This window comes from Poromitra crassiceps (genome assembly GCF_964638095.1).
Source record: "Poromitra crassiceps genome assembly, chromosome: 2".
NCBI lineage: Eukaryota > Metazoa > Chordata > Actinopteri > Beryciformes > Melamphaidae > Poromitra > Poromitra crassiceps.
This window is the reverse complement of record NC_139624.1, coordinates 82,955,686-83,088,021: the sequence shown is the minus strand read 5'-3', so window position 1 is coordinate 83,088,021 and position 132,336 is coordinate 82,955,686. Positions and strand designations below refer to the sequence as shown.

The 132,336-nt window shown below is 43.3% G+C and overlaps 1 protein-coding gene across 1 annotated transcript; it reads right to left on the bottom strand.

The window, feature by feature from the left end:
- Positions 1 to 38,289: 38,289 nt before the first annotated feature.
- LOC310793228 (uncharacterized protein) lies at positions 38,290 to 128,798 on the bottom strand. Its single transcript, XM_083654996.1, has 18 exons — positions 128,741 to 128,798; positions 128,469 to 128,538; positions 127,403 to 127,446; positions 127,204 to 127,268; positions 118,947 to 119,044; positions 106,120 to 106,180; positions 105,714 to 105,900; positions 82,599 to 82,688; positions 80,468 to 80,593; positions 79,805 to 79,966; positions 74,156 to 74,712; positions 72,240 to 73,763; positions 68,286 to 68,856; positions 65,902 to 65,972; positions 65,595 to 65,729; positions 50,629 to 50,789; positions 47,357 to 47,447; positions 38,290 to 38,725 (listed from the first exon to the last, which is right to left on the bottom strand). Exons 2-18 carry the CDS (start codon positions 128,490 to 128,492, stop codon positions 38,631 to 38,633), a joined length of 4,062 nt encoding a protein of 1,353 aa, XP_083511122.1. The 5' UTR covers positions 128,493 to 128,538; positions 128,741 to 128,798; the 3' UTR covers positions 38,290 to 38,630.
- Positions 128,799 to 132,336: the final 3,538 nt, after the last annotated feature.

The following is a 132,336-nucleotide window of genomic DNA, read 5'->3' as shown; positions in this document are numbered from 1 at the left end:
GAAGTGAGTTTCTACACCGGAACCCTTCAAATAATGAGTAGTACATTGTGAATTCAGATCAAGTACATAGTCGATTAGGGCAGTGGCGCCGAACGAGTTTGCAATTAGATGGATTTTTTTTTTTTTTTTTTTTTTTTTTTAATAACGTTTGGATGATTTTTAGCGATATTTAAAGGAATATCTAATTTTAAATTAACATTAGGATTATACTGTAGTGATGTCATTATTCAGTATTTTCTCGTTTTCTCACTCACTTGGTGACCTGGTCTCCCTTTAGGTCATTTTACAATTACACTACAACAGACAGCAACACAGGCAGAAACACTGAACTTATTATTATTATTAGGGGTCCAAGCACGAAGTGCGTGGATCCCTATTGTATCTGTTCTGATTTTTTTTTCTTCTTCTCCGGTAAAACTGTATGTACAGCAGAAACTGTAAGGCTCAGCATAGCCAGACTGGGCACATAGATTGTAAATGTGCCTCACTACTCAGAAACAAAAAAATACCCATATTGGCCAGATGGTGGCGCTATAACAGACCATTTTGCGTTATGGTCCATATCTTCTGAACCGTGTGTCCTATACTCAAAATGTCACTTCTCCTGGATTCCTTGGATCAATACGCATCTATCCATATAGGCCCCGCCCATTTGCGTGTGCCTAGATTTTCCGCCATTTTGAATTTTATCAAAAACCTACTTTTGCGAACTCCTCCTAGACCGTTTGGCCAAATCACACGGAAATTCTTCTGGGTCATCTATGGACTACCCCGACCTAAAGTTATTAAAGGATTTTGGATAGGTGAAACCGTTTTGAAATTATAAATGTCTAAACTTTTGTGTATTTGCTTTTGTTCTTTTCCTGCCCTAAAAGTGTGTGGATCTCAGAAACCATACCCCCCCATCACCCAAACTTTCCACACAGGTTCACGACATCACCCACTACTCAGAGTAAAAACATTACACCAATCCACCAGATGGTGGCGCTATAACAGCCAATTTCACATTTTTCGGTCAATAACTTCTGAACCACGAGCCGTAGAATCAAAATTCCACATCTACCGGTTTCCCTGGAGCATCGTGCATCTAACCTACTAAGCCACGCCCATTTCTGTCTGGTAGATTTTCTGCCATTTTTAATTTGATCAAAAACCTACTTTTGCGAGCTCCTCCTAGACCGTTTGGCCAAATCACACAAAACTTTTTCTGGGTCATCTATGGACTACCCCGACCTAAAGTTATTAAAGGATTTTGGATACGTGAAACCATTTTGAAATGATAAATGTCTAAACTTGTGTGTATTTGCTTTTGTTCTTTTCCTGCCCTAAAAGTGTGTGGATCTCAGAAACCATACGCCCCACATCACCCACCTTTCCACATAGTTTCAAGATAGTTTCACCCACTACTCAGAGGAAAAAATTACACCAATCCACCAGATGGTGGCGCTATAACAGCCAACTACGACTACTACTGCTGCTGCTGCTACTACTACTACTATTCTTAGTACTTCTGCTGCTACTACTGCTACCACTCCTGCTACTACTACTACTACTACTAGTACTGCTTGGAAACCGTCAGGTCACCGGATCTCAACCAAACTTTGTTTACTTGTGCACATACCAAGTCTGAATAAATGTGCACTATCTGACATATACCCCCCAAGTCACCGGAAGCTTGGACCCCGCATCGCCGCTTGCGGCTATATTTATTATTATTATTATCACTTCGAAACACAGTGCAAAACTTGTCATCTCAACACAAAAATAAAATAACAATAACCATATACGATTATAGCAGCAGCCAATGACAACACATTCAAGCCATCCTAAAGTGCATTAGTGAGTGCAGTACAGAGTCCGGGTCTGTCTGTCTCTCAGGTGTAATAATCCCACAACGATCACGGCTTTAACAAGTGTCACAGGCTGTGTAAACAGTGTAAAGTGGGCTCTCTGTAACTTGATCCCCGGGTCTGTCTGTCTCAGGTGTAATAATCCCACAATGATCACGGCTTTAAGCATCACAGGCTGTGTAAACAGTGTAAAGTGGACTCTAAAGTGCCTTTTAAACATGAATTCTGGATCATGTCAGGCTAGAGAGAGCAGGATATTTTCAGGTTTTACCTTTTTAAACATGAGGGGTCTTTGTTTAGAAACAACTGGATATGAGCCGTTTTTTCTGCCAGTGGGGGGGGCGGGGGCGGTAGCATGTATCGATAACAAGAAATGTGATAGCAAACAGCTTTAGCGAATTTGTAACCAAACTCCATTCAAAAACATGCCGTTTTAACAGAGGGTCCATTCCTGGCATTGTGCCAAAAATGAGGCAGTCAAAATAGTGGTCGCACCGTCGACTAGGCCTATATGTCTCGATATAGGCTATCAGTCAGTCAGCTCCTATCCTCTCCGCAGTGTGGACGCACAGTCACACAACACTGCCTGCCTCAAATGGCTGCCTCACACAATAGAATTGGCTGCATCCAACTCAAGAAAACTTCTCAGAAGAGCCTAACGTTAGCGACAAATCTGGAGACTTCAAAAACATGCCGTTTTAACGGAGTCCATTCCGACCACGAGGGGTGGCAATGTGCCAAAAAATCCGCCTTTGTTAGGCTACATAAAGCCGCCCATTCCAAATAGTGGTCGGACCGTCGTCAATCACTGTGGGTGATTTATTTTACAAGTGGCATTCAAGTCATATCTGACTAGTTTTCAATGTATTTCTCCCCACAAAAGTTAGGCTTTTTCTGACATGGGAGCAAGCAAGCAGCGCAGCAGTAAGCGTCCCTCCTGATGCACTGGACCTGGCTGCCTGCATAGCTGAAGCGCGTTGGGATCCCTCTGCCAAACAAGCCGTTTTTGCAGCACTTCACGCCTACTCGCTAGCAACGTCACGAAGAGCCACACCCGCCCACTCAGACGGATCTGCAGATAACGACCTGCCACTGTTTAACAGCAGCTGCGCTTGCGTGGAAGCGGATCTTACACCGGCGGCCGAGGTGAATAAGATACGGACTCGCGGGAGTGCGCGTAGGCCGGCTAATTGTTGTTTAACATGCAGGCCAACCGGCTAGGAGCAGGTTATAATACGGATTCCACTGCATGTTAAGAAGTGGCTTAAGCGTCAGGGGCAGTTGCCCCCTCAGATTTTTTTTTTTTTTAGGGGGACCAAATTTTAAGGGGGACAAAATGTCCCCATGTCCCCCTGCTTCCGGCGCCCGTGGATTAGGGGCGTCCAGGTAGTAAGTGTAGCGGTCGATTCCCTGCCTACCAACACGACGGTCGCAGGTTCGTATCCACGTGTTACCTCCAGCTTGGTGGGGCGTCCATACAGGCAGGATTGGCTGTGCCTGAGGGTGGGAAGCCGGATTGGGGGTATGTGTCCTGGTCGCTACACTATAGCGCTTCCTCTGGTCGGTCGGGGCGCCTGGTCGGGGTAGAAGGGAACTGGTGGAAATAGCGTGATCCTCCGAGGTGCTATGCATATATGGTGCTAGTCTCGGCTTTCCCCAGATCGGCAGAGGGTGGAGCAGCGACCGGAGCAGCCAACAGGGCAGCATGGGGATAAATTGGCCAAGTATAATTGGGGAGAAAATAGGGGAAAATCAGGAAAAGAATACAAAAAAGTACATAGTCGATCATGGTTCTCACATTGAATTCGGAATAAATGGCCTTAAATTAAGAACTAATTGATGGACACAATTTGGGTATTAGCTGTTGTTGAGCTACACTATAGAGAAACACGGAGGATGACAGAGGCAGGAGCAATAGCACAGCATGAGCCGAAGCTTAGATCGATGCTGTTTGAAGCGACAGGCTTCTAACACCAAGCTATGCATCATGACTTCCTTCCAAGTTTTCCTAACATGATGTATATTTAAATCAAGCTTGCTTGATACTTCTCTACACTGAAAAATTATGAATATTGTCCAGATGTTGTTGTTGCTGTCAGTTATATTTCCATTCATCTTAGACTCTCTTGTTCTCTTGTTTGTTGGACCCATGCACTTTTGCTGTCTAGAAATCTAAAAGCTTATTGAAGGTGGGGGGGGGGGGGAGAATAATCATGTGGAGTGCTTGGCCCTAAGGCTTTCCCGCATTATCAATCCAATGGTCAGGGATCTAATCTACTTTTTTTCTGTGAAATTGTAGGATTAATATGGCATTATGTGAGCCAATCAGGGATCAGCCGAAAGAGACTCTTCTGGCTCACTTACCTGAATGTAGTGTTAATTTTGGCAGCAATTTTTGAATTTAGTCTTAGTCTTAGTCCAGTTTCAAAATGTCATAGTCAGTTTTTATCACATTTAGTCAACCTCATTCTGTTTTTATTTAGTCAACTTTAGTCGACTAAAAGTCTGAGCATTTTAGTCTTATCTTAGTCCAAGAAAACAATAACTATCTTAGTCTAGTTTTAGTCAACAAAAACTGTTAACATTTTAGTCGTATCTTAGTCAAACTATTTTAGTCTACCAAAACCAATATTTTATCTTATCCTTCTGATAAAAACATTTTGAATGATTAAGACCACTGGACATGGAAAATGTGATGTGCAGATTTATTTTTGAACCAACATGATTCAACAATCCATGATACTGTAGTGTGTATACACACACACACACACACACACACACACACACACACACACACACACACACACAAATTGCTGTCTAGGTAGGCATGGCATGCTACATCTGTATAAAAGGTACAATATAGACGGTTTTAACTTCACAACAAAAACATTCTAAATTGAACCCCCGCTCACTTCCTGTTGCAGTGTTTGCTATGGACATAAAAGAAAAAAAAACATTCAAGTGCAGGACTGACCATTCCGTGAAAACCGTCTATACAGCTGAGCGGCGAAAACAAAAGTAACGATGTCGAGTGAATATTTCTGCAGTTTGCCGAATGCTGAGAAAAAGGAAGTGCTGTGTGGTTGTGCTCTGGTGAAAACAGTCTATTGAAAATAATCATGGATGCTGTGAGCCCCTTTTTAGTCCATATATCTAAACCAATAGTTATTTTGCGTGCCATGGACAGTCTGTGTTTGAATTTTTCCTTTTCAGCCAGGTACATTTTGTCCACAAGGCTTGTCATTTTCTTTTGGCACTGTGAGCCTTCTATCTATTTTTTGGATCATCATGACAAAATCCTCATCCTCCACTGTCCGTGGAGGGAGGGCTGTGCGACCTATCCACTGAGCTATCGCCTCTTCTTTGGAACGCTGTTCTTGTGAGTCTGGTTTGTAGGTTGTGTGGGATAGCAAAGCCCCAGCGATAGCTGGCCTCTGCTCTTTCTTGGGTGGCTGGTATACCGGAGGTTTATCTGAAAGCTGGGACAGGAATAAATACAATGTCAGGACAGGACAGATGCAACATCAAGAAAATCAAGTATTGCACTAAGTATTATACATAAGTAAATCATTGCTGTCTTTTAATTCTTATTCAAATTAAGATGTTTAGAATGGTGTGTGAGAGCGAGGGAGAGAGAAAATGTATGCGTCTGTAAAATAGTGTTACACACACGCTATTTTACAGACACACGCTTTTCTCTCTCCCTCGCTCTCACACAGTTCTAAACATCTTTAGGCAACGGCAACCCCCACCCGATAGAAACACCAACTGCACAGTGTAGCATTGATACAAGTTAAGCTAGCTAACTTTAGCTTGTTAGCTTGCTGGCTGGGCCTTTTGTCACTAGGAAAGCCCGGCCCCGCTATTGAGAGATGCTAACGCTAGCACAATACTGAATGCTAAGTTGCCTTCGCTGCTCATTGCGTTGACGAGCATATTTCGTCATAGTTTTCGTTAACGAAATTAACACTACCTGAATGGAGCAATTTATAAACAAATGAGCAGTGAATGCAATCGTGATGAGTATCATTTGGCACCAGGATGCCCTCAGGTTGATACATGACCCGAAGAACCAAATAAATGGAAGGCTCTCTTCCCTGCTGTAGAGATAACTTTTCATATTATTTTGTGCCTTTGTAGCTGTATGAGAGGAGAGAGGATATATATATATATATATATATATATATATATATATATATATATATATATATATATACAGGCGCGGACTGCATGATCGGGCACGTCGGGCAAATGCCCGGTGGCCTGGCCTGGGCTGGCCTGCAAAAAAATATATATATTATTATTATTTTAAAAAAAATTGGTGCCCGCAGTCAGGCCACTCACTGAACAGCAGGCCAGGCGCCGCCTACTGGTTTACTAGTGGTTTTATTACTTTATTCAGGGTTAAAGTGGGTGCATCTCATTGTAAAATTGGACTCGGCCCAAATTGGGCTTCAAACGGCCCAAATCTGGCTTCAAACGGCCCAAATTGGGCTTCAAACGGCCCAAATCTGGCTTCAAACGACCCAAATTGGGCTTCAAACCCAATCTAATGCCCGGCCTGAATTATGATCCCAGTCCGCCCCTGTATATATATATATAGATAGATAGATAGATAGATAGATAGATAGATAGATAGATAGATAGATAGATAGATAGATAGATAGATAGATAGATACTGTAGATAGATAGATAGATAGATAGAGATATATATATATATATTATATATATATAGATATGTATATATATATGTATATATATATGTGTGTGTGTGTGTGTGTGTGTGTGTGTGTGTGTGTGTGTGTGTGTGTGTGTGTGTGTGTGTGTGTGTGTGTGTGTGTGTGTGTGTGTGATGTATGATGTATGAGAGGAGATGAACTTGTGAACCAGAGACTCAATGAAAGCGACCATGTACCTTTTTAATCACTTTTTATCTGTTTATCTGTGGAAAGACTGCTTTTAAACAGTTGTTTCATGCAGCAGTATCATTTTAACAGCACTGGCTAAACTACTGGCTTCCGTAGGAGGACTATCATATCTTCGGATCTGTAATCGGACGTCGGAGCCGGGTAGGAGAGCGTTTTGAACAGCCTTTCTCCCTTATTGCCTATGAGAAGGCTGTGTGACCCTGACTGCTGCACGAGTATATTATAATTTACGGAGTACAGTAGTAGGGTCACGTTCTGGGGCTAGTCTGCCATGTGCAGTACAGTCACTATTGTCGAATTCTGCTGTGTCTGTCTGTCTGTCTGTCTGTCTGTGCTGCCACTTGTCACTCCGCTGCCTGAACCAACCTGGCACAAAGCACACCCTCCCTTCTTCGCAACATGGTTCATGTTGGCACATAAATGCACACAAACACAATCAGCAAATATAATGAGCAATTGGAGACAGGGTGGAGGAATGGATGCCGCCCTCTCCAAGGACAAACAGCAAGCCTGTTTAGACATGGTTCATTTACTCTGACTGCACCATTTTGCACTCTTAACAGTCATGAGATTGTAATGAGGTGTGTTTGTTTATGTGTGGTATGAAAGCAGACTGAACTTGATGCTAGAAGGGAGGGACTGTACACTCTTGTCCCTACAGATTTGCTGTTGACACTGGATGGCCTAATATCCTCTAGTCTCCTGTGGTGGAAACAAACCGTGGGAGTACTAGTACAGGACAGGTACCTCTACTTTTAGGTAAATGGTATTATCATAGTTGTCCTGCTAAGCTGAGTGGACTGCATAAATGCAGTCCATATGTGCTGAGACACCTGGTGGTTGAGACAGTATCTGTGCCTTCGTCATGGTTGACTGTTGCGAAAATGATGCCTGGACCCAACAGGGAGCGAAATGATTGCAACAAAGTCAGTGTCACTGTATCCTCTCTTCCAGCAAATTCATCAATGACGTGGTATGTGGATTAGTGTCCCAGTCGTCTTTCAGAGAAAAGCTGTGTCAGATTTTGACAGAGCACTGGTCTTCACTCGCACCTCCCAGAGGGAAATTGGCTTGGCAGAATGCTATTTCACACCGAGACCTCACCTTTACACCCAATATAATGATGAGGTTTTTAGAGTACAAAATGGCATTGCCGTCCTTCAAACATAATCAAAGTGCTTCAGGTTTCACACTGTCTGGGATAGAAGTAATGTGGAGCAAAGGAACTTTGGAACTTCAATTTCAGTGACATGGCTCTTGCTAGATGTTAAGTTTTTCTTTACCCCTTTATATTCAATGATAATGATGATGATAATGCTTGTGTTTGACACTTTGTGTGTTGTTTGATTTATTATGTTATGACCCAGGGGATCATCATCAGTGTATTTGTATCCTGCCGTGCTGTTCTCCCTCCCTGCTCTCTTTGAGTTCTTACTGCAGGTGTAGCTGTTGATCATTACAGTCAATGCAGCTGGTGATCATTACAGTCAATGCTGGTGATTGGATGGGAGACTGATGGGGCCGGCTTTAAAAGGAGGCTGTGCCGAGGCCTCCTCACTCTCCTCCTTCCTATCTCCCAACCAGGCTGGGCCACGTCTGGTGCTGACAACTGTACACTCTTTGTTAGCTCTACCAGTCTTTGTAATTGTAAAAGTTGTAACTATGTTTATCTTATAGTTATTGCATCTATGTTTAGAATAGCCACTGATATGCCTGTTGCAGTGTTGCTTGCTATGTGTGAAGGTGGTTTGCTTTATTCATCATGGTTGCCATACAGTTTATAAAGTTAATTCCTTTAACTTCTTTGGTACCTCATTAACCTCAAGTCACTCTTAGATTGTTTTATTTACTTTGTGTGGAGGTGGAGAACAGAGGAACCGTGAGAAGAAGCTGTATCTGCTAAGAAGTACACACAGACACACACACAGAAGAAGAGTGAATCTGACAAATTGATGAAGCTTTAATAAAAGCATTTTTTTTCCCAACAGGTCCCTCAGTATTTAATTATAATTTAGATGAGTTTGTGTGTAGTGTATAGTTCGGGTTGTGTTTGTAGGCATCATTTTGGCCTGAAATTTGCTCGGCGGCGGCGCAAACTTTGACCTTTGACCAACAAAATCTAATCAGTTCATCCTTGAGTCCAAGTCGACGTTTGACGCAAATTTGATGACATTCCGTCAAGGCGTTCCTCAGACATCGCGTTAACGAACATCGGCTGGACGGACTGACTTAGATACGTACGGACGCATGGACAACCCAAAATCAGAATCACTTTTTTTGCCACAGTATGCAAGTTACCTACGAGGAATTTGTCTTATGGCTCATTTCCACCACATATAACAGCACAGTACAGCTCTACTCGATCTGGTCTTACTCGGCTCTACTTGATATAGACTCTGTTTCCATAGCAAGTTTACTCGCCTCCGCCCACACCTGGTCGTCATAGCGACCGCATATCTGCCCTCCGCCCATAGCCGAAGTAGGCTATAACGTATAACGTTAAAATTAAATCCATACACGGAACTTTTAAAGTGATTATGAAATACTGGTGGTGCCTCTAAATGACCTACAGTGTACATGGACAAATGTGACAATCGGCCAGGAGAATGGATATCACTTTGTTGTTACTCAAACTCACATGCATGCACTGCGCGGGGGACGGGAGAGGCGCTACGGGGAGAACCCCAGCGGCAACTCACCAGGCAAGACCGCGGCTTCGCTAAACCCCCGCCTGCGGCCTAGCGGAGCCAACTACAAAGTTCTTCCCGAGGAGCGGACTTTTTCTCTCTCAAAACAATTGAAAACCACCGTCATGTTAAAGCTGAGCAAGGAGATCGATTTTATTTCACCAGAGCCGAAGGCAGCAACACAAAATAAATAACTTCTGGAAATAACAGAAGATAAGGTAAGCCCCACTGAACTGGTATCCAGCATTGACAGTAGATGTCTACAGTAAACACGATTCTGCCTGACCAATCAGTCGTCTGCAGTGTTTTCACGTCACGGTATGGTACCGGGTCCACAGCCCTGGAACCTCAACAGAGCAGGGACCAAAAGCAGCACGACTCAACCCCGACTCAACCCTGGTTGTCCACGTTTTTGATCGGTGGAATGAGACAAAAAAAAGCGAGACGTGCTGTGCGAGGCCGCGTTCATACCAGCGGTGGAAATGGGCCATAAGTGTTTGTATGTAGCGTAGTGCTCAGGTCAATATACAGAGATAAAGAAGTAGGAAAATAACTAAAAGACAATCACGACGTTGCAAGTGCAATCAAATCAAATATATATAAATATATACAATATGTACATGAGTGGACGAGTGTTTCATGGATATTAAATATGAATTTGACATGAATTTACAATTAAATAGGTGTTAAGTAGGCAGTGAATTTACATGAATTTGCTGTCTGAGTTAAATATGAGTATACATTGAATTTACATGAATTTACAGTCCAATTAAACAGGCATTAAATTAGATGTGAGTCAGTGGGGAGGGGGGGGTCAGCTGAGTTCAGGAGGGGGTAGTGGGGTTTGTGGGGGATGTTGGTGAGTTCCAGAATCCATAATGCCTCCGGCCTGGCTATCGCCGGTGGAGGCATAAAAATAGCTACGGTATAAGTTCTTTATAAATCCCCCTTTATTACCGCCTTATTCCATAAATTCAGATTTTGTTACCCTGTACTTAGCTTGTAAGTTCAGATTTTGTTACCCTGTACTTACCCAAGTTGCGGGGTGTATTCTAAAGCATTACCTTTTGGGGTTTATTCAATATGTCTTCTTGTTCCTGTAATATTGACTTGGAGGTCAAGTCAAAAGATGTAAAATGGCAGACAACATTTGCTGCTAATCATCATAAGGTCGAATGGGTTCCTTGGGCAATGATCGATCCCCATTCTTCCCTCGCCTGCATATAACATAACATAACATAACATAACATAACATAACATAACATAACATAACATGATAGCATACGGTACCCACACTCATCTTCACTAAATTGAATGGAACAAATCAAGACAAAAAGAATAACCTTGAGATAATGATATATTTACTTATTTTGAATAAATTTAACATCATCTGAAATAAAATAAAAAAAGTGTCAAGGACAATGTTTGATTAAATTCTCTCTCTCTCCCTCTCTCACTCACTCACTCTCACACACACACACACACACACACACACACACATGTACGCAGAGACACACACAAGCCCTTCATGTCAGATATCTACAGACAGGCCATTGGATTAGGCTACTGCTCTTGCACAGCTGAATGCCTGCCACTCTTCCACCAGCATCTGATCACCATCAGCCAGGGCCGATTTTACACTTCATGGGCCCCTGGGCTATTCATCTCTGCAGGGCCCCCCCCTCAAGCGGAAGGGGGGGCCACTCAAAAAAAAAATTAGTGTTTTTTTTTAACCTTTTTTAGTCGTATTTAAAGGAATATCTCATTTTAAATCAACATTAGGATTATACTGTTGTGATGTCATTATTCAGTATCTTCTCCTTTTCTCACTAACTTTCATGTCACCACCTGCTCTCCTGTCAGCATTCTAACTTACAAACACAAACTGTAGGTTTAGCCATCATGTTCTTTCATAAACAGCTTGATTGGAAAGAAAACATTGCCACTGAGATGTCACAACAAGCACTTTTATTATTATTATTAGGGGTCCAAGCACGAAGTGCGTGGATCCCTATTGTATCTGTTCCGTTTATTATTATTCCGCCCTAAAACAGCATGCACGTCAAAAAATGTAAGGGCTACAGTAGCCAGACCTTGCACATAGGTTGGAAATGTGCCCCACTACTCAGAGACAAAAAATTAGCCATATTGCCAGATGGTGGCGCTATAACAGCCGACTGCACGTATTGGCCCATAACTGCTGAACCGTGAGGCGTAGAATCAAAATTCCACATCTGCTGGATTCCCTGGATCAATACGCATCTATCCATATAGACCACGCCCATTTAAGTCTGCTAGATTTTCCGCCATCTTGGACTTTCTCAAAAAAAAAAGAAATGAACTCGTCCTAGGCCATTTGCCCGAATGAGCCCAAACTTTTTCTGTGTCATCTCTGGACTTCCCTGATCTAAAGACTTACAAAGAATTTGGATACGTGAAACCGTCTTGAAATGATAAATGTTTAAACTTTTGATGACACATGCTCTGACACTAAACACACACAAACACACACACACACACACACACACACACACACACACACACACACACATGCACACACATATACACCTATACACACACACACACACATATACTGTAAATATATATATATATGTGCTTGATGTCCACATATACTGTAAATATATATACAGTATATATGTGCTTGCGACATCATAAAATGGCTGCCACTGCTGCACTTCATATCCCAGAGTGCCTCACTCCACACACAGGTGTCAATACACACACACACACACACACGCACGCACGCACACACACACACACACACACACACACATTATATACGTCATCAGTGATGTCATCAGTGATGATGTCATCAATGATGTCATCAGTGATTATGTCATCACCGATTACAGTCTTGTGACATCACTGATGATGTCATCTATGATGTCATCTATGATGTCATCTATGATGTCATCCTTCCTCTACATAACATAAGTTCTCCCAGTATCTCATCCACTCTACAACAGCAAGGCAGCAAGTAAAGTAGCTCATCCTTCCTCTACATACTGTAATCAGGAAAAAGACAAAGTTGCTACAGGTTGGTAGAAGAAATACTTTTTTTAATATCCAATTTAATCTACTACTATTCTTAGTACTTCTGCTGCTACTACTGCTACCACTCCCACTACTACCAACACTACTACTACTACTATTACTACTACTGCTACTACTACTACTACTACTACGGATCTCAACCAAACTTTGTTTACTTGTGCACATACCAAGTCTGAATAAATGTGCACTATCTGACATATACCCCCCAAGTCACCGGAAGCTTGGACCCCGCATCGCCGCTTGCGGCTATATTTTCCGATTATTTTTTTTCTTCTTCTCCGGTAAAACTGTATGTACAGCAGAAACTGTAATGCTCAGCGTAGCGAGACTGGGCACATAGATTGTAAATGTGCCTCACTACTCAGAAACAAAAAATTACCCATATCGGCCAGATGGTGGCGCTATAACAGACCATTTCGCGTTATGGTCCATATCTTCTGAACCGTGAGGCGTAGAATCAAAATTCCACTTCGGCTGTATTCCCTGGATCAATACGCATCTATCCATATAGGCCACGCCCATTTGCGTGTGCCTAGATTTTCCGCCATCTAGGACTTTCTCAAAAAAAAAAAAAACGAACTCGTCCTAGGCCATTTGCCCGAATGAGCTCAAACTTTTTGTGTGTCATCTCTGGACTTCCCTGATTTAAAAACTTAGAAAGAATTTGGATACGTGAAACCGTCTTGAAATGATAAATGTTTAAACTTTTGTGTATTTACTTTTGTTCTTTTCCTGCCCTAAAAGTGTGTGGATCTCAGAAACCATACACCCCCCATCACCCAAACTTTCCACACAGGTTCACGACATCACCCACTACTCAGAGTAAAAAAATTACACCAATCCACCAGATGGTGGCGCTATAACAGCCAATTTCACGTTTGTCGGTCCATAACTTCTGAACTGCGAGCTGTAGAATCAAAATTCCACATCTACTGGTTTCCCTGGAGCATCATGTATCTAACCCACTAGGCCACGCCCATTTCTGTGTGGTAGATTTTCCGCCATTTTGAATTTGATCAAAAACCTACTTTTGCGAGCTCCTCCTAGACCGTTTGGCCAAATCACACAAAACTTTTTCTGGGTCATCTATGGACTACCCCGACCTAAGGTTAGTAAAGGATTTTGGATACGTGAAACCGTTTTGAAATGATAAATCTCGAAACTTTTAATGAAACACACGCCAACACTAAATTGCCCACAACTCATTAACCGGTCAATTACAACTACTGCTGCTACTACTGCTACCACTCCCACTACTACCAACACTACTACTACTACTATTACTACTTCTGCTACTATTACTACTACTACTACTACTACTACTACTACTACTGGAAGTTGGAATGCAGCATTTTGGGTGGGGTTAATGTGTTTTGGGGTTCTGCATCTGCTGTAGCATAATACATTGTTGGTTTAGATGTCACACAGTAATGCCCGATCCACAAAGACTTGACACCCACGTTTGAATAAAAACAAGTTTATGCCATAATAAGGTTATATCCGTGCCTTGTTATTGCTGTGGAAGGATGGTGTAGGGGTAAAGTAGCAGACACCAAAGCTGGAGGTCCTGAGTTCAAACCACGGCCAGGTAAGTGTTTTATTTTTTGAAAATGTAGAATAAAGGTTAATCTGGATATAATTATGTATAACGCTGCTGAATACACACTGTGTACATAGCAGAATAACTGAATATGCCTATTTATGGTAACGTCATATTTCGACGTCCTCTTGACATTCCTGTGTAGATGTCTAAATGATCCCCAAATCGGCTGTGATTTGGCCTAGTCCTGGACGTCACTGAAAGATGATATCAGAACATCATCATGATGTAATTGTGTTTGCTGGGAGCCTTCTTTCAGATATATGAAAGGAAAAACATTCCAATACATTATTGTGTCTTCAGATGTGAAAGGTCCAAAAAGAGAATTAAATCTGACTGATCCTTGTCACTCATGTGTCCAGCTCAGTGGCCTTGTGGTCTGAATGTCCGCCCTGAGACTGGGAGGTCGTGAGTTCGATCCCCGGCCGAGTCATAGCAAAGACTATAAAAATGAGACCCATTTGCCACCTCTCCTGTTGCAAAACACGTTCTTGAACACAGCCACGCAACCTCCAGCTAACATTTCCAAGATATTGAAAAAGTTCATGAAACACCGCAAAATAAGGAGGCAACATGTGGGGTTTTAATTACTATTACTGACTTAACTGTCTGAAGTTAGTTGAAAATTGTTCATCCCACATGGGGTTTGAACTTTGAGCCACAATAGTCTTTAGTTAGCATAAGTCATGAGCTTTACCAAGTGAGCTATCCAGACTGTTGTATTTAACTTTGTAGACCATATTATATGTATCTGCAGAGCCAGAGAAGTACTTGTCGTATGTTCTACCCAAATACCACTTTCTGTCCAGATACTTAAAGGGATATTGTACACAAAAACTGCTTTCTATCCAAGTACTACTTCAAGTTTCAAGACATCACCCACTACTCAGAGGAAAAAATTACACCAATCCACCAGATGGTAGCGCTATAACAGCCAACCACCACTACTACTGCTGCTGCTGCTACTACTACTACTACTATTGGCTACTAGTGGCGGCTGTGGCTCAGGAGGTAGAGCGGGTTGTCCACTAATTAGAAGGTTGGTGGTTCGTTCCCCGGCTCCTCCAGTCCGCACGTCGAAGTGTCCTTGGGCAAGACACTGAACCCCAAATTGCTCCCGATGGCTGTGCCAGCACCCTGCGTGGTAGCTGGCCGCCTTCGGTGTGTGAATGGGTGGATGTAGGCACATTGTAAAGCGCTTTGGATAAAAGCGCTATATAAATGCAGTCCATTTACCATTTACTATTCTTAGTACTTCTGCTGCTACTACTGCTACCACTCCCTCTACTACCAACACTATTACTACTGCTACTACTACTACTACTAGTACTGCTTGGAAACCGTCAGGTCACCGGATCTCAACCAAACTTTGTTTACTTGTGCACATACCAAGTCTGAATAAATGTGCACTATCTGACATATACCCCCCAAGTCACCGGAAGCTTGGACCCCGCATCGCCGCTTGCGGCTATATTTTAGTATTTATTATTGCTGTTATTATTACAGTGCACACACACATTCTCACAATTATTGCACAAATCAATCAAGCAGTATTCAAGTCTGTTCGTACCTGAAATGTCTTCTTCCTGACTTTTGCCGTGGCAAAGCGTTTGACTAGAGTGGTGAAGTCCAATGTTCTAACAATGTCACTTTCCAATGACATCAATGTCAAGTGGGTGAGCCTTTCTTGTCCCATTGTAGACCGTATCCTGTTCTTGACAAGCCCAAGTTTTGAAAAGGAGCGCTCTCCAGAGGCATTTGTTACAGGGAGAGTTAAGTAAATCCTGAAGGCAATATCCACATTTGGAAAAACTGATGACAGGTTCCTCTTCCTTATTATTTGAAGCAAGTGCCGCACACTTTTATTGTCTTTGTTTTTGATGAATTCTTTCATCTACAAATTCGGGAGCCCTCTCACAGGGTTCCATGTCGTTGTTCCGACCTCTCGCTGTTCCGACCTCCCCTCTCCCAGCCCCCATGCCTAAACCTAACCTCCCCCAGACCCTAACCCAAAACCTAACCTCTCCCACCCCCACGCCTAAACCTAACCTCCCCCAGACCCTAACCCAAAACCTAACCTCTCCCACCCCCCACGCCTAAACCTATAAGTCGGCATTGCGAGTGGTCGGCATAGCGGGTGGACACCCTCTCACAGTGGATGTTATTACTCTGCAAAAAAAATTGAATGGCGTCAGTAAAAAAAACATTTTTTGCGAAGACCCTCGACAGGGGGCCCAAAAAAAAACATCAAGGGTCCCCCCCCAAATTTTTTTTTTTTTTTTTTTTTTTTTTTGGCCCCTTGATGTCCCGGGCCCCGGGCTTCAGCCCGGGTAAGCCCGTTGGTAAAATCGGCCCTGCCATCAGCGACCGCGCCCCTTAGCTTGACCCGAGGGCTGGAAGCTTGCTTGAGCTGTTGTCACTTCAATTGTGTCACACAGATGTGCATCTACTGGGGTGGGGGGTCTTTCTGTAGCCATTTCAAAAGAACAAACAGGAACTAAGACACGTTGACAGGCAGACAGCTGAGGCAATTTCATTGTCACATCACTCACTGGCATCACTCAGCAGGTGGACAAGTCTGATGTTTATTTAGTGATTTGGAATGATGTAATTTGAATCCATGATTGGTAACACTTTAGAATACAGCCCCCAAATTACCCTGTAAGATACACCTGTAGCCTACTTACAGGGTAAGTACGGGGGAACAAGAAGTGAATTTACCCTGTAGGTACAGGGTACCAAATCTATACTTACAGGGTAAGTATGGAGTACCACACCTGTACGTACAGGGTAATTATTGGGTACAAGATGTGAATTTACCCTGTAAGTACAGGGTACCAAATCTGTACTTACAGGGCAAGTACAGGGCACCACACCTGTACTGTTATCAAAAGTAGATAACATAGAATATCTTAAATGCATGTGTTATCTGGTTAAATAAATACAGTGGCTTTGTGAAATTTTATGGATTTCCCACTTTCCCAGAGTCAGAAACAAATGTTGATTGTCTATGGGATCAAATAACATAATCATAATCCCATAGGCATCCAGGAATTGAGTGAAAATAAGCAGTTCAACTATCTGAGGGGAGGCCCACAGTTTCAGACTTTGAAAACCCCTGTTGTAAAGCATCGTCTCTCTTAAACACACACATTATTATTAAACCGTGACAACCAGTGAAGCAATTACTTTCTCTTTCTCACATTTATTGTCATCTCAAACTATTGTGTGGTGTGTGATAAGAGGTCTCTCAGTGTGCTGAGTCAGCAGATACTGTACACGAAACTTACACCATTGGCTGCTGTTCAACACCATTAGAGCTGGCTCCAAATGTCACATTTGCAAGGTGAGAGAGAGGAGCCCAGGAGCTTTTACACTAATTGGTCGCTTTATGATTGAGACAGGGGGGGGGGGGTCCCCTTTAACAGCCTCTAAAGAGCTTCCTGACAGAACATACCTCCTCAGGGTCAGGTGCCAGCTAGAGATTGTCTCATCTCAAAACACAGGAATTATATTGAGTAATATGTTGTTTAATTATTCAAAAGTACCAGCCAAGGTTTGGACGCACCTGATTGAATGTATTGTTTTTCATTATCTTAAAGCCATTTTTATGATCTAAAGGCTTACGCGTAAATGCTTGAAATTGGTTTCTTAGACAAATCTAAATAGTGAAGTTGATCATGTACCTGTATACATTTCCTTCCAAAGCCTTTGCCTTTCCATCAAGGCAAAGGACGGGCTACTCTAAAGAATATAAAATATAAGATTGTTTTGATTTGTTTAACACTTTTTTGGTTATTGCATAATTCAGTTTGTGTTATTTCATAGTTTTGAAGTCTACTATTATTCTCAAATGAGTACAATTGTAAAAATGTGGTGTGTCCAAACTTTTGACTGGTAGTGCAAGTCAACGATAGACCCTTTTCACGCTGGCCATTTGGGCTGTCAAAGGCAGGATAAACACAGGTGTACCAAAACATTAATTAGGGTTCCCAACTTCCAGTCAATTTTGGTGTTCCAGTGCTGGGGCCCCAATTAGTTTGTTGGTTGCACCTGTGTTTATCCTGCCTTTTAGACACAAAATGGCAGCTGTGAAAAGGGTCTATTGTTTTAAACGATGTTTGTGTATCCAAGATGTGTGAACTTGAATTGAATGTTGTTTTCAGGGGCAAAAATAGGCATGGATTTATGGATGGTCTATCCATTCATTTCTTTCCTTGGATGAAGTTTGCTTGCAGAAGCCAGCAAGCAGGAAGCCCATGGGTGGAGTTAATAGGGGGGCCAGGCCCCCCCAGTAGTAAAAAGAAAAGCCTCACCATTGTAAATCTCCATGTCACTGTCTGGCTGAATATGTGAATATGATCATAACATGCTTTGACAAGCATCACAGGTACAGTATATCTTTGCTAAAGCTGTGACAGGGGGGCCTCTGACAGGACCTTGGCCGCCTTGCTGCAGCCGCCCCCTCCCCCTGGAATGCCCTCCCCAGTTACATCCGACAGGCCAAAACTCATGTCTTTCATACTCATATGTCATCTTTCCAAAAAAAGCCTTCAAAACCCAACTTTTCACTGTTGCTTTTGACCTATAATCTTTTTTCTCTCTCTCTCATCTATTTTAACACATTCACTGCCAGCCATTTTTTTTTTACTGTAGGTAGCTTCTGCCAAGCCGTTTTTTGAGGATTCTGGCTCATTTTACAAGAGCCGAGGATAATTTTCTGCTTGGACTTTGTGAACACGAAGTTCACAAAAGTACTAATAGAATGTGTGCTTTCTCTGTCTAAAAGAGTTAGTTTGTAGAGTTAGTAGTTATGTAGATATTAGCCGTTGAGTACAGCATGGTTTCAGTGTCTGAGACAGGAAGCTGAGAAAATCGCAGTTTTGTGAAATTCAATCAAACAGGCAGAACAGTCACTTTAACCATTTATTTTTGGCATCAGTGAGAGATCAGACATCTGAACAATATAGTTCTGAACACCCTCTCCCTTAAACTCCTCCCTCCGTGGGCGTGTCTGGTGGCATTTGTCACAAGCCAGTTTCTCCTGCCTGTCTGAGCAGTGAGCAGCCTCCCTCTCTGGCGGCCCCTCGTCGGCGAGTGTGGCGAGTGTGGACTGTGGATAGGACTCAATCGTTTCTTGGATTTTCGGTTGAGAGCTTTGATGAAGCTTTGTGCGATTCTAGGCTTTATGCTGCCCACCCAGTCTATTTTTGGAACCCACCCGCCCGTGTGCAGCAGCGTGAAAGCGTTTTCGCCTACAGTATGAGAATGAGGCTCGTTCGTTTCTGGGTTTTCGGAATGCGTGCGATTCTGGCCTTTCTGCGGGTGTTTCAAAGTGTGTTTCACCCATAATCTATTATTTGCAATTTGCAATCCCCCACGCCAGCACCGCTCTCCGCTCTCGGTGTGCTGCTCTGCTGGCGCGGCCGCTCTGTCTGGTGACTGATGACTGTAAAATCGCCAAGCCATTTCCTTGAGAATGGCTTTCTCCCGCGGCTGTTTTTGGTTGCCTTTCTCTCTGTCGGGAGAGCACTGTCGCCACTTAGTTGGTCGGTAAAATAGATTATACTAATTCAATACTTCCAATATTTTTATAGGAGACGTGGGGGGCATTGATCCACGTAGCACCGTCAAAAAAAAATATATTTTTTGACGAGTCAACTCGTCATTGGCAGTGAACCGCTGGATTGTGTTTGACGAGTCAACTCGTCATTGGCAGTGAACGTGTTAATATTTTCGGTAACGCTTTAGAATACAGCCCGCAAATAAGCATGTAGTTATAGTATAACTACGCGGTACAAGGAGTGTAGTTATAGTATAACTACGGGGTACAAGGAGTGAATTTAAACTTTAACTAGAGGGCAACAAGATCTGTACTTATAGTATAACTACGGGGTACCACACTATAGTTATAATATAACTACGGGGTACAAGGAGTGAATTTAGACTGTAACTAGAGGGTAACAAGATCTGTACTGTATAACTACGGGGTACCACACTGTACTTACAGGGTAACTACGGGGTCGAGGGCTGTATTCTAAAGCAGGGGACCAATTCTGTACTTATAGGCTAATTACGGGGTACCACACTGTACTTATAGTGTAACTACGGGGTACAAGGAGTGAATTTAGACTGTAACTACAGGGGAACAAGATCTGTACTTATAGTATAACTACGGGGTACCACACTGTATAGTATAACTATGGGGTACAAGGACTGTAGTTATAGTATAACTACGGGGTACAAGGACTGTAGTTATAGTATAACTACGGGGTACAAGCAGTGTAGTTATAGTATAACTACGGGGTACAAGGACTGTAGTTATAGTATAACTACGGGGTACAAGGACTGTAGTTATAGTATAGCTACGGGGTACAAGGACTGTAGTTATAGTATAACTATGGGGTTTAAGGAGTGTAGTTATAGTATAACTAAGGGGTTAAGGAGTGTAGTTATAGTATAACTACGGGGTACAAGGAGTGTAGTTATAGTATAACTACGGGGTTTTATGAGTGTAGTTATAGTATAACTAGTTAGTTAGTTAGTTTATTTCGGTCCATTCAACAAATCATGACAATACACACATACAATGAGTTGAGGCAAGATGGGCCGAAAAGGTGTAGGCTGAAGCCGCAGCTTATTTTGCCTACCCTATGTAAATAAAAGAAAATTACAAAAACAAAACATGTTAACGCAGTTTCAATTATGGTATTTAACTGAACTTTAGAAGAAAAAAAGAAAATTTGAAAGAAATTTACAAGTGATCGTGCTCATATATATACATACATATATAGATTTATTTTAACATATATATATATACATATACTTCAATATACCATATTTACACCATGTTAGACAAGTCAATGCAGTTGTTTCAGGTTAGTAACAATTACATTGGTCCTTGTTTGTTTAATTTGGTTTTGGTTGATCATTGTACAATCTTATCTTCGGTTTTATTGGTGGTTGGATTGTTTTTCATAATGTTTTATATTTATTGAGTACCTGAGTTTTAAACATATTTTTAAATTTGGTGACAGAAGTGCAAGTTTTTAATTCTTTGTCGAGGTTGTTCCATAAGTGTACTCCATTTACAGATGTGCACTTGCCTTTAGTGTTGGTCCTTGCCATGGATGTCTTAAAAATACAAGTTCCCCTGAGTGGATATGGCGAGTCTCTGACTGTGAACAGCTCCTGTATGCAAGGTGGAAGTAGGTTGTTATGTGCCTTGTAGATTATTACAGCAGTGTGTAGGTTGACCAGATCTTCTAGTTTAAGTGTATTTGAACTGATGAAGAGTGGATTGGATGGTGCAAGGTAATCACTTCGATTTACAATTCTGATGGCTTTCTTTTGCAGGATGTAGATTGGTTTGACGGTAGTTTTGTATGTGTTCATACTTCCACACAATATGTTATGTATGGAAGTATGAGGGAGCAGTACAAAAGATACAGCGAGTTATTGTTCACTATATATTTCATTTTGTGTAGTATTGCAATTGTTTTTGAAATTTTTGTTCTTATGTTCTCTATGTGTGGTTTCCAGCTGAGTCTATTGTCTATGATGGTTCCTAAGAATTTGTGTTCGTGGACTTGTTCTATTTCAACACCTAATATGGATAGTTTGACCGGTCTGTTGATTTTCCTATTGCCAAATATAATGTATTTTGTTTTGTCTAGATTCAATGATAGTTTGTTGATGTCGAACCATTTCTTGAGGGTTTCTAGTTCCTCTTCCACTGCACACAAGAGCTGCCCGAGGTCTTTACCGGAGCTGTATAAGCTTGTGTCGTCAGCAAATAGGACACCAGGGACTACAGGGTTTAAGGAGTGTAGTTATAGTATAACTACGGGGTTTAAGGAGTGTAGTTATAGTATAACTACGGGGTTTTAGGAGTGTAGTTATAGTATAACTACGGGGTACAAGGAGTGAATTGTACCCCGTACATACTATAAGTACAGATCTTGTTACCCTCTAGTTAAAGTCTAAATTCACTCCTTAAACCCCGTAGTTATACTATAACTACACTTACTACGTATTTATACTATAACTACATGCTTATTTGCGGGCTGTATTCTAAAGCGTTACCATATTTTCTCTCTTTATTAAAGTTACAATAATTACTCTCTGATTAATAACACTAACAATAATAATAAAACAACAATAACAATAATAATGACTTTATTAGTAGTAGTTGTAGTAGTAGTAGTAGTAGCAGCCTCTTATTACTATCATTATTATTATTATTATTAATACTTTAATATCAGAGACTAATTGTTTCATTATTGTACAATAATAATTCCTCTAAATCCGGTTTCAAATGGTGGAAAAAAACAGCCAAGATTTTTCACCGGCGACCTTCTTTGGTTGCCGGCAAAGCCCCCCCTCCCCCCCCCCCCCCAAGTATACTGTAAAAGTCAAACTCTGCCCATGAGGAAGCCCTGCAGCACAGATCTCTCTGCAGTCTAAATCTGTCCATTTACGGGTGATGACCTTCATGTGCCACTGTTGAGAATATCAGGCCGGTATTAATGTCAAATTCCCCAGAAGTATTTCTCACTGAAAATGTCCACTGTCCAATTTAATTACAAATGAGTGCTCTCCGGCAATTTATAGCTGAATTTCTTCTAAGGCAGCATTTTTTTCCTGGTGAGATCTAGCTTGTGTCTTGATTCTCTAATCCCCTCTGTGAATTGATTGAGTTTATTTTTCAGGGCTATCTGGATGCAAGATGCTATCGGCACCCTCGTGCTCTTACACAGTGTTTCTCAACTGGTGGGTCGGGACCCAAAAGTGGGTTGCGGGGCCGTTTTGAGTGGGTCGCGGCATGAAAAAAAAAGTTATTCTACTCATTGCGGATGCTGACGTCCATGGCCAACATTACTATCTTTCAGAGGCTGTAGCGGGCTCATTTTTAACGCCAGAGTGAAGATGCTGGTACCAATGCTGGTAAACTAGAAGACCAAAGGCATCCATTGCTACCAACATGCCATGCTACCTTGTTGCGAAGGGGGCTGAATGACGCTACAAAGTTAGGCTAAATTCTCAAAATGGGGTCGCGACTTAATGACTAAGGAAAAATGTGGGTCGTTGTGAGGATAGATCAGTTGAGAACCACTGCTCTAGGACACAGTGATAATGTCCACTGCTAACGTTAGTATTATTATTTTGTAAACTTCTTCACTGTGTAACAAAATTGACACATTTCAAGCCCATGCATGTGAAAAGGGAATTCACCCCAACTTCCCAAAAGTTTACCCTTGAATTAAATGAAGGTTGCTATTTCTACAAGAGGAATACTTTTAAATTGGACCAGTAGAGTTTGACAGAAACTGAATGAATGATTTGACTGAGATTGAGAGAGGAAATAATAATGTGGGCTGTGCAGCGCTGCATGCCTATATGTAGCATGTGCTAGGAAAAAATTGTCTGCTATGAATGAATTTACCGCAGTAGCACATGTGCTACACAGTATACCATTTTCAAAAACATTTCTTAATGTTTGGATTTTGTGTGCCCTGTAGCCTATGCAACATGAATGTCCTTTGCCTGCCATAATCCTGTTTAAGTGATGAACTGCACTACTTGTAGTTGTTTTTACTTTTTAGAGATGGTAAGACACTGGTACTGGCCTACAGGGCAGTACACCAGACAGCTCCTCTGTACCTGCAATCTATGGTCAGGTTCCAAACTGATGCCTCACCCCTCCTTCGCTACGGGGGCTAAAAAAGTCGCTCATCCCGATCGTGACTCTTCTCGTCCCTGGCACCTCAATGGTGGAATGAGCTTCCACCTTCAGTCAGGACGGCTGAATCACTGCCGATCTTTCGGAAAAGACTAAAGACACACCTTTTCATGCTCCATCTGGGCCCTTCTTGAACTAACTTCTTTCTCTCTCTTTATTAAAAAACCACTATTCCTTCAGATGTTGTAGTTGTCATAGACTGTGCTGCATAGTTAATTGCTCTATTGCTGACAAAAATGTGTTATTGTAAGTCACTTTGGATAAAAGCGTCTGCCAAATGACGTAATGTAATGTAATGTAATGGTAACATACTGTACATTTTATATGCATGCTACAATTTTATGATGCCTTGGACTATTTTCAATAATCTAGACTACTTAACAGCCAATGCCCAGTTCGTCATATCACAGTGCACGCCCCCTTTCTTTGAGGATGTATAACCCATTCATTGTTAGGCTCGCCCCCTTTCTCTGATGCTGTCTCCTCGCCCATTCAGTTTACCACACATGTGGCAATAACCAATCAGCCCAAGGTATTCCTCTCCAGCTGATCCCAATCACCTAATCAGCGTAGTATATCAGGGTCCATGTTTTACTCTGTTTGCTATGTGCTGTGTATGTGCCATGTCATTCTCAGTTGCTGATCATCATCGCTGAAGCAGTTGTTTTCGCCCCACCTCCTCCCCTGACCACCACCATCGGTCATGACTCCTGATTGAAGAATTCCCTATGGGGGATTTCCTATCCTATTCTTCACTGACGACGCCCTCTCATCATCTCAGGAGAGCGTCATCATATCATGGAGTCATACGCCAAAATTAATTTGTTGTATCATTAAAGCTTGTTATACTTTCTATTAGTCTCTCATTATTGAAATTGCCTGTGCTACGAAACTATCAATGGCTGGGTTTCCCAAAAGCTTCTTTGCGCTAAGAAGCTAATTCAACCCTTCTTAAGGCCCCCTTAAGAAGCAAACGCGTTTCCCAATTGCTTCTTTACGAAGGCATGCGTTTCCCAAAAGCTTCTTAGCGCCAAGAAGCTTCTTTGACCCTTCTTAAGGCTCCCGTAAGAAGCCAACGAAGCCAACGCGTTTCCCGATTGCTTCTTAGCCTAAAATTATCTTCCAATTATCCTCCGTTAAGAAGGCTGCGTTTCCCAAAAGCTTCTTAGTGCTAAGATGATCTTTCGTTAAGAAGGTTTTGTAAGAAGGGTCTGGAGCCTTCTTAACACCTTCTTAATGACAAAACACTGGCAGATCCAGCCGCGTCAGGCAAAAGGAGATACTTGTGTCCACTGTTCCTCTTGTGTTTTTCCCTTTTTCCTTTCTTTCATGTACCCTTTAGTGTTTAAAATTAGGGAACACTTGAAAATCTCCCCTGTATGTATGGTTACTTGTGTTTTAAATGTTTTACCGTAGGCTATATTCCTCTAATCAGAATGGATTCCTTTTATAATGTTGTGGATTTATATAGCACCTTTCACAGAACCCAAGGTCGCTTAAATTCTGTAGTGTTTCTCTGTTTTGTTGTATGCTGTGTATATAAAGCAATTTGAACTGCAGTCCATGTCTGAAATAAATAATGTTTAATAAAGTTTAACATGACCATGATTAGGTGTTAACAGTGTTTCTCAACCACTGAGTCGTGGCCCACTGCTGGGCTCAGAGTGCCATCAAGTGAGCCGCTCCAGTTAAGATGCTTCTTAAGAGCCTTCTATTTTTTTTATTTTTCTCGACTGTTAAGAAGGCGTTTGGGAAACACTTCTTTGGAGCCTTCTTAACTCCTTAAGAAGCTTCTTAACTCCTTAAGAAGCTTCTTAACTCTTAAGAAGCTTCTTTGTTGGGAAACTCAGCCAATGTCTGTAGCACCAGTGCTATGTGCAAAAAAGTGAACGTACAGCTTTAGATCAAAGCACCACAGGTCCCATACAGGCAGTGCATTTGGAGAAGGCTATAAAGAAGAAAAAGGCTATTTATTTATTTTTTCTTCTTTTTTTACTTGAAAGTGCCAAATGAGAACAGACTGAATTCTGGATTAGAGACGAACTTCAGGTTTGAGCAAAGTGTCCATGAGGACTCTCAACATGTAGTGATCCCTTACTGTGCTGTGATGGAAAATGGCATGCCTCTAAATAAGACACTTGACCTTTAACAAGGACCCCTAAATGAGCATGGACAACAGTAATTTTTGACTTGTTCATGAATTTATTTTCTGGATGATCCTTCTCTTCAAGCCTATTACCAGCTCATTTCATACAAAAAACATGTGCCTCTCAAACTACCAAACCTGATTTATCAAAAGGAAAATAGTATTATTATTAATAGAATTATAGATTAAAATGGTAATTTACTCTCAGAAGCTTCATTAGGTTTGTGAACATGGGTCGCATCTTCTATAATTCAAGTTATTTCATCCTCATAAACTAAGACGTATACTCACAGACTAAATGATAGTTCGCTGTTACAGGCTATTGTCATTGCTATCATCACCGAATATTATGGTTGCTCTATTATCATAAAACATCTGAAATTAATCCTGTTTTTGTGGAACACTAATTTTTCTGTAGTAATTATACTTAATTTGCATGATTGTGTTTTAATTGATAATTTTCCAGTGCTGAGTCAGTTGAGGTTCATTTCCTATTGTTGATGTTTTAGGGTGAACTTCTTTTGAGTTATGAAAATTGCCCTTGAGCTCTGAGATCAGGCTGGAATGCCATCATTTTCATATTTATTTTGTTTGATCAACTTGAGCCGTGCAAAGAAAAGAACAGTTAACATGAATGGCCTGACACTATCACACTGGGTCACTCACTGCATGGAAAACAACAGTTAACATGAATGGCCTGGCAGACACTATCACAATGCATGGAAAACAATAGTTAACATGAATGGCCTGGCAGACACTATCACAATGCATGGAAAACAACAGTTAACATGAATGGCCTGGCAGACACTATCACAATGCATGGAAAACAACAGTTAACATGAATGGCCTGACACTATCACACTGGGTCACTCACTGCATGGAAAACAACAGTTAACATGAATGGCCTGACACTATCACACTGGGTCACTCACTGCATGGAAAACAACAGTTAACATGAATGGCCTGACACTATCACACTGGGATGACTGCATGGCAAAGAAAACAACAGTTCACATGAATGGCCTGACACTATCACACTGGGATCACTGCATGGCTTTCAACATTTTATCTTGTTGTTACTGACAGAGACAGAGCATCTGAAATAACAAGGCCTACTATTACAAGCATAATCATAAACTCTACTTGAATATTAATTACATATATTTTATACACCCCTCTAAAGTAAAAAAAAAAAAAAAAAAAAAAAAAAATTGTTCCTACAATTTAATGTTTGAGCTTCACTGTGCAGAATGATGTCTGTGCAGTTTGACACCATAAAGCAGGGATACTCAACTTGCTTTGTCCGGGGGTCACTTTTGCAAAATGACAGGAGGCCAGGGGCCAGTTAATAAACAAACATTAATATACATTTTTCTGTAGCGGATTGTAGGTTTTTGGGGTGCCAGCCAGTTTGGTCTGACAATGTTGGGCACACAGGATAGTTAGGTAGGTTAAGTTAGTTAAGTACATATGAGTGCCTGGGTGGCAAGCAAGCAAGCAGCGATATTTGACAATGTAGCTGGAGCTCAGTCAAACTTGATTTAACATTAGTTTTCATTGTGAATTAGAAATTGGTCAGGGGGCCACTCTGCACCCTATCGTGGGCCGCAACTGACCCCCAGGCTGCAAGTTGAGTATCACTCAAAGAAGTTTCATCCAAACTTGCCAAAAATACTGGTATTTTAAGTAAAATTCGCTATTGTTTGGACAAAAAAACTACTCAGATGTTGTATTATTCTATGATTTATCCTTATAATAATTATTGTAATATTATTTGGGCCAGCACCCATCCTACCAAGCTGAATTGTATTTACCTTCTTCAAAAACGCTGTGTTAGTATCATTTCACATGCAACTTACTTAGCTCATTCGCAACCCCTCTTTAATGAATGATCGATACTTAGCATATATCAAGTAAACTTCCTCCACACAGCACAGTTTGTTTTTAATGCAACTCATCATTTGCTTCCCCCTACATTCAATAACTTCTTCAGAAGAAACGAGGAAAATTATAGTTATAATACAAGATGTAAGAGACAACTTTCATTGCCTTGTTCTCGAACATCCATATTTCAATTTAGTCTTCAGTTCAGAGGAGCTAAAGTTTTCAATCAACTACCCCCCAACTTTTTTGATTTCACACCCACCCTGTTTAAAGCTGTTAAACAGTATTTATTTCTCAATGTGCCTAATCATGTATCTTTTTTAAATGTTTCATTTCCCCCTTTCTCTCATTAATTAATTACACTTTTGTCCTTCTTCCCCTCCCCCTTTTAACTGTATAGGCTACTTTCTTTGCCTATTGAATTGTTTATATTGCTTTCCGTTTTGTTTTTTGTCTGTTTCTTGTTTTTAACTTTTTTTGGGTTTCGTAACACTATATTGTATCATTTACTAATAGTTTTTCAGGGAGACATTTTATAAGCCCCTTGGGGTTTCCCTGGTCTTCCTAGCACATACATTTGTTGTGTATTTTATGGAAATCTTCTTTACCCTTTTGTTCTAAATAAATAAATAAAATCACTGACATAAAGGATGTTTTCACATTTGTCTGCTGAAAGTGGAAAGTTTCTGTGCTCATTGAAAATCCAATTTTCTACAAGCATGCTTTGTGACATTACAAATAGTTTAGAAGCCAATTCTGGTCCAATATTCAACTCACAGTGTGATGTGGAAACTTAAAGATTCCAGTGCACATACACGTAGAATGGACTTTACAGTGAACTAGGCATCTCGCGCGCTCGATTCCTAGGCATCACTGATGATGTGATGTCACAATGCACAATTGCTCAAGTGACATCACTGATGACATCGCTTCCAGTTGCTTGAGTGACATCACTAATGACATCACTTCCAGTTGAGTGGCATCACTTTCGGGACAAAAATGTAAACAGAGAACATTACCAACTTTTGAGATGAAATATATTTGCATATTCAGACTCGTGGGGAAAAACACATCAGTATTTTATGTCTACATATTAAAACGTGACTTTAAGTGTTTTAAGCACCATAAGGCAAGAGGTCAAATTTTTGTCATTTATTGTGTGTAGTGTGTGCTAGACAAGATGCCTGTGCACTTTACTGTGTTTTCAACCTTACTGCTTTCATTGCGTTTTGCTCATCTCCTGTCTTGTCCCCCAGTTTTTCCTTCTTTCCCCCCAATTTACCATCAAGAGGCCTTTTGCCTCTGTCTTGTCAGGTGGTCATTGTAAGAGTTTGTTCTGTTAAATGTTACATAAAAACATATTAAATTCCTCCTGGTACACTGTGTACTGGTCCAGCAGCCTAGTAAACAACTTCAAATTTCAAGTAATTTGGAGGATAGAGGGATGGACTATGATTATTGATAGAATGCCATGTTACCTGAATTACCTTTGGAAATGCACAAGTGTAAATAGTAGATATTTTTCTATCTTTCTACATTATGGTTGTGTATATTGTTTATTTGTCCTCCTAATGGCCTGAACTTTGAACTCAGTGGATCAGTAGACTGTATTGTTTTCTCTGTCTGCATGCATTATTTCAGATGAAAGTTTTAACACTGCAACATCAATAACATTTTCATTAGCAATGAGAGAGCAGTGTGCAGGAGTTTATTTGATATCCTGTTGTCCCTCTAAAGGCAAGTACAGTTTTGTTAGTCGTCAATTGTTAGTCGCAAATTCCTTGCATTTAGTGCTGAAAGAAGTTATTCTGATTCTGATTAGATGGTGGTCGTCTCCTCTGGTTTCCTCTTGTTTAGCCTACTTGAACCTGAAAACATTCCTTAACTGTCGGGAGGATGATCAATGGAGCAACTCACATCAGAATAAAGAACACCTTCATTGTAAAGAGTTTATTTTATAGTCTCATGCTTGTTAGCACTAATGTAGCCCCTAACAAATGTTTAGACCCAGCTTCAACAATAGAGGGAAATCATACTCAATGCTGGCCGTCTGTTGACCTGAAACACAGACTAAAATCAATTCCTGGCAACCCATAGCTGAGCTAGGGAAATTGTTATTGTAATGAATCTAGCTACTCTGATTATTATTGAATATGTTCACTGGCAGACGCTTTTCAGGTTGACATTGTTTCTTCATGCTGGTTAAATTCAGGTTTACAATACAGCGAGTCAATAGCTACTCCCAGCTGACGCAGTTATTCAACACAACAATTAACTTATTACAAAATCTATGGTTGAATTATATGAAAAATATGCAAGACTCCATTTTGCCAGAAAGGAGTAAACAAAGTGTCTGGAGTCTCATTTTCACAAAGCAATAATTCTTTGCTGATAAGAATTCACAGCTCATTGTGGGGGGGGGGAGTCTAATCAAACAACATAGCTGCAAACACTGCAACAAAATGTGATTGAGTGAACTGAGGTCAATAAAGGTCACTGAAACGTCTCCAGCAGGTTTAAAGAAATGCCTCCGCTATGCACCACTATGCACTCTGGAGATAAGACAGTGACTCCCTCTCTTTCTGTCTATTTATCTTGCTCTCTACTGTAACTAGATGCCTACCTCTATATCATGTTAACTTTCCAGTGTTGACAATAAATCTGTTATCAGATGACAGTGAAAAATACTCTTTCATCCTTCTGGAGTTCATGATAAACAAAGCCCCATTTGGCATTTTCATAACTTGACATCTTGGAAGACTTGGATGATACTTCATAAGTACCTGCTGGTTGGTGTCCATGAGAAATAAGATCAGATGCTGGTGTAGTGTGCTGCTGGTTAAATGCCAGTCATTATTACAGTTTCAAATAGACTTATTATGTCAGATGCATTTGGGGATAAAGAGTGAGAAAGTGTATTTTGTTGGTGAGAGCTGAGATGACACTCCGGGAGGCAGACTTATGCCTACCCCACACTACAGGATTTTCAAATCCTTGAAGATTATAAAAATCTTGAGAGCCCACACACTACAGGACAGAGAGAGCCGATTTTTTAACATTTCAATCTTGGGACACACACACAATCGCGTCTGTTCAAACGCAACCCCACACACTAGAAGATTATGCCGAAGATTCACCTTGGAAGCAGGGCTCGATGTTAACTTTTAAAATGCCTATTCAGTGTGCGCACCGGGTGTAGTAGCCTAGTGTCATTTCGTTTTCTAAACAAATTTTATTTTTTGTTTTTATAATGCATTTGCACTGAAAGGATTTGTTTAACTAATATTTGCGCGGACAGCCGCGTCCATTCGGGGTGTAGGCCTACTGTGCAGGGCCAGGCGAAAACCGTCTGCACAGGTGTCTTGTGGAGGGGCGCGTCTGCTGATTTGACTCACTTTTCCGTGCGGACACTCGCCAATGCGGGAAGCTGAGACCTAAGCGCTTGTTGTAGGCTACATGCTTTGCAGTATAGCATTTAGTTTTCCGTCCCGTTCAAAGACGCACGGGTATTTCACCTCGATGACAATTTCCTCGTTCTTTGTTTCTGTGCGGGGCTGCGAGCGGACGCGGACCAGATTATTTTGCGAAAAACTGTAATGGAAACGCAGCTACTACTGGCTCTCTGCTCAAGATGCAATCGCCTGTCGGGTTGTAAATATCTAACATGTTAGATATGCCCGATTCACAATCGGGAAGAGGCAGTCTTCCCGATTGTGAATCTTTGAACCCCACACACTACAGGATCATTTGGGAAGATTATCTGCCCGACGCGCTTCAAATCGGGCAGATAAAATCGGGAGGGGGGAATCTTGGCCATAATCTTGCAAATTATCCTGTAGTGTGGGGTAGGCATTAGGGAAACATTATTCCGGGCCTTTCTCACCACTTAAACTAACAAACCCATGCATGTCTCTGCATTTGCACTTCACCTCAACACAGGCAACTAAAGCCCATTTGATTTCAGATGTGTAAGGGTCTCACATTGCGGAACATCTTTTGGCTTTGAATAATGACACCTCAACTCACGAAAGGACATTTTGAACACTTCCATGAAGAACGATCCATGATTTACCCAGTAGGTAAAGACAGCCTGAGAACACAGAGGCTTGTAAAAGGTGCCAGTGAATGGAAGCCAATCTTGACAACAGATTGCATGGAGCCCCGGGACCCGCCCTCCAGATTCTGTGTGTGCAGCGCCATCACGGGGTGAAAGGTGGTGACAATTCTTGGGGCCCACAACACTTGCAGAAGGATGTATGAATTAATGTATTCTATAGAATCTGCGAAGGCATCTGATACCTCAGAATAGTAATTCAAAAAAATCCACAAATTGTGCAATATTTATATAGTTTTCATTTTCCAAACCAATTTGATCATTGGAATTTGATAGAGAGCACTCCAGCCAGTCACCAGCATCTGTCCGTCTCTCTCTCACTCTCTCCTGCAGACCCTGATGTCTCCTGCTACAGTATATCTCTTTTCTTTCATATCTAATTTTCTGTAGTTATGAATCATGAATATAGAGATAGTTCAATGTGTAATCCAATGTTACTGAAGATGAAATTGAGGACGTGGCTGTGGGTTTGTTTGTGAGGGGATGTTAGTGTGCAACCTGCCAATTGTCTTGGCAGGTCAATTTGGTAGCAGAAGCATTTCAGCATTATGCTGTTAGTCATTTTCTGAGCCAGAAGAGAGGCATGTGCCCAGAGTTCTTAGCTACGTCCCTGTGTTTGTGCGTGTGTGGTTTCAACCCTCTCAAAAAGACAGAATGTTGCGTGAATCGAATGCTTCCCTGATCAAGATGCTGTGTAACCTTTAACAATTCAGCCTGAGCCAAAGACACACTCAGATAACTCACTCAGCAGCATGTGGCATCTCAACAATATCAGCAAACACAAAACAGGGCAGTTTGTACTGGAAACCAACATGAATAGAATGCAACCTCATCCTCAAATGTTAATTCAGAACACCAAATGTTCCACAGACAATTAGTCACGGTGCTGTGCGACTTCAACTTTGGACAGTTGACCTTTGTTTGATGGGCATACTATATCAACCAAGCTTTTGTGTACTTTTATACATTGTATATTACAATGTATAAAGTTCACAAAATGCTTGTTGGCCTTACGTGGCACATGGGACAAGCAGTCCATCAGGTTCCTGGCAGCGCACACCCCATACATCTTTGTCCATCCGGAGTTGCAAGGCACACCGTTGCTCTGATCACCTCCAAACTTTGCCGAAACAGGTGTGGCAATGTTTTAGATTTTAAATGACCATAAGCCACACACCATTACTCCGATCACCTTCAAACCATGGGAGTGCGTTTAGAGAGAGGGACCTGCCATACGCATAGTCATAGCACCACCGACTATCAACACAAAAAGTGGTTTATCTCGAGAATCGTTCATCCAATCAACTTCAAACTTGGGGAGTGCTCTGCCAGGAACCCAACGGAGTGCGGCGCCCAATTTTGGACATGCACATAGTCGGGAACCCGATGGAGTTCTGTGCCAAATTACATAGTCATAGCACCATCTACTGGAAACACAAAAAAATAGTTTATCTCGAGAACCTTTCAACAAGCGCTACTGTGGACCTGACAGAGTAATGTGGCGAAACTCTGCACGAGTTTGGTCACACAAAACACAAAACAAAAACGTGCCCATGGCGCATCGTCTCCAGAGTCTCCACCCTAGAGATGAATTCAAATAAATATTAACTGCTCTTCAGAAGTTGATAGGTTTGAGGCTGGTACAATGAGATCACGGGCCTCATTAGCTGTGTGACCATTTTGTCAAAGGGTTGTGGGGTAAAATGTGCCATTAGCCCTGGGGCAAGTGGAGCCAATGTGCAGGTAACCCTGATGTAATTGTACGTAATTATACTAAAATAGTTAATTTAAACCTAACAAATCAGATATCATGTGAGGAGACAACAAACACAAAACAAACAGGGGCTCAGCTACTGTGGAGTATCTAAAAAGAGCAGCAGAGGAAGTGTCAGCAGGACAGTCGATTCAGGGAACAGAAGATTGACAGAATGACACAGGAAGGATGAGAAAATCGATAAAGGTACCAAGAGCAAGTTATGTCTGTCTCTCTCTCTCACACACACACACAGAGCTGTACTAAATTGTGCAGTTGTGCTGAAGTAGTTCTGGTGTTAGACTGTGACAGAAGACAGGGACACCATTTCCACCTGGCATTAAAATATGTTTTGGGTGATCAGATTGCAATTGGACAGGTGTAAATCTACCCAAGACACATTGTGGACGGATTGTGATCCAACTGGCCAAACCACCTCCGTAGGTGATCAGGGACACATTGTGACCACACTGAACACAACTGTAAATGCAAATGTGTTCTTAATCCACATACAACAGTCACCGCTGTTTTTCTGCTGCTCAGCTAGAGAGCTGCAAGCCCCAGGTGGCCCCTCGGGCGGGCCTGACCAGTTAGGACGGGGGTCAGGCTTTTTTATGCATAGATCAGGCAAAAATTCTGTCAGGAAATTATGATTCTCAATCTCCAGCAGTCAGAGTGCTGCCTGTGAAAAATAAACAAAGGTAAGCGCTACATGCTGGGGCTGATTCATTTTATAACTCTAAGCTATAGAGCTTGCCTGATCCGATCATTCTGGAGATGCATATTAATACCAGGTGTAAATGTAATCAGGTGAATGTGGTCAAGCACTATCCAATTGCAATCTGATCACCCAAAACACATTTTAATGCCAGGTGTAAACGGGTTCAAAGACAGAGCAGAGAAAGATTGTCTGCACTGCATGCTGATAAGTTGTGTAATGTTTTACCCATAGGGCTCAACTTGCCCTGTCCAAAAGACCAATTTTTAATGTGTCATATACTCTTAAAACTATTTGTTACCTCAATTATTTGAATTGCCATGGATTCCCAAAACATTTAAAGGGATACTCCACTTTTTGGGAAGTTTAGCTCATTTGCCACATATGGCACAATAAGCCTTGCCTACGCCTTGCCTTTACCCACGCTTTTAAATAGGCGTCCGTTTTAGTCAACGAGGCTGTGTACACCGGGCGCCTGAGCGTGAACCCTGCGTGTACCCACACCTTGCCTGTGCCTTGCCGATTTGATAGTTTAGGCATGAGTTCTATTTTCAAGCCGACTAGGCGCGTGCAGGCAGGCTTTTTCTGTCAAGCCATGAAAGAAAAACGCGACAATATCCGTGGGAAATGGCAAAGTCAACTGAATTTCAAAATAAAATGGAGTTACTACAACAGTGTTGAGCAGAGAGAGAGAGAGATTGACGGGTGGCTATCACGTGGGGCTTTCTCCGCGTCGCAAAAAAATCTTCAGGAGAGAATAGCGACCGAAGAAGCAAGATGGATAATGTTGTTGTGCCAGCACATATTCTTGCAAGATTACCTCTCTAAAAAGTCAGACTATACAGTCAGACCTGGTTATACATATCCAGCATCAATAGAACATTAAATATAGGCTATCAGATTTATTTTACCTACACATGATAATTCGGGACCACACGTGAAAAAATACAGCCGGGAGAGAGAAGAGGCACTTGTGACTCGGCTCCAGGTTCAGCGTGCAAAGGCGTGCGGTGTGATCGGTTCACGCCCAGCTCAAGGTCTGCAGGCGTAGGCGTGGGTTGAGGCAAGGCAAGGCGGAACGAACGTAGCGTTACAGGCACTGTCCACTCAGTTTACAGTGAGCTACGGTCGTGAAGTTAGTAATTAGCGCCATAGAATCATTGGAGGCTAATGGTACAGCTGTTAAAAATCTGCCAAAACACACATCTCACGGCGCCAAAATACATGTTGTGCTTTGGGTACTCACCACACGATGAAATGTTAATCCAAAATGCACATAATCTGTCTTTTTGGAAGGAAAAGAGGTCGGCGGCCATGTTTGGAAAGTAGTGCCGGCTACCTCTTTTGAGCTAAACTTCCAAAAAAGTGGAGTATCCCTTTAAGCCTACAGGCGGCAACTGCACTTGCCAAAGTAGCGGTCTTTTCAAAGTGAATGTTTTTCTACATGCTTTTAATAGACATGCTGGAAAACAGTCCAAAAAGGTTCATATCGCCATATCAAACGTAGGTTTGTTTGTCATACCTGACAGTTTCAACTGCAGTCTTCCTCAGAGACGTCACGTGATGTTACTGTGACGTGTCCTAGGGCTGGTTCATGTAGATTTGGCCATCCCTTCTGGATACATGGGATGACCATGACCCCCTGTTGTTCAAACCTACATAAACCAGCCATAGGACACGTCACAGTAACATCACGTGACGTCTCTGAGGAAGACTGCAGGAAGTCAGCAGTCGAAACTGTCAGGTATGACAAACAAGGCTATGTCTTTTCATATGAACATTTAACCACTATATGCTGGAAAACAACCAAATAAATATTTTAAAGAAAACAAGTCATGTCTGCACTTATTTCCTGTGTCACGTCATCTTCCTGTTGCGTCTTGGAGGCATGGCAGAATTAGAGATGGGCCGATACCGATACTGGTATCGGTACTTGGCCCCGATACCGTACTCAAGTACTCGTATCGGTATCGGGAGAACGTCCCGAGTATTTTATTTTTTTTCCTTCTCTGGCCCGAGTACACTCTGGCCACCATATATTTTTATTTATTTTTCTGTGGACCTCCTTGGTTTAAAACTCAGTGAAAGTTGTTTTATATTTTGTACCTTAATGTATTACAATTAATACAAAAACTCAGAGAGTTACAGAGAGTGACTACTAAGCATTTATTTTACTATTTACTATTATTTAACATACTGTTGTACTCAATTCTGTTTTGGGTTTTGGCTGTGCTGGTGTGTGCTGCTTAAAGAAGGTAAAGAAACCGTAAACAAATAAACAGTATCTTAAGAATCAGCAGTGTTATTTTCATTGTGGTAATTGAACATTACAGTATCATTAAAAGTACAAGGCATGACAATGAAATGAAATTGGGGGAAAAAAGGGGGTAAAATAAGTGGTTACTCAACAAAAACAAAAAGTACTCGTATCGGTACTCGGTATCGGCGAGTACCCAAAATTAAGTACTCGTACTCGGTCTGAAAAAAAGTGGTATCGGCCCATCTCTAGGCAGAATATATATATATATATATATGGATGCCAGATGGATGCGTTTGCTTCACATTTGTTTCACAAACAACATTGTGAACTCAACACCGCCCCATCTGGATGGAGTCAGACAGACCTATCTACTGTATGTATTTGGTGCAGTCTGAAGTGAAGTATGTCAAGCTGCAGCAATATCTGGCTATATTGGCGCAATTGTCGAGTATGGGCTCATTCAGCCAACTAATCAAGTAAAGGGGGGGGGGGGCTTTTTCAAAGTTTTGTCTGATGGAAGGCCCAGTCTCAAGACTTTGAAAAGCCCTCATGCAGGCTATACAGTGAAAAGCCCTCATGCAGGCTATACAGTGGTTCTCAAGGTGAGGTCTGGGGACCCCCAGGGGTCCTTGAGGGGGTTCCCCAGCAACAAAGGGTACCGTAATCATTTGTTTTCTCGAGAATTCCAACCATAAGTAACACGACAGAATGTATGACTATTTTGACTTTCTGTAATGAAACATCTAAGTGTGATGACCGTCCCACTCTCCTGGCCCCATCTTGCAGGAGGGTGTTGGGGTCGAAGCTAATTGGGTACACCTGGGCCCGGTGCACTCATTGGGCTTACACCTTCAGACCATTCAGTCTCTCTCCCTCCTCACTGATGCACCTTTTGTTCCATTCTTGTGTTGTCAATGTCTAGTTATTTTCCTTAGTTGTAGTTAATAAATTGTTTTACTTTGGTGTATGACCCCTCAAATATTACAACCAGACTCAAGGTCTCCCATTTATGCATCTGGACTTGACAATACAAACAGACCTTATTGTTGTAGCATGTTGACTAAAATATGTATAAGACAGCAAATCTGGACGGCACAGTGGCTAGCACTGTTGCCTCACAGCAAGAAGGTCCCGGGTTCGAACCCCGGTCCGTCCCAGGTCCTTTCTGTGTGTTCTGTGAGTTTGCATGTTCTCCCCGTGTTCATGTGGGTTTCCTCCCACCTTCAAAGACATGCATGTTAGGACCAGATGCGGAAACTATCTCTGCAGGCTGTGAGCCGCCCACGCTGCGGCCAGTGTGACCGGTCTAATCTGTTAACAAGGGCTTCCAGATGCTTCCGTTTCCAGTGCGTTTGCACCGTTACACAGCAGTGGTACTCCTCACTCAGGTTTTGCAGCCCTCTGTGTGTGGTGGATGTTCCCTGCATGGCAGGTCTAACACAGGCAGTCATTACACTACAGCAGCCCACTGCCCCTTAGAGGCTAAAACCAATGTCTACACCCACACATAGGAACTGGTCTGTATATTTTTTCAAAATAGGAAAATGACAACTTTATTATTTATAAACAAGTAACACAAATCAAAAAATGACAAAGAAGTCTATTCAAAACAAAAACTGTGCAAAGTATTTACATTAATACATCAAATCATCAGCCAACAAATTATGCTTCTCTCTTCTTCTTACAGCTTAAGCTGTACTTCTGGCGTGGCCAGGGGGGGGGATCAAAATAGGAAAATTACAACTTTATTATTTATAAACAAGTAACACAAATCAAAAAATGACAAAGAAGTCTATTCAAAACAAAAACTGTGCAAAGTATTTACATTAATACATCACATCATCAGCCAACAAATTATGCTTCTCTCTTCTTCTTACAGCTTAAGCTGTACTTCCGGCGTGGCCATGATCCTGGTGAAGCTCAGGACTGCAGGGTCAGTATGGACGTTTTCTACGCTGTATGCGTGTCCTGTGTAACAGAACAACACAGTAAGGAACGGTGTAAACCAGGTTCTATGAGTGGACAATTCCATTTATAATGATATATCCTGGATTAGCGGCAGCTGATGTTGAAATAGCTCTTAATAAGACACATAATCACCTCACCTGGGTGAGTGAATCACTACACCTGTGGGTGATTGGGGGCGGTGTCCTGATTGGCCCCAATGATATTCCTGCGTGATACAACCGTTAAGAACCAGTCTAACCACAGCATGTGCCGAATTTACAGCAGGGTGTGTTTGATCTTACTATCATGGTGCACCGCTTGCATGCAGTGAGCAAACAACATTGCAGTCACACGGATATGGCGGCACAGTGATCAAATCCAGCGCACCTGGGAAGCAAAACATGTCACAAAATACTCAAAACTCCCAAGGTTACTGTCGGCACTGGGATGCTTCTCCTCTGCTAAATTTGGCACAGGCTGTGGAAAGACTGCTTTTAAACGGTTGTTTCATGCAGGAATATAATTTTAACACCCCCGACCATACTATTGGCTTCTGTAAGGAGATTATTATATCTTCGGATCTGCGATTGGACGACGGAGACAGGTAGGAGAGCTTTTTAACCACTTGATACTAGGGGTGGGCGATATGACGATATTAGATCGTTAAAGATTAGAATGTCACCACGATCTGCCTTTCCAGACAGATCGTTAGTATCGTGCTACATGCAGTGCACATTCTATCAGTTGCATTTCTATGTCTGAAAGCAGGGGTGGAAGTAACTAGCGTCACCGGCGCCATAGCCGACCACTTTTTTGACAATATTCTATCAAAATTCTGTTTCAACTGCTGCTACAAATGGTCGCGTGCTGTTTCCACCTGGTTTAATGGCTGAAACCACAAGTCAAACTTCTTATCTTTCTAGAGACATCTTGTTTTAATCATTCACTATAGCAGTTTCCTTACCAGAGTCTGGGAAGTGACGTTATTGCTGGTGAAAAAGCTGCGAGCTAAAATACCCAAAGCTGACCAGTCCTATCTGAACGTCTATGCTGCTAGCGTAGTTTTGCAGTAGCCTGGGCTAGTTTTACAGGGCCTTTCTTCTTCATGGTATATTCTTCTTCTGTGGTACCGTCGCCCAAGCGGCTCACTGCTACTTTCTCTTATAAAAGGCACTTTCATAAGGTATTTGGACCTTTTATCATGCACATTTTAATATGAAACTTTACACATAGACTGTCGGATATCTGCAAATAAAAGGGACTTGCGACAGCGGACAATTAACCTCTTGAATAGCCCGCAAAGAAGGAGGAAGTACGTCACTCGTGTCCCCAAACTAAGCTGTCCGGGTTTGGCGATATGTGTCCGTGCATGGCGTTGGTTCCGTTAATTACTCAAATTACTGTATGTTTTTTTGGGTACTTGAATTTTTAAGAGTAATTTTTTTAAGTCTAATTTTACTTACTTTACTTACTGGATTGCACTATGTAATCTACTTCATCACTTTTAAAATCATAATTTGCTACTGATTGAGTACAATTTGAATTAACTAGGCATCTCTCTCTCTCGCGCTACGCTACGATTCCTAGGCTCGCCCACTGCGTGGGCTCGCTACCCCCGCCCTGCAGCTTGCCGAGCTGGCCCTGCAGCTCGTATATGGCTATTGGCTATTGACAGCACTGCCACTGATGACGTCATAGACATTGTGACATCATCAGTGATGTTCCAATTGCTTGAGTGTAACCAAAACCACAATATCAGTGCCTATGACAACTGTTCTGCTGGTTTGAGTGGGAAGACGACGGGGAATGGGATCGGGCTTGATGCTGTTAAGATTGCTGGAGACGGATGTATTTGAAGCAAAGATGGATGAAATACTGTGGGATGCGTTTAAGCAAACTCAGACAATTGTGTCTGGGTAAGAAGAGGAAGAATATTCCCTAACTGTGAGAGGCAACAATGTGCCGCAAGGCATCCAGTCTGCTAGAAACCCATAAAGGGCTCATTATGCTTTCTGCATCAGCGAGGAACGCGAGTGTCCGCGCGGAAAAGTGACGTCAAATCAGTAGACACGCCCCTCCGCAAGGCTCCGTGCGGACGGTTTTCGCCTGGCCGTGCACACCCCGAATTTTGTAACTACGCGGACGCGGCTGGGCGGACAAAGTGGAGTTTTCAAGACTCGCGCTCAATTCCGCGAGCAGAAACCCGCACAGAGTATAAAAGCTTGACACGTTTCCTCGTCAGGATTCCGTGTCTCATTTCCGTGCGGCCGCCAAAGCGTCAAGCATAATCCAGGCTTTAGAAGAACTGCCTATGACACCACAGTGCCTATGACATCATCAGTGGCTCTTATGACATCACTATGACATCAGCAGTGGGACAAATGTAAACAGAACACACAGAGAACAGACAGAGATTGCTCACTTGCCCCTTTTATAGATAGATGGATAGATAGTAGGGGTGTCAATTTTTTATTATTATAAGATGCATCGCGATGCTGACGTGCACGATTCTGCATCGATTCACAAATGTCAAAAATCGATTAAAATAATAATAATAATTATAAATATAGCCGCAAGCGGTGATGCGGGGTCCAAGCTTCCGGTGACTTGGGGGGTATATGTCAGATAGTGCACATTTATTCAGACTTGGTATGTGCACAAGTAAACAAAGTTTGGTTGAGATCCGGTGACCTGACGGTTTCCAAGCAGTACTAGTAGTAGTAGTAGTAGCAGTAGTAGTAATAGTAGTAGTAGTAGTGTTGGTAGTAGTGGGACTGGTAGCAGTAGTAGCAGCAGAAGTACTAAGAATAGTAGTAGTAGTAGTAGCAGCAGCAGCAGTAGTAGTGGTGGTTGGCTGTTATAGCGCCACCATCTGGTGGATTGGTGTAATTTTTTCCTCTGAGTAGTGGGTGATGTCTTGAAACTATGTGGAAAGGTGGGTGATGTGGGGCGTATTGTTTCTGAGATCCACACACTTTTAGGGCAGGAAAAGAACAAAAGCAAATACACACAAGTTTAGACATTTATCATTTCAAAACGGTTTCACGTATCCAAAATCCTTTAATAACTTTAGGTCGGGGTAGTCCATAGATAACCCAGAAAAAGTTTTGTGTGATTTGGCCAAACAGTCTAGGAGGAGCTCGCAAAAATAGGTTTTTGATAAAATTCAAAATGGCGGAAAATCTAGGCACACGCAAATGGGCGTGGCCTATATGGATAGATGCATATTGATCCAAGGAATCCAGGATAAGTGAAATTTTGAGTATAGGACACACGGTTCAGAAGATATGGACCATAAGGCGAAATGGTCTGTTATAGCGCCACCATCTGGTGGATTGGTGTATTTTTTTTTCTCAGAGTAGGGGGTGACCTCTTGAACCTATGTGGAAAGTTTAGGTGATGTGGAGGGTATGGTTTCTGAGATCCACACACTTTTAGGGCAGAAAAAGAAGAAAAACAAATAGACAAATGGACTCTACTTTTTTAGATTTTCAACTCCCTTCCCTGATCTTAGGATAATTTAAAAATTACATTTTTATATCCCTTCTGTTGGACTCTTTTTTACATTTTCAATTTTCTGTTCTCTTGTACATTTTATTTCCATAATAAACCATTCACAGAGTTTCATTATCGGAAACTCTGTGCATGGTTTAGCCCGGCATCTCTCGGCCTGTCTCGGAGGGGAGTCCCCAGATGGGGGTCCGCTGCTGTGGCCTGGGTGGGCCCGTCCCCCGCGTGGCCTGCTCTCACGCTCTCAGTCACTATGCTGGTGGCTGGGGGCTGGGGGGGCGGGTCGCGTGGGGGCTGGGTCCGCCCGGGCCGCAGCAATTGGCCCCTAGCACAACGACCTCACAAGGTTCCTCCTCAGCCAAGTCACTGGGGCAATCCATGCGGCGATCCATATGGTGGAAAGGTTTTCTTGCGTTCACTGGGGGTGAGGGGGTGCCGCTGTGTCCCGGCCTGGCCTTCCCTCCCACGCCATATGTGGGCGGGGGCCGGGTCGGGGGGCATCGGTGCTCTTCATCACTGGTCGAGGGCTGCCGGTTGGTTTAGAACAGCTTAGGTAGGCGATAGATTAGCTACAGCCTAAGGCTGACCTGTTAGTGTTCAGGCTAAAATCAGACTAGAGCAGGGTAGGATAGGCCAGATTAGGCTGTAGATTAGCTAGATACTATGTCCCAGTTAGCTCTGGTTAATGCTTAGAGTAGTCAGTTGTCTGATCTTCTCCCCCCCCCCTCTCTTTCCCCCTTCCCCCGCTTCTTCCCTTCTTCCCCCTTCTTGTTCTCCTCTCTTTCCATGCTCTTTCCTCCCCCACATCCCACCGCCCCCCCCTCCCTTCTCCTGCTCTCTCCTCATTCTCCCCCCCTCTGCTCCTTCTCCTCTTCTCCCCTATTTTCCTGAATCCCTGCCACTTCCTGCTCTCCCATTCCCCCTGCTCTCCTTCCCCTGCACCCTCCCACCTCTCCTTCTCTGCCTCTCTGTCCTCCCCCCTCTCTCACATTCCCCCTGCTCTCCTTCCCCTGCACCCTCCCACCTCTCCTTCTCTGTTCTCTCCTCCTCCACATTTCCCATTTTCCCCCCACCCTCGCCCTAATCCGGGCCCGTATCCTACTCCCTCCCTCCACCCTAGACCCTACCTCTACTCTCTGTCCTCCCCCCTCTCTCACATTCCCCCTGCTCTCCTTCCCCTGCTCTCCTTCCCCTGCACCTCTACTCTCTGTCCTCCCCCCTCTCTCCTTCCCCTGCACCCTCCCACCTCTCCTTCTCTGTTCTCTCCTCCTCCACATTTCCCATTTTCTCCCCACCCTCGCCCTAATCCGGGCCCGTATCCTACTCCCTCCCTACACCCTAGACCCTACTTCTACTCTACCTCCCCTGTACCCTTCCACCTCTCCTTCTCTGTTCTCTCCTCCTCTCTGTCCTCTCCCCTCTCTCACATTCCCACTGCTCTCCTTCCCCTGCGCCCTCCCACCTCTCCTTCTCTGTTCTCTCCTCCTCTCTGCCCTCTCCTCCCTCTCACATTCCCCCTGCTCTCCCTCCCCTGCACCCTCTCCTTCTCTGTTCTCTCCTCCTCCACATTTCCCATTTCTCCCCACCCTCGCCCTAATCTGGGCCCGTATCCTACTCCCTCCCCTCCCCCAACCCTAGACCCTACCCCTACCCTGGCTCTCCCTCCCCTGCACCCTCATCTCTCCTCCTCTGTTCTCTCCTCCTCCACATTTCCTATTTTCTCCCCACCTCCCCCCTCTCCTCCCTCTCCCTCCCTCCTCCACTCTCCTGCTTTCTTCAAATGTTCAAATGTTATCTTTATTCTGTATATTCTTGTTACTGTGTGTTAGCTAGAATCAGCTAGACATACTTTCTGTGAAGCCCTCTGAGACATGCTTGTGAATTAGGGCTATATAAATAAACTTGACTTGACTTGACTTGACAATATAGCCGCAAGCGGCGATGCGGGGTCCAAGCTTCTGGTGACTTGGGGGTTATATGTCAGATAATATTAATATAGACACTGAATTGCACATTTAGTCAGAGTTGATATGTGCACAAGTGTACCAAGTTTGTAGTAAGTAATATGTAGTAAGTAGCAGTGGTGGTGGTAAGCCAAATGGTGGCTGTCAAAGAGTAATGGACTTTTTCTAGGCAAACTGTCATAATTTCAAATCCTAGCTTCCTGATAAGCTTAGATGTGTTAGCCATGAGTGGACAGCTTACTGAGGTGTTGCTTTTGTGTTCCGAGTCCATTGGATGAAGATAGTGTGCTGCTTCTACTGTACACTTCTGATCATGGTTATAGATGTGCTCAGTGAGGAAAGGATTAAACAAACTGTTCCTGAATTGTGATCTAAGTAATTGGTTGTCACAATGAAAAGCCAATGCTTTTGTAGTAGTGGTGGTAGTCATTAATCTGGTCTGCATAAGCACAAGGCCAGAACTTGAACCATTTGTTCAAGCTGATGTTATGTAGAGGAAGGATGAGCTACTTTACTTGCCGCCTTGCTGTTGTAGAGTGGATGAGGTACTGGGAGAGCTGATGTTATGTAGAGGAAGGATGACATCATAGATGACATCATAGATGACATCATCAATGATGTCACAAGACTGTCATCTGTGATGACATAGTGTCAGAGCATGTGTCATCAAAAGTTTAAACATTTATCATTTCAAGACGGTTTCACGTATCCAAATTCTTTGTAAGTCTTTAGATCAGGGAAGTTCAGAGATGACACAGAAAAAGTTTGGGCTCATTCGGGCAAATGGCCTAGGACGAGTTCGTTTATCAAAAGTTTAAACATTTATCATTTCAAGACGGTTTCACGTATCCAAATTCTTTATACAACTTTAGATCAGGGAAGTCCAGAGATGACACACAAAAAGTTTGGGCTTATTCGGGCAAATGGCCTAGGACGAGTTCGTTTTTTTTTTTTGGAGAAAGTCCAAGATGGCGGAAAATCTAGCAGACTTAAATGGGCGTGGTCTATATGGATAGATGCGTATTGATCCAGCAGATGTGGAATTTTGATTCTACGCCTCACGGTTCAGCAGTTATGGGCCAATACGTGCAGTCGGCTGTTATAGCGCCACCATCTGGCAATATGGCTGATTTTTTGTCTCTGAGTAGTGGGGCACATTTCCAACCTATGTGCAAGGTCTGGCTACTGTAGCCCTTACGGTTTTTGACGTGCATGCTGTTTTAGGGCGGAATAATAATAATAAACGGAACAGATACAATAGGGATCCACGCACTTCGTGCTTGGACCCCTAATAAAATAAAATATAATGGAAGTACATGCAGTTGTTTATTTTAGTTATGGATCATAATTCAATGCAATTCCAAATGCACTTTTATTTTAAAAGTAGCCACACAGTGAGAAAAAAGAAAGTGAGAAAAAAGAAATCATGTATTGGGGAAAAAAAGTGATGCATCGATTTAAGATGCATCGAGATGCATCCATAATCGTAATCGAATCGTAGCCCTCTGAATCGTAATCGAATCGTGAGGACAGTGAAGATTCACAGCCCTAATAGATAGATGTAAATCCAAACATGCAAACCAAAAGGCTATCTATCACCTGATCGCAAACGGACCAATGAATACCATGAAATAGGGATGACAGGTTAGGTTTCCGCTTTGAAGAGAAGCGACCACACTGACCACAACATGCAAACCAAAAGGCTATCTATCAACTGATCGCAAACGGACCAATGAAAACCATGAAATAGGGATGACAGGTTAGGTTTCCGCTTTGGAGAGAAGCGACCACACAGACCACAACAGTGCAGTACATTTTAGGAGTAATTTTTGAGAAAAAGAAAAAAAAAATGCAGCAGATGATGAGGAACTCTTAGCCTGGTAAACCATGTGACCGGTTGGTTTACCAAGCTAAGGAACTCTGACTTTGTTGATCTTTTTCATTCATATCATTTATCAGAGAAATGTTCTTTGTTGAAAGTATTTTCTAGATCTGATGGATCTCCCATTTCAATTGAATGCCTGTGACAGCCTGCTATTAAACATAAATGGGTAAAAAAGTAACTAATACTCCAAGTAGTTTTTTAGAAGAGTACTTTTTACATTTACTGTATTTTTTTAATACCAGTGATTCTACTTGTAGTTTAGTAATATTTCAGTAATATAACGGTACTTCTACTTGAGTACAGTACTTCTTCCACCACTGTCTGAAAGACGCTTCCAAAGTTTTCCTCCCCTCCCCTTTTTCACTTCACAAAGGGGGAGTTGGTTTGACACACACATAACCAGGGCTTGACACTAAGGATCTCCCGTCATCCCAGGGATGTTAAAAATGGTGCAAAGTGTCTGAATCATATCTATGGCTGCTTTACAGTTTGAGTAACCTAATTAACCCCTAATTGATACCCCCAATTTTGTTATGTGACCCTGTTTCGGAGAGGAACGGAGATACAGCAGAACATTATGGGCCTAGATTTTGAGGTGATTTAATACATTGGTTATTTTACTTTGAAGAGCACCAACAACCCCGACACTGACTGTTTTGTACCTTACGCCATCAAAACCATAACTTGTAACTAGATTAATTCTAAAGCATAGATGATTTTTATTATTCTTTGCTATTTAACATTTTTGTATCAGATTGGGAGAAGGAATTTGGCAACATCCTCAATGGCAGGTCTCAAAAAGCACAACCATTATGGCTGCAAATGCAACCTAAATTTGAACTGTGCAAGCTTGAAATCAAATATGTGGGAGCACTGGTGTGAGTGCTGTCTTGGTGAGTCTTTAGTGCCATTAATGAAAGACTGTCTACATCAGTAAAATTCTTCTAATGCCATTACCAATTTAGAGCTCTTCAAACATGAGAGGCTACTTGCCATGGAAATATGATAAACATGAATGTCATAATAAATGTGTAGGGCCAGTCATGAATTCAAGAAGTCAGGGAGGAAAAGTTGGCGTGTAACTTTTGCCGGGTGCTACTAAATCTTTGCTGGCGTTCAGAACTTCCTGAGGTTGGGAGCATCAACGAAATTACTTCAGTGCTGCTGCCTTATTATTCAGTTATTGATTGTGGATTCCACAATCAATAACTGTCTAATAAGGCAGCAATGTGGAAACTAAAACAGAGATATACAATCTATTTAATATCGAGCTAAAATATATCATATGCTTACCATGTGGCACCATGAAGGATCGTACTGGGAAGATATTGGACTCCCTGCCATTGACGGTCATCTTCACACAGCCTGTGAGGACGTTAAAAACCTTCAAAACAGAACAAGAAAAAAAAACAGCATAATAGGTCATATATATGAGAAGTACAAAAGAAACAAGGCCAGGTCGAAACCTGGCATAGGGCCGGTGTGCTCAGTAAAGTGCAGAACTCTGCCCAGGTGTATTGAGTCATTTGTGTTCAGTCTACTTTAGTGCACATCAACTGTAGTGTGCCTGTGCTGTAGTGTAGCCTATGTGGGTTAATAATCCTGGGTTTAAGCTTCATTAACACATTGAGTGCCACAGCGCTTCAGTAAAATTGTCTGGAGCCTGTGCCAGATTCACTTCCATTCAGTTGAAAACAGCTATAGAATTTTTTCTATTAGGGCTATATGGACAGGGTTGGACTCTAATGAAACATTGAACACTCCTGCTTCTTTCAAAGAAGAAATTTTGTTTCTAGACAGTTCCATTATGAAATGACAGCCTCTGAAAGAAGAGCACTTTCAAGGGTTTTCTGCTGTCTTTTTTTACTTTTCAAGATAAAGTCACTTTTAGGAATACTTTTTGCACTCTAATTTCAAGCGCATTCACTGACTCTGGCTGGTGTTTTCTGATGTGGTGGCGTGGTGTGGTTCTGTGCAGCCTGCGTGCCCCACCCCCCCCCTCCCCCCCTCTCCACCCCTGAGCTGCGGGCTCCTCCCCACACGCACACAGTCTGTCTTCGCAGCCTTCGTTTTTGCCCCGGGCGGATTTCAGCGCAACAAGGAAATGGCAGGCGGGACTGAGGGAGAAGGTTTGGCCGTTCGGCTTCGGGTGCTGCCTTTCTGGCGGGTGGTCGTGTGGAGGGGCTGTGTGCAGGCGGATAGACAGAGGCGGAGGAGCTCAGTTGTGGGCTCGGATCGCAGCCAACTGTCGGCTGCGGACAGAGCAATCTGTGTGGCTCTGGCTGCAGCATGCGTCGGTGTCTCTCTGATCACGGCTTTCTCCGCTTTCTCCTGCACAAAGTAAAGGATCTGAGGTGGGTGGCGCAGCTCCCGTGTAGAGTTTTAAGGTGGCGCCGTGTGATCCCTTGAAGGGATTCATGCTCACTGGCTGGGTACGACCTTAAACAGCAGAATTATGGAATAATATGAATTATGATTTTAGGACGTCCACAGACGTCCTTGGCACTTCTCGTTACTTTTTTTTAGGACGTCCACAGACGTCCTTGGCACTCAATGTGTTAACATGAAGTGCCAGATTTATGGTTAATCTAGTAATATATATTATTTTCACACATAAATGTAGGCTATTGAAATGTAGGCTTATTATGTGGTGTATTCCCAGCCCCCCCCCCCCCCCCCCCATACGTGTAGGCTAGGTGTTTTTTTACAATGAATTCGTATATCATTAATAATTGGGATTATTGTAAATATTAGGATAGGTGACATCAGATGACTGCTTACCATGTAAAAGCTTTAATAACACTGGCATTGAGGACCATAGTGTTATTAGATATTGTACATGGTATGCAGTCATCTGATGTCCCCTCCCCTAAATGTTACATGTCATGACTTGCTCCTTGGCAGAGATCTGTGCTCCAGCACATTGCCTCGTGTATCACTGTAAACGAGTAGGCTATTGTGACAAGCAAACTTTTTCAGTGAAACAAGTTCGCTTGTCACACAATACTCGTTTGACTTATTTGAGGGCATGTATGTTTATCGTTCACGTTCGCTAACCTGTCGGTCTTTAAACTCTTTGAACAGGTCGGGGTCATAGGTGTAGTGCCGGTAGAACGCGGGGGAACGGCGTTCCCATACTTATCCAAGGGGTGTTTTGTGTGTGTCAGTGTGTGTGTGCATGTCGACCCAATAAAACGAGTGAAACTTGGCAACGTTGTCATTCGTCCTATATTTAAGGTGGGCTGAATGATTCACACAGCATCAACTCGTGGCTTGAAGGAAAAGGACACATTCCACCTAGCTACTAGCTACAGCGCGGGGGAAACCTCGGTTTAATAAAAGCTATACTGAAACAGCTAGGCTACTGGATTTTTCAGCATCAAAATTTTTTTTTTTCCCCCCAGTACCCCACTTTAACAAGTAAAGATGAAAAAGGCAGCCAAACATCCTTTCATTTTTCAGACCAGCTGCTAAAAAGGTACGTTTACAAGCATGAAGAAACAATGTTAAAAGCGTGTTTCTTTTCAACACGGTTGAATCAAAAGTTAGCGTTAATCACGCATCATCAATGCCTTGTGCAACTTGTGTGATCGCTGGTTGAGAGATTGTTTAGCGGCTTGTGTTGATAACTGACTGCTGAAGTCGTGTGTCAGTGACAGTGGTTTGCAGCACTTGAGGAATCCGTGAGTTTTCTCGTTTAATTCGTTGATATAAGCGATTGCCCGAACGATTAATTAATGAATAGGCTACATGAACGTTAGCGTGTGTGTGTGCGCGGGGGGGAGGGGGGGGCTTTGTTTGGGACCTGTGCGTGTGCAGGTGTTCCCCATATAGGTGCGTTCCCCCACTTCTCTAGATAGCACTACACCTCTGGTCGGGGTGCCTGTCGGCAAGATGTTTAGCCAGGTTCGATGTGTTTGAGCCTTTCGCTTTGGTCGCGTTGAAGCACCTTTTACACACTGGTTTCGATGTGTCCACGGGCTTGCCTTCGCTGTCGGCAACGTAAGCAAAATATTTCCATATTTCGCTTCGTGCATCTGCTTTTTCTACAAGCGTTGGGCGGCTTGCAAGACTCAGAAGAAGCCGCTGCCATTTTGGCTATGTCTGTCCTGTGTGTCGGGGTGCTGCACGGTGCTGCAGTGAGGACTGAAGGACTGGCCAGAGAGCGAGCAGAGAGGGAAGGGGGGAAAGTCGGCACGCCCACACATGAAGCAGACAGAGTCAGAGAGAGCTTTTTTTCACTTTTCACCAGTCACCATTGGTTCAAGGCAACACTGTGTTGCGTTCAAGTGAACTGGGACACAGGCTCTCAACTTTAATGCCGCAGCGTCCTCCTTGTAACGAGCTAGCCACAATATTAGCCAGAGGTGCATTACCGCCACCTACCGGACTGGAAAGTGGAAAGACATTACATCGCCTGAATCCGTGCTAAAATGGTCTGGGCGACTGAGTGGAATGTAAGGGCCCTGCTGTGCATGCTGCACACCGGCCCCAAAAAGAGGAGAGAGAGAGAGAGAGAGAGAGAGAGAGAGAGAGAGAGAGAGAGAGATAATGAATTTACTCACTGTTGTGGCACTGTGATCTACCCAAAGAGGTTTCTCCATGTAGGAACCCAGCAGGATCTTGCCAGTACAGAAGGAATCATGGATAATTTCCATGTGGACACCCATCCCTTTGTCTTTGTAGGTGTACCAGTTAAAATGGTCTGTGGTCATCTCACCTCCATCTACAAGAAGTCAAGGAAAAGTCTAAATTACTACAGATAGCCAACGGACTGCAAGAGAACATCAGAGGCTGAAGTAAAGTTAAATGCTCTTTACTATTGTCATTATTCTCCTGAATGGATGTTTGTAAAACCGTGGGTCCGTAGGGGTCAAGTGGAACCAAATGCAAATGTTAAGCAGTTCATTTTGCATTATGGTAATAGCAGAGGAGGGGTAATCTGATGTGTAGGGCTGTTCACACAACGCTAGTGTTACAGGTCATTTAATGTGGACCCCTGATTAATTGGTATGACGTAAGGTTGTCATTGAGGAAGTGGGAGTGGATTCGAGTAGGATATAATGTAGCAGGAAGAAGCGGCTCTCTGCCATTTTTCGACTACCAATGTGATCACGGAAGCCATAATAATAATAACGCTGTCGCTAACCTTGCGTCAGCATCCACATCACAAATCGAGCTGCAAGATGATAATACAAAGAACAAGAACGAAGAACCGCGTCCGCCCGCAGCCCCGCACAAAAACAAAGGACGAGGAAATTGTCAAGTCATCGAGGTGAAATACCCATGCGTCTTTGAACGGGACAGAAAACTAACGCTATACTGCAAAGCATGTAGCCTACAACAAGCCTACAACATACACCTCGACCAGGACATCCTTCAAAAACGTTTTACCACCGCGTATATGTGCTGAGGAATGCTTTGCATCCCTGCCTCGTCTGCCTGTCACATACAGGGTGAGAGAGAGGGAGTGCAGCGGCGGCCAAGGCCGCTTCTGGGCCTTTTGAGGCCCTATGCAACATTTTAGAGTGGGGGCCCCAAACCACTGTCATCATAGTATCCCTGAATGAACATGAGGAGGCATAGGCTACTTCATTATCAATAACGCTTTTAATTAATAAATTAAGCACAATATGAACAATAACTGTAAAAAAATATATATGAAAATGAAAGTTCACAAATATTAGTTAAACAAATCCTTTCAGTGCAAATGCATTATAAAAACAAAGAATTTCATGCATCTTCCTTAACTGTTAGTTGCCACCTTAAGGATAAATTAATCGATTCATCATTAACGTTGTTTAATGATGCCCTGACATTAAAGACAAGATGAACCCAATGGAGCCCAAGTGGCGCGTGGGTCGGAGTCACGTTTTAGACTGAAAAACAAAACTTGTCTGAGATGACAGGTTGAGAGGCGGGCCAGAGTAGCATGTCAATGATTTGATTTGACAATTCTGGGGACTGGATTTGGTTTTGGCCAATCCTGGCGTGTTCTGCCCCCAAATCGAGTGGGATTCAGCGTCTTGTGGTGCTACGCGAGTGAGCAGAGCGGAGAGTGCAGCCTGTCGACCTGGAATCTCCGAGGGGCCGGGATCTGAATTCGGCCTTAACTACGTAACGTTATCCTGGAATGCGATTTTAACGAGCCAGTTACATTTCTTTGCATTCTTAGACATTACCGTTTGCTGTATTTTGTATGTTACCTACAATTGGCCAAGTTATTATTAGTTTATGGGCTAGAAATTCTGCCAGATTAGACACTAAGCGCCATTTTCTCCTTCATTTGGAGGAGAAAATTCTCCTGAAATAAAGATTGATTGACAGCTGCCATGTCTTGATATGATTGATTGATGGCCGAGCAGAACAGAAAGGCTAACCTTTGGGTTGTAGGGTTGGCTACAGTTAAGGATCTCCACAGTCTTTTCTTGCTGCGGGAGAACTATCAAATACCCCCCAGAGCTCGGTAAGTCAGGAACACTCTTTTAAGAGCCTGCCGAACCGAGAACCCTCTTTCCCAGTACAACTTTTGCTTTTAAACAAGCTAGCCTGGCGAGGCTCGCTTCTAGCCTGGGCCCAGGTTAGCTTCTTTGCTGCTAAAAGGCGACGGCTGCACGGACAACAACACCAACTCCGGCTGGTCTCAAAGCTGGATATTGCTAGCCTGGTGTGGCTCGTAGTTAGCCAGGATCCAGGTTGGCACCGTCGGTGCAAACAACACCATGCCACCGAAGAAAACACCAGCGTCAATGGAGGATGTCGAAGAGATGAAGTTAGCACTCAACATGTTAACAGAGGAGGTTGCCACTGTTACTCGACAGCAGAAAACAATCATGGACTTGGTGACGGAAGTTAAGGCTCTACGACTGCAAAACACTGAGAAAGACAAAACAATTAATAATCTGGAGAACCGCGTTGCGGACTTGGAACAGTACACAAGGATTAATGACATCATTGTTTCTGGATTGGAGATCAGGCCCCGAACGTATGCCAGGGCCGTTTCCATGGCAACGGATGGCGGGGAACCAAGCGAACAGGACCAGAACTCTGTGGAGAACCAGGTGACTACTTTCTTGCAATCGAAGGGAATTGTAATTGACAGACGCAACATTGAGGCTTGTCACCCTCTCACCAGGAAAAACAAGAATGATAAACCAGCCGTAATAATGCGATTTGCAAGCAGAAAACACAAGATGGAACTACTCAAACAGGGAAGAAAGCTGAAGGATACACAAGTCTACCTGAATGAACATTTGACCAAAAAGAACGGGGACATCGCCAGAAAGGCTCGTTTCCTAAGAAAGCAGCAGAAGATTCAATCGACGTGGACAACGAACTGCAAAGTTTTCATCAAATTAAATGGAACACCAGAACAAGCGAAAGTGTTGGTCATCAGAGAAATGGACGACCTGGACAAATACACATGAATCCAATGAACAACACAAGGTAATGGGACACACAACCATGGATAGACTGTTAATGCAAATGCACTACATACTGTATAATCATGACAAATCAGGACATACGTTTTTCATCTCAGGTCGAAGTTCTGAATCAACTAATAAGGTCGGAGGAACGTGAAAAAATGGGTTTGAAAACATTTGAATACACTGAGCACAAATCACAAGACATTGAAAATGACATTGACCCTGAAAACAATTTCTTAAACAATATCAACAACTGCTGTTACTATTCAGATGATCAGTTCAATACTACAGTTAAGCTAGATAACAACTTTTCAATCATCCACTTTAATAGCAGAAGCCTCTATGCCAATTTCAAAAGCATTAAAAAATACCTAGGGCAATTCAAGAAACCATTCAACATAATAGCAATATCAGAAACCTGGATCAACCCTGAGAAGGGTGTTGAGGATTTGGAGTTGTATGGCTATGAGTTGAACTATATGAGCAGAAAAAATAAGACAGGGGGTGGGGTGGCACTATATGTGGATAACAGACTCAATTATAAAGTGGTGGACTGTATGACAGCAGCTGTTGATGATATAATAGAATGTATTACAGTAGAAATATGTATAGAAAAAAAGAAAAATGTAATTGTTAGTTGTATCTATAGAGCACCTGGATCAAGCATTGACATATTTAGTGAATGGATGGAAAAAGTGTTTTCAAAATCAAATCAAAAGGTTATGTTCCTTTGTGGCGATATGAATGTCAACATTCTGAAACCAGACCAGCATAAACAAACTGAGGACTTCATAAACACAATATACAGCTTGGGCTTACATCCTAAGATCACAAGACCTAGCAGAATTACAGCACATAGTGCCACATTAATAGACAATATACTGACTAATGTTTTGGAAAACAATATAGTTAGTGGGCTCCTAGTAAATGACATCAGTGACCATTTGCCAGTATTTGTAGTCTATGACTGTAATCATAGGGAGGATAAGGACACCAAAAAATTCATCTATAAACGAGCCAGAAATGAGGAATCCATGACTTTATTTAGAAATGAATTATTAAAACAAAATTGGGATATGGTGTATAAAGTAGAAGATGTGAGGTCTCTAGACCATATTTCAAGCAGAAGGCCATTCGTGCATAATCTAATCCGATCACCCCTGACGTCAGTCAAGTTCTAGTATGACGTGGTCAGTCAAAGTCTTAGTATGACGTCCGTAATGACGTCAGATATGACGTCAGTTAATTCTCATATATATAGCAAGGGTTCTACGTCACCTCTCTCTCTCTGGCCGATCATAACAGCAGCAGCTTCACGGCAGTCCATCTCCCTTGAGCCGTCCTCCGGAGCGTTGTTTTGCACCATATCTGGAGACCGAATCAGCACCCTCAAGCCTTCTCTACCCGTGGAAATCCCCCGCAGATTCCTCAACGCTTCCCACTCCATTTCTGGCATGTCGAGCTCCGAGCCAGAGCAGTCCATGGACAGCGACGACAGCTTAGCCAACGAGACCCCGTTCCAGATCGGCCACGGCGGCGTACTTGCTTTCCGAGACGTCTGATGAAGACGTTGGCGAAGCGGCCGGACCACAGGCCGCCAACGCAGCCACGAAGAAAAGGCCCGGCGCGCGTTCCCGTGGCACGGGGCGTGGCACGGGGCGCGCCACTGCGACGGCCCATGGAAGGAGAGCAGATGACGAAGTGCCGCGTGCGCCCGGACGCCCAAGAACGCGTGCGAGCGTGCCGGAGGGGGAGGCCGCTCGGCGTGGACGTGCGAGAGGCCGCGGACGAAGATCAGCAGAGGCAGCCGCTCCGAGAGCGGGGAGACGCCGGGGAAATACAGGCCGCGGGGCCACCGCGAGACGCCATGTCCTTCCTGGTCGCACTGACCTCCAGGCTGCCGCCCCGGAAGCGGAAACGGCCCCATTCGCAGCTCCGCCGAGCCGACAGGGGTCGTCAAGAGCCATTCTGCTGTCCCTGCTAGATGCTAGCAGATCAGTAGATGCTCGTCTGAGGGCCCTGGAAACCCCCCCCCCCCCCTTTCCCCCCACGTTCGCCGCAGCCCAGCCGGCGCAGCAGCCGATCCTGCCCCCGCCCACGCAGCAGGCCGACGTGCTCCTCACCACCGCCCAACCCGCCCAGATGAACACTCTGGCGTCCGCCACGCCCGCCATCTCATTTGGTATGCCTTTTGTTTCTCCCTGTGCCAATGTGTCTCCCAGATTGAGGTCCCAGATTTTGAAGGGCAGAGACATTAACTTAGTTAGCATACTCCTGCCATCCCCCGAGTGCAAAAGGAAGGTCGCGGGTGACCCAGATGGCCCTGTCTATTTAAAGTCGTCCGACCCCCGCCTGCCCAAAGACCTTTCCCTATGTGACTTCCTGAACACGTTCGGCGTCTACCGCGACGTGATCTGTGAGGTGTACCCAGAGCGCCGCTACGAGCTAGATATATATATAGCGCTAATAGTGGACCTCTACTCCAACCACGGTAAATTATTCTACCAGTATCATAAAGCATTCTCCGCTAAAGCCGCCCTGATGATCACCCGGGCTAATACGCGGCTTAACTGGTCCATTATGGACATGCAGATCTTCACGTCGCTGGTTAGCGGGCGGCCGGTGAACACCTGCTACTCGTGCGGCGAACCGGGGCACTCTGCACAATTCTGCCCAAAGGCGGCCTTTCAGTCCGGCGCCGCCCCCACCCCCGCCCCCTCCTGGGCGCCCGACACCAGCGGGTCCTCCCAGGTGCATGCCCATAACCCCGACTACCTTTGCAGATATTTCAATGAAAACGTGTGCACATATCCCAAATGTAATTTCCTGCACGCATGTAGCACCTGCGGGGACGCCCACCCCCGCTCCCGCTGCCCGCAAAGGACCCGCCCCCCACCAAACAAGAAATATTGATTTACATTGCTTTGAAAACACCACATGTACTGTAGGTGTCCCTTGTGTTTGATTAAATAAAGCGAGTTGATTGACAATCTACCTGGTCTGTGATCCGATCATCCTATCATTAAACGCCCACTAATAACAATAGTAATAACACAACTAAGGAAAAAAAAGAAAGAAAAAAAAAAAAAAAACCCACTGGGGGGAAGATCCGGATCCGGATTCCGGACCCCTCATCGTACAATTCGGTTCAGCACTAAGTCACCGAGGCCAAGCCGGGAACCCCTAAGCCACTAAGTCACCAACCCCTAAGTCATCCCCTAAGCCACCAAGTCACCAACCCCTAAGTCATCCCCTAAGCCACTAAGTCACCAACCCCTAAGTCATCCCCTAAGCCACTAAGTCACCAACCCTAAGTCATCCAAGTCCAGCGCCAAGTCGGGAATTCACTAAGTCACCGAGGCCAAGTTGGGAACCCCTAAGCCACTAAGTCACCAACCCCTAAGCCACCAAGTCACCAACCCCTAAGTCATCCCCCAAGCCACTAAGTCACCAACCCCTAAGTCACCCCCTAAGCCACTAAGTCACCAACCCCTAAGTCATCCCCTAAGCCACTAAGTCACCAAGCCCTAAGTCATCCCCTAAGCCACCAACCCCTAAGCCATCCCCTAAGCCACCAACCCCTAAGTCATCCCCTAAGCCACTAAGTCACCAACCCCTAAGTCACCCCTAAGCCACTAAGTCACCAACCCCTAAGTCATCCCCTAAGCCACTAAGTCACCAACCCCCCTAAGCGACTAAGTCACCAACCCCTAAGCCATCCCCTAAGCCACCAAGTCACCAACCCCTAAGGCATCCCCCAAGCCACTAAGTCACCAACCCCTAAGTCACCCCCTAAGCCACTAAGTCACCAACCCCTAAGCCACCAAGTCACCAACCCCTAAGTCACCCCCTAAGCCACTAAGTCACCAACCCCTAAGCCACCAAGTCACCAACCCCTAAGTCATCCCCCAAGCCACTAAGTCACCCCCTAAGCCACTAAGTCACCAACCCCTAAGTCATCCCCTAAGCCACTAAGTCACCAACCCCTAAGTCTTCCCCTAAGCCACTAAGTCACCAACCCCTAAGCCATCCCCTAAGTCATCCTAACTCCTGGAAACAATCTACTCCCCATGGCTCGCTACATCAGGCTCAGGCCTCAGACTGGCCCCAGCGCCAAGTTGGGAAGCCACTAAGTCACCCAGGCCAAGTTGGGTCACCAACCCCTAAGTCATCCAAGTCCAGCGCCCAGTCGGGAAATCACTAAGTCACCCAGGCCAAGTTGGGAACCCCTAAGTCACTAAGTCACCAACCCCTAAGTCATCCAGCACCTCAAGCGGACGCTCCAGCTGGTCTTCATCAGCTCTCCAGCTACACCCGCCCGGAGCAGGCGGCCATACCGTGGCCCAAAGAACCCTCCTTCCTCAATCGGCGAGCATGGCAACAAACAGTGTCCCGGGCTCCGTGCCAAAATGTCTCGTTGGTGGTGGCTCCCCGAAAAGCACAGCGCCCAGTAGAGCTGTCGCGATTCCTCGAGTACCTCGAATAACTCGAATAATTAAATTGATCGAGGCCAAAATGATTCGCCTCGACACGGCATTTAGAGAGACTGTTTCTCACGGACGCTTACTGGTGTGGCACAGCGCTCTTCCTGTGTAAACACGTGAGGACACAGACAGACCAGAGAGCAGCTATAGCGACTAGCGAGCGCACCCCGCAAAATGGAACGAGGCGACGGAGAAAGCAGACAGGAGGAGCCGGGAAGGGAAGAACCAGGGCCGAAAAAGCGACCGAAACTGTCTAAAGTGTGGGATCATTTCACGCTGAAAAAGGACACGAACTCAGTGGTGTGCAAGTACTGTAAGACGATCCTTGCATATCACAACAGTACCTCGTCAATGCTTCAGCACCTGAACCGTAAACATCCAGTCTACGCATCCACCAGCGCATCTACGTCGAGCGGAGCAAGGTAACGTAACGTTAACTATACACAACGCTAATGTAAATGTATGCTAATGATTGCTACTTGATATTAAGACGTTGTGCTGCTGGCTTGCCACGTTGCCAATATGACTATTAGTAACTGCATTCACGCTGCATTTTTTTGATGTGGCTTGCCATTTTCTGTGAGAAATACAAAGCTCAACCTAACGTTAACCTAACGTTAGCAGCTAATTTAACAGCGTTGTGTGTGTGTGTGTGTGTGTGTGTGTGTGTGTGTGTGTGATCACACTAGCCTGTTGGTGTGTGAGAGAGAGAGAGTGAGTGTGTGTGTGTGAGAGAGAAAGAGTGTGTATGTGGAGAATGTACATTTACACACCCTAGACCGGTCGACTCTTCTCATGATGATTGCAAACAACTATTTAATTGGTGCATTTTAGGCTCCAATTATTACACCACCTGACCTGTTATCTTGCTATTCTGATATTTGTGTCAATAATAGGCAACAGGTCTAGGGTGTGTAAATGCACATTCTCCAGTTTTGTTATGAACTTACCTAATAAATATCAATATTAATTATTATTTCACCTCTTTTTCAGCGGATCACAGCGTACAATGGACAGCTTTATAAGGACGGGTCCATCATGTTCAAGTGAACAAGCAGCTGAGTTCAGCAATAGCATTTTGAATATGATTGTGACAGACATGCGCCCTCTGTCCATGGTGGAAGATAAAGGATTCAGAAAGATGATTTCGAGTTTCAACCCGAACTACACACTTCCCTCAAGGACCTTCTTCACGAATAAGATGGAGAAAAAGTATGAGGAGGTCAAAGGCAAGTTGATCGAGAGGCTTAAGACGCCAAACATGCTGGCACTCACTACTGACATTTGGACAAGTGTAGCGACAGAGGCCTATATGGGGGTGACGTGTCACTTTCTGAGAGAGGATTGGGAAATGGAGTCCCACTGCCTTACAACCATGCCCCTTGAAGAGAGACACACGGGTGCACATATTGCAGAGTGGATTGAAGAGGTTATGTAGGCAGTGAAGGAGAGAGGAAGTGAAGTGGTGAAGGGTTAAAGGAAGTAGGCAGTGAAGGAGAGAGGAAGTGAAGTGGTGAAGGGTTAAAGGAAGTAGGCAGTGAAGGAGAGAGGAAGTGAAGTGGTGAAGGGCTAAAGGAAGTAGGCAGTGAAGGAGAGAGGAAGTGAAGTGGTGAAGGGTTAAAGGAAGTAGGCAGTGAAGGAGAGAGGAAGTGAAGTGGTGAAGGGCTAAAGGAAGTAGGCAGTGAAGGAGAGAGAGTGTTGTGAGGGACTTGGATTTTTTTTTTCAATATTTTATATATAAAAAAAATCAGCCCTCAAAGTCTTGGGACTTGACTTGGACTTGAGCTGAAGAAGACACTAGTTTAATACACACCAGTATGTGTAGAGACATTTATTTTTATTTATTTTATTTTTTAGGCACTGCTTAACAAGGCAAGGCCCAGATTACGTCACCTCGCTCAATAATGACAGAAAAAAGAAAAAAAAGCACTGGTTGGGTTCATGTTAAAACTAAAGCAGTAAATATGTGCAATTACCTTGAGTTAATAAATACAGTTTTCTACAATTTAACTTGGTTGTGGTTTCCCCCTTTTTGCATGCAAGTTTGAAAGTGTTCCAATATAAACCACTAATGTGTGTACTCTTCCATTTTCCTTTGTTGTGAAGCTATCATACAGCGACCAGCGTGCTTGTGCACAGTTTACTGACATCACATTACAGGATTTCTGGGTCTTATAGTTCAAATGTTTCAGTTATCTCCCGCTGCCATTTGGAAGCAGCAATGTGTGAAGTTGCCTCATGCAGCTGTAAGGTAAATGAACGATGTAAACTAGCTAGTAAGCCATTCATTCATATTATTTAACGGTTGCTGTACACTGGAAGAACTCAAACGTCAGGTTGAAAAGATGACACTGCCAGTTCTATGCAATTTAAAAATAAAAATGTTGTTTTTTCTAAGAAAGAAACTAATGTAGTTGTTTATTTGAAGAGATTTATCTTATTTTTTGGTGTATAGTTACGATAAGCCTTTGAAAACACAAAAAAGGGTTCTTATCCGATTACTCGATTAATCTATGGATTATTCGGTAGAATACTCGATTACTAAAATAATCGATAGTTGCAGCTCTAGCGCCCAGTAGGCGCGGTAAATCTCCCGGATCATTTTTGGGGGAGAGAGAGTCGAGAGAGAGAGTCAGGGTCAGTCAGAAGGCCAAGTCGTGCGGCGCGCAAGGCCCGACCGAGCTGGGAAGCGCCAGCCGCAACGCAAGTAGGGGGGTCAAGATCGAAGGCCCGACCGAGTTGGGAAGCGCCAGCCACAAGTAGCCATAAGTCGTTAAAAAGGTCGAAGGCCAGAAAAGTACAATCAACTACCGGTGCCCGCAGATCTCAATTAACCTCCGGTAATCAGATCTTCCTTTTGGGGGATCTCCTAGCCTAAGCAGATGCCCTCCTCTTGCCTCAAGAGCAGCGCCACTGGCTAATGGAGTCATGCGCCAAAGTATTTGCCATGCATGCCGATTGCTAAATAAAGTTTGTTAAATCCTACCAACTGGCCTCTCATGATTGAAGTGAGGTCTCTAGACCATATTTCAAGCAGAAGGCCATTCGTGCATAATCTAATCCGATCACCCCTGACGTCAGTCAAGTTCTAGTATGACGTGGTCAGTCAAAGTCTTAGTATGACGTCCGTAATGACGTCAGATATGACGTCAGTTAATTCTCATATATATAGCAAGGGTTCTACGTCACCTCTCTCTCTCTGGCCGATCATAACAGCAGCAGCTTCACGGCAGTCCATCTCCCTTGAGCCGTCCTCCGGAGCGTTGTTTTGCCCCACCCACCTCCCCAGTCCGCCACCAACGAGTCGTGACTCCTGATCCCCCACGGGGGGGGGGATCTCCTAGCCTAAGCAGATGCCCTCCTCTTGCCTCAAGAGCAGCGCCACTGGCTAATGGAGTCATGCGCCAAAGTATTTGCCATGCATGCCGATTGCTAAATAAAGTTTGTTAAATCCTACCAACTGGCCTCTCATGATTGAAATAGATTTAGCATATGACTAATTTTTAAATATATTCCAATTATTATATGATAAATATTGTCCTATTAAAAAATACAATAGAAAGCAAAAATACAATGATAGTCCATGGTTAACTAAGGGACTACAAAATGCTTGCAAAAAGAAAAATACACTATACAGAGATTTCATAAAGCATAGAAATATAGAGACTGAAAATAAATATAAAAAATATAAAAATAAGTTAACTAATATTATGAGAACATGTAAGAAAGATTATTATAATAAATTACTGGATAATAATAAGAACAATATTAAAGGTTTATGGAGTGTATTGAATAGTATTATTAGAAACGGATTTAGAGGCTCTAGTTACCCTTCACACTTTATAGATAATGATAAGACCTTAAATAATATGGAGGATGTGGCTAGTGGTTTTAATAAATTCTTTGGCTTGATTTGGCTAACCAAATCAAGTCAGATACAACAAGGGAAGGTGTTGAATTCCACAACTTCGATATGAATCCAAGTTCACTATTTCTTACAGCGGTAGAAGAAAAAGAAGTTATGGACACTGTAAGCAAATTCAAGAACAAAATCTCGACTGACTGTAATGACATCGATATGACAATAGTCAAGAAAGTCATTGATGGAATTTCAAAACCACTAACTCACATCTGCAACTTGTCCTTCCAAACTGGCAAATTCCCAAGTAAAATGAAAATAGCAAAAATTATACCGTTATATAAAACTGGGGATAGACACCACTTTACAAATTACAGGCCTGTTTCACTGCTTCCTCAGTTTTCTAAGATTTTAGAAAAATTATTCAATACAAGACTGGACACATTCATTGAGGAACAGAAACCGCTGACTGACAGTCAATATGGCTTCAGAGAAAAAAGAAGTACATCTTTAGCATTAACTCATTCACCGCCAATGACGTCTTTGACGTGTTATCAGAAATAGCCCTCCCCGCCAATGACGTGTTTGACGTGTTTTTGTTTTTATTGGTGCAGCGCCTGCAGCAAACACTTGCTCAGCCTGTGACACAGACACAGGTCCCTGCCTTCAAAGGGTAGCCGACAGCACGCGATCAAACACATACCGCAGCTGTTGTTTTGAAATTGAGCAAGAGGAAAAGCAGAAACGCTTCCTTGTGCAGACAGGAGAAACACCATTGAAACGCCCTCGGCGCGCTGCACGAGCTGGAGTCGCCTTCCTCTGTGCCAGCCAGGAGAAAACGGGAGAAAGTAATCAAGAGATGTGTTTGATCATCGGAGGAATGAGGAAATGATCGATCAGTTTGCGAGGGCGGTGAGGACGTGTTGAATAGCCGAGGGGAAAACGGGAACGATCAAATAGCGAGAGGATATGACAGGGAGACATGGACGAGGACGGGTGTACCAGAACAAATCAAAATAAACACAGGAACAGCTAGGCAGCAGCGGGCAGAAGGCAGTCACAGCAGCCCGCTGTCCTTCTCAAGAGCTCTTCAGTTGGTTCATGAAATCGCTGGGCTGCGTGCCCTCCAGTGTTGCTCCTGGCCAATCCCAGCGCCACAGGGCGTGGTTATTGCTTATCCTATGTGGGGTTAGAAATCTAAAAGGGGGATCGTGTGTGTGTGTGTGTGTGTGTGTGTGTGTGTGTCTGTCTGTCTGTCTGTCTGTCTGTCTGCACACTCACACCGAGTAAACTGTATTGTTGAATGTAAAAAAAAAGCACTTCATGTGTATATATATATATATATATATATATTTTGTCATTTGTGTCCTAACGAATAATATTTACATGTCTGATGTCAATACAGTTCAAAATAAAAGAATTGAGAGTGAGTTATGCCTGAGATTGTGCCCTTTTACAAAAATTGCCTTTTCTCCTGTTTATTTTCTCTGGGAGACCTTCTGGGGGAAAACAGGGTGTATATAAATGGCTATAAGTAGAGTACAGAACATGCTAAAAGCTCACTTTTTTTTTCCTGGTGAACCCAGAGACGTACATCTTCATTTTGAGGTATTGCAAATCACTCTGGTGCTAATAGATAATTTACTGTGGGTCTTGAAAGATGACCAACAATTATGAAAATCTTTGGCCTGTGCTAAATATTGGCAGTCCTAAACTGGCCCTGAATGAGTTAATGGAATTAATTGAAGAGATCACTAATTGTATAGATAATAAAAAATATGCAATAGGAATATTTATAGATTTAAAGAAAGCCTTTGATACTATTAATCGTGAGATATTATTAGATAAATTGGAAAGGTATGGTATTAGAGGGGTAGGGCTAAATTGGATGAGAAGCTACTTGATGGGCAGGCAGCAGTTTGTAAAGTTAGGTGAGTACAAGTCAACTCTATTGGACATCATGTGTGGGGTCCCTCAGGGCTCAATTTTGGGCCCCAAACTATTCATACTTATATAAATGATATCTGCAGGGTGTCAAATATTTTGAAATTTGTTTTGTTTGCCGACGACACTAATATTTTCTGTTCTGGGGATAATCTGCAGCTGCTTTTGAAGGTGATCACTTCAGAAATGAATAAATTGAAACAGTGGTTTGATAGAAACAAACTGTCATTAAATTTGAACAAAACAAAGATCATGTTTTTTGGAAATAAAAAAATAGACACACAACTAAATGTGATGATAGATAATATAAAAATAGAAAGAGTAGACAAAATAAAATTTCTTGGTGTGATGCTAGACCACAAAATCAGCTGGAAACCCCATATTTCATATATAAGAGCCAAGCTGGCAAGAAGCGTTTCGATACTGGGAAAAACAAGACACACTCTAAATCAAAGAGCATTGTTCACTTTGTATTGTTCACTGATTGTGCCGTATCTTAACTATTGTGTGGAGATCTGGGGTAATACATACAAGAGTAATTTACAACCATTGGTAATACTACAAAAGAGAGCAATAAGGATTGTCAACAATGTAGCATATCGGGAACATACAAACTCTCTTTTTTTACACTTAAATACACTGAAGTTAATGGATATGGTAAATTTCAAAACAGCTCAAATCATGTTTAAAGCCAGAAACAATGAACTGCCGGGGAATATACAGAAGATGTTCTCTGACAGAGAGGGAGGTTACAATTTAAGAGGGGAGCTCAATTTAAAGAAACTACTTATTCACACTACCTTGAAAAGTCAGTGCATCTCAATCTGTGGGGTAAATTTATGGAATCGTCTGGAGTTGGAACTCAAACAAAGCACCAACATGGTACAGTTTAAAAGGGTGTATAAAAGAAACATACTTAGGGGGTATAGAGTTGAGGAAGGGTTATGTTGATTATATTTTTATTTTTTATTTTATATTTTATTTAAGTAATTTAGTGATCAGAGTAGATTGTCTATATGATGCCAAATTCATACACGGTATTGTATGGGTATAGTTATGAGTGTATTATTAATAAGTATTATTTATAGATATATAGTAGATAGGTAGATAGATAGAAAATATATTTATATTTTATGGATTATATAATGTTATATACAGATAGTGATATAGTTAAGAAATCATAGAAATTATGATATACATTTATACTTGGATATTGATGTTATAAGAAGGGGGTAGGAGTATATAAGTCTTTACTTCTTCCTACTCCTTTTTGAACATGTTGATCAATGATTGCATTTTCTTTTTAATTGTTATTTTTATTTTATTTAGTTGATTAATTTTTATATCATGGCTTTCATTGATATGTTTTTATTTTTTTGTTTTATCTGCAAGTTCAAAATAAAGATGATCAAATCAAATCAAATCAAAATTGGATGAAATGGGGTAGAGATTTGACAGTACTATGTGACGTCAGCAAACTGTAGATTACTGTTATGAATGAAATCTTGAAAAATGAACTTTTGATGTGAAAAAGTGTGAAAATCTAAAGAAATTTGATTTTTGTGATTATTATTTTTCATACATTAATAAATAGGTGCACTGGATACCCAAGTATTTGAACTAAAATGAACAAAAAAATCATTTTTGGGTTCAGCTCAACTTTAAAAACAGGGAGGGGGAGTCAGTCTTAAAGTGCAGCTAAAGCTAACTTGTGCCAGTTTAAGGGTCCTTAACGTGAAAAAGTTTGAGAACCAGAACCACTGCTCTATAGAGTACTCTTTTGTTTTGGTATGTGAGTTAAGTTACGTTTTTCTTACCGTCTGCAAGCCACCGACCATCAACCCACTCAATCATGCTGGCCTTATCCTCAGGCTGCAAAACCAGCGGTCTCAGAGGAAGACCACACATGTCTGATTCCCACAGCACATGGTTGTTTCTGGAGGATGGAAGAGCTGAACAGACAAATAGTAAAGATAGAAGAATTACATTATTACACATATGAAATGTATTAGGATGGGTCAGAGAATACACTGTCTACAAATGTATCAAACTTTACTCAAAGCAAATCTTTTATATTTTTAGGCTAGGGCATGGTTCATGAATACGCAGAATATTAAAACATACGGCAATCCTCATTTTCCTCATAATTGTCCTGCTCAATCATGGAGGATGGCCCACTTCTGAGGTCATTCAATCTGCCAAAAAGCAAGCAAAAAAATTAAAACAATTAATTAAAAAAATTAAAAAGGTTAAAAGGCTCATTTCTAGAACGATAACTATAAAGATAAACAGTAATGATATATTCTTGCTCAAGCATTTACACATAAACAATATAGTTTTATTTGGCCGCACGACTTTTCATACCAAAATAAATAATTATTCCTGACTCGCTTCTCGGGAGGCCATGTTTAGACGACGACCGTCTCTGCATAAAACGGCAAACTAGCGTTGCATTCTCACCTTTTATTTCGCATTCATACACAGCGTTTGTGATAATGATTTGCGTGCAGACTGAAGCCGCAAAAGCATCAAGTGATCCGAAATACACAGAAGACATATAGAACACAGACAAAAGACAATTTTAACACGTAGTGTCGACAGCCCTGGTTTTTATTTACCCAGTTATAAAATATAAAAACCCAGTAAAGCAACATAAAAAAGACCTGTTTTCTTTGCAGCACACTTCACTTGAGGAAATGCATTGCGGTGAGTTGTCTTCAATTATTCAATGTGGGAGACAGTGATTAATAGGCTACGTGCAACATTAGTAGACAGTGATTAATAGGCTACGTGCAACATTAGTAGACAGTGATTAATAGGCTACGTGCAACATTAGTAGACAGTGATTAATAGGCTACGTGCAACATTAGTAGACAGTGATTAATAGGCTACGTGCAACATTAGTAGCGGGCATTATGTGTTTTTAGCAAATCGTTATCACGTTTGTTGAATGTCAATGCGACTCATTGTGCCTGTGCCATGAGGCTGTATAGTATTGGGCTAGTTCAATGCTCCTATTGCCTACCATTGTCTTCCATGGCGAAGGGGGGCTGTGTCATCACTTGAATTGCGTTTCTCCACTTTACACAGCAACAGTAAGGGGCAGCGTTATCAAGAATTCCACTCTGGGACCTGTTTTCACTTTTTTGCGTTTTCAGGCACCAATAATGCCGTCACCGTGTAAAAGGAAGGCACCAACACTAAAAAAGTTTGCCATTTTATGCAGGGAGCGTTGCTGTGTAAACAGCGCATTAGAGTTGTAGGATTTGAATTCAGGAATTGCTGCAAAGGAGAAAGGAGCCAGGAGCATCAACTGTTCTGTTACAGAAGCTGTCTTGCTCTGAAGACAAGTTTTGAGTAAAACAATTTGATGTCTCTTCTGCAAGACGACCTATTTGAGCAAAGGCAAACAAAGCCTTCGCTGCAGTGAGCTGCCAAATTCTCTGCTCCCCTTCTTAGAACTTTGGCTGAAAATGTTTTAACCTTGTCTCAGCAGTCCCAAAAACAAAACACTCTGAGATCGAACCAAAAATAGTTATCGTTTTAGATGTTTTTATAGTTACCGTTGTATTGGGAACATAAATGTTCCATGCTACTTAAAGTCGAGCTGAACCCAAAAATGACTTATTTTATTTTAGTTCAAATACCTAGGTATTCAGTGCACCTATTTAATAATGTATGCCAAAAAAAGGACAAAAATCTAATTTATTTCGTTTTTCACACTTTTTCACATCAAAAGTTAATTTTTCAAGATTTCATTCATAACAGTAATCTACAGTTTGCTGACATCACATAGTACTATCAAATTTCTACCCCATTTCAACCAATCATATCACGACATGGCAGCTGTCAATCATTTCAGGATCATTTTCTCTTCCTAATGAAGGAGAAAATGGCTCCTAGTGCCTGTAATCTGGCAGAATTTCTATCCCATTAACTAACTACTAACTTGGCCAATTGTATGAAACATACAAAATAAAGCAAACGGTAATGTCTAAGAATGCAAAGAAATGTAACTGGCTCTTAAACTCGCATTCCAGGAATATTGCATTTACCGCAATAACTGGCGTGCGCCTCAGAGCCTGGTTGTCAGAGGTAGCCCCTCGGAGATTCCAGGCCGATGGGCTGCACTCTCCGCTCCGCAACACAAAGGCAGCTGGCTGCCTGCGGCGCGCCGAGCTCCACTCAGCCACTAACCTCGTGTCACCAGGCTCTTCCCGAGGAGAGTGCCACAACACGCTGTATCCCACTCGATTTGGGGGGCGGAACACGCCAGGATTTGCCAAAGCCCAATCCAGTCCCCAGAATTGTCAAATAAAATCATCGACATGCTACTATGACCCACCTCTCAACCTGTCATCTCAGACAAGTTATGTTTTCAGTCTAAAACGGACACCGACCCACACCACACTTGGGCTCCGTTGGGTTCATTTCGACTTTAAGATTTAAATCTTTTTATAGTTCTAGATATGAGCGGGCCTTCAGAGTGGCACCATTTAGTTTCTTACGTGCTATCCTGTATGATCTCATGGTTGGAAGGCCCCATCCTAGATTCTGCACCGTCCGTCTCGTTGAGCTCGATGTGGTCAGTGGCGGGATCTTGTACAGGCTCCTCAGCAGTGACATTGCTCCTTGGACCAGACTGCACCTCCTGGTCAGGAAACAATTTCTTAGGCATGATCCTCTGGCATGTGTCAGATGAGCCGCTGGCCACAGCAGTGGTCTCTGCGCCTGAGCTGAAAATGCCCTTAAATGTGGCCAAAGAGCGCTTGATAGTCTTTGGAGATGGAAATGTTTTCTGTGTCAGTAGGGGCTCAGGAGCTCCCCCCTGTGGCGTTGGCAAGACAACCATATTGCCGTTTCTGGGGGTTCCGAGTGCAGTGGATTTCCGTCGTTTAAGCTGCATTCCCCTTCCCTTGTGAGTTTTGTGGCTCTTGGGATTGTAGTTTTTAGGTTGTGAGGAGATTCTCTCCACATCCTCAGAGGTTTCTTTAGGGTTCCACCAGCTACCGACAGGCTTCCTCCTCCGTTTCTCTGGTAGACTGCTGTGATCGTATACTGTGTCAAAAATCATTTCCCCTGTGAAATATCACACATTGAGGATTTTAATATGATGTAAACATTGCTATTGCATCTTTATAAATATATCTGTGGATCTGTGTTTATAACAGTGAGAATATTTGTACCTAGCTAAAAAGATAAAACAAAACAAAAAAGCTGGTGTGCTCAGTGTGTCAAAAATGTAAACATGCTCTTGGTGGGGGTGGGGGAACGACAAAAAAGAGGCACCAGAGGCCACTTACTGGTGTTTGCGTGGTCCCTTCAGCAGGTCCAAGGCACACTTGTTTGGGAGAAAGTTCGTAAAAGCAGGAAAGGTAGAAAAAAACATTTTCGCCGACGCATTCCAGCTGAGTGGCCTTTGTCAGGGCAGTCTGATTGCATAGGTGTGCTGTCAAGAAATAGGGGTAGGTGCTTCCGGTTGAAAAATAATACGTTTGTAATCCTGTGGTATGCCTCTCAGGCCTGCAGGAGACTAGACCCACCAGTGTTAGATCCACACCAACAGTGACACTTTTTAAACGTAAATCCACCTTCAGCCTGTTATGTAATGCCGCCACACTACTCACTTTCACCAAAAAGGTTGATTATGAAATTGAAAATCTATTCACTAAAACACCCCCCCCCCCCCCCTCGCCCCAATAATTAATCTTTATTTGTATAGCGCTTTTCATAAAAACATATAAAGGATGTGTTCTACCAGATGATCTTGCCAACAACGATAGCATCATCATAAGGCGGTGCAATTGTGGTGCTGGACAAAGAGAAAATATCAGAGGCACACCGCCAGCTACTACCAGAAACTCACAGCGAGTCCTCTCACATCCATGAAAACAGATTTCCACAGGTTCCTCAGTCAGGCTAAAGAAGAGGGATGGATCTCCGTAAATAAGTTTGAATTTTTACATTGTGAACATCCCACCACCACTGCCTTCTACCTTCTGCGTAAGGTGCACAAGGCACCCAAGGACAACCCCCCAGCAGGCCAATCATCTCAGCTAATGGCTCCCTCACAGAACCAGCCTCCCAATATATAGATTACTTTATCGAACCCCTGGTCCCATTACTTAAATAGACTCCCTCAAAACGGTTGACTTCCTGGCCACATTTTAAGTAGAATCTCTGTACACTAGGGCTGTCCCAAACGATTATTTTCTTATCGATTAATCTAACAATTATTTTTTCGATTAGTCGATTAATCCAACGATTATTTTGTATTTAATTTTTTTATTATATAACAATAAATTTACCCAAAACAAATAACCAAAAACTTCTCAATTTCAGTATTTTATTTAACCATCTCATAATTCATATGACCATATCATTGATATGATCATATTAATTATTATTATTATTAATATTAATCTTATTATTATAATAGATAGTGCCTGCCTATTTGTCAGTTGCCTGCTCTCATCACGAAAATACTGGACCACCTGACACATAGATTAAATTTATCATCATCATGATTCATCACTGTATGTGTGAACCCTTTCCCTAAACTGAGGAGGATCAGTATTTTTACAGGACATGGATTTATTTAATCACTGGAGTAATGTGCATTGTGCAGCTAACTCAGCCAAATGTATGTTTGCATCAGTGTGGGGGTAAGGAAATAAATAATACAAACGATTTACAGACTAACAGTCAGAGACTGTAACAATGGTCTGTAACGTTAGTTTTGATCTCATCTTACATGGCCGTGAATGCAAACAGAAGAATGTAAACAGCTGAATAGCACTGTTAGTGTTAAATGATGCATGCAGTAAATTAACGTGAGCAGCAAAAGACTAACAATGGTCTGTAATGTTAGTTTAATCAATTTTCTACATGTTAAGGCCACAACAGACTCGTCCGTCAGAGCCTCGCCCTGCCCTCCCCGTATGACGGCGGGTGGACGCCGTCATGCGGGGAGGGGGCGGCGTCGGCTGACGGGGGCTGCTCCAAAATGTAACTCAGTGGCAACGATACGTGCGTGACGTCAGCTGCACGAGAGTTGTGATTGGCCGTTGCCTTGGGCCTGTAACAGAGATCTCCGAGGTAGTCAGCGGAGACCTGATGTGATTGAGTCCTTACCGTCCTCATCGTCGTAAAGTCGGCTTCGAAGCATGACGTTAGATTATAACGAACTAGTTGTGTGGCTTAGCCTTCCCAAATGTTGATGGTCGTTTTTTAGAATTTAATACCGGTACATAGAATTGGGAACGTTACATTCAATTTCATTCAGACTGCCTGGCACTCAATCGCCACCATTTTCCCACGGAGCTTCCACAGGAGGAGGGAGGGTGTAGTGACGTCCTAGCATGTAGGGCTTGCTGGCGCCGGCAGACGGCGAGACGGCTCCAAATCGAGGCGGACGGACAAGTCTGTTGTGGCCTTTAGCCGTGAAAGCAAACGGAAACATGTACGTTAACATTAAACGGCCGAATAACACCGTTAAATGGTGTAATGTTGTTTGCTGCGGTGCAGAAATTACTTTCAACATGACAGTGATGGTTTAGAAACTACGCTAAGTCAATGGTAAGTGACTACCACTATCAGAAACACGTTCCATGTTAATGCTAATATACATATATATTATATGTATATATATATATAGTTTTAGCTGCATCGCCTATGGTTGTTGCCATAGTTTGTGGATCAGCCAAGACAGCCATGCGTCTACTACTTTCTCCGGCCATCGCTGCAATCTTTTGTGTTTTGTGACGATTGTGACGCGTCGAGGCACGTAGCGTGCGTCGACGTAATTACGTAGTCGACGTGATCGATTACGTCGACTCACCGGGACAGCCCTACTGTACACCAATATTGAACAAACACAGAGGACCTTCATAGCATGGAACATTCCTCAGGGGGCAGCGAAGAAACCTCCCCGCCCACCGCTTTTGTTGTTGACCTCACCCGCTCGGTCTTCAGTAATAATGTGTTTCTAACTTTCTATTTCAAGACAATTATTACAAACAACAGAAAAGCACAGCCATGGGGCGGCATTTGCTCCCACCTATGCCAATCTTTTCCATCCTGCCTGTGGGAGGAGGAACACATTCAGCACCCAGCCAAAAACAAAATCCTGCATTCTACTTTTTCAACCGGAAACACCTATTCCTATTTCTTGACAGCACACCTGTGCAATCAGACTCTGCCCTGACAAAGGCCACTCGGCTGAAACACGTCGGCGAAAACGTTCCATCTTTCTTTCTTTTACTTACCTTCTCCCAAACAAGTCCTTGGACCTGCTGAAGCGAGGACGCAAACACCTGTAAGTTGCCTCTGGTGAGCATTTTTTGTCATTTCCCCCACCACCAAGAGCATCTCGTATACAAACGTATAACTTGAAAATGAATTAAACCATTTTATAAAAGATTAACTCTGAGCCCATCTATGGAAAGAAACCCTGACCTTACCTGTGGCGATGCTGTGCTCTCTGTGCTGAAGGACCACAGTGCTGAGCAGTCCAGGGTCCACATCCTGATCTGGAAGCTGTTGCTGCTCCTCCTGATCCTCAATCAAATCGTTGTCTGCCGGTGTAGACTTTTGTGGCATTTCTTTCCTATTAGTTCTCTTTTTGGTCAGTCTGGCCTTCTTTTTCCCAGATTTTTGCATTGCGATCTCAATGGGTGACTGGACAGACTGATTCTGATGTCTTTCCTCCAAATCTCCTTTCTTCCTAACCTTCTCTGCCACAGGTGGGGTGTTAACCTCTTCGCCTGTTGCTTTGGGCTTTTTGTGGTCCTCCTTTGACTTCTTGGCCACAGGTGGGGTGTTAACCTCTTTGCCTGTTGCTTTGGGCTTTTTGTGGTCCTCCTTTGACTTCTTGGCCACAGGTGGGGTGTTAACCTCTTCGCCTGTTGCTTTGGGCTTTTTGTGGTCCTTCTTTGACTTCTTGGCCACAGGTGGGGTGGTAACCTCTTCGCCTGTTGCTTTGGGCTTTTTGTGGTCCTTATTTGACTTCTTGGCAACAGGTGGGGGGGTAACCTCTTCGCCTGTTGCTTTGGGCTTTTTGTGGTCCTCGTTTGACTTCTTGGCCACTGGTGGGGTGGTAACCTCTTCGTCTGTTCTCAGAGGGGAGATCTGCCACCACTCTCCAGGCTTGTTCCTTTTCCTTTTCCCACTCCGCTGGTGAGCTTCAGATGAGCTTCCCTCACCATTACTTGAGGGTGGGATTGTAACCTCTTCACCTGTTGCTTTGGGCTTTTTGTGGTCCTCGTTTGACTTCTTGGCCACTGGTGGGGTGGTAACCTCTTCACCTGTTGCTTTGGGCTTTTTGTGGTCCTCGTTTGACTTCTTGGCCACTGGTGGGGTGGTAACCTCTTCGTCTGTTCTCAGAGGGGAGATCTGCCACCACTCTCCAGGCTTGTTCCTTTTCCTTTTCCCACTCCGCTGGTGAGCTTCAGATGAGCTTCCCTCACCATTACTTGAGGGTGGGATTGTAACCTCTTGACCCGTTGCTTTGGGCTTTTTGTGGTCCTTCTTTGACCTCTTGGCCACAGGTGGGGTGGTAACCTCTTCGCCCGTTGCTTTGGGCTTTTTGTGGTCCTTCTTTGACTTCTTGGCCACAGGTGGGGTGGTAACCTCTTCGCCTGTTGCTTTGGGCTTTTTGTGGTCCTTCTTTGACCTCTTGGCCACAGGTGGGGTGGTAACCTCTTCGCCCGTTGCTTTGGGCTTTTTGTGGTCCTTCTTTGACTTCTTGGCCACAGGTGGGGTGGTAACCTCTTCGCCCGTTGCTTTGGGCTTTTTGTGGTCCTTCTTTGACTTCTTGGCCACAGGTGGGGTGGTAACCTCTTTGTCTATTCTCAGAATGCAGCTCTGCAACCACTCAGATGATCTTCCCTCACCAGTACTTGCGGGTTTGGTCTGCTTAGCCTTTCCATTTGCTGTATCCTTCGATATCACTTTTCTTTTCACTTCTGGTTCTATGATTTCTTTGGCTAGGAGACAATAAAAAAATACCTTTATCATTTGAGATTAAGAATACCACTGACATCTGCTTTTGAGACTTTGAACATTCATTACCTTCTCTGATAGCCAGATTTCCAATGTGAATGAACAGATTTTTTTTGTGGATATGAGCACTTTATTTGGCCCAATGTTGTTAAAATAAGCTAATATGATATAATGTATGATTACATAAAGTCACTCTGCATTTCACTGCCAATGGAGCTGAGCTCATGAAGGCCGTGAATCTTCTGGTTTCTACCTTCTACCTTATATACTGTATTTGTTTATGTTCACAAATATTGATCAAAATTATTATAATTACAAATGTTTCAGTGTTAACAGTAACACATAGAAAGAGATTTAAATGTTAGCAGGACCTTACCTGGACCAAAATTCTGCTCTGCTTGTTGTCCTGAAGAATATGAGCCTACAGCACCTCCATGGTCATCACCGTTTTGCTCCTTTAGAGTTTCCACAGACAGAGTCTCTTTTATTGCATCAGATAACGGACTCCTTTCTAAGGTCACCTTTAACAACTTTACACTGCTCTTCTTGCCATTTTCTTTACTGTTTTTTACAGACTCTGAAGTCTTCACCTCAGAACACTTTGGAGCTTTCTTTTCCTTTTTCAGACTCGATTTTCTTTTAACAGATTCACTGGTGGCACGGTCTTTAGTTTGTTCCTCTGCCTTGTCCACAGCTTTGCTTCCTTTAGATGGCATCTTGCTAGGCCCTGCCTTTTCTGGTTGGCTGTCCTTTGTCCCCTTGTCAACTGATATTTTTTCATCAGTGCTGGAAGTTTTGCTCTGTCTCTGTCTGGATATATACTTGCTGTGAAGGGAAAGACTAAAAGGAGGGTCATCATCCAGAATCAGGAAGTCATCTTCTGGCTCACAAGGAGGAGGTTCTTTTACCAGATGAAGCAGTGACTTCATGGGGCTTGAAAGAAGAGTGATGAATGGATTATTCACCGCTCTATGTTGAGTGCTAAGCTTAGGCAATTCAGAAATACACAAAGGGTAATATTATGTAAAGCGCTGTTACAAGTAGGGTCATTTTTCATCACAGAGACATGGCAGTAGAGCCCGACCGATATGGGATTTTTCAAACCGATACCGATTTTATGGAATAAAAAATTTCCGATACCGATATATCGGCCGATATTCTTTACATATGCGTAATATATACCTAAACAATTCTTTTTGCAGTAATGACCCCTAAAAATATGGTTATCACACGTGACAAAGATATGTATTGGAAGCAGGATATTTTAGTTTAAAATTACAATATTTAGTTTAAACACCTTGCTTCTTCCACCCTCAGCCATCTGTAATAAATAAATAAATAAAAGCGTCATACTAACTGAATTATATATTACAGGGCTTAAAATTCGGTGCGGGATTGCGAGATTGGCGCATCTTTTTGGAAATTCCCACATATTTTCAATTTATAAAGTAGGAGTAATCCCGCAACGTGTATTGACGATGCGGTGCGGGATTGCCCTGTGTAGTTACACTGTGTAGTTGTTTGAGCACATTGCTCGAGCTGTAAACAAGGCTATCTCGGTGAGTACTCGACCAATTTGAAAAAAATATGTCACGATGAGTCCCTTAGACACATACAGTACAGTGTGGAAAATAGGGTCCAGGTTGAAAAAACCAGAAATTCTCCTTTAAGTAGCCTAAAGACAAAAATGTGAAATTATTATTGTATGTTATCGGACAGGAGAAGCAGATATTTACCGGTTATCGTATTGGCTGAAAAAAATCCTCTCCAAAGTCTATAAATCCCCCCTATCTGAAGAACATAAGGGGGGAATCCCCCACCAGTTTGCAAAGTTAATTTTAAGCCCTGTATTATATTTGAGTTGGAACTAAACTAATTTGCAGTGTATGTGTTCTATTCTATAGTCTATACGAGGGATCAGCCGAGCAGCATTTTGGTAAACAAACCGCGTCACAGGGTGGCAACAGCAATGGAACCCTATGGAGTCCAAGTGATGCGAGGCTTGAGTGTCTGACTCTAGCCAGCTAACTCTGTTTACATTTTTTGTAAAAAACTGCAACAGTTCACACAACTTTAACACGACATGCATATATTATACATCAAACTCTACTCATCTCAAGCTACTTCTGCTCTCACTCAGAATGTCAAAATATAAGCGATGTCATGTATAGTTTGAGATATTAACGTTGTTTGGCACAACTCATACTATTAAATGCTGCGGGGTTCCGCATTTCTGGGTGGCAAGTGAGGTCACGCTGATTCGTCCTATTCAAAATAGCTTAATCTTCACTAATTAATTTTCCTATTCATATTTAGGGCCTGTATTTCAATGGATTGGACTAAAAAAGAAAAAAAAATCCTTCTCCCCCTTGTCATCTTCAGCAATATTTGGCTGTTAATGTTACTGTATAACGTTAACGGTCACAAGTTATGGTTGCTGCCGAATCAAGACCGAGATTGATAATAATAGTCCAAGCGTTTTACACCAAATCAGCTGACAGCCGTGTTATTTTCTATACAGGTTCAGGGGCGACAGTGGAAAACCTTGTAAATGCAATGACTGGAATTGTTCGGTTTGAGGGTGTACTGAACAAAACAGTTTTGTGTGAATACATGCTCAAAACAAACCGAGCACTACTCATGCGTCATCTAATGTTATAACGTTAACGGTTACAACTCATGGTTGCTGCCGAATCGAGAGATTGAGAACAGCAGCGTCAGCCGTGTTATTTGCTATACAGGTTCAGGGCCGACGGTGGTAACTTTGTAAATGCAATGACTGGAATTGTTCTGTTTGAGGATAATCTCCTTATTTATTGTGGACAAAAACTAACGTGTTTTTGGCTAGAAGCCATCATCAGCGTGCATGAAAACACACACATCCACCAAGCTGACAAGGAATTTAATAGCTAACGCTACATTCGGGTGACATTATGATATGCTCGTTTTCATGGAGAGTAAATAATGGGGACATTATATATCTACTTTCCAGCATTACATGGTACCAGCATTGCATGGTAACGTGCATGGTAACTTGCGGTGGTAACTTTGTAAATGCAATGACTGGAATTGTTCGGTTTGAGGATAATCTCCTTATTTTTTGTGGACAAAAACAAAAGTATTTTTGGCTAAAAGCCATCATCAGCGTGCATGTGAAAACACACACATCCACTAAGCTGACAAGGAATTTAATGGCTAACGCTACATTCGGGGGACATCTATTTCAGGTCCAGTATTGTTTACTCTTTATATCAATTATATTGTACTCCCCTCTGTAGATTGTAACGTCCATTTTTATGCCGACGATACAATTCTATATTGTTTTGGTCACACCCCAGCACAAGCCAATGCAAAATTGCAGACTGCTTTTATTAACTTTGAAAGGTCTCTTCTGATCCATAAACTTGTCTTAAACTCAGACAAGACCAAATCAATGATGTTCTCTCGGTCCACTGATGGCATCAACAGTTTCTGTATTCGCACACTCCATGGTGTGCAAATTGAAACTGTTGACTCATATAAATATCTTGGTATTTGGCTGGATTCCAAATTGTCCTTTCAGAACCACGTTGAACATCTCGCTAAGAAGTTAAGAGGAAAAATTGGTTTTCTATACAGGAATAAATCCTGCCTCTCACTCTGTACTAGGAAGTCCATTGTTCAATCATTAATTATGTCTGTTTTTGATTATGGTGATGTCGTGTATATGCATGCTGCAGCTTCTGTTTTGAGGCCGCTTGATGCGGTGTATCACAGTGCCCTGCGTTTTATAACAGGTGATACATTTCTTACACATCGTTGTATTTTATATGAGAAGGTAGGCTGGTCCTCCCTGTCGGCTCGAAGGGAACAACACTGCCTTCTATTTATTTATAAAGCCTTGCTCGGGAAGCTTCCCTCTTATTTGTCTTCACTCATTAGTCTGAACAACACATGCTATCATACACGGTCTCAATCACTCATCAGTCTATCTGTACCCCGCGTAAGGACTGAGCTAGGAAAGACTGCATTCTCCTTTTATGCCCCTAACAAATGGAACTTACTCCAGAGCTTTTTAAAACTAGACCACTTAGTCCCCTTGGAGTCTTTTAGAGTGCTCATTGAGGGTACCCTATGCAACAGATGCTCTTGTTTTCTATGATGTTTTATATAATTGTATATTTCTTCTTTTATATTTTGTTCTTTTATCTATTCTTGTTTGTATTCATGTAACTGCTGTACTGTATGTGTGCATATTGTAATCAGGGCTCCCTTGAAAATGAGAGCATGCTCTCAAGGGCACACCCTGTATAAATAAAGGTTAAATAAAAAAAATAAAATAAATTATGATATGCTCGTTTTCACGGAGATAAAATAATGGGGACGTTATCTATTTCCGGTTTTACCGGTTCGGTTCGGTGTACGAGTCCAAACCGGTTTGATCACGTGTGACCCGAAAAAACAAAAAACAAAAAACGAAATAATAAAAAAAATAGTGCCAATCCATTCTGATTGCACTATTTTTCGTATTAGCCTCTTCTCAAGTTGCACTAATAGGCAAGAGTCTTATTTTATTTATTATGTTGATGTTTGAAGAAAAGTTAGGCTGAATAGTTATGAGAAATAAAAACTGTGTTGTTACAGTTAAATGGTTCTGCTTATTTTTATTCAGTGTTAGTGCTGGTTGGCATACCAGCTTAGAGGTGCATTATCGCCACCAACTGCAGTCGCATTAGTCATTTATGGGGTACACAAAAAAAAAAAAAAAAAAAAAACCGACCCATGCCTATTAGGTAAGTTAAGATAGCATTAGATAGCGTAAAAAACAGACTCAATCCAGTCCAATGTTGTCTGATGAGCTGCAAACATTTGCTCTGGTGATGCTTTGTTAGGTTAGGGGAAGCTAAAGCTTGAATTATGCTCACCCTGCCGTGAAGGGCGCGTGGGTGGAGCGCAGGCCGGGCGCGTCAAATGACGTAAATTTGTTGGCCGTGGTTATTCGCTAGCTCCGTCGGGCGCTCGCCTTGTGCATGATTTTTTTTCTAACAGCGCGAGCAGCGCGCGGCTTCTCTCCAAACATGTCCGCTTTCAAGCCACTGAGCCCTGAACACTGAGCTGTGTTTTCACCACATTTCTTGACCCATGTGGTAGGCTATAAACTTTGATTTGCAACTGTTCGTTTTTAGTCATTTCACCCTAAATGTGTTGTGTTGAGAGCATTATTGAGAGAGATTAAAAGCATCACAGAGTAGGCAATCAGGGCTGAGAAGTTAAACGGCTATTCAGTAAAAACAAGTTTGGTGATTCCTTCATGTGCTGATGTGCGGTCGTTTGAGAGTGAAAGCGCACTCAGTACTGCACATAATAGCGTTTCATTGCGACTTTTCCACGGGCTGTTCTCACTATTATACCATTGTACAATACATGCTGATCACTTTCTGAGTATAATGGCATCAACCCCAGCGCGGGGTCCGCACGGAGACTCGCGGGGCCCCACCCCCAATGAGCTCGGTCGAGTATAATTCAGCCTTAACTCATGAGCATCTGCTGCTGTATGGTGCTAACAAACTACAACATTAGGCTTTGTGATAACTGAGTGACATGGCGGTTGTCAGGCAAAGGGGCAACATTATTGAAAGGGGAAATGATGGGGTCATTGTTTATTAACTTTCCAGTAGTCTACATATTTCACAAACTAACGTTCTTACCGTGAAGATATGAACACTAGTCCACAACATTAACACATCTGTCTGACAGCCTGCTGCTTCTGTCTCCGCTTGCGTTTCACGCTCTGATCAGATTCATCCCACAAAGTAAGTCGGCGCGCTCTGCTGGACAAACGACGCTATTAGACACTCAAAGCATTGCTTCAGCAGCATTATATGGTCTGTAAAAAAAGTGGTCATATCGGCGTCTATCGGCAAACGTGCACGCCGATACCAATATATCTGTGGTAAGCCGCTATCGGCCGATAATATCGGCGGGTCAATATATCGGTCGGGCTCTAAATGGCAAATTAATCAGTGGTGTTGTTATTTCAACTCACCGTGGATGTTTGGGCTGTTGAAGCTTCTGTAGAAATGTAGTCATGTTTTCCCCCACATTGATGCCCTTCTCCAATGGCAGCTGCCTGTTTGAACTTTCCCCATGAGCCGAGTGTTGAGGCTCTTGTCTAACTGCAGCCACTGCTGGGTCTGTACGCCCCTGCCTGGTAATAAGCAATATGCAAAATTATATACAAATGACTGAAGTTCTGCTATATCCCAGGAAAATTAAACATTCTAAAGTATGAAAAGGTGACATCACTGGTCCACAACTTTACTCAAATCAACTCTCGATAACTGTCAAACTACATCAGGCATGTCCTCCTGGCCAGCGGGAGCTTGTCTTCCATTGGCCGAGAAGCGGCTGTCCGGGGGGAAGTGCGAGCCGGTTCCCTGCTCTGGGGCTGGACTCGTGAACTTGGATATGATGTCAAAATGCGTGCCTGCTACAAAAATGTGTGCAGTTTGGCAGGTCTGAAATCCCAAAACTTTTCGAAAACATAACTTTTCCAGGAGTTTCATGACGGTGGGAACCCTGAACTTTTTATTTTGTTTTGTTTTATTACATGGAACAGAAATGTGTATTTTATATCTTTCATGTCACCTTAGTGAAAGCACAAAATAAATAAAATAAGCATGTATATAAAGCCTTAGTCAATTCTTACTTTGTTGTTTTTTGGAGGGCCTCCAGGGCAGGTGTTTGACATTTGTTGGGTGTTTTCTCTGTGGCTGAGTCAGTCTCTCTGATGTAGCTGTAGATAGTGTTTTCCACTAGGTCATACACTGGCGAGCTAGGTGGAAATAGTAGCCAGCCAGCCAGCACACACACACACACACACACACACACACACATACATTACAACAAATTAAACTGCTGATATCATATTATTATGTACAGTATCTATCAAACTACTTCCTGTAAAATATGCACACTGAGGGGCGCCGGGAGAGAGGGCGACCAGCTGCAGAGCTCCGTAAACTTCGTAGGATATAGGCTTTTTTCTTAGAGTAATTTCGTTTCGTTTATAATTTCGTTGCGTCTATTCGCTTTGTAAATATCCATTGTATATATCAATGTCTTTTATATAGTGCACATAGTAGCGTATTTGCATTTTGCGGAAAAAAGAGCACAGCAGCGGGGACTATTGTTTGCACTTGCTGCGCGCCAAAAATGGAGGACATCAACAACAGGAGTCTCACCAGCGCCACCACGTACAGATACAACAGGGACGCGCTAATAAACATCAGAAATGCACGAAATCACCCCAACCAGGACTGGACTGGTTGGCTCCGGACCTCACCAAATTCCCTGAACTCAAACAACAGCAACGGAGAAGAGGGAGGCGAGGAGGATTAAACGCCCGCCTAAGGAGACGCGCAAACAGACCACCTTTGCCTAGCGTTCTTCTGGCTACCGTGCGGTCACTAGAAAACAAAATGTGCGAACTAAGAGCACGAGCATAATTTCAAAAGGACATAGCGAGCTGCAACGTTATGTGTCTGACTGAAACCTGGCTCTCACCTGAGACAGCAGACCACGCCATCACAATACCTGGGTTCAGCGTGCACAGGGGAGACAGAGACGCAAAACGTTCCGGTAAGACGAGAGGAGGCGGTGTTTGTTTGATGATTAATAAGAACTGGAGTACCAACAGCACTAATATCGGGACGTATTGCTCAACAGACCTGGAGTATGTGATGCTTCAGTGCGTACCTCACTACAGTCAGAGGGAATTTACCACAGTCACCCTCACAGCTGTGTATATCCCACCTCAAGCAAACACAAATAACGCACTCAGGGAGCTGGACCACGCGATCAGCGCACAGAAGGCAAGACAGCCAGAAACGGCGCTGATAGTGGCAGGGGACTTTAACAGAGCAAACCTGAAAAAAGAATGCCCACCCTCCACCAGAACATACATTTCAACACACGAGGAAAAAACACATTGGATCAGTGCTACACAAACATCCGTAGTTGCTACAAAGCAACACCCCGCCCCCCATTCGGCAAATCGGACCACGCCTCTATCTGGCTTGTCCCAAGGTACAAACAAAAGCTCAAACAACACCCCCCAGCCTACCGAACCACCCACCGCTGGTCAGACCAATCAGATGACATCATGAGAGACTGTTTCGACCAAGTGATATGGGGGGAATTCAACACAGGAGGCCTGGAAGAATATGCTGAAACGGTGTCATGTTTCATAAAAAAATGCACAGAGGATATAGTCCCAACAAAAACAGTTAAAACACCCCCCCCCCACCAGGCGTAGTCAATTCTGAGTGCTTTCCAAATGGGTTGAGACGTTCTCGTTTACAGTTGCGTTACTAATTAGTGCTATTGAATCACAAACGTGCAGTTATATAATTGCTGTTTTGTCAATCAAATGCATTTCGAACCTTGGGAGTACTGTACCTCGTTCCGTTCAAAATGAGGACTATCCAGTCAACATTATATCACGAACATGTCAAGTCAAACAGCATGTCGCACAAAATCAAAACATTGGAACATGTCTCAGTCAGTGTGATGATGTTGTCAGCGAGTTCATCTGGAGTTTCAGGAGAGGAGGGGATGCTGCTTGTTTTCAATATTTAAAGTGACGGTGACTTTAATTGGGGGGGGGGGGGGAGTAGTCGGCTGGAAAAGTTTTAATAAACGGCAAAATTGCTGGCAGCCGACGCTTATAGAAATCCCTGTGTAGACCAAATGTAGAGCAAATGAATACCTTGGAGCATGAACATTATCCACTCCTGAGAATGAACTATTGTGTTGATTTCAGTTTTAAAAAGCCTCACCATGGCAATGCCTCCTTTGTGTGAGTAGAAGTCTTGGATTTTCTTGAAACAAACTTGTTCAGTGGAGACTCAAACTCTACAACACCACTCCTAGAGGAAAGGAGACATATTAGGAGAAATATTAAAGAAGCATGTGCTGTGGGGGTTAAAGCCCCATTCAGCAACTTTTCCAAGTTTCGCTATTGGAGAAACTGCACCCTCTGGGTGCAATAGTATCGATACCGATATCGCCGTTCAAAGTCAACAAAACACAGCGCCAGAAAGCTCTATGTACATGTTGTGACATCGGGTAGTCACCACGTGATGAAATAATAATCCATAGTTACGTGAAACGTCATTTTCGTAGCAAATCCGCATCGAGTTACTTCCTTGTTTCCAGGAACACAACGCTCCCGCTGTACAGCGCATACACGCATCTTGCCACCGGGACGCAGGCACCAAACTGCTTAGTCCCAGGAGAGGCCACTGGAGTGACATTCTCCCTGTTACAAGTCACTCTACCATCCTCAATGACTAAAAAGCTGTTATATTAAGGGGGAAAAGTTACTGATTGGGGCTTTAACTAGTGAAAACACACTGATTGCAATCTCAATGTTGACTTTTACATACATTTTCCAAAGCCCAACAGCAAAAATCTATACGCAAGTTATTTCAGACAACTTGAAAGGCATAATCCTAAAAGGGAGTAAGTGGGTTCTGCAATTTTGGTCACCTTTTTGGTTACACACTTGAGCAATTGTGATGTCACTGATGATGTCAGACATTGTGACATGATCACTGATGTCATAGACATTGTGACATCATCAGTGACAATCATCTCACAGTGGTTCCCAAATTGTGTGCCGCATGTGCCATGAGGTAAGTCCAGGTGTGCCGTGGGATTTTGTGACAAACAGGTTAAATTGAGCTAGCCTGGGTAAACCCATCCCCCACGTGACCTGCTCTCAGACCTGTTCTCAGTCACTATGGTCTGGAGATCGAGCCATTCAAACCGATTTCTAGGGAGTGTTGGGCCCCCCTCGATAGACCACTCCACCAGCCAACCGTCATCCAATCAGCTTGGTGCACAGAGCACATGCGCAGTGCAACAGATGGCGTCATCACTCTGCGACCTTTGTTGTTAGCGCTCGAGCTAACTCCACCTAGCTAACTCACCGAGCTAACTCACTAGGCTACTGCTAGCAACCACAACCGGAGCGCGATGGCTACAGGCTACTAGCAATGTTAACGATTTTTGCAGGTTGTGTAAGAGAAACCTTCGTTCTAAAGGCAAGTTGGGCAGCTGCAAACCACTCGAGAAGGGGGTATTTCTACGCCTGGAGAGGGTTGGTGTGAAACTACACCAACAGGATAGCAAATCATGTCGGATTTGCCAGAGTCTGACTGAGGTATGTACTTGTAACCTAATGTACTAGTGCTGCACGATTAATCTACACTTCCCCTGTGCACTCCCGCAAATAAGTAATGTTATGCGCAGCCAGTTTATCAGATAATTTCGCCGTAAAATGTGTCCAGGTGATGAGAAGCCCCAGCTTGTACAAGCTGTCCTTTGTATGGTCGCTGCCCGTCCACTCAGACCCGATTTCGATATAGCGTTTGGTGATCTTTTGACAGACCTCATAACGGGGATCTATACTGTTACGTGTGTCTACCAACATCACTAAAAGATCATAAATGTAACGCTGCTTTAATCAATGGCTACGTTGCTAGCTAGCTAGCCGCAGACCAGCTATGAACCCCAGTTTGGATGCTCGCTGCCCGTCCACTAAAACGCGATTTCGATATAGCGTGAGGTGATATTTTGATCAACAGACCTCATAACGGGGATCTATACTGTTACATGTGTCTACTGTACTGACATCCTCTCTGTTTATTCTTTCAGGTATTAATTCAATACATTCGATAAATGACTGACTTTTCCTCATCGGCTGTAGTGGGTTAGCGAGATAACGTTAGCTAGATTACGGGAGCATTTAACGATCTAATGAATTCTAGAAAAACATGTCAGAAGCTAGCTAACGTTAGCCACATGTAACATACAGTAACTAATACGTTTTATATTATTAGTCATTTGGATTTGCCAGAGTCTGACTGAGGTATGTACTTGTAACCTAATGTACTAGTGCTGCACGATTAATCTACACTTCCCCCGTGCACTCCCGCAAATAAGTAATGTTATGCGCAGCCAGTTTATCAGATCATTTCGCCGTAAAATGTTAACGGGGATCTATACTGTTACATGTGTCTACTGTACTGACGTCCACTCTGTTTATTCTTTCAGGTATTAATTCAATACCCTTCCAATCCAAACAGACCAGAGTGCCATGCCCCACATCAGCCGCAGGTATTGTGGAGAAGGGCAACTGGTCAGCTGCTGCCAACCTGATGAGGAAACAGGCGTGCTTGTTATGCTGGATCCTCCGGCGCTGTTCGCCTCAGGACTTGAAGGCCTAACGTTGTACCACCCAGCAAGCAAAATTACGTCATGATAACGTTGTGATGACGTGTTCCAGTGACGTTCAGGACTAGGCCATATCACATGGTGATTTGGGGATGATTTAGACGTCTACGCGGGAACGTCAAGCTGACGTCGAAATATGACCGTTACCATGAATGGGCATGTTCAGTTATTCTGCTATGTAAACAGTGTATATTCAGCAACTTTATACATAAAGCTATAATTATGTCCAGATTAACAATTTTATGCTACATTTTCAAAAAATATAACACCTCCCCGTGTGGGATTTGAACTCGTTGAACAAGTGTCACCAACATTTGTTTACCAGTGCTCCTGCACACACAAACAAGCTATGAAACACGGATATAGTATACCATATAGGATTATGGCAGAAACTTGTTTATTTAAAACGTTGCCGTCAAGTCTGACATCCCTAAGCACTCGCCTCACCGCCCGCAGCATAGAGACCAATGTTATTTGTCCAGATCGGAGGATCGCTCATTTAGGTGAAAATGAGGTTGTAGTTCGTTGTCTACCATAAGATGGGAAAGAGTCGTGTGTGCAGTACACGCTTCGTTTATGAGCTCTTGATCCGGGAAATGCGAATCTGTCAATATATTTCCAACTTTACCGAACTTTTGTGGATCGCACATCACAGTGTGTGTAACAGTTTACAATCTGTGTAAGCAGAACCCCGAAACACATGCTACAACATGCAACTCCCAACTCAAATGTATAGTTTACGCCTCGCAGTGTATTTTCTCTCTTTCAAAACAATCTGGCAACAAGATATGCAAGTGAGACAATTGCAGGATTCCCCTGCAATTCATCTCCTGTAGTCACGTACCTCCACGAATAAACAGTTTGTTAATCAGCGCAGATTGTCCAGTGTCCACATGCAAGTGCTCATCACTCGAATTTTGGATAAAAAATAGCCCAGGCTGAGAAATATGTGATTGATTGCAACCATTTAGCTATCCTCATGGATATTTCAGTGGTGAGTGAAATTAGTTGGATAGTGATACTTGGGCCAGATCTGAGACGTCATGATATGACTTGAGCTGACCCCGATTGGGCTCTCTCGATTCATGCTGGGCATGGACTGTATACATTCTGTGCTAATAATGCTAGCATGCTAACATCCTTTTCACACACACACACACACACACACACACACTGAATATACCGAAATGCTAGATTTGATCATGGACTTAACGCTAATGTTAATCAAAAACGGCCGCAGTCATAACGGTAAGGTGTGTTTGACTTAATTGAAATATTAACGTTAATGCCCTCACATTTCAGGGTGGTTACAGATAAACCTATTTAACGCTAGCTAGCTACAGTAGATTTTTGGAGGCTATAGCGTTAACGTGAATGTCATGACATAGTGAGCGTAGTGTTATACTGTATATTATACATAATCCAGATCATATTCCAGATGCAACCTAGCTAGATGTTAAGCTCCACACTGCTGTATGAGTACAATCAAATCTATCGAGCCTTGATATCATATTCCAACGTGAATTCAGCTGAGGGGTTCGCTCCAGAATGAGACTGTTGCATTCAATATTTGTACACGTTACTGTGCAGTAGTTAGTGCAGGCTAGTTAATTGTTGGAAGTAAGGTTTTTGAATTCTAAAAGGCTCACAGCACATGTTGTTTCTGACTTGGATTGATTAATCAAAATTTTCAAAATCTTTACTACTGTACTGTCCATTAACTCATTGAGTGCCAATGACGACTTTAGTCGTCAATTCAAATAGTGACGTAGAGTGCCAAAGACGACTAAAGTCGTCAATTGCGTTTTTTGACGGGGGGATGTCGATCTAAGCCTCTTACATCGCCTCTTACAATATGGGAGCTATTGAATGTGTCTAACCTATTTTACAGAACCCTTAGGTGGCGACAGTGCTCTCCAGATAACAGAAAGGCAAGGAAAAAACAAAGAAGAAGTCGTTGGGGAAACGGAAATCGCATCGCATCCGTATGCATCGATATGCATGAAGCATAACGTTACGGTAGCTGTGCCTGCAGCAGCCAATCTGCTCCCACAATTGAGCCGCTCCGTGTCCGTTGCGACAGCATATCCGCATGATCAGCCGTGGAGTTGTTATTATTCTCAACTGGAAGCATGGTTGCCGGTGACAAACACACGCGGAACGCTGTAAAAAAGCTGGATGTCGCGCACCCTTCACTGTGCACAGCAAACTCAGCAGAGAGCCACCAGAGACACTCCCATATGGAGGAGGAGTGTGCAGTTGAGGCGGGGGGGGGGGGGGGGCACGCAGAGCAGCACACAACAGCAAATCAAGACCAGCAAGAAGTTGCAACCAGCAGCGCACGCAGGGGCCAGCGCTGCTGGTTGCAGCTAAAAAATATTATTCTGCCAAACAAAATTCCCTGGCCTTCACTGTTTTATTGAAGGAAATTATTTTTGAGGTGTGACTACATTAGAAAATATTAGATTCAGAGTCAGTGATGTGCTTGAAATGTTTAATTTCACAAAAGGCTCATTATCTCAGCTTCTAGAAAAAAATTGCTGTTTTTGGTTAAATCAAGCTATCTTCTCCGGCTCTTAACACATTGGGTGCCAGCCATGTTTTCATTCCTGTAGGTAAGTTGTGCCAGGGGTGTTTTTGACGATTCTGGCTCATTTTAGAACAGCCGAGGATTATTTTCTGTTAAGAATTCATGAACATCAATCATCTAAAAATAACTAATAGAATGTGTGCTTTCTCTGTCTAAAAGAGTTAGTTTGCAGAGTTAGTAGTTATGTAGATATTAGCCGTTGAGTACAGCATGGTTTCAGCGTCTGGAAATTTATTCAGAGATAAATGGCTTTTTGTGAAACAGTCACTTTAACCATTCATTTTTGGCATCAGTAAGACCGTCAGACATTCTAAACAATAGTTTTGAACAGTAATTTCCTCCATAACAACAGGAAACACCCCTCTCATTCAAACTCCTCCCTCCGTGTGTCTTCTCCTCCTTCCTCCTGGCTTCAGCGGGCGTGTCAGAAGCGCGTTGTGCTGCCTGCCTGTCTGTCTGCGTGCCTGCCTGCCTGCTTGCCTGTCGGGCAAGACGAGTCTGAAATGGATATGGATTACTGTAAAATCGCGTCGCCATTTCCTTGAATGGCTTGCTTCCGCGGTGTGTGTGTGTGTGTGTGTGTGTGTGTGTGTGTGTGTGTGTGTGTGTGTGTGTGTGTGTGTGTGTGTGTGTTCGCGCGTTGCTGCGCGGCTCTGGGGGGAAGGGATCTCTGTCCGTTCTGTGTGTGTGTGTCCGGGCGAGGCGGCTGCTTTTGTGGCTTTTGGGTCCCGTGGCTGTGACTTCTCTCGGTCTCTGTCGCCACTTAGTGGTCGGTAAAATAGATTACACACATGCTCTTGCTGCAAATACTTATCTCGAAGATGTAAAAGGGGTTGATTGATGTCCCACTGTCAAAAAAAAAAAATCTTTATGTAAGACGAGTTAGTCCGTCCTTGGCACTTAAGCGCTGGATTATGTAAGACGAATTAGTCCGTCTCTGGCACTTAATGTGTTAACTAAAGAACGGAAAATGGGATCAATAAACTTTTTGTTTTGCAGATGATAGAAGAGAGTCTCATCGTTCTTTGTGCGTGTTCAGTGTTTACATAGTAATATCACACAATATTCTGTGGGCCCCGAGAAATCACTGAAAACGCTCTGAAACTCTGGCACTGGGAGCGTCCGTTCTCCAAAAGTGGCTGGCACTCAATGAGTTAATAATGACATCAGGTGACAAGCTGAAATGTCAATTCTTATAGCAAATCTAGGTAAATTTCAGACTTTAACGTAGTGTCTTGTCTGAAGTGAATACAAGTGACCTATATTTTTCAATCCTGTCTTTGAATAAAAGTTGTACATTGTGTTATACTTGAAAACCATGTCTTTGCTGCCTTATTTGTGTTCACAATTACAACAAATCTGTATGGTTTATCTGTTGGCATTAAACCGTGGTATTTCCTTGGGTGATATTCCATATTTGTCATTAAACCTAGCTGTTCACATCTGCATTTTCTACAAATTGGGCTAAATTTGCAATGATGAATCAAAGCCAGGTGAGATATCACAAGTAGCCTACTTTTATTAACACGTTCACTGCCAATGACGAGATATCTCGTCTTACAGAATCCAACCGTTGACTGCCAAAGACGAGATATCTCGTCTTAAAAAAAAAAAAAAAATTTGACGGTCGGGCGTGGATCAACGCTCCCCCCGTCTCCTATAAAAATATTGGAGTCAGCGAACGTGTACAACCCATTCCACGGACCCACTAAGTGGCGACAGTGCTCTCCACACTAGGAAAAGCAGAGCCAAAACTGTAGGGTAACGCGCAGGAAACCATTCTCTACTGTAAAATGGATTGGCGAAAACGCTTTCACTTTCGCGCATTATCGCGCTGGGAGCTGGCGGTGGGGGATTCCAAAAATAGACTGGGTGGAAAACACAGTTTGAAACACGCAGCATAAAGCCTAGAATCGCACAAAGCTTCATCAAAGCTCTCAAACCCAAGAAACAAGTGAGCCCTATCCACACTCGCTGCCAGGGAGGGAGGCTGCTCAAACTCGCAGCAGCAGCAGCAGAACACTCGCTTGTGACAAACGCAGGCTGAAAGCCACCAGACACGCCCACGGAGGGAGGAGTTTGAAGGAGAGGGCGTTCAGAACTATATTGTTTAGATGTCTGATCTCTCACTGATGCCAAAAATAAATGGTTAAAGTGACTGTTCTGCCTGTTTGATTGAATTTCACAAAACTGCGATTATCTCAGCTTTCACTCTCAGACGCTGAAACCATGCTGTACTCAACGGCTAATATCTACATAACTACTAACTCTACAAACTAACTCTTTTAGACAGAGAAACCACACATTCTATTAGTACTTTTGTGAACTTTGTGTTCACAAACTCCAAGCAGAAAATAATCCTCGGCTCTTGTAAAATGAGCCAGAATCCTCAAAAAAACCCTCTGGCAGAACCTACCTACAGTAAAAAAAAAAAAAAGGCTGGCAGTGAATGTGTTAAAAAAACAAAATAAAATGCAAAGAGAGGTTTCCTTCTCTAACTATTGGTGCGTTCACAAAATATTTACACAATGAGATTTTTTTATAAATAATCATCAATAACGTGGATAATGATGACATCTGCAGCTGCTGGACGAGAGACAGAAGAAACTACGAACGAAGATTGGAGCAGAGGACATGACTACAGAGAAACTTAACCGACCAGCACTCTGCTTCAATCAATGAATGCTTATAAATAAACCATACACATGAGAATTACCGTTAACGTTACAGCATTTAATAACATAAATATGGTGATATCTGGTGGTCTGAAATTACTCTCTAGCTACAGTAGGGTAACTGGCTCCTATTGTGTCTTATTATTGTAACGTTTGAATCAGCGTTTCATAACTATAATAGCCTAATGTTACTGTAGCCTGGATGACGTTAGCTAATGCTACCCAGCCTTCCAGCGTTTATCTTCCATAATGCATTAAATCATAATCACAATGCTATGAAGACATTAGCTGATCACCACAGAGCTGCACAGACAAGTTTATCAGATAATTTCGCCGTAAAATGTGTCCAGGTGATCAGCTCTGAAGCCCCGGCTTGTATGGTCCGCTAAAATCCGATTTCGATATAGGTGTTATTTTGATCAACAGACCTAGCATCACATTATTCAGTTTAAAGGAGAACTTACCTCCAAAACACTTTTTTTCAGCTTTTAACCAATATATATGACTTTGGGGGTGATGTGTGAAGAATTCTGGTCAAAATTTCCACATTTGACACCAAACTGTTGCCATTTGACCATTTGTATCATTTTTCAGCAGCATATCTGGCATAAGCGCCCTCTAAGGGTCGAAGACTGCTTTTTTTTCTCTCAAATGAATGGGATATTAGGAACACACTGACGTCACAGTGTTCCCAAAGACTATGGGATTTCAAGATAATTACTCCCCTACCCCAGAGTCCTGCACCGGGTCGGGGTTCCGCGGGGCCCCGCCGGGTACCCGCAAAAAAACGCGGGGGGCGGGTAAAAAATACACTTCTGTAAATTGGTGGGTCGGGCGGCGGGTAAAAATTAATAAATGCGGACGGGCGGCGGGTGGAACAACGACAACGTATGAGCCTTGTATGTTTTTCTGTTGCACTCAGATGGAGGCAGGGGGTGTGTCTGGCAGGGGGGGGGGGGGGGGTCTGGCAGGGGGGGTGTCTGGCAGCTGGTCTGACTCGAACAGGAGAAAAGTTTCTGACGCACGTTTTCGCAGTTTGTTGACATAACCGGCATCATTTCTAGTATGCGCATACTGTGCAATGTGTGACGCTATATGGACTGCACAAAACATTCAAAACTCAGCTGCGGTCAAGGTGATTGATTGGAGACAATACGAGTCGGACAGATAATATAGTAGGCTAACGTTAGCTTCCAGTCAAACATACACACTGGCTGTTTTCATAGCAACAGGCAAGAACATGTCATGGATGGATAGCGTGAAAGTGGAGAGGTCTCATCCCAACGTGGATTTACGTTCCTCCAACAGCAATCATAAAGGCAGTATGGATTATACCGGACATATTGGAAATAGCTGGTAAGTCACTTTGCTTGCTGTAACTGTCTGTGTGTCTGATAGCAGAGCTATCCAGCTGGTTAGTGAGCTAGCAGCTGCTAAAAGCTAATTAACGTACATCAGCTGACGAGTCTCGGCCAGAAAGACTGCTGTTCGCCTCTCGTGTGAAACTGTGGCAGTTTCGTTTGGTTCACTACAAAATGTTTGCAGTGCAGATTAACGGTTATTATATATATGCGGTTCCGGGTCGGGGGGCGGGTCTCATGTCTGCGGGGTGGGGTGGGTTGCGGTACTGATTGATCATATGTGCGGGTTCGCGGAGCGGGGTCGGTACTGCACGTCGCGGGGCCGGGCGGAACCGGGTCTTGAAAATCAGACCCGCGCAGGACTCTGCCCTACCCCCCCTGTACCCTTTCGGCTCCTCAGAACTCCAAGCCTATTCCTATTGAAATTTGCTCTTAAAATACTGAACCAAACGTCGTCAAAGTTGGCACATGTCTTAATTATAGTTAGTTTCCCGCTGAATGTGTCACTACTTTATTAATATCTTACCTGGATAAGCTCGAATGATGATGTTTATATTATCAGTCCGAGTTGTAAGCACTGTCTCCAGCCCAGGCAGGCGGGAGAGAGTCGTACTGAACCTCATGCGCGCGCAGCAGCAGCTGGGCTCTCTGTGCACAGTCTGACATTTCCGCGGCTATCAGTCCGACTTGGAAGCACTTTCTCTCGGCCAGTCAAACGGGAGAGTCTGCTCGCTCATGCACCCGCAGCAGCAGCAGCACACAGCAGCAGTGAGAGGCGGGGGCTTTCAACAGTCTGACATTTCAGCAAACAAATCTCGTCGCAGTTTAGCGGGAATGTAAGGTATAACGCTATACTACGACGTGACAACGTGACAAAGCTTCTCTAAACATATCGGCTAATATAATATCATCACTGTGTACAAGCAACGCCAACTTCTCAGGAAATGAAAGTCAGCAGAGCAGAGCAACTGGCTCTGTCTGTGTGTGTGTGCTCCGAGGAGGAGAAGAGCTCTGTCCTGCTCTGCCTGCGCCCTGAGAGGAAAAATCATAGGTGCTATAACTTTCAACAAGAATCACGAAAAGCCCCAAAACGCAAATTAAAAACGGATTTCATTGCGGGGTTTATCGCTAGTTGTACGAGGGAATGACGTGGAGAAATCTCGCATTGTGTTACCCCAGAGCGGGGGGTTTCTCCTATTGTGCGGTGTGCTGCTGTAACGAGCCCATGTCACTTTGCTCTCGTAACGTAATTTGACACCCTGCCATAGAGATACATGCAGAAAAATAATTAAATTTCTAGTTCGCCACTGAATTACCAAATTGATATAACTTTCTACCATTTTCAGATTTTCTGTTTCCATACAGACCAACAGCGTTGGCTAGTTGTTGATATTTATAAAGATATGGCCCCTCTCAAATAAATCATTTTTGAGGCAGTAGGCAAACTGTAATGGCGTCGATTTCCGAAAAAGAATCTTGACTTGAACACAGCCAAAGAGTCTAGTATAGACAAGAGCATATGTCATTTCTTGGTTTTTTCCATAGGTATTTTCAAATCACTGTTCTAATACATATCTAGGGGGTAAGTCCTCCTTTAAGGATCCTTATGTGGAAACATTTTGAGAACCACTGTTTTGAAGTACTATTACTATAGCTGTTTTCATTCTCACATGACAATACAACAGAATAGAGTATCAAACAAAAACATTTTTATTCGGTTCCACCATGATTCCCACATTAACATTAACAGCTGTTTTCATTTCCTCAACGTAGTTGCATAGCCATATAGCTAGCCATATAGCTAGTAGCTAGCTCGGGAGCTATGCTTTAGAGAGGCCAAATGCTAACGGCTACCAGTGCTTAAGCCGCAGCAGCTGTTACACGTCATTGACAAAGACGCACTCTCTGATTGGCCGATCACGGCAGGACTGATGTTGGCAGTCACACCGTCACTCATTGGCTGCGGGTCTGCGCGGGTCTTTCAATCGCCCCAGAAATCGATTTGAATGGCCCGTTCGCTAGACGCTAGTGACTGGGAACTGAGAGAGCAGGTCACGTGGGGGCTGGGTTTACCTAGGCTAAAATTGAGCTGCCTGGTGCTATCAACTATAAGGGGACTCAGACAGCTATAGATTTATTATAAAACATATAAAATTATGTCATTATTCTAACTGAATAAATCTCGAAATTACACGCAACTACAATGACCACACCAAGAATATATGCCTCCGCCAACAAGTCAGCAGTCGACATGCAAGTCTGTCCAGACTTTGACATTTGAGCCAAATGTGAAGAAATTTGGTCAAGGTGTTACTGAGATATATGGCGTTACCAAGCTTGAAAATGGCATTCGTGAGGTCACAGTGACGTTGACTTTTGACCACCAAAATGTAATCAGTTCATCCGTCAATCCAAGTGGACGTTTGAGGCAAATCTATACTATAATGACGATAGCGCCCGTCTGTCTCTCTCTCTGCGTACCTGGAGAACCGTTGGTCGGATCGACTTCAAACTAGGGGTGTCAAAAATAATCGATTATGAGATGCATCGCGATGCGGACTTGCACGATTCTGCATCGATTCACAAATGTCAAAAAACGATTATTAAAAAAAAAAAAAAAAATTGAATAAAATATAATGTCAAGTACGGTACATGCAGTTGTTTATTTGGATCATAATACAATTCCAAATGCACTTTTATTTTAAAAGTAGCCACACAGTGAGAAAAAAGTGAGAAAAAATAAATCATGTATTGGGAAAAAAAAGTGATGCATCGATTGAAGATGCATCGAGATGCGTCGATAATCGTAATCGAATCGAATCGTAGCCCTCTGAATCGGAATCGAATCGTGAGGCCAGTGAAGATTTACAGCCCTACCGGACGGTGAAATGTTGTCTTTAGGACACATAACAAAACTAGAACGACCGCAACGCGGACTTATGCCTCCGCCATTAGTTCATTCTGGAGTCCAAGTCGCCATTTGAGGCAAATTGGAAGAGATTCCGTCAAGGCGCTCCTGTGATGTTGCGTTACAGAGCTTGGAAATTGGGTGTGTGAGAGGTCACAGTGACCTTGAACTTTGACCACCAAAATGTAATCAGTTCATCCTTGAGTCCAAGTCGATGTTTGAGACAAGTTTGATTAAATTCCGTCAAGGCATTCCTGAGATATCGCGTTAACAAGCTTGAAAATGGCGTTGGAGAGCTCACCTTGACCTTTGACCTTTGACCACCAAAATCTAATCAGTTCATCCTTGAGTCCAAGTCGATGTTTGAGACAAGTTTGATTAAATTCCGCCAAGGCATTCCTGAGATATCGCGTTAACAAGCTTGAAAATGGCGTTCGAGAGGTCACAGTGACCTTGACCTTTGACCTTTGACCACCAAAATCTAATCAGATCATCCTTGAGTCTAAGTCTATGTTTGAGGCAAATTTGATGAAATTCCATCCAGGCGTTCCTCAGATATCGCGTTAACAAGCTTGAAAATGGCGTTGGAGAGCTCACCTTGACCTTTGACCTTTGACCACCAAAATCTAATCAGTTCATCCTTGAGTCCAAGTCGATGTTTGAGACAAGTTTGATTAAATTCCGCCAAGGCATTCCTGAGATATCGCGTTAACAAGCTTGAAAATGGCGTTCGAGAGGTCACAGTGACCTTGACCTTTGACCTTTGACCACCAAAATCTAATCAGATCATCCTTGAGTCTAAGTCGATGTTTGAGGCAAATTTGATGAAATTCCATCCAGGCGTTCCTCAGATATCGCGTTAACAAGCTTGAAAATGGCGTTCGAGAGGTCACGGTGACCTTGACCTTTGACCTTTGACCACCAAAATCTAATCAGATCATCCTTGAGTCTAAGTCGATGTTTGAGGCAAATTTGATGAAATTCCGTCCAGGCGTTCCTCAGATATCGCGTTAACAAGCTTGAAAATGGCGTTCGAGAGGTCACAGTGACCTTGACCTTTGACCTTTGACCACCAAAATCTAATCAGATCATCCTTGAGTCTAAGTCGATGTTTGAGGCAAATTTGATGAAATTCCGTCCAGGCGTTCCTCAGATATCGCGTTAACAAACATCGTACGGACGGACGGACGGACAGCCGTACGGACGGACAACCCGGATCCATAATGCCTCCGGCCTGGCTATCGCCGGCGGAGGCATAACAACACGTGGGGCCACAGAGTAGCTTAACGTTAAGTAGCTCCAACATTATGTTTCCAGACTCGCCCTGTCTGTACCCGTGTCAAGTAGGGCTGGGTATCGTTCAAAATTTTTCGATATCGATACTTTTTTCGATACCAATTTTTAGAAAAATCCATTTTAACAAAAATAAAACAGCATTACACATTGAAATTATTTTACAAATCTTTAGTTTTCCCCCCATCTTAAGTTTTACAGCAGAAAAAAATAAAACCTACTGTATTTAACATAACTTTAAGTTCTCTAAACGTATTGCCGTCCCTACAAAAAATATTGGAAGTACTACAAAGGAAAGAAATGTAAAACAAATAAATCAGTGGAAGTTTTCAGTGCAAAACAGAGAGTTGCAAATCAGGGTTTAATGCTCACTGATGCAACAGAACTCTATTCTTGTCCAAACTGATGAGATGGATCCACTTCATGCATGGAAGACTAGTTGAGCATTGACTAGCCTATCAATATAGCCAATGGCACAAAGTGAATCCCATTTATATTCAACAAACTATCATGACATCAGCGTTTGTTAACGAGTTGCTAAAAATACATAATGGGCGATAACGTTTGCACATAACGTTAATGCTAATTAATTAAACATTAACGCTAGTGTTGCAGATCAGTGTTTAATGCTCACTGCTGCAACAGAACGTCATTCTTGTCAAATCTGACGAGACAGCTCCACTTCACGCATTCACTGACTAGCCAATCAATATAAATGAATCGCATTTACATTCAACAAACTATCATGACATCAGCGTTTGTTAACGAGTTGCTAAAAATACACAATGCCCGCTTGCGCATAACGTTACGGCGGCAATTAATTAAACGATCTGCTAGCTACAACTCACAGCCAGATGCATGGATTTGTCAGACTGAGGGATCTGATAACCGCTAACTTGCGGTAAGCTGACCCACCTCTCAATTATTTCTCTTATCTGTGGAAACCAGTCCGTGTTGTTTCTGTTTCTTTTCCTGCTTTTCATCATCTTCGCCATATGGTACTCCAGGATAGGAGTAGCTTGAGTGGCTAACTTCTTGTATACTATATCCGCACCGCACGCCTGGCTCACAGTCACAACAAACACACCGGCTAAAGTGGGCGTAACGTTTCCTGCATGCCTCTACATGACAGCCAATCACCAGCCGTATTAGAGCGCGGCGTGCAAGCATGTCGCATGCTTATAGGCTCAATGACGCTGTTTTGTTTTGGTATCGAAAATTGGTATCGATTGACAAGGGAGGCTTCGATACCCCTTAGTATCGATGTTTCCATTTCGGTGCCAAGTAAGTATCGAAACTCGATACCCAGCCCTAGTGTCAAGTGACTGCAGGTTAGCAAGCAGCAGCCAGGAGTTGCTGCTGGTGTTTCAAAGGTGTTTCAAAGTGTGTTGCACCCATAATCTATTATGCAAATTTGCAATCCCCCACCGCCAGCTCCCAAGCGCGAAAGCGAAAGCGTTTTCGCCAATCCATTTTCATGAGAATGGCTTCCTCACACTGCTTTTTGCTTGGCTTCCTCTAGTCTGGAGAGCACTGTCGCCACTTAGTGGGTCGGTGGAATGGGTTGTACACGTTCGGTGGCTCCAATATTTATATAAGAGATGTAAAAGGGTTAGATCAACGTCCCACCGTCAAATTTTTTTTTTATTTTTTTTTGACGTATCAACACGTCATTGGCAGTCAACCGTTGGATTTTTTTTGACGTATCAACACGTCATTGGCAGTGAACGTGTTAAAGCAAAGTCAAAAAAAAAAAAAGTCAAAAAATAACCCGTCAATTATTGTTCTTAGAAAGAAAATCGGAATCGGCAAAAATCGGTATCGGCAAGTCAGACTATTCAAAAATCGGAAAATCGGAATCGGCCAACAAAATCGCAATCTGTGCATCTCTAAAATAAATTAATTTAGAAAAAATTTGCTGGGAGTACCAATAAAGTGTTTATAATGGAAGTTAATGGGTCCATCTGATGGACCAATGGTAAATTTAGGTGTAATTTCAAAACAAGGTCTTTGGATGGTAGAAAGATGATGGATATGGATGATTTTTGTAAAATACCCACAAAAAAATACCTAGCCTTAATTTCGGACCATTTAGAAAAAAAATGTCCAAACGGTCCATACGCGAATGTAAGAAATATCCATCAGATGGACAAAATTAAACGAGATTTTTTTTTTTTTTTTTTGCTGATCCGAAAAATCCATGATCCATGGCTCAAAATCCGTCACACGATCCGAACTGTGGGTTTTCTGATCCGTGCCAGCCCTATCAGATATTGCATTAATGAACATCGGACGGACAACCCGAATCCATAACGCCTCCGGCCTGGCTATTGCCGGCAGAGGCATAAAAATGCCCAAAATGCTTTATAAAAAAATTATTTTCAATCGATGACACCCGCGTGCTCTACAGATGAATGGATTATTCCTATTTCTAGCGAGGTTGCATGCACTGTGCAGGGCTTGAAGTCAAGCAGACCCGAGTGGACGCGCAGAGACACAGTGGAGGCGCACAGCCACACATGTTCATAGTCAGGGAAGCAAACATGAACTCTTCCAGGTAACGTGGTCCATTTCAACACAACAACAACAGTATAACACGTTGTCAGGGTGCATTTCAAATGAATTCGGGGGGGGGGCAATCGTTGTACTTTCACTTTGGCACTTTCCCTGTTTTCTCTTGCATGGGGTCTCTTTTTTGCTGATGGGAGGGAGCACTGACCCCCCTCCTTCCCCCCCATTGAAGACAGAGGGAGAATTGTGTCATCAGTTGGTCAGACAGACAGACAGCACAGATGTCAGAGTAACGTGTGGATGGAAATGTATTAGGTGGGGAGAACAGGTCAGATAAGAAACTGAAGTTCTGAGGTTTATAACAGAAGGTAAATTGCTCTGATATTCTGCTTCAACAATTAATTGGATTGATTAAATGTTATGTCGCTGCTTTGATGTAATTTTACAAAGTTTCAAATGCATTCTTGAATTATTTTAAGTAAATAAAAAGCATTTACACACTATTTTCCATGGATATGAATTAGGGATGGGAATTTTGATTAATTTTATTTGCGACTAGTCGACTAGTCTATAAGCAAGAAAACTCGCAATTTAATATACATATTAAATAAAAAGTTTAAAAGTTTAAAATGCAAATGTTTTGTGTATTTAGGAGCTATTTTAGCCCAAACATTCAGTACAAGCTGTTAATTTAAATTATATTGATGTAACAACTGATTGAATAAAGGTGAACAAATTAAAGAGAAATACATTTCTGATACGTTTGCCAATGCAATGCATGGCATTTATTATGATTAATGTTGTAGGACGGAGTTCCAGCGTGTCTTGCATGATTGTGTAAGCTATTTTTATGAAGGTGCTATAGACCCCTTATACGCCTACGTCACAATGACAACAAGCAGCGTCAGATGCGCAAGACGGAGGCAGAAAGACAGACTCCGCGCAGCCCTGTCAAGTAGTTTTCCAGTGGCCCGAAAACTATTCGAGCTAGATATGTCTTCGTGTTGTGCAGTGCGATGCCAGAATCGGAAAGCTATTGTAGCAGAGTATTCGGGTCCGCCTATTCACACTTGGTTAATAAAATAATAAACGATAGAGCCAGGCTGTAACGTTATAACAAGATTTTCCCCACATATCCTGTTCTACGCAACTCGAGGGAACATACACAGCCTCGCACACACGCAATAGAACACAACACAACACTGAACAGTCTGTTACACTATCAACAAAGCAAGGACTAAAGTTTTACCGAATCCCGTCAACTCATACTGCTTTTAATGCTAACCGTAGGTGTCTTTGGTTGCAAGCCGAAAGAGGAAATCGTTAAAAATGCCCGACTTTGCAGTGCTCGCTCATTTCATATCAGGTAAACTGTAGCTGTAGGCTGCTAGTAACAGCCACATCGCTCGGTTAGTTAACAACCAAGTAACGTTAAATAATGTCATTATTGAGTGAACTGATTGGAACGAGGACATCATTAAAAATGCCCGACTTTGTAGTGCTCTTCATAATCAGGTAAGCTGCCTGAAACTGTAGGCTGCTCAGCCACATCGCTCGGTTAGTTAACGACCAAGTAACGTTACATAATGTCATTATTGAGTTGTGTGCATTATCAACATAACAATATATCTTTGCAAGTTACAGAATAATTATCTACGCTATCCCCAGTTATAAAGGAATGCACAATATGTATTGCCGGCCACTAGGCTTGGCCAATTGACAGCGCCAGTGCGTATGGGTCTGTAAGACTATCCCATTAAACAACGTTAATTTTGATGCATAACATTGCTTATCACTAGGCGATAAGCTGTGGTAGTAAGCCGAGAACTGCATTTTAAAACTAAAATATAACTGTGTTAGGAGCAGTCCTGACAGCGGGGCTTTTACACAGTTCTCACTGTCTGTCAATGCTGGGCTGACAGCTTTTTGCCTACACGATGCGCGCGGAGCTCAATGTTGACAAGCTGTATAAGGGGTCTATATAATTTATGTTTACGTTCTAGACAGCCAATGCACTGTAGGCTCTTATGTTGAAGACAGGAAACAGAAGTGTGTGTGTTGTTGTTGTCGGGGCGCTTGACGCTAGGTTATGCTGGAAGCGTTTTTATTTATTATCATGCACACAGGCGACGACTTTGTTATCCAGTCCCCACTCACTCATCGCACCTCGCAGCTGGGCAGCCAAGTTTCAGCGGTGTGTCTTTCCTCCAGGGTGCACGTCTGAAGCACACAGCTGCGGAGATGTCCTTCGTCCAGATAATGACATGTTATAGTCATGTATGACTCGGTGGTTATGGACGTCCACCCGTCTGAAGTTATGGCCACATATTCTGCCCCCTCGAACGCTCGTTGCATCTTCTCTGTCGAGTCGAGACGTAATTGTTTTGCGAGTGTGGAGGAGGAGCAATTCTCTCCCTGGCTGCTCGCCTGTTTACAAAGAAGCCGAGGCAGAGGCGTGAAGAACAAGATGCAGCGTTTAACCGACTAATAAAATACTAAACGGTTAATAAATGAGTAGGCGGCTAAACGATTAAACGACTAGTCGCGCACATCCCTAATATGAATACAGGTGTACCTTGAGATTTTGGCTTGCCATTTGGTGTGACTTGGCCACAAAGTTTGAAAACCACTGGTCTAATGGCACATTTCCACCACATTTTACAGCCCTGCACAGCCCGTCACCACTCGGCTCTACTTGTTTCAACCCGATGGACGTTTTGCTTCCACCGCTGGTCATCTGCCCCCGCCCACACCTGGTCGGCATAGCGACCGCATATCTGCCCTCCGCCCATATTCCGAAGTAGGCTATAACATAACGTTACAATTAAATCCATACACAGAACTTTTAAACTGTTTATGAAATACTGGTGCCTCTAAATGACCTACAGTGTACATGGGCAAATGTGACAATCGGCCAGGAGAATGGATATCACTTTGTTGTTAGTCAAAACTCACATGCGCTGCGCGAGGGACGGGCGCGAGGGACGGGGGTTGCGCTAGAGTGAAGCCTGTACCCCGGCGGCCTCACCAGACAAGACCGCGGCTTCACCAGAGCCCCGCCTGCGGCCTAGCGGAGCCGACGCAGCACTCAACTACAAGCGCTTCATGAGCAGCGGACTTTTGGACAATTGAAACCACCGCCACGATTTTATTTCACCAGAGGCGAAGGCAGCAACACAAAAGACTAGAGATGCACCGATTGCCATTTTCTTGGCCGATTCCGATTTCCGATTTTTGAATAGTCTGACTTGCCGATACCGATTTTTGCCGATTCTGATTTTCTTTCTAAGAACAACAATTGACAGCTTACACAAACGTTTTTGTAACTTTGTTTGAAAATTAAGATACATAGAACAATTCTTATCATTTGCATGAAGTAGGACCATCTCACTCAAACACATCTCAAAATAAAAGTGTTCCAGGTTAGGCTACTGGACAGAGCTTTTTTGTGCAAATACAATGAATACAAAAATTAAATTAAATCCAATAGCCTATATCCCACAGCTATCATGCATTTACTTTTCCAAAAGAAAACAGGTGCAACAGAACATCAAAATGATCCATGAACAAGGAGTTTATAGCCTGGCTCCAGACCAGTCCTCTTGAGTAGAGGGGAAATGAGTTTATGAGTTACAGTAACGATCTTCAGTCTGAATATCAGGCGGAGTTTACACACAGTCCGAAGTTTGGTATGCGTATTTTTATCTGCCATCCGAAAAAATATCGTCACGCACAGAAAACCTTGCACACTTGTGAGTCTTGCGTTCTATTTGCAATACGAAACAAATAATCTCTCCTGTATCCACGTTACAACATGACTGACAGGCTGAGGCAGCAGCGCTGATGTGGAATGGAGAATGCAGGTCGGGGAATGGTTATCATACTGGACACAATGCTCGCGTTCACCTCGCCAAGCCGGCTGTGCGCGGTGGCGGGTTGCTGCAGCACTGCTTCCCGGGGGAGAGAGAGCAGAGAGAGAGGGGCCAGTGAGGTGAAGCGAGCCGCTCAGACTGGACTCCAGCCGAGCGGGACTCGGCCGCACTTCTGTCTCCACGGCTTATTTTCGACTAGCATGTGTGACAAACTGCGAGCTTTGTCTACTTCACTGACGGTGAAAAAATTCCACAACGAGGAAGGTATGCTGGCGTGTGTGGTGTGGTGGCTGGGTGCCTGTCTCGGTGCTTTGGGGTGCGCGCACATCATGTGAAAATCGGCTCACAGAATCGGCTATTTAGAGTGACCGGCGCAGATCACCGATCGAGGCCGATCACGTGAAAATCGGCCATTTCCGGTCACGTGCCGATCGATCGGTGCATCCCTACAAAAGACTGATGGAAAAGCATAACAGAAGAGAAGGTAAACCCCACTAAACTGGTATGCAGCTTTGCATTGACAGTCAGTAGGATAGACAGAGTAAACACGATTCTGCCTGGCCAATCAGTCGTCTACAATGTTTTCACGTCACCGTATGAACCCGGGTTCACAGAATAGAACCTCGACGAGGCAAGTACGAAAAGTAGCACGACTCGACCCCAATACAACCCAGGCTGTCCCTGTTTTTGATCGGTGGAATGAGACAAAAAAGCGAGACGAGCTGGGCGGGGCCGCGTTGATACCAGCGGTGGAAATGGGCAATCAGTGAGTGATGTCATCAGTGAGCAAGGGCGAGATTACTGAATTTGCAACATTTGTAGGTTGCACTGTGTTGTTCACCGTCGTGAATTATACGTGAAGTAATCTGTCTGTAGACAATTGTTGGGTAATTAAAAAATGAATTTTATGGAGTTTCCAGGTAGTGTAGCGGTAGATTCCCTGCCTACCAACACGAGGGTCGCAGGTTCACACCCACGTATTACCGCCGGCTCGGTCGAGCGTCCATACAGGCACAATTGGCTGGTGTCTGCGGGTGAGAAGCCAGATTGGGGGTATGTGTCCTGGTCGCTGCACTAGTGCTGCACGATTTGGGGGAAAGGTGCGATTAGCGATTATGGTGGACAATATTGCGATTGCGATTGTGATTGCGATATAATAAACAAGAGATATCTAGGGATGTGCCGGCATGAGTTTTTGACGGTATGATAACCTTGGACAAAAATACCACGGTTTCACGTATCACAGACTAAAATACATGAAATATGTTACAATGTAAAATATATTAAAACTAAATAAATAAAACAATTTGAAATAAAATTATCTTTACAAAATAATAAAACATTTTGAGACATTTGCCTGTCCCAAACATGTAAAAAAGAAACACCAGAAAAATAGAAACTGCACTGTGTTACAGCACATAGAAGATGGCTCAGACTGGCAAAGTTAGTTACATGTCTGTCGAGTAATACAATGATACACCCCGTTTATTTATTTTGTAGCGACAGATGGCCTTAAACGCCACACTCACGTGACGCTTCTTGAGAGAGAGGTAACGTGCATATTTCTGCAGACTTTATCGAGGGACCATGAAGGCGTCATGTGACAGGCTAACGCTAGTTGTTACGCTAGTTGAAGCCTGGAGGTGCTGCTGCTGGCAGCTGCGACAGTGTTTTGCTGCTATCAACCTTGTTAATCTCGTTATATTCTTCATCACAGCGGGTCATTACCCACTGTGCACTTAATCGTGCACTAGTTCTGCATAAGCACCTGCAGCTCTCTCCTTATTTTACTGACGTTCTGACTAATCACACGGCTGTTTACATGCGTTTCTGAACGGCAAACTAGTTAGCATAGCTAGCTGTTAGCGATCATGGATGTTCTCTCTCTCCCTCTCGGTAAGATGTAACTTTGCTGCGCATAACATTACTTATTTGCGGGAGTGCATGGGAGAAGTCTCCCGCTAGTGTTGATGCCCAGTGTGATGGCAGAGAAACGTGTGTTTGCTGCGTCGCGTGTAACGTTAGAGGACACACACACACACACTCAAAAAGACGTGAAAAAATAATAATAATCGCACACTTTTGCGGTTATGTAATCGCACGTGCTGACATGGCGATTGCGATTGCGATTAGATTAATCGTGCAGCACTACGCTGCACTAGCGCCTCCTCTGGTTAGTCTGGTCGGGGTGGAAGGGAACGGGTGGGAATAGCGTGATCCTCCCACGTGCTAAGTAAGTCCTGCCGGTGAAGCTCCCCGTCAGGTGAAAAGAAGCGGCTGGCAACTGCGCATGTGTCGGAGGAAGCATGGTGCTAGTCTCGGCTTTCCCCGGGTCGGCAGAGGGTGGAGCAGCAACCGGGACAGCAGGGGGGGAGATTGGCCAAGTACAATTGAGGAGAAAAATTTAGAAAAAATCTGACAAAAATTTGTTTTATGACTTCAACCCAAGTGTATGTAAACTTCCGACCTTAACTGTAATACTCCTTACTTCTGTGTGATTTGCCCATCACACTGGGGTGTCATGGACGGTGTGCTCAGTTTTATCAATAATCATCACAAAGCTCGTCTAGGGGTATTTAACTAGCACCAGTGTCCGTAACATGTGAACAGAAAAAGAATAACAAGACCGTCATCAACTGAGGGACGTCTGCTCACCTGTAGCTTGTGGCCCAGCACGTGACAGGATGTGAGCTGCCAAAACTGCAAGAACTGTACTATCAGCGGTGCCTCAGAAGGTCCCGGAAGATCATCAAGGACATGAACCACCCGCACAACAGCCTGTTCTCCCTGTTGCCCTCAGGGAGAAGATACAGGGTCCCGAAAGCACGCACAAACCGTTTGCGGGATAGTTTCTTTCCACATGCTACGAGACTCCTCAATAAATAAACCCTCAATAAACCTGGATTATTGAGAAGAGAGAGGAGCAGACAGAGGGGCCACCAGCAAGACAGTGATGCTCACACTGTGTCACCACAGAGGATTTCCCCTCTCTCATCAACAGCACTGTGCTGGAGACAATTCTTCCATGTCCCAAAAGTGAACTGGAAGAAGCAGCCAAAACCAGAGGGACCGAATGGGAAACTATCTATCAATCAGCTAAATAGATAGTAATTTCCATGTTGCCAGACACTATTGACAGTTGGGAGCCTCCCAGCCGGCAAAACAAGCAGTTTTATTAGCGAACGTGTATTGACGATGCGGCGCGCAATTGCCCCACTGGGTTACATTGTAGTTGTTTGACCACATTGCTATCTCGGTGAGTACTCTACCAATTTGAAAAAATTATGTCACGATGAGATGCTTAGACACATACTACAGTGTGGAAAATAGGGTACAGGTTGAAAAAAACTAAATTATCCTTTAAGTAGACCAAAGCACTTCTTCAATACGAGCTGACGTCACCTCCTTTGATAAACAGCCAATAAATATGAAACAAATACATACATGAGCGGAAGGGGTGACTGTAACCAGGGGTTCTGGATGGGAAGAGGCACCGTCTTGTGAGGCTCTTCCTGTACATCATCTTCACAGACAAAAGGAATTGGTGACACCGTTCTGTCTTTTTCATAGTCTTGCCCAATGGGGCTGGATGTCTTCATTGGTGAATGCACTTTAAATGGGCCATCTACATCTACCATGAGGAAAAACATTATTCATCAACCGGCAAAATACAGCTGCACTCAAGACATGGCAAGGTAACAAGTACAGTACTTAAAAGGTAACAAGTACAGTACTTTAATATGGATTTATAAAAGGTAACAAGTACAGTACTTTAATATGGATTTATAAATACATCTTTCCATTAAAGCCCAAGTACATTTTCAGTATCATGCATGTAGGTGTTTCTTACCCATGTCAAGTTTTGGAATCGCTGACTTCATTGCTGGTTGTAGGGTATCTTCTGTAGGAACCTAAAGAGTAAAGAAACACCTCATGTATGGGACATATAGACATACAGGACAGCTTAAAGCAATTCACAGCAGTAAAAAGCAAGGTGTACTGTAGAAGAACTACTGTCATTAACAGCATAAACAGCAGTGAATCAACAACAAGACTACACAAGTATAATTTACAAGACTTAACACTTCTGGATAAAGATGACTGAAGTGAAAATTACAAGATACAAGATGTTTATTGTCACTCGATGTACAAGTAAACACGTGTGAAATCCTTGAGCTGTGTAGTGTTCCGTTACATATCGTTAACGTCATCATCATCATTATCATCATCAACATCTATGTCAGGGGTGGGCAACTGGTGGAAAAGATTATGAACACACATTACCCCGGTCTCCTCACTCAGTGTGGCCCCTGGGTCAATTTCCCAAAAAAAAAAATACAAGGCGGACGTTTTGCGCTGACAGGCTCGCCAGCCGCAGCGCACCCCTCAGCGCATTCACCGCTGGATTTGACGCAGAACCATGTAAAGGCTTAAAGGGACATATGGGACATTGTGTTTAGGGCTGCACCAACTAATCGATCAAATTGATAAAAATGTATTATTCAATTTGTTAGCAATGAATTGCATTATCGATTTGTTGGGTCACAGAGCTGTATAATTATATAAACGTTTATCTACTATGTTGTGACTTGCATCTGTCTGTTGCGCATAGTTGCCTACTTCCTGTGTTGCGGTGGCGGACTGACTACGTCACGTGTTGTCTCCATGGAGACGAGTGCGGCAGCACCATGGCACTAACATGGCAAGATGTCGAAAACTTTTCAACTAGACTTGATCTAAAGTATGGGAGCACTTCACATTTTGTAAAAGTAAAAAATAGGGGTGGGGGAAAAAATCGATTCACCTAAGTATCGCGATTTTTAATGTCACAATTTTTTGGATCGATCTTTTATTCCAGAATCGATAATCGCAAATTTAAAAAAAAAAAAAAAAAAAAAAAAAAAAAAAAAAAAAATTTGGGTGCTTGCAGTCAGGCCACTCACTGAACAGCAGGCCAGGCGCCGCCTACTGGTTTACTAGTGGTTTTATTACTTTATTAGTTAGTCTGAAGTAATAATTACACTTCAGGGTTAAAGTGGGTGCATCTCATTGTAAAATTGGACTTCAAACGGCCCAAATCTGGCTTCAAATGGCCCAAATTTCACGCGCGTTGGCCCATATCGGCCTGGCCTGCTTGGTATCTAATGCCCGGCCTGAATTATGATCCCAGTCCACCCCTGTTTTTAACTATATCGCCCAGCCCTACTCATGATATATAATATACAGTCTCTAGTGTATGATTCAACTTTTCCCATGTTCTAATCTAGTGTAAAAAAGCAAACAAACTGAAAAAAGAAAAGAAAAAAATAAACAAAAATCGCAATAAATCGTAATATCGAATCGCAATAATCGTAGAATCGCAATACTTAAGAATCGCAATATAAATCGAATCGGCACCCAAGAATCGTGATAGTATCGAATCGGGAGATAAGTGAATCGCCACAGCCCTAGTAAAAAAGTGTGTTAGCTGCAGTGCAAACTATGTCAAATGGACCTTGCATGGCACGGACGCAATACGGTAATGAGGACAAAGCAAAATGTAACATAACTAAGGTTAGCCATGGACGACTGGGGCTCAACCATGGGGGGCTCAACAGCTGAGCAGGTAAGAGCTGGTCAACATTACTACAAAATCTTTAGTAGGGCTGCCCCCTCCAGGTCGATTGGTCGATTGTTTGGTCGACGTGCTCTTGGTCGACGAGATTCACGTGGGTCGAACAATCGCTGGTGTTAATAATTTCATAGGAGAAATTCAATTTCATAAAAATTAAATCGATCCGGAACGAAGTAACGTGCCGCGGAAGCAAGTTGCAACACGGACCTTTTCCAGAAGCACACAGGAGCCGTTTTCACACATGCGCTTTTTACCGGTAAATGACCGGAAAGCGGTCCAATGCCTTCATGTGTGAAAGTTGTTTTCCGGTATAAGCGCGACCCCGTCATCGCGGACATTTCACCAGTTCCTAGGTTGTCATGAGAGCGGTATGGCTGCTTCATGTGTGGGCGTGCCGCCCCCCCTCCCCTCTCTGCTCGCACTCTGGCCAGAGTCCTTCAGTCCAGCCCAACAGGGACACAGACAGCGAAAATGGCAGCGGCTTGAGTCTTGCAAGCCGCCCAACGCTTGTTGAGAAAGCAAATGCACGAAGCGAAATGTGGAAGTATTTTGCTTACGTTGCTGACAGCGAAGCCAGTGAGACTGGACAGAGATACACTCCCAACTCCGGTAATGTTAGACAGGCTGTTATAAGATGTTACTGGAATAAATCGCAAAAGCTGTCTAGCTATCCTTTCTGCCAACTACCGTAATTAACCATGCCATGTGTGCTAACGTTACATAACCATAACCATCAATCGATTGGTCGGAGCTGTGGTCGATTTCTGGTCGACCAGGATAATCTTTGGTCGAGGGCAGCCCTAATCTTTAGACACATGTGCTTTGAAGTGAGGAAACATTCACCTGACGGCAGGTAGTTTGTCTTGTCTAACGCTGTATAATAGCCAGTGTTTGAGGCTTGTGATCCAGCTTGCGTGCGTGTGTGTGTATGAGAGAACGTGGTACTGCAGAAACAATCTACCTCCATATTATATATATGCAAATTAACCGTTTGACCAACATGCTTAAAGGGGGACTAACCCCCCCCAGATTTCCTGCAAAACGGCTCTCCACTCAATCTGAAAACCCCGCAGGCAATATGGCCGCCCACACTCCTCTCCTTACCTGGCAGAATTCCTCCCCCATAAAGTAACATATCTTGGCCAATAAGTATCTAACATACAAAATAAAACAACCCGTAATATTTTAATTTTATGTAGAATGCAGAGGACATGTAACTGTTTAGTTAAACTTGCATTCCAGGAATATTGTGCTCTAAAGATGACGATAGTGGCTCGAGACTGTTTTGTCCTGAAACCCATGCTTTGCGGTGGTGGTTTTAGCGTAACCTATGTGGGATTCGAAGCGTAACCTATGTGCGTTTTAGCGTAACCTGTGTGTGGTTTGGCGTAACCTATGTGGGATTCGAAATAACGCATCCGAGATATAAAACGTTATGAATATAGCCACGTTATAAACAAAAAACTAACGCTGGTGATCCGTATGGAAACAGTGTTACTCGAAATGGTTAAAAGTTCTATCAATTTGGTAATTTAGTGCCGTTTTATTGCCATGTAACATAACTAAGTAGCGGCTAACATTAGCCACAATAGGCATTACCCATGAATGCATTGCTCTTAAAGGGCTTGCGCCGCGTGAACTACAGTAATAATCAATGGGGAAAAAAACAAATTTTCACATGAGTGGGGCGCGTGCTAAACCCACCGTGATGTCAGGATGTACCAAATATCCCATTCATTTGAGGGCACAAAAAAAAGCAGTGTTCCACCCATAGAGGGCACTTATGCCAGTTATGCTGCTGAAAAATGATACAAATGGGTAGAATGGCAACAGTTTGCTCTCAAATGTGGAAATTTTGACCAGAATTCTTCACACACCACCCCCAAAGTCATATATATTGGTTAAAAGCTGAAAAAAAGTGTTTTGGGGGTTAGTTACACTTTAACCGGTCAGAGACGTTCTCGGCGGTTAACCGTTGATATACCTAAAAGGAGCATTACCATCTACGATTTAGAAACAGAATCAGCTTTATTGGTCAAGTATGTACCGTAAATTCCGGACTATAAGGCGCACCGGTGTATAAGCCGCACCTTCAAAGTTGACTATTTTTTTCTTATATAAGCCGCACCGGACTATAAGCCGCGGGTGTTTTAATGTTTTTTTTTTTTTTTTTATTGTGTTTTAATGTTTAATTACCATATGTAATGCTCCCATTTATTAACATTTCAACAAAACAACATAACACAACACCACCTGTGTTGTTATTTACAGTGCACACAGTGTCATACAGTGTCATACAGTGTGGTGAAAAGAGGGCAAGAGAGGAAATTAAAACAGAAGTGGATTTATAGTTAGAAAGAGTGCTAAAAAAGAGATTTTTTTTTTTTTTTTTGAAAAAATCCATAGATAAGCCGCACCGTTATATAAGCCGCAGGGGCCAAAAAAGGCGAAAAAACGGGAAAAAAGGTGCGGCTTATAGTCCGGAATTTACGGTACACATACAAGGAATTGGACTCCGGTTTGCCTTGATCTCATAGTACTCACATACACACACAAAAGAAAGAAAGTTAGAAACAGGCAGGGCCAAAAGGGTACATTTTAGACATTAGCAAAAATGTACAGTAACTGCTATATAGGCAGGGCCTGAAATCCGGCACGGGATTGCGCATATTTTCAGCAATTCCCGCCTATTTGCCCACGTTTGCGGGGGCCGAATGTCTATGTTAAGCCGATGGTGCGGAACATTGCTATATGACTGGATCCAGCGAGGCCGAGGCGCAGCGTCTAGTGCAGCTGAGTATAGGGTTGCCAACCGTCCCTTAAAATACGGAATTGTCCCGTATTTGTAAACAAAAAGACGTGTTCCGTATTGAACTGATACGGGACGCGCTTTGTCCCGTATTGGAGAAACAATGCAGTGCAAAGAGTGACAGGCTATTTTTATTGAGCGAGAATCTCCATAGCCACTGCAGCTGCTCTGCCCCTCAGTCTGTGTGGTGTCCTGTTACGTCCAACTACCCTAGAATGCGCTTCTCATTGATTGTTGTGAGTCACGATGAGAAGCGCTGTCAGCATTGCTAGATTCAACCAAACTGACGACAGCACATTGAGTAAGCTATACATTGTATCTATTGTAACATGCCATTTTGTTGTGTTCAGAAGATTTCATCTGAAATCTAAAATGTTTTTGCACTAATGATTTAATCTTTCATAATACCAGGTTTGTTCTATTCAAAAGAATATGTAACGTTGCTGTTTGCACTGTTAAAAGAAAATTTAATGAGTATGCGAAGTTGCATTACCCTGTAGGCCAGGGGTGCCCAATACGTCGATCGCGATCGACCGGTCGATCGCGAAGGTAGTGTGGTAGATCGCATGGCATTGAGGGGGGCGGGGGGGGGAATTAATAATAAAATAAAATATAATGGAAGTACATGCAGTTGTTTATTTTAATTATGGATCATAATTAGAGATGCTGCGATCCGATCATGTGATCGGATATCGGCGCGATATCAGCCAAAAAACATGGATCGGATCGGATCGGATTCCAGCGAAAATGACCGATCCAAGGCTCCGATATAAGCACTCTATTCCATGACTCCGCTCCAGGATTTCTATCCAGCATGCAGCAGCAGCAGCAGCAGCACACAGAGGCCGCGTTGAGCCTAGGATGGCCAGGGCCAAAACGTTGTCTTGCTTCAACATACATCGCATCGCATACACCATTTCCACCCGCAGGTTTGAGTAGCTAACATAAACGTCAGATAAATACTCTCTATAGGCTAACGTTACCCACTGAGGCAGCTAACATGGCTAATTAGCTAGCTAACACCAGCTATCTTTATCCTCTAACTAACGTTAACTACACGTTAGTTGACTGAGCGAACGGCGCTGTACAGCAGGTCGTTATCAAAACGTATTGCACTGAAGTAACATTAGAAAATGACAAAAGACTCCTCCAATCTGGCAGTGGAAATGTATGCACAAACTTTGTTTGTAACTTTGTGAGACTCAACCGAATGACTGATGAGTCTCGCGTTGAGCCTAGGATGGCCAGGGCTTAGATCTGCGTGAGCACGACCCGTCGTAATTTGTCCAATTCAAGGTACATTAAAACGTTGTCTTGCTTCAACATACATCGCATCGCATAAACCATTTCCACCCGCAGGTTTGAGGTCTAGCTAACATAAACGTCAGATAAATACTCTCTATAGGCTAACGTTACCCACTGAGGCAGCTAACATGGCTAATTAGCTAGCTAACAGCAGCTATCTTTCCCCTCTAAACTAACGTTAACGACACGGAGTTGACTGCGCGAACGGCGCTGTACAGCAGGTCGTTATCAAAACGTATTGCACTGAAGAGAAGTAACATTAGAAAATGACAAAAGACTCCTCCAATCTGGCAGTGGAAATGTATGCACAAACTGTGTGTGTGTGTGTGTGTGTGTGTGTGTGTGTGTGTGTGTGTGTGTGTGTGTGTGTGTGTGTGTGTGTGTGTGTGTGAGAAACGGACAGGGCTGTGTGTGTGAGAGAGACAGGGGGACAGGGCTGTGTGTGTATGTGTCCTGTGTGAGGAAACAATAATTATTTGTGTCCAGTGTTCACCCATTACAAAATAAGTGTGTATTTGATTTTTATGTTTTAGTTTTACATCAAATTAATTACCGTAATTTCCGCACTATAAGGCGCACCTGAGTATAAGCCGCAGCAGCAAAATTGCCTGTTTGTTACATATATAAGCCGCACCGGACTATAAGCCGTGGGTGTTTTGATGTTTAATTACCATATGTAAGGGTTCGTGCACAGAGGGGATTGTCGGGAAAGAGATGGCTGTTTGGGGAAGCTCCCATTTATTAACATTTCAACAAAACAAAACAAAAGTCAGGTCACTAATCCCCAGACAAAATCACACATTGTGAGATGCTTAAAAATCACCATCGGCGGGAGCTTTACTCCAGATGCTGTGCAGCCAAGAACACAAGTGAAATTCGTTCTCTCGTGACCTGTGGTTCTCAACGTGATGGACGATTCACCTTTCTTGTTAACAGTCCTAGTGAGAGGCAGGTCGAACGTCAAAGGCACTTCATCCATATTTATGATCTGCTCCGGTCCGATGGAATATTCCTTGATCTTTCTTTGTGTGAATTCGCCGAAGTTTGTAATTTTCTCCTGGTAGTCGGGAGGGAGTTGCTGACACAGTCGTCCGCGCCCTGACGGACAGTCCCTTTCGTCTCGGGTTTGTGCATGATCCTTTGCTGCTGCTGCTGTTGTTGTTGTTCCTGTCTCGCTACTGTCTCAGACATGGCTTTCAGGCTCAATCGCCGCCATCGTCGTACCACAGCCAGTTCTCCATCTTTTGAAGCATGATGTTAGATTACAACGAGCTAGTTGTGTGGCTTAGCCTTCCAAAATGTTGCCGTTAGTTTTTTAGAATGTAATACATAGAATTGGGAATGTTACATTCAATTTCATTCAGACTGTCTTTCAGGCTCAATCGCTGCCATTTTCCCCCCGGAGCGAGGGAGGAGGGAGGGTGTTTTACCGTAGTGGCTGAGAGAGCGTAGTGGCACAGTGCTCCAATCAGGTCGCGAGGCACATTTTTTGCAACATCATCCAATCAGGGTCTCGCTCTCGTAATGTCTGTCTTGCTCTCGTTCTGCCTCATACCAACATCCATAGATTTTGGAGGTCCCCGAGCGGCCGTTAGCTGATAAAATCCATAGATAAGCCGCATCGTTATATAAGCCGCAGGGCCAAAAAACGGGGGAAAAGCCGCGGCTTATAGTCCGAAATTTACGGTAGATGAACTAAATCGTTTACATACTATATTACCAAAGCACACACATACATACCTAACCCTAAAAATGTTTGTTGCCTGCTAGCTATCAGACAGCATAGAGGCTTAAATATGTGCTGTATCGGTATCGGATCGAAATCGGTATCGAATCGGGTATCGAAATTTGATCGGAATCGGATCAGTTTTGAGGCTAAAATATCGGAATCGGATCGGAATTGAAAAATCTCGATCGCAGCATCTCTAATCATAATACAATGCAATTGTATTGTAAAGTGAGAAAAAATAAATCATGCATTGGGGGAAAAAGTGATGCATCGATTTAAGATGCATCGATAATCGTAATCGAATCGAATCGTAGCCCTCTGAATCGTAATCGAATCGAATCATGTGGCCAGTGAAGATTCACAGCCCTAATGTCAAGTGGTTGTGGGACAACGAGAAAGTGTTGTGAGGTTAGTTACTGCAGGCTGGAAACGATGTGTGTGCATTTGCGATGTTGAAACTGGACTGGTAGATCTCGGGAGGCTGGCTACTTGAAAAGTACTGTAGATCTTGGGTCAAAAAAGTTTGGGCACCCCTGCTGTAGGCTATATCAAAATACCGTTTGCACTACTGTTTATTGTTTGTTTTTTAAATACAGCTGTTTTAGCCTATTAAGTATAAGAAACTTCTGTTTTGTGACGCCCAAATAAAATTCTTGAATGATAATCTAGGAATAGGCTACATGCAAAAATGCAAAAACGGATCAAATTCAGGTTTGCTTGTCTTAATAATAATGGGTAAATGGTTGAAGTTGAAGCAATTGCAGTTATGTGATTGATAATAAGTCCACACTACTGACTGCCCCCCGGACCGCCCCCCAACCATTCCTTATTTCCATTTCAAGAAGTTGGCAACCCTAGCTGAGTACGTCGGAGGTGGTGGGTGTCTTCACCTGCCTTCTCCTCCCCTTCATAAGTGCGAGCGAACCAGGAAAGTATGTTTTTAAAAGGTGAATTTCAGGCCCTCATAGATGTGGTGTAAAGTGTATGTTTTAAATATGCATATAAAGAATGTACATGTACAGTACATTGATACTCATGATATCAGCAAATAGGGATGTCCCGATCACCTTTTTTTGCCCCCAAGTCCGAGTCATATGATTTTGAGTATCTGCCGATACCGAGTCCCGATCCGATATATTTCTGCAATGCATTGCAGAAATAGTTGGGACAACAAGTTGGGACAACTTGGATGCTTTTTTCCCCCTTTCTTCTAAGTGTTTAAGTGTTTTTATTTTAACCAACCAATGTTCTATGTTTTTTTTATGTCCATTTGTTTTGTTTGCCTTTTATGCTGCCTCTTGGCCATGTCGTCATTGTAAATGAGAACTGGTTCTCAATTGACCTACCTGGTTAAATAAAGGTTAAATAAATCAAATAAAATTAATTGTATCACAACCACAACTCAGTTAGTGCAGCATTGGTTAAGTAAACAAAATAAAATCTTTTTACAGCTTATCAATGGTGCAGCACAAAATAACAAAATAAAAAATATGACAGACTGTTTTTTTTCCACTACAAACTCGCCAGGTTGAAATTTATCAATTTGAGGTGAAAGGTTGTTTTGTGAAAAAGGTTCCCCCCTCCCCATTAGTACACAAAGAAGAGGACTATCCATTCCACATAAAATGGAGTCGTTTTAGAATCAGTAGGTATATTTTGTAAGATAAAAACTGACAGAGAGACATTTTTTATCTCTGGACACGGCTGGTATTCATTTGCATGCAGCGTTTCACTGGCTAATGTCTGCTATTGTTTCGAGTTTCGGCCATTGAGCCACATCAATAGAATCAGGCGTGGAGGTCCTCCACTGTCTGAAGCCAGGTACTCTTGAGCATGCTTGCTAAATGGGGGCGGGGTGCAGCTCTGTTTACAAGTTAGATAACATGAGCCGTTTTCACACATGCGCTTTATACCGGGACATTACCAGAAAGTGGTCTATGCCTTTCATGTGTGAAAATTGTTTTCCGGCACAAGCGCGCCCCCGCGATCGCTGATCTTTTACTACCTCCTAGGTAGTGACAGGACCGGTATGCTGGCAGAGCGACTCAAGTGTGAAACGTGTCAAGTCATTTGCCGGTCCTTCTCTCATGGGCGAGGTGTACACACATTGCTTAACGTTCCAGCGTGCATAATCTAATCATTCGCGCACATCGAAGCAAACTGCCGAAATTATCTTCTCGTCTCCTCTTGTCCCTACCTCCTCCTCCCCATGCCTGCTGCACAGCGCAGCGTGCAACAGTTAAATTACCTTACAGCCAATGTTAAATCATCCAAAATTAACATGAAACAGTAGCCTATTGGAAAAACGGGCAGAATATGTTAATTTAACTCTTCTGTCTACACTAATCCTTCTCTTTATCCACACTGCTATCCTGAAATAACACAAGGCATATGTTTAAATATATTTTTAAATGAAAAGTAAAGTAGATTACTTCATAGCCTACATTATTATTAACTCAAATAATCAATTAGACTCACGTGCGGTAGGCCTATATGTTTTCCCTGCCAGCAGGCATACCTCATGCGCTGCTGAAGGAGGTTGTGCTCCATGAGTGATGCACTTTTGGTAGATTCGTTTCCCAGTAACAGCTGATCGTCCTGAAAATTGTCTAAGCTTTTTCTGAATATTTTTTTACACTATAACCGACATGGTTGATATAATAATTTGTTTGAGAAATGTGAGTATCGATCATTAATCTAATCGTTCACGCAGAACTGCATGATCCTGGTCTCATCCCATCTCCCTCGTGTCGTGTGTGTGTGTATGTACTGTATGTATGCATGTGTGTGTGTAGTGAATGCCATGCAACTTATGGTAGCCTATAACGTTAAATTGTCTGACGGCAATCATGCAAAAAAATAGTAGGAGTAGGAGTAGGAGTAGGCTCCCATATTGGCTCCTTTGGTGGGGCACAGACTCAAGCAAGGGTGGCACTGATTGCGGCATTTAGGAAGGATGTAGAAAGGCTTTCCCTCACCAAAATTTAGCCTAACGTCACTCTAGCTTAGCTTAACAATTAGCCCGCTACAGCCTCTGAAAGACAGTATTGTTGGCCATAGATGCCAGCACCCTCAGGATTTTGGGGTGGCCAATTAGATTTAAGGGGTGACCAGTGCCACCCCTGGCCACTCCCTAGAAACTTCCCTGCCGAGATGTGTGCACAGGATTTGAACAGTGCACGTAGACCCCTGTCCCCCGGGTGTACAAGATATTGAGAGTGGAGACAGAAAGTGCCGCGGCTCAAAGCCGGTGAAACATGCATACGCGCACATGCGCGCACACACACACGCACGCACACACACAGTGCCAGAGAGAGGGGAGTGGGGGAGAAGGGCCTGACTTGCGCAAACCTGCACCGCTTCAACACCTAGGAGTGATTTATCAGACTAAAAGTCCTCTGCTAATTTCATGTTTTTATTGGGGGGGGGGGGGGGGGGTAATCAAATAGGCTACATTATACATGACCTCGTTGCTCCTTTATGAATAAACATTGGAGAAAGCAAATTGGATGCATTTGATTTGAGTATTTTGCATGAAATCTCATAAATCCCTATTTTTATGGGATTTTGGCACTTAAGGGGTTAATATCTAACTAGAACGACCGCAACGTGGTGCCTCCGCCATTAGTTCATTCTACAGTCCAAATAGCAAATTGGAAGAAATTCCGTCAAGGCGCTCCTGAGATGTTGCGTTACAGAGCTTGAAAATTGGGTGTGTGAGGTCACAGTGACCTTGAACTTTGACCACCAAAATGTCCTTGAGTCCAAGTGGACGTTTGATGCAAATTCGAAGAAATTCCATCAAGACATTCCTGAGATATCGCGTTAACAAGCTTGAAAATGGCATTCGAGAGGTCACAGTGACCTTGACCTTTGATAACCAAAATGGACTCAGTTCATCCTTGCGTCCAAGTCGATGTTTGAGCCAAATCAGAAGAAATTCTATCAAGCCGTTCTTGAGATATTGCATTAACGAACTTGGGAATGGCGTTCATGAGGTCATAGTGACCTTGAAGTTTGACCACCAAAATCTAATCAGTTGATGCTTGAGTCCAAGTCGATGTTTGAGACAAATTTGATGAAATTCCGTCAAGGCATTCCTGAGACATCGAGTTAACAAGCTTGAAAATGGCGTTCGAGAGGTCACAGTGACCTTGACCTTTGACCTTTAACCACCAAAATCTAATCAGATCATCCTTGAGTCTAAGTGGATGTTTAAGGCAAATTTGATGAAATTCCGTCAAGGCGTTCCTCAGATATCGCGTTAACAAACCTCGTACGGACGGACGGTCGTACGGACGGACGTACGGCCAACCCGGATCCATAATGCCTCCGGCCTGGCTATCGCCGGCGGAGGCATAAAAATGCTCAAGGGTGCTCACCGGGCACCCTCCTGTATTTTGAATAGGTACCCCCAAACTACAAGAATCAGCAGAGAAAAAACCTTTATCCGACGAAACAAGGTTCATCAAAAAAACAGCCTTTGGCTCCCGGACTAAAGAGAACCGCGGCCATTTTGGCGCCACAAACAACAGGACAATAGCACAGAGAGGTTTGTTGTGCCCCAAAATGGCCAATCTCTTGTGCGCTGTTGCAACGGATTAGTTCTCGCTTCTTATCAATGCTCACTCGTCCTGAGATCGGCTGCCTCCGTCAACCTGTTCAAGGGACACCTGAAAACGCACTTATTCAAGCAGGCGTTTGAACAGTCTTAGGCCGATCATCACCTCACTGTCTTCTTTGTTTTATGTTTGCATGTTGTTTTTAAGATTTTATCCTACTTTTGCTCTGTAAGTCCACCATTTTATGTTACTATTATGCCCTAGAGCCATGTAGGCCTATAATGTTTTTGACTGACATATTATGTACAGCACTCTGTGCATTCGTGCTGGGAGGGGTGCTTTAGAAATAAACTTTTACTTACTTACTCGTCACTCCCCACTACTAAAGTTAAAACTGCGTGTGTTGCTGCGTGCAAGAGGGCTCGTGTTTACGATGAATATGACAAATTGCAATGATAAAATAAATGACAGATTGTTTATTTGGATGACTGAAATGTGAGAATTGCCATATTTGTTTTGTGACTTTTTATACATAAAAATCCGATCTCTTCCCCCGATTCCGGATCAGTTGAAAATCACGTGATCGGCCCCGATTTCCGATCATGTGATCGGGACATCCCTATCAGCAAAGTCACATTACTGATTGTACATTACCTACCTGTACATGACCTTCCTCTGTGACTGATGAAGCCTTACTCAGGGTGATGGTCTGTGGAAACGTGTGTACGCCAGTGATGCCACCATCTGAGGCTGAATCTGGAAAGGATGCAAACATATGTTAACAGATGATGACATCAGGACAGGATCAAAGTAGGGATGTCGAAAATCATAATTTTTCTTGACGGACAACCGACACTCATTAGCCGACAACTGTCGGTTAACCGAGAAGATTAAAATGCGCTATTTTACTGTCTGTGCCCCATTAAACCATAGGCCTACCAAATGCTTGATTTTTTTTCAGTAGAAAGCGTTTATTTTTACATCTACAAACAGAAAAAAACATATTAACAAAACGAGAAGACAAGTTAAATCCTCCAGCCATCTAAACAAAAACATTCCTCGGATAGGCTATGATAGGAGCTGCACGCATTTGCGGAAGGGGGAAATACGGAGGGAAAAAACCCATACTCACGCTCACAATTCTTAAATGAATTATCTTACTGCATGTGTCGTAAATAGTCTAATAAAACCAGCAGAAACTAATTTTAAAAGCTCAGAACGAAACGTGTTGCTAATTGAACGAATTTCCACTTTGAATAGCACATCAAGACACCGCCCCAAGCCTTCACGCTGCAGGGCGCACTGACGAAGCGCTTATTGCTCTGCTGCCTTCTGACATTCTCACTAATTCAACAGTGGTTTACCTGCTTTTGAGATCTGCAAAAAATAGTTTGCTTCTCCACGCTTCTCCCTCTCTCTCTTTATCTGCGACGAGGGCTGTAGGTGGCTATTATGCTCTCTGTGTGTCCGGCTGCACGACATGACGACGAGTGCAGCAAGTCCGCACGCTGACAGCTGTCAGCATTGCGGGACTCGGGAGGATGAACAAATGAGGCAGGCTGTCCAAACTTTTTACCGATCTAATATGAGATGCAGAGAAATAATTATATATTAATAGCCGATGTGTTTAGAAGAGCATTCTCACTCTTGCTGTAATCGTTGTGGGATTATTACACCTGAGAGACAGACAGACCCGGAGAGAACTCAATTTACGGTAAAAGTGTGGATTCCTCAGTGAATCGATATGGAAGACGCAGCTTGTTTTGAAACGCGTCATTGAAAGTAACCTCATGGTTTCATGACAGTGGCTGGAACACAGAAGGAGCATGACTGACTGGCTCGCTGTAGTCTCAGTCTGCACAGGGCAGGGCATCTTCTCCCGTCTGGTCAAAGCAGAGAGGAGGCGGGGGTGTGGCACATGTGTGGAGCTGAGTTTATCACAGAGCACATCTCGCACGCGGGGGGAGAGGCGGACAGTGCACACTGCTTTTCCATTTGGAAAAGCCTTTCTCTAAATGAATGTTGTTCTGGCAGTGGCAGAATTTAATTCCTATATAATGCTGCTACAGTAACTACTTAGGCTACGTTAACATTGTTGCTTACCGCGAAGGAGGGAAAAAAACACCATATTGGCAACACGTTGTATGCCAATTTAATATGCAAATTAACCGTTTGGCCGACATGCTTAACCGACCAATGACGTTGTCGGCGGTTAACCGGTTAACGGTTAACCGTCGACATCCCTAGATCAAAGAGGCTAAATCAGCGGTTTTCAAAGTGTGGGAGAGAGTGAGCCTCCCCTCAGAGAACATATAGACAGCTGACCCCCATCCCACCCCACCCCACGTAAATATTGTCCAACAGTCTGACAAGTTCCCGAAAATTACACCCCACAACTGCAATGCAACCTTTAAAACCCAGAAAAGACACCACTTATGCCATATCACCATATTCAAAATCTAAGACCATTTTAAATTGTAATTGAATTAAAAAGTGCATTTCTCTCTCTCTCACACACAGCTCATGAATGCTGATTGTTGACTGGCATTTTGATGGAGCTGTTCTGGTTCACTGTGGATTTATTTTTCGACTTGTGAAAATGCTTTTGATGCCATTGATTGTATATGCACATTGCACGGACGGAGTCACACACAAACACTTTTGTCACAATTGGCCGCATTCAGCGCCCAACGTTGCGTTGCCTTAACATTACATCCACAGTTCAGACTTAATTTTTCATTACAGCATTGTTATCGCTGGCCAAAAGTGGAAACACACACTTAACCCAAGTTTGGCTATGTTAAGCAGTTAATTTCGAATATCTATTACCGGTACTATGGTAATGACGGAGCAGGGGTAATCTGCTGTGTATGGGGCTGTTCACACCTAACGTTTGCATTTTTGCATGGAAAAAACACTACCTGTAGCAATTTCTGTGAGGAGAGGGCAGGGACCATTAGGTGACATTAGCTGCAGCTGTTAACCTACCTCAGATCTCTGGTGGTTGGATGGAATTGGTTAGCGCTTCGTTCGAGCAGACTTGTGAAACAAGCAAAGGCTCATTTCCAATAGGCCTACATGTCCGGTATAATCCATTCTGCTTTATGATCACTGTTACAGTAACATAAATCCACGGATTACAAGGTCCAGTGTTCTGCCAAAAAGTGAAAACTGACCAGTGTCCATAACGTTAGCTGCAGCTAAATAGTGATCGCCATAAAGCAATAAAGTGATTCGTTCTCCACATTTCTTGTGGCTAAGGTTATGGGACAACGACAGTGTAGTCAGTAAACTAGTGCCACGTTTTCAATTAGTTTTATTGGGCGTGCGTTATGGAGAAGCATGTGTCTGTCTTGTGTCGTTAACGGGAGCGCTTCTCCTCCGCCAGTCAATTTTCGTGATGAGCTGGGAAACTTCCGGTTAAAACTTTCAAAATAATATTACTTAAACGAAAGTAAATAGCTTATTGATGCACGTTGGATGAGAAAAAGGTATTTCAACGAACACAGCAGCAAACCCTGTATCAAAATACTCGTGATGTTAAGATTACGAGTGAAACTGTGGCTGTAAAGCATTACTCAAAAATAATATTGATGCCAATGTTACAATAAGGATTTTATTTTGAAAGCTCTAAAGCAGATGACATACTTTTACCTTTTGGCTGACTTGACGCCCGTGCAGTTATGCCTGTCTGAAACACAGCCATGCTGCCTGTATAGCCAGATCCACATGACGATGCGTGCATACCATTTTTAAAGGGGTGGGGGGTGCAGCGAGTACTAGGGCTGTGAATCTTCACTGGCCTCACGATTCGATTCGATTACGATTCAGAGGGCTACGATTCGATTCGAGTACGATTATCGATGCATCTCGATGCATCTTAAATCGATGCATCACTTTTTTCCGCAATACATGATTTATTTTTTCTCACTTTCTTTTTTCTCACTGTGTGGCTACTTTTAAAATAAAAGTGCATTTGGAATTGCATTGTATTATAATCCATAATTAAAATAAACAACTGCATGTACTTCCATTATATTTTATTTGATTATATATATATAAAAAAAAAATGTAATAATCGATTTTTGACATTTGTGAATCGATGCAGAATCGTGCACGTCCGCATCGCGATGCATCTTATAATCGATTATTTTTGACAACCCTAGCGAGTACCCGAACAACGGAAACATTACTCGAGTACTGACGTTTTGAACGAGTACTTGAGTCCCCTAGTACCCCCGCCCATCCCTAATTTGGACGCCAAGTATCGATATTAAAAAAAAATCTGCCCGAAGCACCCGATGTTGCAGTCCGTGCCTGCAGTGGCGTATTGAGTCCAGATAAGCTTAATAATGTAGCCTATGTGGGGCCAAAACAAAACAAAAAAACACTGCATGTTTTACTTCCGGTGAGGTCAAGGAAAAGGTAGGAAAAGGAGTTAGACAATATATCGAAATATCGCAATATTCAATATATCGCAATACTAGCATATCGCAATATCGCAATACTATCGTATCGTGAGTATCGTTTTAGTATCGTATCGTGGGCATCTGGTGATTCCCACCCCTAGTCTGTTGCGGTTGCCCATGACATGTAGGCAGCCTATTTCTCCATTAGACAAGTTGCTATCCCTGCCTGCCTGCCTCCCCGAGTTTATGGAGCTGTATAGTTAGCAGGACACCACCAAACTAGTTTTCAGGTAACATTAGTGAGCGCGTGCCTGCGTGTGATAGAACTTTTCCAGGGCCTGGAAATTGTATTTTAATTTTCCATTACTTTTACGGGTTTTTCATGACTGTACGAACCCTGAACGTCAGTAGCCTCGAGTAACCTTTCAGCTGCCCGGATACTTCCCCCAAAATTTTGTAAATGCCCCCATTTTTTTAGACAGTAGGGGCAAAATTCAACACAAAAATATTTTTTACATTCCCTACACTGTCACCGTCCCCCAACTCCACTCAACCATGACGTGCAGGTGGTGTTAAACAAGCGCATCATATGCCCAGTTCATGCCAAGTTCAGACTAGGCGCTCCAAGCCCGTTTTTGGAGCTCGGCGACAAACCCCCCTGATCAGAAGCAAATCACGTTGGCTCGGCGCTTGCTTGTTAAGTGTGAACTGTCGACAGACGTGAGCAGCGGGGAGCTCCCCTGAGCACTCACCGACGAGTCACAGAGGTCCGATGGATATATAGCCTGCTTGATATCTGGGTGTGTGGGAGAAGCCATTCAATCAGCTGCAGCCAATGAGAGAAGCGCAAGACATGGGGTGAGGAGGCAGACACAGGCTGTCATCTATAGCAGCTCCCTGAATCATGCATCCATGAATGTGTCTAAAAAATATTTCCACTGGAGAGTTTCCTCTGTCCTGTTTATACAGTTTTGAGTTTTGCTGTGCTGCTCGACATAACAATTTATCAGGAGGACAGCCTCTTTTCTCCAAACAATGTCACTGTATGAAGCAGGATGGCACGGCTGGTGCCTGTTGACTGCTCTGTGCTGGCTGGAGAGGAAGCTGCGCCCTCCAGCCCTCTGTGAATCCCTGATCATTATAAGCCTGAATCGTGTTATCTAGACAGCACTGTATGCCCTCTGAGCACCGGGCAAGTGGTCTGAGGAGCAAAGACAGAGAAAGAATTTATGTTGTGAGCGCGTGTGTGTTTTGAAATAAAGCCAGCTAAAAAGTGAGCAGACCTCATTCTGGCTTGTTCTTCCCTGCAAACCAGCGCATTTTTTGTGTGTGTTTATGTGACAAAACATGATTTGGAGACCAGACTTGTCGGGAACTCCTCCTGGTCAAATATCTTGTAATGTGTGATCCCCTCAGTGTGAAAACCAAAACGACTCAAAGACTCCTGATTACAAGACAGACAGTTGTATACTGTGAAAGGAACAGAGACGGATGAGGATCTTGTAGTTTGTACGTGCCATCAGAGAAGCAGGAGGAGGGGAGGAGCATTAGTGGAGCACAAGTCTTCAACTGTGTAATGGTGGTCTCGGCCTAGTTTCAAGATGAAGACCAGACACGCTAACCTGACGCTGCCAGATGGACGGTATAGCTCCACATAGTTTCACTAAACCAGTCGATCTGGGAATGCAGTAACCAGACCCGCTGACGGATGCGGGCACTTTTTCCAAGCTACTTGGCAGGTGATTGGATGACCCATCTGTCTATCACCGCTCGTGGGTGTTAACTTCAACCAATCAGATCGCCGAAGGGCCTGTGCCTGATCTCCGTGGTATTCATTGATTGAGTCCTCACGGTCGTAAAGTCACCTTCGAAGCATTTAGTTAGATTATAACGACTAGTTGTGTGGCTTAGCCTTCCCAAATGTTGAGGGTCGTTTTTTAGAATTTAATACATAGAATTGGGAACGTTACATTCAATTTCATTCAGACTGTCTGTCACTTCCGCGGCGGCAGCCATGTTGACGAGTGAAAACTGAAAAGAACTACAAAGACCATGTACCCACTACTTGCCCAGACGAGCCTGAGCCCGCCTACGGCTGCCGCTGATTCGTCGGGCCGGCATGGTTCGACCAATCATCTTAACTGCCTGTGCATGACAAGATGGATACGTCGAGAGAATCTCTTTTGATCTCGCGAGGTTATCCATCTTGCAAGCAAGGTTACAGCCTCACATCATATCCTAGTGTGACGACAAGTGTAAATGATGTCCGTGTGACGCACTTGCCAATATGACGCCGGTAATGTCGTCAATGCCGAGGCTATGACGTGGCAGTATTTATAGCCATGCTCAGCGTGTCATCGTCCTCTTTCCCTGATCCTTCTGGTCGCTGTACCTGAGCTGATCGCATCCCATTCTCTGAAGCTGTGTTTCGCCCCACCCACCTCCCCAGTCCACCACCAATGTCTTGACTCCTGAAGAATCCCCTACGGGGGGGGATTCTCTATCCTAGTCCGAGCAGATGCCTCAAGAAGAGAGGCATCTTACCACGGAGTCATTACGCCAAAGAACTAGTTGCCATGCTGCCATGCCATCAGAATTAGTTGCCATGCCGTTTCATGCCATAGATCGTATCGCCATGCCATACTTGAATAAAGCTTGCTTGTTAACTCTACCCTCTGGTCTCTCATGATTGAAATATGTTTCCATGAAGTCGCTCCATTACATAGGCTGTCTTTGCAAACATGCATTGCAGCGGCGCTGCCAAACGGTATCACAGCAACTTCATAAATTATAAATTATCCACCCCCCCCACCCCCAAGTACCCGATTCAGGGTTCATACACATTTTGACCAATGCATTTCCATGACTTTTCCATGACTTCAAAACAAATTTCCATGACCAAACATTTTGTGAAGTCTCGGTGCATACATGAAAAAGTGAATGAGTTATGACATTCTACTTTAAAATGTCACTAGCCTACACTTCACTTACTGTAATGCAGCCTTTAAAACCAGGAAAAGACAACATTTATGCTGTATCACCATATTACCATATCCAACATCTAAGACAATATCTACTAGGGGTGTCACAATATATCGTCCCACGAAATTTCGCGATAGTAAAACGTCACGATATGTATCGTTGAGATGAAATCTCATATCGCAAAAAAAAAAAAAAAATTTTTTTTTTTTTTTTTTTTCTTTCAAAAAATAGACTAAGAAACGTCTTTGTTCGTTGAAGTTCAATGTGTGGAAAGTAGTTCAGTTGAACAAGTCTCTGAAGAGACACATGAGAAGTTATACAGGAGAGAAACCATTCAATTGAGAGGAAAAACTGAAGATGCATAAAAAATAGATTAAGAAGTCTTGTTGTTTGAGTTTGAAGAAAAACTGAAGATGCATAATGAGAATTTATACTGCTGAGAAACCTTTTAGTTCAAAGTAAATCTAAGTGACGGTGTAACTCATTCTATTTCAAGATGAGCCTTATCTCCAATCTCATGTTTTTTCTAGTTGTTATTGTAATAACAATTTCCCACAACAGCATGTTTTGTATTTGTGCATTTCAAATAAAATACTACTTTTCCAGTCACATATTGTCATTATTCAAATTTAAAAAAATATTGTTAAAATCGTATCGTATCGTATCGTTATCGTGAACCCAGTATCGTGATACGTATCGTATCGTGAACTGAGTGTATCGTGACACCCCTAATATCTACTCTCATAGCACAATATTGATATAAAATCGATATTTTGCCCACCTCTAATATTGAGTGCCAGAATCAACCTCCCAATGATGCAATTTGCAGAAAAACATCATTAGATTTCATCGATTATCAATCGATGAATCAGTCTTGTCACGTTAAATGAGCCTGATGTCAGTTGTTTATGAATTTTAATCACTCACTTTCACTCTTTTGCAGGAATTCAGGTCACTTAAATCCTGACAGCGTCATTCTGGTTCTAAATCCAGGGATCCACTTTCACTTGACCAACCTGTTCCTGCCTGCTTTTGAGCACTGACCAACTGTAGCCTATTATAACAATGAATAGCCTACTTGCTATGCTGATATCGCTTATTGATGATGCACAGGCATCATGTCATCTACTACAATAATCAGTTATCAAAGCTTATATTGTGATCTGATGTCCCCTATACTTAATACGTTTATGTGATTTGTTTGATATTTTTGCAACCAGATCCCTTATTAAACGGCGTCATGAATAACTTTAGTTGGCAGAGGGTCTGCGCATTTCCTTGTCAAACTGGTGAAAAACATTTGCCTGTCACAAAATAACACTCGTTTGACGACTTATTTGAGGGAATGTAATTCGCTGACCTGTTGCTCTTTGGTGGGGCGTTTGGCCAAGCGACGTGTCGGCTCTGTTCGCCTGCACACTTTTACTACCCTCAAGTTGTCTCGCACACCACAGGGGAGGTGCGCCACACACTTTGAAAACCGCTGGGCTAAATCATAGCAACGCAACTTCATCTCATACATACCCATGTCATCAAACATCCTATCAATGTCTTCAAGAGTCGCCTTTCCTGTGAATTTTTTAGATGAACTGAAACACAAGGTCAAAATGGTCAAAATGTTGGCTGACAAACTTCATCCTTCCCAGACAAATTGTGTGAGGCACAAAGCCAACTTCAGCAGAGCACACAGAAAAGATTTTGCAAGGGGAACACCGCAGTATACCTTTCCTTGTTGTGGAAGTAGTGGAGCGTCCCCTTTGGTCTCCTCTGTGAACAGGCAAGTGGTATAGCAAGAGTTATTCCTGTGTCTTGTGGAAAGCATCTATTTAGCAGTTACTTTGCTAAGTAATAATGATTATTGTTGTTGTTATGCTACATAATCCCTCAGCGCTCCCTGATCAGGACCACATAAGGTAAAAAAAAAAAAGCACGGAATCTGTAACATTAATTAATTAATCTAAGTCAGGGGAGGCGGGCCTCCCCAGGGTAGCCTGGTAAACCATCCGGTCATGAACCATCCATGAAACTTACTAAACAGAATGTGAGTTTACGGATCCAGATGGTTTAACCAGGGTATCCCCAGGGGGGCTCCCGGCAGTTTCAGGGGAGGCTCAGTGGATGGAATTGAGAAAATATTAATTACATTGGTTATCGGAGATCACACAGGATAGCCTAAATATGTGATTTGGTTAAAAATATACAGTAGTTTTGTGGTATTTTACTGGTTTATCCCATTTTCCCATGTTCAGAAACTAATAAATGCCTTCAGACAGACCCTTTTTATGCATTTGGTGTAGTCTGAAGTATGTCAAACAGCAATATCAGGCTATCTTGGCACAATTGTTGAGTGTATATGGGATCAGACAAATAACATAACCATTGATCTAAGTAGTTTATCCAAAATCAAAATTGCTGACCAAAAAATAAAGTCGGATCAACTGCCTGTGCCATTATGTTCCGTCCAATGTAACCCTTAACAGGATGCTGAATTGCAATGCACACTGAGATGAAAATCCCCAGACGGCTAAGGTCAGGTAGTACAACAGCTAAACAAGCTGATTTTGGGTGGGCGCGTTGCGTTCAAAGTGAAGCTGAAAACGAGTGCTAGAAGAAAATGTAACTAGTTAACGCTAACGCTAGATGCTTTGAAGCAGACGAGAACATTCAGAATAGGCAGGATCCCTCTTGCTTGACGCTAGGTAAGTTGAAGATACGGTTGCGTGACGCATGTGTCAGACTGACAGACTAACATTTTAGTACCAATAACTACATTAAACAGGGTCACTTACCAGAGTTGGGGATTTCTTCTCCATGTCGTCTCCCTTTGAGACAGCTGTTTCGGCCAGCGTCCGCCGCTTGCTAACAAACACAAACAGTTAGCTAGCTAGCCAACAAGCTAGCATATCTTATAAAACAAGCTTGTTCGCGTTTAACACCATTAAGCATTTATTTGAAACAGCCCAGTAAAATGTAGATCGCGTCAACTAGTAATGTTGACGGGAAAGCTGTTGGGGTCGAGGCATTGTAATAACCTGGATAGAGCGATAAAACGTTAGCTTACCCTAGCTAAACAACAGTCAAATAGCCCGCGGCCACGCGCGCACCCGTCAGCGTTCTTCTTCTTCTACGTCTAAATTGGTAGACTGCATTCTGCTTCTTCAGTGTTTAATGGCGGTTGGCATCCAAAGAATTGTTGCATTACCGCCAACTACTGGATTGCATTATATTTTCAGTGCTAACTATTTACCACCCAAGTGATCCCCTTTCGGTTAAATGTAAGACCACTAGACCAGATTGGTAATAAACTGCCAGTAAACAAAATAATTACACAAATAAATGTAGAAATATATAAAATCGTCGTGAAATCAATTAATAGTTGTTTCAATTTACTATTTACCTTTTTCTAAGTGGTTATTTTATTCCCCCTTTTCTTTTTGCATTGCTCCTCTTTTTACATTACTCTTCTTTTGATCATGTCTGCTGATTGGGTAATCCTTTGCAATCAATTATTTCAACAGCATGTACAGGCCTACACTGGCCTACACAGTAGCATGTCCAACTCTCAGCAGCAAGAATTTTAACCAAAACCAGGAAAAGTTAACATACACCAGTATTAGCATCCCTGCACTGGCTACCTGTAACATAGAGAGCCGCAGGGATGACGTATTTTTGTAGTCAGAACGCGGAAGTCCCGGACTTCCTGGTTCTTCACTGTTTCTGTCTATGGGATTTTTGAATGGGTTTTTGCCGCAATGCTTCAAATACGGTCTCTGGGCAATGCAAGATTAATCAAACGCGAACCAGAGTTCCGTCGGATAATCTTCACACATGAGGACCACTTTCATGAGTTTTGTAGCGTAAATGCGAGCCCTAGAAGTAAAAAGCTCGAGCTAAACTAATCCAGAACTACACACTGTCGCATAGAGACACTGCGTAACGCGTCATCATTCAGAAACCACGCCCAAGACGGGGGAAAACAGAAAGCCCCCCTCCAATACTGGCGTTCTCCTATGTCACGTGCATGGTTGTGTGTTGCACACAAAGATCGTATATACTGTAGCGAATCAGGTATTCGCCCAAGGAACCAGGAGACTTGTCGTTGGTACAGGCTTTTATTCTTAGCTTCACACACAGCTCCTAGCGGTAGCCTCGCTGCTAGCTCCACACACGACCAGTCAGCTCGCTCACATATCCAGACTGACTCCTGCCTCGAGACAGGAAGTGGCACTAACAGCGTCTAGTATGCTGCCTTCACGTAACGTCGTAATCCCCACAGACATGTCAAACCCTGAGTCGCTACATACTCCTCACCCAACATTAGTCAACGCCCACGTTGACACCCACAACCCACACATATCCCCCCTCTACCAAAACACAACAATAACGCATTTTTTCCCAACATCTTTTTTTCCCATCACCACATCAAATTCTATTTCCCCACAAACAGTCTTTTCTTACTTCACCACTTAATTCCTCGTTCCACCACCACCATCATTTAGTTACTTCACATCATCAATTTACACACATTTCAATTTAACAGTAACCCCAACATTTAAATTCAACCCACATTCCAATTCAACAATAACCCCTTCCATTTACATAATTTCTTTTCCTTTTACCTTCATTTCTACCACCACCATTTCCATCCCCCCTTTCAAAGCTTCTGTCCCACCTGAAGCACTCTAGTCCCGCTCAACCCCCAGTGGGGTTAGTCCCCTGCAGGGTGACTCTTTTTGGTCCCTACCTCTGTGCCCTTCACACGCCCTGCAGTAGCTCCGCACGTCCTCCTTGTGTTTGCCCCAGTAGTAAATTCTACGGATGCGGCTGAGTGTCTCTTCGGGCCCATAATGACTGGATCCAGGGCCCTTGTGCGCCCACTGTAGCGTCAATTCCCGCAGGCAACTAGGTACAAGCCACTGGACCCCCGTGAATCCGTGCCCCTTTCTCTTCACCATCCCCTGAGACAGACACAGGTCCGAAAACATGTTCCACAGTCCCTTCGTGGCCCCGGGACACAGGTGAATCTCCTCCACAGGGGGCCGGCGTCTGGCCGATACCCACGCGTACACCGGACCGATATCCGCATCCTCCATCTGTCTGCGTCCCCACTCACCCATGTCGACAGCCCAGATGTCCCTGTCATCGTCCTCCCGTCCCCCTCCCCCAGGGGGCGGCGTGCTCAGGGCAGCAGGGCGAACACCACCGGCATCCATCTCCACCTCGGCTTTCTGCACAGCAACCGTGGGGGGTGTGTAGCGGCTAGGTTGGGCCGGCTCCTCCGGCGGTAACCCCTCTCGCTCACCCGGAGACACGAGCGTCACTCTCCCGACTGTAACAGCGCTGCAGATGATGTCTCTCACTTCCCTCTGGCTGTTCAGCACGATCCCCGCTCTCCTGATTGTCTCGTCGCTGATGATGATATCTCCCTCTACCGGCTGGTATGCAGAGCAGCTAGCCTGGGCCGGCTCAAACATCACTCTCCTGCCCTGAATAACCGGCTCTGCACTGCTCCGCTGCCCCGCTGCCTGTTGCTCCGGCTGCATGTCTCCCCCATTCCCCAAAGTCTCAATGCACTCTCTGGCTAAGTGCTCAGGCGAACGGCACGTCCAACAGAGTCTCACCTGTCCGCCGCCTGCACGTCTCTCTTCTCCCGCTGTCCTCCGGTCCCCGACAGCCTTTCAACACTCTCTGGCTAGGTGTCCAATCACTCCGCATCCCCAGCTGGCTCCCTGCCGTCCCCAGTACCGTTGCTCCGCGTACCTGGTCTGTTCCCCGGGACCGCTGCGACACCACCTCGCTCGGTGCCCAGGTTCTCCGCACGTCCAACACAGTCTCTCTTGCGGCTCCTCCGGCCGTTCTCCATGCTGCGCCACCTCCGCGCTCAACACGTCCACACGCCGCATGACCTCCCGCAGCGCCCGCATCAGCTCCTCTGCCCAGGCAGGCGTAGCTTCCAACAGCCGCCCAACCTCTTTCAACACACGGGCTTCCATGCCCGCCAGCATCGAGCTGAACGTCAGTATAAGGGGAGCCAGTATAAGCTCCTTCTCCCCGTTCAGCGACGGCCATTCTCCGTCGCACACCATCGCACGTGGTCCTTGTAGCAGTTAGCAGTTAGCACCCCTGGTAGCTAACCTACTACCGCTAGGTCGCTCGAGCCCAAAAGCCGTCCCACACACAGTCTCTTTTGCCGTTCCTTCTCACCCTCTCCCCTCTCGGCCGAATCGGAGGCAATATTTCCTGCTTCACTTCCGACGCCAATGTAACGAATCAGGTATTCGCCCAAGGAACCAGGAGACTTGTCGTTGGTACAGGCTTTTATTCTTAGCTTCACACACAGCTCCTAGCGGTAGCCTCGCTGCTAGCTCCAAACACGACCAGTCAGCTCGCTCACATATCCAGACTGACTCCTGCCTCGAGACAGGAAGTGGCACTAACAGCGTCTAGTATGCTGCCTTCACGTAATGTCGTAATCCCCACAGACATGTCAAACCCTGAGTCGCTACAATACAGAAGATGAACACTCCAACTTACTTCCTTGACAGCTAAATCCACATTTCTTCGTCAATTCTCAATGGCTTCCTTGTTTTGCTCGGGAGTACAAAAAAACTTTAATTGGCGATTTTTTACATTTGTTGTAAAATATCAACATGGCTT

Excerpts from the sequence above, each read along its gene's own strand:
- LOC310793228 (XM_083654996.1), bottom strand. The coding sequence starts at position 128,492 with ATGGAGAAGAAATCCCCAACTCTG. Across the intron at positions 82,689-105,713 it reads CAGTCACCCCTTCCGCTCAT|GAGTGGTGTTGTAGAGTTTG; the intron begins GTATGTATTTGT and ends CCTTTCCTCTAG. Across the intron at positions 38,726-47,356 it reads ATCCTTCATGGTGCCACATG|GACACGCATACAGCGTAGAA; the intron begins GTAAGCATATGA and ends TCTGTTACACAG.